The sequence below is a fragment of the Corylus avellana genome, chromosome 11 (assembly GCF_965113065.1).
Source record: "Corylus avellana chromosome 11, dhCorAvel1.hap1.2, whole genome shotgun sequence".
NCBI classification, from domain to species: Eukaryota; Viridiplantae; Streptophyta; class Magnoliopsida; order Fagales; family Betulaceae; genus Corylus; species Corylus avellana.
In genome coordinates this window covers 2,890,091-3,032,998 of record NC_142500.1, presented here as the reverse complement: position 1 = coordinate 3,032,998, position 142,908 = coordinate 2,890,091, and the positions used below count along the sequence as shown (strand labels likewise).

Here is a 142,908-nt window from a genome sequence, read left to right as displayed (position 1 = left end):
TTGCCAACGGAAGTGCATATGATGTTCCTTGCAATTGAATGTGCATGTAGTAAGAATTTAAAAGAGTTACCTTTTGATGTTTTTAAGGAAACTCCTGGAGACTTGGATGGCCTTTTTTGCCTGCTCATGCCACAGTAGAGTTTGTTATGGGGCAATTATGAAAGGATCTATGGCTTTTTATGTGCGCCACACACACAACTATGTCATATAGGGGGGCACCCCATTCATGATGGTGCTTTACCTTTCTTTATTTTTTTATTTTCTGAGATTTGGTTTAAAATCACATTTTTTGTCTATGAAATTGCAATGCCAAACCCATCCTAAGAGTCATTAACCAAGAGATAACAAAGTGAAAATATAAATTATTTGCTTATCTTTTAGTGTAAATAATGTCTTATTTTTGCCCTTAACATGCACTAGTATCCACCATTCGAATTCAAGTGAGAAAATACATAGCCAAACCATCATTTTCAACAATCTAGTAATCATAGATCTTCAACATTAATCAAGCCAAGTTCAGGTGAGAAAATGATGGTTTGGCTATGATTATTAGTGCTTGAAGATGTCTACTTTTGCTATTTGCATATTTATTTTGAATGGTTATGATCTATAAGTAATCTCACTAATGCATACGATCGATAAGTGCATTTGAATCAATGTTTTTTTTGTAAGTAATTGCCTTCCAAAATGAAATCTTTAAGCTTGAGGGAGGCTGCCAAAGACGCTGCAAGGAAGGCAGCAGTAGCCTCCCCATAAGTAGGATCACACAAGGGGGCCTTATTTGAGATATAGCCTTGAAAATCTTTCCATGGGAGTCGCGGCATATGACAGATTGGGCAGAGAAGGACTCCCTAACTGTTGTGTCAAAATTAATCATGAAGGAGCCAGCAACTGGGGGAGACCATTTTTCTGCCAGGGGAGTGGAAATGTTCTTCTAAGCCAAGTGGTGCTCCAAAGAGACTTTCTTGATGGAGAAGGATAGCGTCCGAGCATCCGGAATGACCCCTTAATGGGCTGCTTTATTCCTGTGGAACCAAGAAAGGTCACAAGCAACTGTAGCTTAAATCTGAAACAAATGAGTCTTTCCTAGGAGGTTCCTGGAAAGGGTGTTGGGAGCGGTGAGATCCTTGATGGTGAGGGAGAGGAGGGAGAGATTACTTTGGTTTTTAGGAATGGGTTTGAAAGAGGTAGAGGTGGGAATCCAAGATCTTGGGAGGATCGAAAAGAGTTTGTGTGACAAACCCCTTGAGAAAGACGGTTCCGGGTCTTAAGGATTCCTTTCCAAAGCCAAGTGTAAGAAGAGGGGATATGGGAGGATCGAAAAGTTCCAATTTTGAGATACTTACCTTGCAGCTGGGACACCGAACTGACCCAAGTGCAGCTATGACAAACCCCTTGAGAAAGAAGGTTCCGGGTCTTAACGATTCCTTTCCAAAGCCAAGTGCAAGAAGAGGGGGTATGGGAGGATAGAAAAGTTCCAATTTTGAGATACTTACCTTGCAGCTGGGACACCGAACTGACCCAAGTGCAGTTTGAGTTTGATAAGAGCTTCCAATCAAGCTTGGCTATGAGAGCCAAGTTAACATCCATCATGACCCTAAAACCCGAACCTCCCAAGGCCCGAGGAAGACGCAAGAAATTCCAAGATTTAAGAGAGAGATTGCGGGCTTTTTTGGGGGGAAACTCCAATAAAAGTCAAACATTTTATCCAACCTGCTGCAAAGGCCAATGGGGAGGAGAAAGGTACTCATTGCATATGTAGGGATATAGGCATCAATTGTTTTGATTCGAACAGTTCTCCCTGCTTGAGAGAGGGTTTCAACCCCCCACCCCTCTATTCTGCCTTGAACTTTATCTAGGATATCATGAAAACACCCCATCTTCGAGCTGCCGAAAACAAAATGGGGAAGCCAAGGCAAGGTAAATTGACTTTTGAGGGATTACAATTGAAAGGAAGGATGGTTTGAATGGAATTGATGGTGTTACGGTTGTTCTTTTTGCTGAAATGGATAGTAGACTTACTAGCATTAATGGATTGCCCCGACCAGCTAGTGTATTTGTCAAGGCAGCCACGAATGTAGGAGGCTTCAGCATTGGTTACACGGCCAAAAATGAGAAGGTGCGAAAAGAAGATGAGTAAGGACAAGGCAATGTCTAGCAATCTTCAGTACCTTTAAATTACCTTCCACTTCTTCCTTGAGCAAAAGTCTAGAGAAGACCTTTGAGCCAAGGATAAAAAGGAAAGGAGGATAGGGGGTCATCGTATCTCAAACCTTGATGGAACCCCACAACAAATTTTGGGTTGGGCTGATGAGCCCTCTTGGTTCGACGTGGCAATGTTGAGTTACTATCAAACCTCTAGTAGGGAATAAAGGCCAAATTAAAGGGGCTGCCATTAATTAAAATGGAGAAAGATGGCCTCATGAAGCTGCAGACTGCTTCATCTTGCTCCATTTTCTCAAACTTTCGCATCTAGTTCATCTTGAAGAGCTCCATCTCCTTCCATTACGGATACAAAATGTAGAGGAGCGAAAGAGCCAAGAGCAAAAAATCTTGTTGAACATGCCTTTGTTTTGAGGTATGTAGCTTAAACCTTGTTCTGCAGCGATATTTTTGTTTTCCGCTCAAAGTGTTGGAAATAATTTTGGATAGTGCACAAATTCTCATTGACATAAAATAATTACAATATGAATATTAACAATAAAATAAATAAAATACAAGAGATAAAAAGTAGAGTATAGAATGATCTCACAATGCTATAGAATCACGCAAAAGCGTTGTCCTTAAAGGTTGATTCGTGCATCCCGGAGTGTATAACTCGGTGCAATCGGATCCTTTGACACGCAATCTTCCAAGATTAGACTATAGCGTCTACCTTCGTTAAAGACGCACTTCCAATAACAAATAGTAATAAAACAACCCTTTGATTTAAGATGTTGAGGGATTTTCAAAATATCTTGTATAGAAAGAGCTAATAATATTGCATGGCTTTAGGCCATAAAACAAGTGTTTGATGAATGACAACACACTGTAAGAGATATAGGAGTAAAAAAATGATTAATCCAAAATGCTCTTTTGATAGCTCAATTTATAGACGTGAGGGTTGGTTGATTTTCTCAAGGCCATGAAAAATATTTAATGAACAAAAACTATAAGCAACGTCTTTTTTCCTTCTAAAGCTCATGAACATGAGTTAAAGACCAATTTGTAAAACGGTAACAAACGGGAAAGAAAATCAATGGGTTTAACCACTCAAGGTCAAAAAACGTATGGAGACTAAATGGTGTTTAATGACCAAACGGTCACAAAAATAATTTCTAGAAAATCAAGGATATTAAATAAATAATAAAAGAGTTTGAAAAGAAAGTAATTGCTTGTAACACATATATTACAACACAAAGTGGATTTGGTTTTTCACTCAAAATAATTGTTGATTGATAATTTTAGGGTTTTAATTAGATTAAGTAGCATTGGAAATGCTTGCTTTGTATTACGAGGTCTTTGTCCTTTGCCTTTTACTTTCGTTATGGTTTTCTTCGAGTTTGTTCTCTTACAATTATCAGCTACTTTGATTTCTTTCTTAACTTCTTTTATTTTATTTTATTTATTTTTTATTTTTTTATTTTCTGACAAGTAGACTTAAAACTGGTGGATTGATTGTGAAAAGAGAAGATGTGGGCAGCTTGTGCTTGTGATGCGTGCTGGACGGTGGTGTTGAGGATTAGCCAGCGGCTTGCAAAAATTGTGTACTATGGTCTCTTTGCACTTTCTCTGATTGTTTCTGGGATTCTCTGTGAGGTTGCCGCACCTCTAATGGAAAAGCTCCCTTGTAAGCCCTCTGCAAATATTTAAGGGTGTTTGCTTTTTCTTGTTTACTCTTTTCATTTTTGGGGGTTGTTACGAGTAATTTGTATGCTTTATATTCTTCAAGGCGAATCTGTTATAGTGATAGTAAAGATATACATGATATGGAAAGACTTCACTGTTGTGTGAAAACAAATGCAACCATCACTTTTGTTGTGTGATGTTTATGAATTGTTCTTTTGTTCTTGCAGCTAGTAGACATAATATATGACACCTCTATGGGCATGTGGGGCTGCAAAAATGAAACTGTTTATGGCCAAGACACAGAATAAGTTGAATAACTAAGGCCGTCGGTTCTGTAGGTGTCCGCTTGGCAGGTGAATATTAATGACCTCAATTAATTTATTAAAGCAATGTTATTGTAATGCGTAGTTGGTGTTTAACAGGACCACTCAAGGAGCTTCGTGTGGGTTGAGGAATATAATGCGGAAGAGGTACAACCAATAGCAGCAGTTTTAGAACAACCCCTCAGGAGGAGTATCTGTAAAGACAGCATATCAAGGAGATCATGCAATCAACAATAAAGATCCCAAACATCATGCAATCAATTGATTGCATGATGATTCTCAATCCCAAGCATCGTGGCCCAGTGATTGTGCAATTCATTGCACAATCACCAGCTCACCAAATCTCCTAGATATTGTACAGAGTTGCCTTGTACAAAGCAACGGTCATATGATTCTCCCTTATTATCATTTCCTTTGATACTTTCCTTTGCTGTATAGGGATACATTCATTGTAATTTACCTTACTAAGAACCATTGTACAACTATATAAAGGAATATACATTCATGCTTGGATCATTCATTCCAAGCAGTTTTTCATATCCTTTGTATTCTTTGCAGTATCCTGATCTAAGTGGGCGGTGAAGGTGTTGGCTCGCTGCTGCAGTTGCACTTTTGTTGTGGAATTGTTGTTTTTTATTGAACTTGATGCAATAATAATAACAAGTAGTTGGCTATACTACTTATAATGATTGTTGGAAATTGTCTCTACTTCTGTTTGATGCACTGTACTGCCACTAATTGTTTAGATAAATTGCATGGATGCACTCTTTTTCTTTCTTTTTTTATAAAAAAATTAATATGAAATGCAGTTGTTTCATTTGTAGTATGAAATATTTCATATTTTGGCTACCATAGGATAATCAATTTTGGCACAATATTTCATTGCATGGAGTGCAATATTTGGTCGTGCAGCATTAGTATTGAAAATTCCAAGTCAACAATATTAGACCACTGCAAGCGTTTCAAAACAATCCAAACTCTGAACTGGAATACTAAGACAGCAAAAAGCAACCAGCTAAAGACCAGTAAATTACTTCACTCAAGCAAAGTGCCAAGGCATGTGAATTGAAATGAATTTCTCAAATGGAGAGCAAGAATTCGGAATGCAACTTCAAACAGCAATTTCATACTGAAAATAAGTGTTAAATTACCTACTAACAGCAAATTTTTTTTTTTTCTCCTTCAAGTAGTGCCGCCATTCCTTCTTCCTCCTCCTACTTTGCCTCGCTTGATCTGCCCCCTCTAGCTGTTTTCCACCCCGTGTACTGTCGTTCTTGATTCTACGGTGGTTCTGAACTCTGGATTTTTTCAAGCCAAATCTGTTAACCTTTCCTCCTCAGCTCTGACGTGTCACACCAGAGTCTTCCCTAACCTCCCAGCTTTCTGTTGATGCCATCATTGCCTTGTTCCAGCCACCATGCGCCACTATGTGTCCTCCAAGTTGCTGCTAGATGCTCTCCCGCCTGCCTCCATTCGCCCTGTCCTCCGTTCAATCTGTTGCTCAGTGGGCTTTTTTATAGTTTTCTTTATTTTCCATGTATTTTTATTTTCCTTGTGATTTTCAACTCTTTTTTTTATTTTGCTGCTTCTTTGTTTTGTGCGTTGCTGTTTCCTAACTTTTTGGCGATTTGATCTGACAGTGAAGACTTTTGAAATCAAAATTGCGTTGGTTCCTCTCTTTCTTGTAGTCCCTACATCGAACTACTATATTGCATTTTCGACTTCAGTCTCTTTCCAGTAATTGTTGCTAGTTCTAAGTGGAGGTTCAAATAGGTTTGCCTTAATCGATCTATGCCTTAATCGATCTATGCCTCTTTTGCTTCTATAACGCCTTGAGTAGCCAATTAAGAGGATCAGGTCACCTATTTGACCAATTTCCTTCATTTTGTAACTATTTTTGTACTGTTTTAGTTTGTTTTGGGTTTGTTCATAGGAACCCACCACCTTTTCATTTAAAGAATCATCCACTTCTTCTTCCTTTCGGATAAGGAATGGGAATAATCATTCCCTGTAATTAAAAATGAAGCTACCTTGCGATTGGAACTAAAGATTGAAATTTGTTCCTTGTTGATGGGATTCTAAATCCCTTGATTTAGATAAATACAAAATCAACATTTACTTCGAAGGATTTATATCCTTAACAATGAAAGCATCTGAGCATATATATATATGAGCCTCAAGTTGAAGCATTGGTGACTGTCTATTGCTTTCTAATATACGGTGACAATCGTTGTGAATTTGAATGATCAGTTAGGAAAGCACTACACTGTTGACTATACCAAATGATCACTTTGGCAACTCTTTTGGGCTTTAAAACAAAGATGGCTAAATGATCCAAATTAAATGGTCCTAAAAGAGAGACATCAAAGCCTAGCCTCTATAAATGATGAATGAATGCATTTCATTCATTACTAGAAACAATGAAGGATAGAAAAACTAAATTGTCCACAAGAAATTTATACAAAAAAAAGCTCTATAGTATTTGAGGAAATTAGATATTTAAATGAAAAAGAGAGGGACAGAAGAATATGGTAGTATGTTGAATAAACAACCATAACAACAAGAATGAATAGATTAACGAAACTTGCAAAATGGAAATAATGTTCATAAGAGAAAAAAAAAATAAATTGTCTTTTTTCTCGATCAGTTTACATATATGGAGGCTTCGGGATGACCCAACAGCCTAGATCGCAAAGACCATCTGCCATGTCAAAAAGGGGTGTGATGCTATGATCTTCTAAGCAGTAAAATCCAATGTCATAATCTTCGCGGTCTAGCGTATACCCATCACTAGTTTCATAAATTTCAGGCCAGTATTTCACATCATCGTGAGTAAAGTAAATAGAATTAGGATTTAACTCCGGGAAGTCTTGGGCCGAGACAGAAAATGAGTGTTTCATACATAGAAACAAGACACGATCACCAAGGCACTCCACACGTTCCATTGTTTGCTGTTGAAAATCAATCTTGAAAACATCAAATCTATGTGTCTTTGAAGGGGGGCGAGTAGGCGGACCTAAATACCGGACAACCAGAAGAATATCTCCCAAGGATTCCACCAAGTACTCGAATTTTCGAGTAGGCGGATCAGATTCATAATTAGTATGATCAAGACGATGAATCATCTTAGGACAAGAAGCTTGTTGGAGATCCCAACCTTCAAATGTTCCTCCGTCGAACCTTTGGGCATAGAACAATTTGCGCTTGTTGGAATACACTAGTAATTGCGTATAACTGTCTCGATATTCCAAGTCCAAGCAGGCATCACTCCACGACTTGTCTCCGGGTCTACAGAATGCAATATCCCTATTTGGACCATATACAACCATCACGGTGCAATCGGGGGACATGGGGTTTGATGACCAAACAATGTCAGATATGAAATCATCGTAGCTTATTTCTATTCATAACTCGTTCTCTATACAGTCTCTTCTCCAACACTCTATGATTACGTCCATTTGAGGTATTGTACTCGTAGGCGGAAGCCTAACAACTGGAGGAGGAGTAGCCTGATAGACCTTACCAATTTTTTCAGTGAAGGGATTCATAAGACAATATCACCGTTAAAAGCATTGGTAACGACAATCCAGCTTGGTGAAGATGATCCCAGAATCTCATCAAATGCTACATCCTTTGGATATTCAAGGGTTACAATCTTCTGGCCCCCAACCGCCAACTTATTCGATTGTTGAGGCCAAAACCAAGGAGAAAACATCAAACATGGGGACGATGAGATACCATCTTCATCTTCATCTTCATGAGTACTATTATGACTGAAACATCGCAGTGAACCCAAGGGCCATTGAGAGTATGATAACACACGATTACTGGCCGTACATCTACCAACAAGGGTTTGTCTAGGGATGGAGGAGGAAAGTTTGTGCACAAGTAGTAGACCCTTCAAAGGGTTCCAAGGATTATCACTACCATAACAGAAAAGCCTTTGCAAGCAACGACCACAAGAAGGAAATAGTTTCACCATTCTTGTTTCGCGATCCAGACGCGCAGGCAAAACCCTGTTGATGGAGATTTGTGAGAGCGATTTGAAGAAACAAAGAAATAAGAAAGGCCTAAATGCTATATAAATTCTTAGGAAAAAAAAAAACACCTACTCTTATCAAAACCCATTTCCATAAAACCAATAATAGTTGTTTGACATGAAAGTACAAGGACAAACAATGATATTGGACTCCCTAAACACTATTAACAGCAGCTTCTTTATACATAATTTCATTTTGTAAATGTATGAAAAACTCCTAAAAAAAATCACGTGGGCAACACTTTTCATTCTCTTAACATTATTTTAATTTTTTTTTTTTTTTTTATTTCCTCTCTCTTTTCCCTTGCATTTATTTAAAATAATATTTAAATAGTTTTCCTTTCTTCTCTCTTTACTTTAACATTAATTTAAAAAATATTTAAATGGTTTAAGGAAAGGATAAGGAAAGTTATTTTAAGGTTTATTTGAATAATGAAGTAAAAAGTAATTTAATTCCCTATATTTAATGAAAATCTAAGAAAAGATGTCCTAATGCTCTAAAGATTTTAATCTTTTAAGGTATCGATTTGGGGAAATTATCATTTCCTCCATGAACTACCACGTGATGACTATTTTCCCCATCAACTACCAACTTTACACTACGACTCCATCAAACTATCAATTCATTACCAAAATCTCCCTTCCGTTAGTTAAGGCCGGTAAGTCGGACCATCAACCATATAGTTCATGAGGGGAAATGATAATTTTCCCTATCGATTTTTAGAAGTACAAAGCATTTTGGGGTTTGCTTGCTAGAAAATCATTGTGATAGGTGTACCGATAGAGGGATTAAAAAAAAAAAAGGACAAAGATGTCGAAAGGGTATTTCATAATGAACCCATAGAAGCATTATATATATATACCATAGAAACATTACATGCCCATAGAAGGATCTCGATGGAGAATGCTTCATTAATGAAATACAAAGCGTTTGTTTCTGGGGCCGTGATTCTGAGAACGCCGGCTTGCACGCCAGGCTATTTTCTTTTTTTCTTTTTCTTTTTTTAATATTAAAAAAAAAAATTGCCACCGTGCCACTTCACCCTTGTTTCTGTGTACATGCCACTGGACTCTTGTGCATGCCCTACATCTATGATTATTTTTAACGGGGTTCAGTATGATTTGTAGGTGAAAAATAGCCAGGAAATATCTTCCTCAAAAGAGACAAAAATTCAAAGACATTAACCGTTGAACAAAGCACATGTAAAGAGAACGTACAAGAAAATGAACAAAGCAAAGGAAATGATTCTATACCGTGCAACGTGGAGTTGGAGAAGAATAAAACGACTCCCTGGTAATAGAAGAGATGAGGGCAACCGAAACTTTGCAAGAGAGAGAAGCGATGTAGAGAGAAAATTATATCAAAGCCAGAGGAAAATGAATTAAAGAGAGGCTAGGGTTTGGTGTACGTCTTACACATTTTTTGTTTTAGAATTTAATGCTAGGGGGTTGGGACTTAGGGTTTTGAAATTAATTAGGCTTTGACTAAGTAAAATATCCTACTCTACTCATAAGATGAAGGGCCCGTTTAGGAGTGCGATTTTAATAAGTGCGTTTTTAAAATCGCACAGGCGTTTGGTAAAACATACTAAAAAGTACTTTTTTTATCAATTAAGTGTTTGGATAATATTAGCATATAATTGCGGTTTCATGACCAAATTACCAATAAGGATGAACAAGACAGAGAGGATGAAGAAGAAAAAAAAAAAAAAAAAAAAAGAGAGAAAAGAAGGGTTTTAATATATTTTAGGTGAGTATTCTTGGTATTTTTTTCATTCTCGTTCTAAAAAAGGTAACTATTGCACCAAATATTTTTTTAATAGAAATCGTGATTTTGTTTTAAATTCGCATTTTTTTCAAATAAGCACCCTCTAATCAACTTATGGAAATCGCAAATTTTTTTGATTTTAAAATTTGCGTTTTTAAAATTGCAATCCCAAACACCCTAAAGTTGCGATTTGGTTTAAAATCGCAGATTATTTTTTTAAAAACGCACCCGAAGTAATTAAGCGGCTAATTAATCTTTGAAAGTTTTTATATATATATATACTGTAGACTAACGTTTTGAAATTTTTTAAAAAATGGAATTGTGCTTGTGACGTGTGTTACGGAAGTAACCTAGTGATAAAGTAGACATTATATTTAATATGAATTAGATTTCATTTAAGATTAATTTAGATTAGTTTTGTTATCAGTATTTTTATATTAGAGATAAACATGCGTCTATTTGTATTTCAATTATCTAATTATTTATTTTAGGGTTAGTATTGCATTAGTTATCTTTGTTTGAGTTTATCTCCAAGTGAGTTTAGGAGTTCTCTCTACTCCAAGTCTAAGTATTTAAAGGAGATAAAATATATATATATATATATATATATATATAGAAAATTAATCCTAAACCTTATGCTTGAAAAATGGTTTTTAGGTTTCTTTAAAATCTAAAACGTATAGATTCTCTTAAAATCTAAGGTTTAAGTTTCATCATAACCTAAATTTCAACGTGTGGCAGCTAGCATGAATATTGAGTTTGGAAAAATTGTTACTACTTAAACCAGTACTCAGGTGGTACAAATCAAGGTTCAAGGTTTTTAATGATATAAATTTTAAGCCATTGATATATGCATGTATTGGAAAGAACATGAGAATAGAAAGATTAATTTTTAACTTTTTCATGTACGCATTTTAGGTAGCCGAATGGATGGAGACTGGAGTATATATGGGAGATTAATATTTTGTGCTTAATTAGTGGACTTTCAAATAAAGGCCTTCCAAAATAGGTAACTACAATTAATAATTTCTTATTTGATTTAGTATAAATATGGGTATATATATGGCAACATGCATGGCTATATTGATAGGTAACTACAATTAATGATTTCTCATTTTATTGTCTTAAATTTATGTACTTTGTGAGTAATATTATCCTATTTATGATTTAGAGCATGTTTGAAATTGCGGTAAAAAATAGAGCTTTTAAATATAGTGTATATAGTGACTTGAAGTGGTGACTGTCTATTGCTTTCTAATAATATACCATGCCAACCGTTGTGAATTTGAATGACACTACACTTTGGCAAGACTCTTTTGGGCTTTAGCCTTTAACACAAAGATGGCTAAATGATACAAATTAACGGGTCCCAAAAGAGATACAGCAAAACCTAGTCTCTATAGATGATGAATGAATGCATTTCATTAATTACTAGAAACAATGAAGGATAGAAAAACTTAATAGTCCACAAGAAATTTATATAGAAAAAGCTCCATGGTATTTAAGGAAGAAATTGAATATTTAAATGAAAAGGAGATGGAAATTAGAACATGGTAGTATGTTGAATGAACAACCATAACAATATAAATGAATAGGTTAATGAAGCTAGCATAATGGAAATAATGTTGGTGGAAATGGGCCAGGCTCCAATTACAAGAAACTAAAGAACACGACCAAAGTGGACCCGAATAGGTTGTCGATGATTTTACAAATGAAAGCTCACCTTTTTATATACTAATAAAATGGCCCATAACAAATCTAACAGACTTTCCTCCCAACTGAGCCCAAATGCCAGCTCATTTGTTAGACCTGTTTTATACATAGAAAGACTTCCGAGACTCTAATTCTCATAGACAAATTTGTGGCCTTTTGATCCCAACAATATGGCTTCCAAGAGGCGTACGCTAGCTTCTCAAGGTCATACAATGAGACAAAAATTGAAAGCTAACACTTTTTTCTGCCATATGTCATATTTGACCATCGTGGATACATTTTTTGCAGCGTTCCAAAGCTTTCAGAATTGAAAATCAAAATCAAAATCCGAAAATACAAATTGTTGAGGCAAAATCACTGGAGTTAGCTTTATCTGACTTTTTTTTATTTTTTAGACGCCCCGGCAATGTAATAAAGTGGCCGACTCTTTGGTGGAATATGTGAAGAGTAACAAAACGAATATTTCGGACAGAGATTTAAATCTTAAGTTGTATTCCAAGTGATGTGATACAACTTAAGATCTAAATCACTGTCAGAAATATCCGTTTTGTTACTCTTCACATATTCCACCAATGAGTCGGCCACTTTATTACATTGCCGGGGCGTCCAAAAAATAAAAAAAGTCAGATAAAGCTAACTTCAGTGATTTTGTCTCAACCTCTTATATTTCCGGACTTTGACTTTAATTTTTAATTCTGAAAGTTTTGGAACGCCGCAAAAAATGTACACAGGTTAGTCAAATATGACATGAGAGGCTTGCCATCTTTCAAATTTAACTTTGGACTTGCGTGCTGCCAAAAATAAAAAATAAAAAAAGAAAAAGAAAAAACCAAGTACATATCTTAGATTATGAAGAAAGAGGGAATAAATGCAAAAAATAATGATCAGCTCAAAGAAATCAGTCGAACTTGCAACTGACAGAAGAAATATCAGATACGGGAAATATATATATAAATCATTCCACTAATTCTATCTATGTTCAAATGAACATTTTCAATTCCATATCTAGAAAACAAAGCCTTATATCATGAAATGAAGCAAAACATAAAAATCTCATATTTCTTTCAACAGTTGTAAAAATATTGACATTCAATAAGCAATAAATCTCCTTCCATTTTCATGGGTCATTAAAATTCATTTTCACATCATGAGAAATTCACTGAACTCAAATCACGACAAAAAACAAAAAACAAAAAAAAGACAGATCTCAAACAAAAGGATAGAGAAAGCCAACAAAGCCAAGTAGTAATCAACGAATCAATCAGGCGTCCTAGTTCTCATCAAAAATCTTGTCATCGTTCTGTGCGGCGAGGAATCCCAGAAGGAGGCTTGAAAAATTAGAGCTGGGATTTAGGGGTACGCAGATTTGTGGGGTTTGGGGGAGGAGGAGGAGGGTCGATTGAGACAAAGGAGAGAGCCTACCGGTCTCTATTAATAATTTATGGCTTCCTCACTCTCCCTTCTCTGTTTTTCAAGCCTCTTGTTTCAATTTCAATTTTTATTTTAATTTCTGTGTCTGAAACTATTCTCAGTGCTAGATCTAGGTTTGATTGTGCTTGTATTTTAATTTTTAAGTCTTAAACCAGAGCTTGATCTAAATAATAAAATTAAAGATTATACCTGGTGGAGTGGAAGTCTAGGGGTGGGCACGGGTCGGGGCGGGTATCGGCCTTCTCCTCAACCGCCCCGCACACTGCGGGTTTTGGAAATTCCAAAACGTCACCCGAACAAATTGAACATTATCCGCGCGGGTTCAGGGATTGCGGGGCGGGGAAGATCGTCTGCGGGTTGGGTTCTTTTCTTCCATTTTCGTCTGGTTTCTTCTCCATTTTCGTCTCCTCTGCAGATTTCTTTTTCTCCTACACAAAAACAACCCAACATCAGAAACTATAAACAATGGAAAAGAAAATTTATTTGTTTGAACAAACAAAACCCATAATCATATTTGAGAGACCTCTTGGATCCCATTCATAAAAGAGGTCTAGAGAGAGAGAAAAAAACCTGGATCGTGGTCTGTGGAGGTGGGAGCGGCGCAGCAGCCCGTGGTCTGAGGAGGTGGAGCGGCAGCGCAGACGAGAGAGAGAAGCAGACGAGAGACGGAGGGACTAACGAGAGAGAGAGAACAGACGAGAGAGACAGAGCAAGAGAGACGAGAGAGAGCGAGCAAGAGAGGGACTGAGGGAGAGACGGCGGCGGCAGAAAAAAAACAAATGATGAGGTTTAAGGGACCTAGGGTTTTTTCTTTTTATACTTATGTGGGTAAGATCGGGGCGGGGCGGGGCGGGTACCCGCCCGAAACAATTTCCTATTCCTGAAACCCGACCCGCCCCGCATGGATTAAAAACAATCTACCCAAACCCGCAAAAATACACATAAAATCCAAGTAGTGCGGGTCGGGTCTGCGGGTTTGGCGGATTTTTGCCCACCCGTGGAAGTATGGCCTCTCTTCTCAAGCCTTTTTTTTTTTTTTTTTTGCCGATAACCTTCTCTAATGACATACTGTTGCAAGTTGCAACAGTGGAATAGGATCCTTTTCAATCTAAAATGGACCGGAGAGAATCCTATTCCTGCAACAATAGTCTCAAAGAACTGGCTAATCTTCTGAATATGTGTTAATACTAATAAAATAAAATTAATAAATAAATCTATTTGATTAAATAAAATTAATACGAGCATATCCAGCAGTAAGAAGTATTTTACCTAGTCAAAAAGTACAATTCTCTATTTTAACTACTCATTTTTTAATATCAACTCTAATAGATTCTTTATTTTATTAAATATTATTTTTTAATATTTAATAAAATTGATTTATGCAGCATACCTGTGTGTTATTTTTATTTTTCCATTTTTAGTTTGTCAATTATATGCATGCTATTCAATTTTATTTTATTATTTTTTTTTTTGAGTTTTTAGTTATTCAAAAGACTTGAATTTGTATCATAAATTCATGAACAGAGAAGAGAGAAACGTTGAGAGAAGAGAGAAGAGAGAGAAACGTTGAGGGAGACAGAGAAGAGAGAGAAAATAATGTGTAAATAATATTATATTCAACAATCTAGTGTGCTACAGTGAATAGCAATATGAAGTTATTCACTGTAGCAGTTAAGATATAATAGTTAATACGAAGTTATTTTGTTGGAGAAAAAAAAAGAACAGAAATAGTTAAATGTAATTAATATCTCCCTTTTAGGTATACTTTTATAAATGCAATAAATCTATCTGATTTCTTGTAAGCCAAGCGGTCATTGTCAAAAAGAAAGAGAAATATTGTTTCAATTACAGAACACTAATCTTAATGGTAAAGCAGCGGTGGAACCTTCGATTGTAGCTTACCCTGACGATGGTTTTCATTTTCTGCCAAATTCTAGACCTGCCTGCGTATTGCTTTGAGTAAACACTGCCACGGGAGATTTATTATTTGTGGCCACTAAATGGAACCATTGGTTTCGTGGGCTGTGACAGCAAGAATAGTTGGGTTAGCAGACTAAAAAATAGTCTGTGTTTTTAAAAGGTATTATAAAATATATAGTATTTGGTATTGTGATTTAAAAATCACTTAATTTAAAATAGAAATAAAATCTGTGATTTCTATAAGCACTTATTTAAAAATGCGAGAATTTAAACTAAAATAACGATTTCATATAACAAATATTTGATAAAAAAAAATAAAAAATCAACGTGTTTTACCAAACGCTTTTACAATTTTAAAAAGTAACGATTTTAAAAACATAATTTTTAAAATTGCACTTATTAAAACTACAATCTTAAATAGACCCTTCAAATTGTTACTATTGAACTGACCGTGAAAATTACTTTTGAATAAAATAAAAAATAAAAATGCATAATAGTATTTAATGATAGATTTCAGTGTTACGTTCCAAAAAAAGCACCTGAAGCATTTCTACAATTTAAATTGTTCAAAACTATTTGAAAATACCATTGAGAAGTCCCCTTCGAATCCAAATAATTAATTCTCATACTGTGCTACAATGCTAGTATTGTTTTTTTTTTTTACATTTTTTTTTTTTTTTGAAAGAAAAACATTTCAATTTCATTGATAATAATCACAAGCATAAAGCTCTTACATCGCAGGCGCACAAAGCCCTGAAAATACAAATTATAGCCGAAGCTACAAAGATACAATCATCACCTAAAACCTCTGCTAACCTATGACTAGTTTTCAGTTGAGATAACAGATCTGCATAAGACAGACGCAATCAAATGCATAGGTAGCTCAAATTCCTCCTCGACCCAAAAGCCAGGATAAAGTTCACGTCCACAACTCAAAGGCCTAGATTAAAAATCACATCCACAACCCAAAAGTCTGGACCAAAGTTCAGTTCACATCCAAGCAAGCAGATCGAGAGGTCAAAGCCTTATTACAAACAGAAGCAAAAAAATCGAAATAAAACGTGGGCGAACCAAAGAGGCAGAGCCTTATTACAAGCAAATAACATGAATGAAATGCATACAGGGAAAAACAGGAACAAAGACAATACAAGAAAAGTAAAACAAAACCGGGAACAGGCACACACAGCGTGGATGCCAATAGTGCACTCGCCGAAGACCGACACCGGAAGGGAACGCTGGAAGCTCAACGCGCCGAGGACGCGAAAAAGGGCCCAAAACATTGGACGGAGGGAGGCGAAGCCGATCGCCAGTTGGCCGAAAAACCATCGCAGCAAGGGGTGTTGAGGCTCTTCGTTGGAGGGGCGTGAGGAAAAACCCAACAGCGGACGGTGGGCGGCAGAGTGGATGGAGGAGATCGGCGGCGAACACAAAACAAAAACAAGGGGGAGTTTGAAAGAAACCCCAAAATCAGCACCCACACTGAGTGGCACACAGGCAAAGCTACAAGAACAACATACCAAAAACACAGCAAAAAAACAAAAGGGAAAGGAACAGAAAACAACCATAGAGCCCCACCAGAGACAAAAGCGGAACAAAGAGGAAGGGGCGGCGGAGAAGGGGTAAGGAGGAGGCAACCCGAGTTAGGGACATCAAGTAAACTACTGGCACCCGGTGCAAGGGCAAGCGAGTTGGAGTAGGGAGGCAGCAAACGGCCATCCCTCCTCCCCTCACCATGGGGGAGGGGGCTTACCTGAGGCTGCGGCACTTTTTTTTTTTTTTACATGTTATACCATCATATTCTTATATTCTTATGCAATATCTAATTATATTCATAGGATATGTATACATACCATCTTAAACTACTACTAGGTTCACCACATTATCAAATGTTTTTTTTTTTTTCCAAATTATCAATTATGTTAATGTCCCCCATAAACTACCTAAACAATGTCAATGCTCCCATGCCAGCAAAAAGACAAAAAGTTGCTTAAAAAAAAATCCAAAAAAAAAAAAAAACTAAAACTAAAACTTAAAAAAAATAAAAACTAAATTTGAAAAACGACAAAGAAAATTAAAAAAATAATAATAAGATAAGATGACCCATTGGTTTTTAGTTTTTTGTTATAATTTTAATAACTTTTTTAATACATGAAAAAAGGAAAAAGAATTAGCTGTCGATATCATGCCCTTCAGCCTATAGATGAATTATAATTGTACTTCCCAAAGAGCAAAGAGTCTTTCTAATACCAAACTTATTTTTAGCCTATACATCACTCTCATCACCAAAATAGGAAAAAGAAAATAGGAAAAAGGATAAATTATATTTGATCGGAGTGTGGAGTCTTTTATAAGGTTCTTGTTTGCCAGTAGCTTTCTATAATGGCAAGTCGTTGCAATGACATTATGGGAGAATCGGCTAATCACAAAAATGGTACAAATTTGAAGCAATCGGTAAATATTTGAAGCAATTGATGAATTTTCTTAAAAGGACGAGTCAAATACCTCCTATTTCATGTTGGATCTGGAGAGCTGTTGTTGTGGATGTTCGTGCTTCACAGCTTTTAGTATTTCTAGGTTTTTAACCTTGCAGTTTTTATTTTTGTTTTTGTTTTAAAGAGGGTTCTACTTGCCATGTCGAAACACAAACACAGGCGCTCAAAATTTTTATATCTGAAATTTTCTTTCTCCATCCATTTTACACTGCCGCTCTTTTTTTTTTTTTTTTTTTTTTTTTTTTTTCTTTTCTTTTAAAGAGAAATTGTTTTGGCCATTTTTTTGACTTTTTGAATGTTAAATCACCGCTTATTTTAAAAGCTTAAACTAATAGAAATGAGCCAATTGAATCAATATTTTAACAATAAATTAGCCTTCTAAATGTGAGAAGTTAGAAGTTTGTCATTTGGGCTGGCTTTGATGCTCATATGAGTTAATTACGTTTGTAAGAAATTTTCTGTATTTCAATTTTCTAGCCATCGAGAGAGGAGAGTAATTACCAATTCAATTCAGTTCTCTTTGATCACTGAAAGCTAACTTTATTTATTCTTGTACAACAGATAATGATATGTTAATATCGTTGTTAAAAGTCGACAATTTTTGGTCCTTTAGGCTTTTAGCGATAACTTTTTATTGTCGATGAAGACTAAATTCTTGTAGCGTGTGGGGCTCTTCAGCCCAACCTAGTGGGCTATTGGTATATCAAACATAAATCAAAAATGCTAAACCCCATATTCTAGAATTAGATAAATATCATTTTGAGTAAATGTAATTTGGATTTAAATTATTTTTATTAAGTACAAAAGAAAAAGAAAACTGATTGAATGCAAGATTAGTTTACTTGCATATATATATATATATGCAAGATCATCTCCAGCTATAGCTATTATGAGCTTTTTTTTTTGCGTCCAGCAGAACTACATATGTTGTGTTATGTTACATGTAGTCATTGTTAGGTAGTGGGTTTGTTAGGAAGCTTTTTTTTTTGCGTCCAGCAGATTAGCTCCAGAGTAGCTAAACTACATATGTTGTGTTATGTTACATGTAGTCATTGTTAGGTAGTGGGTTTGTTAGGAAGTATTATCTATTAGGTTTTTTAGTTCATTAATGTTTTATAGTTATTTTAATATTGTTGTGTGTAGGACTCTTATGATATGTCTATATCTTTTATCTTGTTATTTGGGTAGGATTAGATTTATCTATTTGAGTAGGATTAGATTTATCTATTTTATGTTTTGATTCAAATGGAAGTACTATCTCATGTGGAACTCTATTTTCTATTGTCTTTAAATACAACATTATTTATGAATAAAGAAATCAAACAAGTAAATTATTCAAACCTTATGTGTGTAGGAGTTGAGAGCACCCCTAATTGCTCATAGGAGGTTTAAGATTTCTTGAAAATCCTACCATATCAATCTTTCTACTTAGTACTCATCCCGTCATGTAAACACGTAACATTTTCCTACAGTGAATAGCAAAAAGTAGCTATTCACTGTAGCACAATGTTCAAGTTTTTTAATGTTTTTCTCTCTCTTCAAACTTTCAGTTGCGACAATGTCTCTTCCAAACTACAAAAAATTGTCAATGTCCTTTCTAATGACGAAAATACCTTCAATAAAATTAAAATTGAAAAAAATAAAGTAGAACTAATTTTTTTTTCTTGAAAAAAAAAGAAAAAACGTAGTTGAAATTTAAAAATAAAATTCCTTTTTCTAACAAAAAAAAATTAATTTTTTTGAAGTTTCTTTTTGTTTTGTTTTTTTTTTTCTTTCTCGTATTTATAAGAATATTATGTCTTATTGACAAAATTTATGGTCATTTTTGTCTTTTTGCTGGCCTAAAGGGGGATATTGTCTCAATTAAATGATTGGAGGGAACATTGTTAATTGAGTGATAATGTGAGGGGTGTGAATTTTTTCCTTAAAAAAAAAAATGAGAGATTTTAAAATTATGTGAATTCATGCAGTTTTGAACGGTTTGAGAAATTATACCTATTAAAAACATGACATGTTACGAATGAGATTTGATTATATTTTTCTCATATTCTTGTTTTTTATGTCGTAAAAAAACTTTAAATCAAAAGTTGTCTCTTATTTCTCAAAAAAAAAAAAGAAAAAGAAAAATCTTTTCTGAAGTAAAAAAAGTAGTCAAGAATTTTTTTTTGTCCGATGCCTCGGTAACATGCCAATTGCCAATGTTTTGGTTGTCTGAAATCGAATTTTTAGATTTTTCTCTTTCTTTATACATAGCCAGTGCATATCCGGAGAAATGGGTTTTTGTTGTGAGGCAGACAGTCAAATATAAAACTCGTTGTAAAACCCAATTACCCAAGCTCTTCACCAACTGAGCCAACCCCTTGGGGCTCAATTGGTGAAACCCTCATATAGGACTCATAGAATAATAACGATAATCATCAACAAGGACTCGTTAGGAGCAGTACCCATTTCCGGAAGAAGCAAAAGCAGAAGAAAGAAGCAGTTCCAAAATCACTTCTTTCACATCCTCATCATTGCTTTCTCTCCCTTCCCTTCCCTCTGTCCTCACTCCTCAGCCTTTGTTGAGTAGTTCAACCCAACGAAGATAATTTTTCAGATAGAATAGACCATAAAGTAAATTTGTTGAGTTGGATATGAATGCTCTGGAAGTCTAAAGTAAATAAAACTCGGCAACAACTTTTTCTTGCTTGTTTTGGCTTACAAGAGTGCCTGTGAGTATAAACATCTTACTGTTTGCTGGCATTTGTGCAATATGGGTTTCAGGTAAGGAGATGTTGGATACTGGGATCTTAGCTCTCTCTTGACTTATCCATCTATATGCCTAAGCATAGGGAGCTCATAACAGAACTTAATCCTCTGGAATCCTTTTTATTATTCATTTGATTAAAAACATGAGTTAAAACAGAAACTAAGTTTGAATACTCTCCATGGACCCTTATCATTTTCAAGTACTCTCAATCATGTGGCATCTGTTCCAATGCACAGAATATTCCACAAGAAGAATGATACCAAATTTTAATAAGAGAAGATTAGGATACTTTTCAATTGATTAATGATGTCAAAATTTGGTTTAAAGCACTGCACAACCCAATAATCCAAGAATAAACCAATCAAATTTCAATTAAAAACATGATTCTAGAGGTGGAACAGAGTACAAGATTCAAACATAAGAGAAGGAAAAGCAATATAAAGAAGCACTGTTAAGTTTATTTTCTTTAAGCACTCATATACATGTAACCTTGAAGAAACTTCCAGAATTATTAGTGTACGACGACCGGATAAGAGAATCACTTCCATTTGCTCGACTTGAACAACTTAATCAATATCTCTTCTAGCATTCACAACCCGAAGATCTTAGTTGCTGTCGACCCACCACGTCAATGGTGTCAGGGAGGTAACTTCATCAACAACAACATAGAAAATTGACTATCAGCATATTCCATGACATTGCATGTCCCATTATCAAATGTAGACATATTACAGTAAACTTAAGGACTGAAATCAAGCAAGGGTTTTACAAATTCAAACACCCAAGTTACTGGGGAGGTGTTTGAATTTGTGTAGGCATCAATCAGGAAAGTTGATACTGATGATTACAAAAAAAACAGGTAAAATTCTTTTAGCAATTCAGTTACTGGAAGTGTTTCAAGGAAGAAGATCCTGAGTGCTTACAAAGTAGATCCATTGAATACAAATATGTATGGTGGTTCAACTTTCATATTCGACCACAAATAGCCATCAATTACAAAAATTGGTAGTCCCAATTGTCATGTAATAGAAGATGCAAAGATTTTAACACTGACAAAGAGTTGAATGCATTTTCAGGGGTACTTACATTTCTTCTTCAGGTTCATTTTTGAGAGCATTTTTGGCTATACACTGGAAAGCAGCTTCTACATTGAAACCTTCTTTTGCAGAAGTTTCAAAGTAAGGAATATTTCCTTTAGAGGCACACCATGCCTTTGCCTTCTTCTCAGATACCTGAAAGTAAGAATGAGACTGAGGCCATAACTTTTATAAACAAAAGAGCTTGACTAAATCATTATGTGAAACTTACATACGCATAATCAACTCATTATACAAATACCTCAAATTAAAAGATTCTACTTTTACATATGAGAAAATGCACAAAGCAACCTTACATAAAGAGCTTATATATTTCAAAATATTCCTTCCCCTCTGATAGTATAGACAGCACATAAAATTAGTTCCTAACTAATTAACTTTGGATATCTCAAAATAAAGAAAAAAACTGGATAAGAAGAAAGGGACTCATCTTACCACCCGACTATTGCCACCATCAATATCTATCTTGTTCCCCAATACAACAAACGGAAAATTTTCTGGATCAGAAGGCCTGGCCTGAATATTAAAGCCGATTAGGAAAGTACTCCGTCACTCATACAATTGACGGTGACAATTTTTAAATGTTGATGGTTCAATGATTACCTGAATTAGAAACTCCTCCCTCCAGTTGTTGAGATCATCAAATGATTTCATGACATTCACATCATAGACTAGAACACAACAGTCTGCTCCACGGTAAAAAGCCACACCAAGGCTTTGAAACCTTTCCTGCCCAGCCGTATCCCATATCTGAAAATTTCTATTATATGGTAAAAATTTCTTTGCTTTTACCATGAAATATCTCTAGAAGGTACATCAACACCATTCTAGGCTTGTTAAACGACAGTAGTAAAAATAAGCAGCATGAAGCCAGGACCTCTAAATGAAGTTCCCAAATGGTTCCAAACATTTATCAAATGCTACAAAATCATGGAAGAGTCATTCTGTTTGTTAGCAAAGCCAAGGAACACATTTTCATTTATTCCCGCAGTTGATTTGCACAAAATCATTCTAGAAATAAAGGGCTCACAAAAGATTTATATTATATATATATATAGCTAGCCATACCCACCCACCCCCACACAAACGAACACAAACATTTATGACAGACATTGTGCAATCAACATTGATCCAAATGCACTTTTTGCATGCATTAGTGAGATTACTTATACATGATAACCATTCAAATAAACACACAAATAGCAAAAGTAGAAATCTTCAACAATTTGGTTTGTATTAGTGGAGCCAAACCATGATTTTCTCACCTGAATTTGAATGGTGGATACTAGTGCAAGTAAGGGCAAAAATAAGACATTTTTTACAGTAAAAGAAAAGCAAATAATTCATATTTTCACCATGTTATCTCTTGGATAATAACCCTTAACCTATTGAATATCCAAGACTGTTAATAAAATCCACTAGTGCTGGTGAAAAAAGGTGATTAATTGGGTGCCCTCCTATGACATAGTTTTGTGTGTGTGTGGTGCACATAAAAAGCTCAGATCCTTTCATAACTGCCCACAAAACTCTGTTTTTGCATGATCAGCCTTAAAATTAAGCATTTCAACAAGGCAATTAGCTAACATAAACTATCATGGTGTAAAAGAAGCAATTGATATATGAGGTTTGAGAATTGAGATCATAAACCTGCAATGTAAATTGCCTATCCTCATACTGCACTTCTTTTGTCAAGAAATCTGCTCCAATGGTTGCTTTGTATTGAGTACTGAACTTGCGATTCACATATCTAAATGAGGAGTATATATAAGGCTAATCACATTACAAAAGTGCAATTACATATGCTTGTTATATGTGCTTGTGCAAGCAAAACATATATTGTTATTGAGGATACTGATTCATCAGAGAAGTCTTCCCAACCCTGCCAAAGTTCATAGGGAAGTAGACATTTCATCAAATGAGCATTAGCAAAATCTCTCTCATACAACTGAAAAAAAGGCATCAAAAGCTCCATTCAACGGAGCAAAACATAGTGTAAACGATTAGCACATGTTTGGTTGATTAGAAAAATGAAGGGCATCATGGAAAAGATAGAATATAAAATCTTATGTATATCATTCTGTTTGTGACCTGTGAAAAAAAAAAAGAAAAAAAATAAATAAAAGATAAAAGATAAACTCTCACCCGCTGTCACCGAGGATTATGACCTTGAGAAGCATACGCCTCCTAGAAGCCATACTTTTGAGATCAAAAGGCTATGAATTTTTCTGTGAAAATTAGAGTCTCGGAAGTCTGTGTATGTGGGAACTAAGAAAAATGATTTTTATAATATGCAACGTGAAGATTCTTTTTTTATTTTCCTGAAATTAAAAATTCATCGAACAACCAAAAAGTCAGATAGGTAATTTCACAACTACCAGTCTCTAAACACCAGGTCAGAGGCTCAGAGCAACGCAATTTTCCGAAATGCCACTCGGAATTATAGTAATGACCTCTACACTTGAGATGAAGCATTATGAATCGACGGAAGAAGAATACCTGCCACTCTGCCAGCCACGAGGTGGCGGCCAGAGCTGCCGGATCACCACTACAATCCGTGGCGGAGCCAAACAATTCATATTGAAGGTGCCGTTAAAATTTTTTTTGCGTCCTAAAATTTTTTTCACCCTACAAATTTGATAATTCACATAATATATATCTATCACAAAAAAAATATCTATAAAAGTTCATAAATATGTGCTCAAATTGATATATTAGAAATGTAGCATGTCGGCGCTATACATATAAAAAAATAAAAAAAAAAAGTCTAGAACTGTACTTTACAGTATCTTAGAAGTACATAATAGTACCGAATCTAAATTGAAGCTCTTAGCAAGTTAAATCAATCAATTCATAAACCTAAAGTTTAATTTATTCATGAACCTAAAATTTTCAGGTTAAATCACGACCTCGTAAGAGACAATAAAAGTTGGACAAAGTTTTCCTTCAAACTAGATTAGAGAAATTTCCTTCAACCTAGTCTATAAAAGTGACATGTGTCCCTTAAATATGTAAGATGCATATGTTTTTGGGAAAAATCAACATAACCCCCTCAAACTACCACTCAATTGACAATGTCCCCCCCCAAACTTTCAATTGTGACAATGTCTCCTCCCCCAAACTACCAAAAATTGTCAATGTTCCCCTCAATGACTAAATTACCCTTAATAAAAAAAAAAAATAAAAAAAAAAAAAAAACTTCTAGAAAAAACCTAAAACTAACAAAAAAAAAATCCAAAAGATGGATTTTTTTTTTTTTTTGAATCAATTCTATAAGAAAAAAATTAAAAGAAATTCGATTTTTTTTTTTTTTTTTATAAAAACTGAAAATTTTCGTTTTTTTTTTTAATTTTTGTTTTTTAATTTTATTTAAATAAAAATTTACGTTTAAAAAAAATAAAATTTTCGTTTAATAAAATGAAATTTTTTGTTTTTTAAAACTAAATAAAAAAATAGTTTTCTTTTTTAATAAAAATCTCCGTTTAAAAAAAAATTAAAAATTTTTGTTTAAATTTTTTTTAAAATATTATCTTTAAATTAAAATTTTTCGTTTTTTTTTCAAATCAATTTTTTTTAAAAAAAATTTATAGGGGTATTTATGTCTTATTGAGAAATCTATAGGGCATTTTTGTCTTATTGCTAGTTTTTTTTTGGGGGGGGGGACATTGACAATGTTTTGGTAGTTTGGAGGGGAGATTGTCACAATTAAAAGTTTGGGGGGGACATTATCAATTGAGTGGTAGTTTGAAGGAGGTATGTGGACTTTACCCTATTTTTTTAAAAAAATAGGGACAAAGCTGAAATAAATTTTATTAAAAACTCATATGTATCTCAGATGTTATTAAAAAAAGGGACACATGTCACTTTTATAAACTAGGTTGAAGGAAATTCCTCCAACCCAGTTTGGAGGAAAACTTTGTCCATAAAAGTTTATAAACATTAAACAACAAAATAAACAATCATATGAATATTAAAGTTTAACATACATATGTATTAGATAGGGAATTTTTTTTGCTTACTATACATATGTAATAAGTTTTGGCATTATTAAAGTTTGCCATACACAACAGCATCCTTGGAATTTTTTTTTTAAAAAAAAATAAAATAAAATTTTGGAAAAAATTTTGTTTAAAATCGCTTATGTGGCTCCGCCACTGATTACGGTGGAGTCATTGTCACAAATGCAACACTTTTTTAATTTTTTAATTTTTTTTTTAGTTTATAAACATATTTTTCTATTTTAAATTTTTACAAAACACTCTTTCAAAATTTTAATAAATCAATTTCAAAAAATTTCTCAAGCGTACCCGACAAATCAATTATCACCCTTTTACCATTTTTAAAACTCAAAAATTTTAACAATCTTAAGATTTTACCAAACGGGCTCAATTTATTTTTGTGAGGCCTACTTAGATAAATATATTTGCACATAAAAATATATAGTTATTATATATGTGTGCATGTTTATATAAAATAAAAATAAATTAAAAATAAGTTGGGTTAAAAGATATATATGAGTTACAAGAAGTTTTAGAGAAATACCAAAAATTACAATTTATCCCACTTAGCTTTAGTGACTAGGACAGTAAATGAATAAAACTACTTGTGAACATAATTGAGCTTGGCTCGATTATAAAATGGAATGTTCGTAAACGGAAAACTGACCTCAATTATTAAATAATAAATACTCGGCTCACTTGTTTGTTCCACGTGTTAGGCTCATATGTATTTATTAATATATACAAGAATATTAATTAGGGGAAAGAATAAGTGGAAAGAGAAAAACTTGGATCACCAAGAACCCTTTTGAGTTCAATCCTTGATTTCCCATCAAAATTCTTAATTTGAGTCTTCAATTGAAACAACTTTTTTGGGGAAGGGATTAGAGCCCTGGACACTAGTGAACTTGTTTGAGTAAGTAAATTAAAGTCTTCTGTCAAACCTTAAAGCAAAATTTCTATCTCTTTTTGCCTCTCTGTTTGTATCTGTTCTAGGAAGTCTATCTCACTACACTGAAAATGTGTGCCACTGTAAAGCATCCAAGAAAAGAATTATGCTACAAACCTAAGAAGATTACAAAACTATTTTCCTGTGATGAAGCCGCCAACAAAACTCTCGGATAACAATGTCACAAGAAATTCTAAAGCAGTGTAACAATGATACAGGATTAACCTACAGGAACTCCAATTCCAGACTACAGATTCGCAAACCGACCAGAGCCAGATCCTTTCCTTCTTCGACGTCGCTTCTGTCGAATTCGCCAAAAGCCCAAAAATAACAGAATACCTGTCAAACAATAGGAAAGCAGTTAAGAATGACACAAATCTACAAACAAAAGAATTTGGATATCAAATGCCGATGATCACTAACCAGTTACTGCAATTACTGCAGGAACAAGCCAATGACTAGCACCTAGCACCGGCATGTCAAGCTGCAAGAAGGGAGGAAAAATGGGTTAATTCATGTTATAATACTAAAATAAACTGCGCTAATAAGAAAGAGAAAAAGAGCATTTGATAATGGAATATGGACAAATCCGTTAGTAAACATGACCAAAGTTTTTGTTTCTTACCTCATCCCTGTAGAACAGGCCGCCCAAGTATCTGTTTCCCGAATCACCCTTATTTTTCCCAGGCAACTTGGGACTTCTCAAATTGGAAGTGTCTACTGTAGAATTTAAACCTCTCCCCAAATCAATGGCGTGATAACCAGGCAATTTTCTTCCCCTAACCTGTAAATTGTATCCCTTAGTCCCCCATATTTCATATTTGGAGTCACTCCTACAGATCAATTCCTTTCCTATTACAGCAGAATATGTAGAGAAATTTACATCAGTTCTGCGAGAAGGTAATTGGTTGTCTTCTACATACAAGGATGTGTATTGTTTAACTGAATTGGAGAAAAGCATCGGATCTCTAATGCTCCCACTAGTGTACTCTAAAATTTTCCTCAAAAGCCAATAACAGTTGGTAACCATATGGCTGCTGTCCAAACAATTGGAGTCTCCATATACTGCAATGCGACCTTTGCCCACATCCAAAAGACCAAGAATGGGAGAGTCCGCCTGCCATTTGATAGACACCATATATTAGTATTTGCATAGACCATATATAATTTCGAAACATGGAAACTGGTGCCTGTGAAAAAGAGAACTTTATCGCCCTTAAAATGATGAAATCAAAAAATTGGCTCGTTTAGTTGAACTTAATTTCAGATTTATTTAAGATCTCATTCCATATTGTACTCCCTCCAATATGCATAGATTTATTTTAAGTGGCAGACACGAGTGTGGGTGATAGACATAGATTTATCCATATGCATAGATTTATCTAAGATTTATTAAGTCAATACATGAACAAGAAGAATAAATACTCTCTCTGTTACATTTTAATGTTTTTAAAATACCAAGATCAAGTGGCAGACAAGAGTGCGGGTGATAGCAAACACACACATTGCCCACCTAGGAGCATTTTCAAAAGAGTGTTCTGTTTATGTTGTTCCATTAATAAGCGTATTATTTGTAGACTGCAACCTATTTTGTAAACTCCCACATTTTTCAGCAAAAGAAGTTTAAACTTGAAAGAAGAAAGAAATAAGAAAAAAAGATCCTAAAACATTTCTTCCTTTCAATGGCATTAGTATTGTGCTCCATATTGGTTACGCTATTCATCATTATTATTATCCAACTGCTTTCTTAAACATTGCATTTGAGACTTAATAACCGAGTTAATAAAATAGTTAAGTGGCAAGTTAAACATAAAGTAAAATAGTTTAACTTGACACTTGATGTTTAAGTTGCCACTTTGGCAAGTTAAACATCTTGTCATGACTAGAAGAATATAAAATTTTAAAACATTGATTCACCAACTGACATATTTCCATTCTTTAGAATCAATTAGGCAAAAAAATAGACGCTGCTTGCTGCTCACCTTAGTCATGCCAGAAGTCAACAATAAATTTTGAGTGGCACCACTCTCTGAGCTATCCAGGAAAGGGAAGCTATGCACAAAACCACCTTCAGGAAACCTCACGATATCTGTTCCAGATGCATATCGACTCTGCTCACCGTCAATAGAAAAATCACCATTTAGAATCTTATCTCCAAAAGCAATCCCAAATGGGGCCAAAAGATCATTCAGCGCTGGAATATTTGCGCCTCCAGTAACTGGAGTCCACCAGCTGCGTGTGTTATCATCAAAAAATCTCATTTTAACCATTGTGTCAACATTATACCACTCAGCAAATACAGCCAGCCCCAATCCGCTGCTAATAACATCATCCCTCAGTTTTTCAATCTCCTCCTCAAAGTACTCATCTTCAAGATCTACCAGCAGAAGTGTTCCGTACTGGCGAGCATCAAAGCATGTAAGAGGAGAACCAAGAGTTTCAACATAGTATCCAGCATCTCGTAACATGTTGAACATAATATGAAAATTTGTATGCAGGTGATCTCCATGCCAGTCAAGAATGTCATTACGAACATCCAGAGAGTCTCTTGGAATATAACCAGGAGGATACTTAATACTGTGGAACTGGTCCCACAAAATACGTTTTGATCTTGCTGGAGTTGGAATCACTTTTAACTTCAACTGAAGCACACATGTGCTAATCCGATGACCCTTCTCTCCTTGAGCTGGAGGACTGTACACCTGAAGAGTGACATTGCCTTCAATCTCTCCAGAAAACTGGAAGCCTTCGTCCTTAATTTGCATGTGCAGCGCTAAATAACCAGTCCAAGGCCAAATGACCTCCGAATAAGTAAAGTGAATGCTTAAAAGATTCCCTTCATCATCGGAAGGATGCCATGTTGGTGGGCTTTCAACATAGCCAATTACACCCATCCCATTCAGAATAGTGGCATTAAAGATAACAGGCATGGCACCTGCATAAAGTGGTTGGCGACAAAAAGGCCAGGAATAAGGGCAATCTGTATAATCCAGAACACCAGGAAAGATGCTTGCCCGCGGTTGGTAGTTCTTAAGGATTTCGAATGATTCTAACCTGACAAATGTTAAAAATTAGAACTTAAAATGGAAAGTCTAAAAGATAATGATGATAACATTGAAAACACCAACAACAATAACTCAAGAAACTAAATCTTTGCATAAAACCAAGGGTGCAGCTAAATAGGAAAGCTTACAGATCAACTCTGCCAGCACCCTGCTCATACATATTGGGACCTGAAAGCTTCGCAGCTCCCTCAACCAATGCTTGTTTCATGCTTGCCGGATTTAAAATATCTTTCCGACTGCTTTCAGGGATGATGCTAACAAGCAAGCATACAACACCAGCAACCACAGGACTTGCCACACTAGTGCCTGATAAACTTTTACAACCAGTACTGATTTTGGAACCCATAATTTCTCGTCCATATGCAACAACATCTGGCTTCACACGACCATAACTGTACATACAAAACTTACATAGTTAAAAACTTTGAGTGCCATAACAAAGCATGTACAGGGATGAAGTAAACTGAAGATTCAAATTTCAGTTCTATGAAATGAATGATTATAGTGTACCCATGAGGAATCTCCCAAGTACTCATGCCACGTGAAGAAAATGAGGCTATGTGGTCACTGTAGTCAATGCCACCAACACCAATGACATCACTTTGGTCTGCTGGATTGTTTAAAGTGCCATAAAGTGGTCCATCATTTCCAATTGCCGAAACCATAATAATGTTATTTGCTGTTATTTCCCAAACCTAGAGAACAAAGCAACATTAACCTATGTAAAAGGGGGAAAAAGGCGATTGTGACAAAATTAATCTAGCAATCAAAACATAATTTGTGAATATCAGGTAGTACTACTATTAGCATTGTGATGGAAGTAACCACATAGGTATTACGTTAACACATAACAGGCCATGTTGAAAATAACAAGTTTATTATAGATGATTATGCTCAAATGAATTCCAGTTTTTCAATGGTAAGTAAATAAATTAAGGACTCCATATTACCCCCAAACAGAGTAAATAAACTATGCAGCAAATAGGTAGGAGAGCAGGCTGCTGATACAGGGGAGTTCATCATGCATTGTTTCTGACATTGGTTCAGGGGGTAACAGTGAAAGGAAAAGTTTGGGGTGAATGGTCGTTGGATGTGGGTATTTTCTTCGGAGAGCTCATCAGCTCAGAGGGTCAATTATCATTTGGGTGATCAGTTTTGGCATCTGGTGGTAGATGTTGGACAAAAGAACAACATGCCCTTTTTGAATTCTTGCTCTGGAACCCATCTGGCGCACTTGGAGAATGGGGGCAGAGAAACTAATACATTATCTCCTTTTTTAAAAAATAAAAATAAAAAAATAAAAACCTATTAAATCCAATCTTATCAAGTCAGTTAGACATAACAAGCCAACACCATCTTACCTTCTCCACAAACGGGAGATCCAAGTAATCAGGTCCACCTATACTCAAATTCAGTACATCCATATTGGTTGCAATGGCATAGTTGAATGCATCAAGGAACCATGACGTGTATGATACCTGCAATAGGCTGAATAAAATCTTCTCACAATCTCAACGAGTTTTCTTGACAAAATCAAAATTAAAAAAATAGCCCAATAAACATATTATGTACTAAATACAAACTTCTCAAAAACTCCTGAAAACAAATTTTAGTGAACCATTGAAAGATAGATTCAGTCATTTTACAAGTCATGCTTGGCTTTCTCAAACTTAGGAGTACTTAAAAATCCTATGGATGAACTGCAACTCAGAATTACACATAATGATTGCAGAACTTGAAACCGAATATAGAGGATAAAAAGTGAGATATAAATGCAACTTCAAGTCAGAATGGTGTACATAAGAAAACTAAATATAAGAACACACAAGCAGTAATACCAGTAACAATGTGCATTACCTGTGCATCAGTAAATACGCGAAAAGCATAAATCTCGGTATCTGGAGCAAAACCAAGACACTCTGCATCTCCACCAGCAATAACACCAGCAACAAATGTCCCATGTCCAAGATTGTCATTTAGCGTATCCTCATTTGTCCAGTTTGTACGCTCCTGAACACAACCTCAAAACTAGTAAAACTCTTCCACTAAAAGTACATCTAAAGTTTGCTTACAATGGAAATAAAGACGCTAAACATATAAACAAAGAACACTCCAAAGGATTCTCCCTATCGGTAATACCTTGATATTACGAAAATGTGGGTGATTAGCTCGAATGCCAGTGTCAAATATGGCCATCTTGACTTTTGCACCAGTATACCCTTTTGACCAAAGAACTTCCGCTCCAAACAAGGAAGTAACTTGAGATCTCTGCAACCATCAAATGGATGTTGGAGCATAAAAATACATCCAGAACTTGAAAGGCCATATTCTGGGCACATCAAAAAGAAGTTATCCATGTTCTAGTTTACATCCATAAGCAGCAAAGAATGTAGATTCTTGTAAATATCTGGCCTCAATAAAAAAATTTCCACAGCGTTCAGAGTTATGTCTTGGAAATACGACATGGATTATGCAAAAAGGAACAGAAACACTCGCATTAAAAGCTTCCAGCACCATAGAAATCATATATCATAAGAAAGAACCAATGACAAACACGAAGTTGGCAAATGCTCCATATCAATTACCAATAATTTGGCCAGCATCAAATTTCATATTTTTCACTAACTAATACATGCGGGCTCTTCATATCTTGCAAGTAACCAAGTTGAAATTTCATTTTCCCCTTTCCCAAATTTCCCACCAACCAAACAAAACCCAAATTACAACGATCAAAGACAAAATTACCTGCATCAAGAGCTGGCGTCCCAATTTAACCGAAGCATTACTAATTGCGGAGTGATACTCGCCCTCGCCCTCGCTAAATGACATCGCCGTGAAAATCTTCCCCGGACGCTTCTTCCCGTCCACAAAAGCCCCAACCCTAGCCCTAGCCCTGTTCTCCTCCCCAAGCAAATCCCTCCTGTAGCTCAAATCCAAATTCACATCCTTCACCAGACCCAGCTTCCCAATCTCCCCTACCACCCTCTCTATCGCCAACTCCTGGATCGACACCAACCCAAAATCGGTCGGGTACTTGGCTGCCGGGTTCTTCCGCTCGATCCATTCCCAGCCGTCGGATCGAACCCCCGATTCCAGATAAGCCCGGTGCTCCTCCGCAAGCCTGTACTGGAGAAACCGGACGATGTAGTAGTTGCGAGGGGCTTGGGGTCGAGGCAGAGTCGAATTGGGTAGTGAGGGATTTAGGGTTAGGGTTTGAGATGCGAGAGGAGTGGGTCTGAAACGGAGGAGAAAGAGGGAAATGAAGAGGACGAGGAAAGAGAGTGATAGGAACGTGAAGGTAAAGGAGGAGGAGGAGGTTTGGCGGGTGATCATGGCAGAGAAGGTGAAATGGAGCTGGTTGAGAGTTCGCTGATTTGGCGGGAAAGTTCCCGCATCGGAGAGATTGTTGCGTTGAATCTGACGCCTCTTTGTTCAGGTGTGTTTCGTTTCGTTTCTTTCTTGCGTTTCTCTGTGTCTCTCGGTGGGAGGCCTTGGTGCGGGACGAAACGATTTTTTCATAAGAAATGTTCGAAATATCCCCTTTTTTTTTTTTTTTTTTTTTTTTTTTTTTTTTTTATGTTCTAATCAGTAATCACAAAGAGTGGTTGGGCATTTTGTTTTGGGACAGAGAAGTGCTACACGCACACTACTGCTGACATGGTACTGCCATGTCAGATTTCATTATCCCACATCAATTTTTTTAAGTCATCTTATCTCATTTCGTGCAGGAACCTCAAAATTGTGTGATGTTTTGGATTGTGGGATGTGACTTTTTTTTTTTTTTTTTTTTTTTTTCAATGTCCAAGTAAGGAAAGAGGTAGAATGGTTCAAATTAATGACCTTCGTTTTATAAGGCGTAATTCACAGTCGATTAAGTTACCCTTTGAGAACTGACTTTTAAAATTACTTTAGTATATTTTTGATTAATTTTGCGGTTTTCCCCTGTTACTATATATCACCCTTATTACCAAATTACTTGTTTGATAAGATGTGCTACTATGGTGCTCTTTTATATTGGATAACTTGTTGAAATAATTGAAGTTAGGAGAAATTGACATAATTTTTTTTTGGATTTATGAGGTGAGTGAATGCTTTGCTGGTGGGTGAGGGGCGAATAGTAATGACTCTTCCTGGTAAGAAATTCATATGCTCGAGCTAGTTTTTGAGACTTTTTTTAAGAAATATTCAATTTATTGACTAAAGTGTTGCAATGATAGTCTCTAAGGAGTGACTCAATCAATAGAGGACTTCTCCTTATGCGAATATGTTAAAATAATAATAATAATGTTGCAATCATTTCACCTTCGCAAATGATAAGGTCCTTCACGCTTACTTTTTTTATCTTGATTTTTCTTTACTTGATATGCTTAAAAACATAAATCAATCAATTGTTTTTGGGTAATTAAAAATATTTTTCGAATCAAAGAAAAACATTAGTGGTAGATAGAAAACTGATTTTTTGCTTTCACAAAATGAAAGTCATTTTTTGTTTGAATTAGTCTCGAAAGTTAATTGATTTTAATGTATCATATCATTTTTCCACATATCATATTAACAGATGAAAAATCTCAAAATTGTGAAATTCTAAACTACTCAAGCTTACAAGTCATGGAGTTCCTTAATATATATATATATATTGACATGTCCACACAAAAAAAATGAGAGAGAAGATTCAAATTAGTAACTTTTGCTTTATGAAGCATGGTCTACCGTCGATTGAGCTACCCTTTGAGGACTGGAGTTCCTTAATATATCATTGGATGACAACTTTTTTTTTTCTTGTATATTTTTTGTCTTTTTTTAAAAAAAATTATGATTAAATTTGTGAAATTTACATATGGGTCTCAATGTCTCATACATTCAATAATAAATTTTCACATATTTTATATGAAAATAGACAAAAGATGTGCATGAGGAAAAAAAAAATTCTTAAATATTTATAATTTTATTAACTCTATGGAACATTTGATGCATATATCGTCCACAAAATGAATTGTCAATACTTTTTTCTTTCTTTTGTTTTTTCTTCTCTCTTTTGCCGATAATATAATAAAGAAAAGGAGATAACCAAAACGGCGGCATTTCGTAGACACCATCCCCAGGTTGAGCTACACTACCACGAGCGTGCACAGGGCACAGTGCGCACAGCAGACTATGCCGCGAGGCCTAACCAGAACCACCACGTCAATCTTCATATCCACGTCCGTCCCCAGAACAACACCACCACTATGCAAACGCCCGTTTGTGTCCCATCGCCATTTCCCTCGACCTCGCTCTGTTACTTGGACTCGGTTCCTGTGCAAGTGCTCTCGTAATGACGAAGACCCCGTCGACATGTCCAAGTACAAGGAAGCTTTCTCCAGGCGAATGGCCATGGCAGGCCTCAAACCCCACCACCGAATCGGTCAGTCACTTTCTCTTTTCATGCCTGTTTGGTTCTTGTGAAAATGTAGGGGTACATGGGAAAATAAAATCGAAGTTTTTTCATAATAGTCGCTATTTAGGAGGATAGGAAACAAACGAAACCCACTTGGCTGAGCTGCGCCTTATTCAACTACGTCCCTTGGTTTAGTTATGGTTTTAATTTTGATTCTTGGGTTCTAATTTGGCCTAATTAGTGATATGTATTAAAGTTTCTTTTTGTTCAACCTTTGGCCCAAGTTTGGCTTGTTTAGTTGTTTACATCAAGTTGTCGTATCAAAAAAGAAAAAAGAAAAAAGAAAAAAAGGTTTTGTATCTTTTTCTTTGTAAATTGCTGAATAAGTTTTTGGAGAATTAGAGAAAACAAAACAAAATTTTCAATCTTAATTCGGTTTCCCTCATTAGCATAGGAAGAAAAAACCCATTTGACTGGCAGACTGAGAATTTTGTCGAGTGACTGAAATTTCTTTCGTTGGTGTTTAGCTTTGGGAGTCTCTGGAGGCCCTGACAGTATGGCACTTTGTGTTTTAACTGCCAGTTGGAAAACCAATGGCCTTAATGCTGCTGGAGAGAGTAGTGGTTTCATTGATGGGATTTTGGCAATAATTGTCGATCATGGGCTACGTGCCGAAAGCAAAGATGAGGCAAATATTGTGAGCAATCGAGTTTCTCAAATGGGTACACTTTGCACTGACATCCTTTTGGCTACCCCTTCCCCCTCTTTTTGGTTTAATAGCGTGTATTGAGTTTAGATATTCAATGGCAATAGATGGGCTGGGGCTTATATGAACTTTCTGTAGGAATCAGATGTGAGATTGCCCATTGTGATTGGCTAGATGGTAGGCCAAAACAGGGTCACTTGCAAGAAGCAGCTCGTGACATGAGGTATTTATTTATTTATTTGTCCTGTTTTCAGATTAGTTAGGCATCTAATACTTCTCTGGGGTTTTTTTTATCTTTAAACTTGAATAGAAAAGATTCAAACTATGCTCTAATTTGATGAAGAGAAGTTGCTTGATTTGCAAATTTGGTTGAATTTCAGGTATCAAACTTTTCAGAAAGTTTGTGACCGACATCAGATTGGTGTTTTGCTTATTGCGCATCATGCAGATGACCAGGTTCGACCAACAATAGTCTCTCTCGCTCTCTCTCTCTCTTGCATCTTCTCGTGTGTATGTGAGCACGGCATGGCATATGCATTAGTGTATCTTACATGTTCAAGTTTATGGTTCTTAAGAGTGTTCTGAGTCCACTAGCAGGCATAGACAGTTTTGTTCCCTGAATGCAGAAGTTCCTTATTCATAAATTCAAAATTGAAAGAAATAATCTGTTCATGTTCTTGTATTTATGGTGCTTTATCCTCATCTATGTTGATTTCAATTTCGAAGGCTTGTTACAAATGCTAGACATGTAGTGATGCTGAGACAAAATGCAGGCGGAGTTATTCATTCTTAGACTGTCTCGCAATAGTGGTGTGCTTGGACTTGCGGGCATGCCTTTCACATCTCAAATATTCTCTACATATTCACATTCTTTTGGTGGAGTCTCAAATAATCATGGTATTCTTCTTGTGCGACCACTCTTGGATTTTTCAAAAGAAGATATGTACAAGGTTAGTAGTGTAGAACTGTAGAAGACATACGTTGTCAGTTCAATCTGTATATATCTTGAGTTTTGCAAAGAAATTGTGTTGAATCACCATTAATTTATCTTTCGCAGATATGTCTTTGGGGTAATCAGGAATGGGTGGAAGACCCATCAAATCAAATTCTTTTGTTTGCTCGTAATAGGATTCGAATGTCATTAAGGGATTCATCATCATGTGAGTTGACTGAAATGATAGCTCTCATGGTGTAGTTTAAATCTATAGACTGTCTACTATAAAATGTGGAATTTCACTCACTCACTCTCTCTCTCTCTCTCTCTCCCTCTTTTTAGTTCTTGTTCTCTGCTGGCAAAAAAATAACATTATCTGTGCTTTGCATGATTTGCTAAATCCATTGAGGTGCTGTATGTAATATCTCCTTATTTAGGGGGTGCTAGCACGACTTTTCTTAATTGCAAACACGAGCTTGACATATTCAAATAACTTGTTGCTTACTTTTCAGGCATGTTCAAGTCTGAGCTACAAGCAGTTATCTCTGCCTGTCGAAGAACACGCTCATACGTTGACCAAGTTTGTAGTAAATTGATAAACCAGGCAGTGGTCGTCATTAATGTAAGCAGATTTTTTACTGTTTGTATTTCGATATCTATATAATAGACTAATTTTTGCATTTGAATTTAGTAGATCAATACAAAGTTCTTTATGTCGTTAATCCTACCCATTAGGAGTACGCTGTTATTGATTTGTGGATTCTGCCTGCAGCAGGGTTATGCTGTTATTGATTTGCAGATTCTTAATCCATCAAAAGTGGAGGACATATGCCTGTCAAGGTTTCTTGCATTGGTTTTGCAGGTACCACAATCCTTAGCATGTATGTTGTCTGACATCTTCATTTTTTCTTAAGAACTCTTCTAACTTGAATACACGTGTCACTGCTCTTGTTAAAACTATATTCATTTGAATCTTTCAGTTCATCTCGCAAAGGTATAGGCCAGTTAGAGGAAGTGCTTCGAAATTGCTGTTGGACTACATTCGTACTTTCCCATGCAAGGTACATCTACTTTCACATATATATGGTTCTTAGTTCTTCATGAAATCATCTATTGGTCTTGCTCATTGTTCTATATCCCAAATGCATAGCAAGTTTGGCGTGCAAATTACACACTAACGACCCTGGCCGTATATTGGATAACCCTCTCAAGCTTACACAAATGTCTATTGCATGCGTTAAAATTTCAGTTATAAAATCATGTACAAGTTGTTATACATTATTAAATCTTTTACATTTGATTATTGTCTGTTTTTAAGGATGTAATTTTCACTTTTTCCAGAAAAAGTCATTTAAGATTTTGAGAATAGAAGTTTGAAACTCCTTACTTCTAATGTTCTGACTTTACTCTCTCTCTCTCTCATTTACTTGTCTCTCTTGATAACAACTCCCTTATTAAACTCTAATTTCTTTTTTTGGAATCTGACAAATGTATGTCATTTTCAGCATATATAGTGAACTTTTTATGGAAATTGGAAACCAGTACCTTTTCTTTGTAATTATATATTCCACTGAGCTGGAAATCAGTACTTTATGTTATATACTGATATCCAATTTAGAGAGCAAATGATTATTTCAGTTGTATATTTGTTTATTAAAAAGTTGATAAAGAGGCATTATTACCTCCTTAAATTTAAGCTTTCATCAGCTACCAGAAAGGAACAACCCCCCCACCCAAAAAAAAAAAAAAGAAAAAAAGCTGCCGTTTGCAAGGTAAGTGAAAGTTATTAAACATTTATGTTGTAGAAGGAATTTTCCATTGATTATTTTGACTTTACTAAATAAAACTAAGTCCATGCTGTAAACAGCATTGAACATTGCTGCGTTTTGGTCTAGGTAATTCTACTTTCATGTTTTCCCATTCATTTCCAGTTTTTAGTCCATTTAACTGAGCGTTTGATCTTTTATGCTTTCCTAAAACTAAGAGCTTGTCCACTGTAAATGTCACCTTGATGGCCTTTCCGATGTAAGAGGAAGATGTCACAATTCTTGATCTCTGGCTTCAGAATCCAAAATGCATTGAATTGTTTTCTTTTTTCTTTTTTAAATCTTCACTAGTGTGTGTCCATGTGTTTGCTTGTGACTGTGCTTTCCATTAAGCGTAAAGTGGTAGACTGGTAATTCAGCTTTTATTTAAGCAGATGACCTGTATCCTAATCATTTTTAATCTTTATTGATTCTTGATTCTGTTTTGCCTCTCAGACCTCCCTTACGGCAGTTGGTTGTTACCTTTGTCCAGTTCCGGGATCTAAAGGCACCAAAACCCTGGTTTGTTGTTCTGTTGATTGTCCTTTGCCTTCAAAAACACAACCATTTCATGCATGCACTTATGGAGAACAGGAACACTGTGTTCCATGTGAGTTAGAACAAGTTCTAGTGGATGGAAAATTGTATTCAGACCAATTGGTTCTAGATGAATCCAATGTGCGTTTTTTGAATGTAACATCAGAATCAGTTTTAACTGAAGCCAAAAGACTTGGTATGCTCAGTGAGTCAACGTATAGGAATATTCTCTTATTGCAGAGGGAAGAAACCAAACGCTTCAAGTCCAAAACTGAACTCTCATCTGATTCTAACTCAAAGCATGGGTTCAAATCTGGCAATACATTGCAGAGTGAACCACTTCAACTAGGGGATGCATGTTACTTCATGAGCAGATACTTAGTGAAATGGAAATTGAATGAGGGAATTGATGGCAGTGCATTTTCTGAGAAAGCTAATTATGACTTGGATTTGGGAGGGGAAAGCTGGCAGTGTCATTGCAGGTCTTGTGTAGCTGAGTTGCGACACATGGTTGAATCTGATTGGCTGTATCTTGCCAAGCTGTCAAAATGTGCGAGTACTTTGGATAAATTTCAACAGCAAGGAGTTCTCTCAACTGATAGAGTGGAGCAAATACCAGAGAAGATAAGTCGATGTTTAGAGTATGCAAGGTTATCAGCGCAAAGAGCTCTCTTCTCATTGAAGTCTATTCCAGTTGCTGCAAGAGGAGGCCTACCTGTCCTAGTCAATCCTCAAGGACTGTTACTAAGCATCCCAGTAAGTGGACCGCTTTCAGTTTTCTAACAGAGACGAATCTATCCACAAATTAAGTTCCTTCTTATTTTCTTCCCTTTTTAAATCTCAAAGCAAAAACTTTATTCTGATTTCTTATGAAAATTGACCCTATTTATTAAAGGAGAGACTCCAGTCTGTGTATCTTAAGAATATATTCAGATCATAAAAAGACAGCCTCTAACTTTATTTCCTTTCATAAAATCTTGTTTGTATTCAGCAGTTGTGTCCTCTAAGACCTGACAAATCCTATATTATTTTCTTTTCAGAGCATTGGCTTCAACAGTTGCCCTTGCTTGGTTGTATCTGCAGAATTCAAGCCAAGAGTACCACTTGGGGGAGGTCAGAGTTCGTTTATCTAGTCTCTGTACATAGCTCAAGTGTAGTGGCTTCAACTATCAAATACATCACGAAGCCCAGCATGTATTTTTGACTTTTGTTCTGAGTATTCTTCAATGTATCTCGTAAAGTTGGTTTGTAAGCATCAAACCTCAAGCCGCAAGAGCACATTGTTGTCCTGTTATGGCTTATATTTTCATTCTTCTTTCATGTCCGGTCAAACACTAGTAAAAGTTGACGTATGGAGAAATTTATGTGGTAATAATTTATTTATTAAACTCACAGGATTAGGAGTATTATATTTGAGTAATGCTATAGATTGGTCAAATATTCACGTTCTATCCACTCAGCTGACATGGCATGGTCCAGTCAAAAACCGATGTCGGAGTTGACATGTTCTCTAGCGGCATTAATAGTCCACTACCAAAAGAACGAATAGGTTGGGCATGAAATGAAAATCCCTCATAATAATAATGATAATAATCAACCAAATGATCAAACGACGAGAGTGAAAGTTTCTCAAGCCCGGGAAAGTTGTCTGCATGCAGGGATGGAACTAGGGATTTTTATCGCTAGGGGCCAAACTGCATGAATACATTTCCATATGTACAGTCGAGGAAAACTTCTTGTACAAAAATCCCGCAACAATTGGCTCAATCTGGGGGATAATAAAAATTTCTTTGGGATGAAAATGGAACTAAAGTGGAGGAGATGTCTAGGATCAAACTGGTGGCTGAGCAGTCTTATAGGAAATTGCTTGGACCAAATGGTTTTGTATTTGATACTCTGAAGAAGGAAAAGGTGTCTTATCCAATTCAAAGGCAGTTTTATGAAGAAGTAATTGAAGGGATGGGCAAGCCAGTTACGGCTGAGGAGATTCGACAGGTAATGTATCACTAAAGTTATAGCAAATCGTTTGCTCCCGGGTTTGGATGCAATTATTAGTAGAAATCAGGCAGCTTTAATCCTGCAAACCCAAAAGAGTATCTTAGAAAATGTACTTTCTTGCCCAAGAGTTGGTACATGATTACTATTAGGAGAAAGACAGATCTAGGGTGGCTTGGGGTGGCTACCGGTTAATTTTTATTTTTTTAAAAAAGTAATTTACTTTGAAATTTTTTTAGTTTTATTTATATATATATTTTCTTTTTTTTTTTGGTATAAATTATTATTTTAAGTTTTATAAAAGAAAAGTGACGTTTGAACAGTGAAACGTCATTTTTTTTTTTAAGGTGACATTTGAACAGTGATATCACCTTTGACGAGGTATTGCTTGACCAAAAATAAACCTTAAATTATTGGTTTTTAACAATAAATGTCCCTATTCTTGAATATCGACCCCATGTTTTGTGATGTTTGACGAGCGTCACTACTTGAAAAGTGGCTTTTTTAGGACAAAAACGCTACTTTAATTTTCATGCATCACTAATTGGGCTTTTTTTTTTTTTTTTTTTTTTTTTGTAGTGAGAGTGTGCAGTTGGTATCGTCTGCATTTCTCTTGCTTAAAATGTCATTGAGATGTGAAACAAAGATCCAATAATAAGAAGACAATGAAACTCTTGTTGACGTTTTCGTATGGTAAAATGTATATCTTTAGAAGTCGCAAAAGATTTGGTATATACTGATATACATATAGTTATACTCCATATAAAACACGTACGGCTAGATTGGTTGTGTAGAAGCATATATATATATATATATATATATATATGAGGATAACTTATAAGGAGTATAACCATCCCCTTTCTGGCATTTGACAACTAAGATTACCGCACCAACTAAAATAAAATAGGATGCAAAACACTTGATTATAAACTCTTCCTCCTAAAATCTCAAAAACCCTCCTTTTTCCCTCTCCCTCCCCCTCTCTCTCTCTTCTCTCTCCAGCGGCGCCCTACCGCCACCCCTCTCCCTCAGACCCTTACTCCCTAGCCCGACGCCGGAGCCTAGCCCGACGCCGGAGCCCATTCCGACGCCGGTTCCTCTATCCGGTACTCCATCTCTCTCTCTCTCTCCAGCCCGACGCCGGTTCCTCTCTCCGGTGCTCCATCTCTCTCTTCTCACCGGCGGCGAAAAAGAAAAATCTGGTTTGGTCGAGATGTAAAGTTTTGGACTTTGGAGAATTCGACGCAGACCAAAAGCTTCGCAGAAAAATGAGACCCAACGTTTTCACAGAGGTAAGCTACAATCCAAGCCTTGCTTTGCTTTTCGATCACCATCACCATCACCGTTGCTTTACCATCTCTGCTTCGTATTTGTAAACCTAATAAATATGCTTCTAGGGCTTGGGTTTGTTTTCTCTTCTTTTAGATGTCCCAAACGGCCCATTTTGGACAGGCTTGATTATCCTAGTTTGCTTTAAACTACCCTCACAAGGTTTGAAATTCACACGTTCTCAGAGAATAATGATAATGGTGGAAGATTAATGGTGTTTTCAAATTCAGTGACACACTCGTACAAGTAAAACAAACCTCAAAACTTCCGTAGATATATATATAGGATTTATTTAATTAGACTATATTTTAATTCACAAAAACACACAGTACTGTATATATGCATGTGTCTACTAAATCAAATTCTTAGAAGTTACACGATGTACGTAATACGATGAACAAACTGTAAACATATGATTTTTGTATACAAAATTTTAATTCAGAAAATCAGACAGATTTTTTTTTGTTACTAATATTAATACAGATTCACAAGGTTAGCCGGTTCATCGAGACAGTCGTTGCAACAACATGTCATTATAGAAAGTTATTGGCAAACAACAGCCTCAGAAGAGACTCCATACTTCAGTCAGGTATAATCTTTAATTTTCTTATTTAGTTCAAGCTATATAAAAAAACACATAAGGTGAAATATGAGAAATTAGAAGCATAGGCTCACTTTTTTTTCTTTTTTTCTTTTTTTCAGAACGTTCTTCCATGGTTAAATTTGTAAGATGGTCACCTCCAACAATGAAGCAAAAATTTAAAATTAACACACATGCAAGTCTTTCAGAACAATACATTTTCTTGGGATATGTTCTCTTTGACCATCGTGGGATACATCTTTTACGGCGTGCAAAAGCTATAAAAATTGAAAATGAAAAACCCAATATAGTGGAGGCTGAGGCAAGAGTATTAGAATTAGCTTTATTTGACTTACAAGAAAGAGGATGGCTACCCATTGTGGTTCAACTTGGTTGTGCCGTATTGTCTGAAAAGCTTGTAGGTCCATCATACAGTACAATAACTTCAAAGGAATTATGGAACATTATTGAACATTGTAAGCAAATCATTGACGAGAAAAGTATCCAAGTCTATTGGACACATCGACGGGCTAATGTATTTTCCAACTCTTTGATGGAATCTGTGAGAATGTACAAAAATGATATTTGTGCCACAGAATTAGATCCTAGGCTATGTCGCTTTACTTGGGACCAAATGTTTGGGCCCTTTAAGCCTTATTTATCTAAAACAACTAACACTTGCCAAGAGCGTTTGAAGTATCTTTTATCAGATGAAGATGGATTCGCACAAAACATCCTGAGTTGGATTTATATGGGTATGTGAGCTAGCAATTTTTTTTTTTAAAATGATTTAATTCAATATCATAATTTGTGTTTTCATTCATTTGATATGAGATAAAAAAGCACAAATTTGTTTCTAAAAAACCTTTTAATTGATTGTGGGATTTTTCTACTTCTCACAGCACTGAATAGGGAGAAGATTCCAAGAGAAATCATATTTGAGATTTCTACAACGAAGGGAGTGCAATTAGTAGAAAGATACTTGAGTATACTAACTCATTGTCTTTTTGTTTTGTTTTTGTTTTTAGTGGAAAGTTCAATTGAATTCTTATTTTTGTGTTCGCTTAGTGTCAATAACTCCTGCAAACAACAAAAGCTCATATCCTACTCAAGATCAAGTCATACATATGTTAATTGATATTTTGGAGCATTTGAAACCTATTCCAATCCCCGTAAGCTCAAAAAATCATTCTTGAAATCAATTCGCTATATGCTATAGTTTTTAGTGTTTCTATAACATTAATGTTTGATTTATTCAGAGGACTATCGTTATGTACTTGCAGTTTGAAGACAAGATCAAGGTATGTATAACATATGCATGTGTCTTTTTTTGCTTCTTAAAGTTGCATGTATATAAGTAGTTACCGCATTAATGTTATTTATTTTGCAAAATGTATCAATTAATCCATTGAGTATGAAAAAGAGATCTAGCTAATTAAGAGGCTTTGGTGGGAGTGACAGTTGTACAAAAACAAAATGCAATTATGCGTTTAGGATATTGTGGTAGTTGCTCTATTATAAATACTAAACATTTGAAATGTGGATCATTTTTTACCCTTGTAAATATTCCTATGTGTGCCAATGTTTTTTGCAGTTACTACCAAATGATTTGTTCAAATCATGTTCATCAGAAGATTTGACGATTAAGTCTCATCCTCCACATTTTTTTTATCATCTAGGCGCAATACGGTTTGAAAGTCTTGTTGTAACACTACGGGTGAGATAAATAACTTAAAGGGTAAAAGATATGAACTTACGGGAATTTATTACCTATTGCATATATCTGATTATTGTTTATTTTCTTACCTTTGTAGGTTTTGAGCTATTATGCTCCAGGTCTTTGCATTCGTCGACTTAAGTTTGGACCCCGTAAAAATTATTCAGGGAAGGTAAAATGCTACTGTATCTCATTTCGTTTTCTTGCTTTGCAGTAATTTGAATTTCAAATTATGAGCTTGATATAATAGTCTTTCATTTGCATTATATAATAGTTCTTGTGGTAAATTTTGAATATTTATTATGATCTAGGATATAAGGAGCACCATTATGGGATGGCTTCAATTGCGAACAATTGACTACTTTCAAATTATAGATATCCTTAATGAAGTTAATTGCAAATGTTTGGTAAAGTTGAACATGTTTTTTTGATTTAAGTTTCTTTTTACAGTTCATAATTGCTTTGTTTTCTCTTTAAAGGTAGACTTGTTTAATAAGTTAATATCATGTTATACTTTTTGGTACACAGGAGGACATAGAAGGTAATTGGATCAAATTATAAACGACTATGGAATTCAAGATTCTCCTATTATATATATATATATATATATATATATATATATATATATATATATTTGATATTGTTTGAGTGGTTTTCAGTAACATTAAAGGAGCTTGTGGAAAAAGGAATACTCGTCGAGAAGAAACCCGATCTTTACATGATACAACGAGAGCATGTAATTTTTTTTCCTTTTCGATTTAGCATATTGATCCCCAATACTCTCTGATCCAACATAAGAGAAAATATATTATGAATTTTTTAGTTTTTTTTATATTATTAGATTTTCATTGTTAGCTAATAGGAAGTTTTTCTTGTACTTTATGTAGGTGCCCCAACCAATTCATAATGATTTCATTGTCGAAGACTTGAAGGATGAATATAAAAAAGATGATGAAATTATTCTTTATAATTACAAGGTAACTAGATTTTCTTTCTTTTAGTTAGAAACCTAGTTTAACTTCCCTTACACTTGTTATTAATGTCGTGGCTATAACCATGAATTCCTACTTGTAACAGGTTGTGAAAGGAATTGATTTCTAAGGGTCATACACTGTTTGTGTTACTAAGTTTGGCAAATGATTTATAGGGGTCTAAAAGAATCTACTATTCTGCAATACTAAACAAATGAAGGTTGCCTTGGTTTTTCAATGTAAACAGAAGGCGAAAGCGTTGATTTTATTGCGTTTAAGAACAATTAATTATATCCTCGTTTGCTGTACTTGTGACAAGTTATTTAGGATTTTCATTGATGAGACCGAGTACTTTACTTTTTGTTGTCATCTTTAACAATGTTTCACTTACTTTTAAGATATTGACACATTGATTGCAAAGTATTTGTGCTCAAAAATAAAATTGTACCATAAAGAGCTCATCCAAAACTCAAGGAGTGGTGTGAACACCCACCGATGGCTTAGAGGGTGGTACGACCATCCCCTCAAAAAGTAATATGGTGGGCGGCCACTCTTAAGGTGGTGGCTGACCACTTTAAGTGGTGGTCCAACCACCCACTAGTTCTTTTATTTTTTGGAAAACTTCATTTTATTCTCTTGAATTATTATCACTTTTGCAATGTACCAATAAAGTTCAATTTCTCTCAATTTGGTGTATATATCTTTCAATTGTGTGCAATCTCATCCCTCCATTAACTTTTTCCAAAATACCCTCATTTTTTTAAAGAAAAAATAAGATGTTGGTCCAAATTTAACAATATTTGCAAAAATGCCCATGCCTCAATTTTTATAAGAAATTTTAAATATTTTTCCTATAAAAAGGGGGTATTTTTCGGATTTTTTTTTTGGATTTAATGGAAAATCCTAATGGAGGAGGGTACATTTTTTTAAAAAAAATTAAAAGTTAGATATACTAAATTGAGAGGTTTTAAACTTTAGGGAGACATTCTAAAAAGGGTGACAATTCAAGGGGAAAGTGAAAGTCCTCCCTTTCTTTAAAGGCTTATGTAGCTCAATTGAAGTCATTCATTTTGAATGAATGGTCATAATATTAGAATTGTAGGCCTCATAATTCCTTGAAATTATAACCCCTGTATTTGTTTGAAATTGCAATAAACCTCAATCGTAGGCTCTGATCACTCATTCTATGCAAAACACTATGATCACTGACCCATAATTTTTCTGACTCAAGGATGCGATCGAGATTTGAGACTAGAGAATTTATGACTCGAGAGTTAGAGATTTGAAAGAGATAGAGCCAACAAGGCTTGAATTTCAAAGTAGCAAATCTTTTGGAATGGGATCAAGATTGGAATACTTGAGAGACAAAACACCCCTTACAATGTGTCGGCCAGCCAAGATTAATGTATGGCCCATTATTCATATCTTTAATTCAATTTATTTAATTAAACAGTTAGACTTATTTGCTATAATCTGCTATTTCGTATCGAATTTGTAAATCGTGTCAAAAGAAAAAATATAGGGGTATAATTGATCTTTTACAAACATTCAGTTAAGAAAATTAACAAAATATGAAAGAAAGATTTATTTGATAAATTATTGATCTAAAGAGATTTATTTGAAAAGATAAAAAAATAACAAACCTTTTTTTATAATGGGTGAAATCAAATACAAAGTGTGAGCTTGGTGTTTTACACATCTCAAAGAATTATATATAGAAACAAATATGTGTTATTCCTTGAGAAAAAAAAGAAAAGAAAAGAAGTTCACATACTCTCCTTAGACTGCGGCCCAATTTATAATATCCCCCCTTCCCCCAAACTTTCAATAGGGATAATGTTCTCCTAACTAACAAAAATAAACAATGTCTCCTAAGACCAGTGAAAAAGAAAAAAATTGACCCTTAATTGTTTTTCAATCAGACAAAAATACTACAATAAATTCGAAAAAAAAATAATGATAATTTTTTTCTTGAAGAAAAAAACTAAAAAAATTTAAATTTCCACATCTTGGTTTTTTATTTTTTTATTTTTAAAAATTAGTTTTAGTTTTTTTATTATTATTATTATTATTTTTAAAAAAATTAGTTTTAGTTTTTTTATTTATTATTTTATTATGGGTATTTTCTTCATGGGGGACATTGACACTTTTTGGTATTTTTGAAATATTGTCAATTAAGTGGTAGTTTGAGAGGAGTGTTTAAACTTTTCCCAAAAATAAAATGATTATAAGTCAATCTAGAGTAAATCCATTAAATTCTACATACTTTAGTTCAAATGCTTATATATATAAGACCCTCTTTTACTTTATGCGATTTTATCTTTTAGACTTCAATTTCTAATTATGCAAATTTAAAACTTGAGTTTACCAAGAATTTGATTCATTTTTCTTAAATAAATAATATAAATGACATGAAAAATAAGCAACAACTTCTTCTAGTCATTTGCAATTGTCTAAGCAGACTGTTTGATGTCTGCATAGATAAAAATCTTTGTTTTTTTTAAATGTGTCATTGTATGGATTGTTTGGCCAGAAATCAGAAATTATATTTTTGAATTATTGGGCAGGCAATCCATACAATGATTGTTGGGCAGGCAACATCCTGCTTAACCCAGAAAAAATCATATTGTTTTAAGAATCATATCAAATTTCTCTCTTCTTTTTTTTTTTTTTTTTTTTTTTAAGCAAATAAGGATAGGGTACATGACTCAAAAAACCGAAAAGGGGTTGGGCTCCCCAACAACAAACCCAAAACAGCAATACAATGCAGAAAATACAAACAAATAGGAAATGGGCCAAAAATTGGCCCGGTCCTCTAGATCTTGGTCAACAGACCAAGAAAAGGCACCATCAACGTGGTGTTTTAAGCAAGCCAAAGATCTGACTAGCTTTGAAACAAAAAAGCCCTCCAAAAGGAGGCTGTTGAAGTAGAGGCACCGAATTCCCATCTGAATCTGCTGTAAGGGAGAACCGATCTCCGGTTGATAAAGCAATCTCCACAAAAATATCAAACAAGAGTAGCTCGAGGAGATAAATACCCAGAAAAAAACAACAAAACACAACAAACATAAATACAAGACACAAAGCAAAGCAAAATACAAGAAAGAAAACAAAAACCCTTCAGCAGCAGCGGCAAGGGAACAAAATACCACCAAACACCGGTAGGGGGAATGGTGCATTAAAGGATATGCATCTCTTAGCTAATTAACTGAAAGACATGTGCAATCATACTTTATGCTTTCAATTCTTTTGCCATGAGATTATGTTGGCTTCTTCATTTTATATGCATAACTGATTGAAAGTTATGGTACTTTTACTGCCTTTAAGGCTATGGTACTGCTGAAAGTTGATATTGGATTATAAATTTTTAGGAACTAATGGCTTACCTTGGTTGTTGATTTTGTCAAGTAGTTGTTGTAAAGCTAGGTAGATGCTTTACTGGTTTTTGTTGAGTTTATTTTCTTTTCACCTTGTACTATATTTGTCCATTTATCACTATATGGTAGAGGATTTATATACCATGATTTCCTCATGTCCCTTTAAATGCCTGACTCCTAGGCATGTTGATTTAGCAGATTGAGGTGTCCTAAACTCTCTGGCCATGAAACTCTACATCTGGTCAAGAAAAATGGGTGATAAGTTGGATTAAATAGTGCAAGGATGATTTGTATCCCATGGGACTAGAAATTATGGGCACTCTTTATTGAATAATAACTTTATTGAATTTTTAATTTTTTGTCTGACAACAATTAATACCTATCATAGTATTTTTCAATAAAAGGGAATACGAAAAGAAATTTGATATGGTTTTTATTTAGGAGCTCTAGCAAATCTTTCTTCGAGTAGGGAATAAGAAAAGAAATTTATGATAAAAATTGAAAAATACCCCAAGTTACCTTATAATTACATCTCATGTCTCTAACCATTTGAAATTGAAGTGATTGAAAGCAGAACCTAAGAGCAAGTTCTTCCAACTTCGCAAGTATAAATTAATTTATGTTATATAAAATATATGTATAGGAACATCATAGAGAAATTAAATAATTAAAACGAGCCTTAAGTTAAAAATTCATTCATACACTTGAACGCTAATTCATAATTCCATCTAACTAGTGGTAGCTCGAAAGCTATCAAAATATATATCGTAGACCCTTTTGAGATCAAATGAGGAAACATTCCATATATAACCATTCAATGGAAGTGGAGGAAGATGATTAATCTCCTCGTTTCCAGCTTCTACGACTGTCACTTCCTCCAACATACCTTCCTTGGAAAGATGCTTAACAAGCACTGCTTTTGTGGCAGAATCAGGCATGAAATTAGAGTCCCTCATATCTTGGAAAGTCTTAAACGCACGATCAACCTTCCCACGCCTAAGATAAGCACGAATGAGAATCTGAAACATAAATGCATCAGGCTTTAAATTATTCCGTTGAACCATTCGAAAAAGCTTCAACACTGTGCGCAAGTCTTTCTTAACCGAGAAATATTGCATCAATCCAGTAAAAGTTGGGATATCCGGAAGAATCCCACGTAAAATCATCTCGTCAAGAAAATCTAATGGGCCACGAAGAACCACATATTGTCTACGGGACACTCTTCGCATTAGTGACGAGTACAAAATCATGTGATGAAACTTTGATAGAGGGTGACAAATTTCTTCCGCACGACGAAAAAGTCTTAAACTACCTCTCACCTTACGACGGTCAATAATATAGTTAAGAGTAACATAAGATAAGCTAATTCCATCCTCCTTTAATTTTGTGACAAGTTCACCATCCCAATAATCTTTAAATCGTTTTTCCCTCGCCTCACCATAAAGACCCCTACTCCACCGCAATGTTAAGATTTTCAACATTGTTGATGCCGTGTACGCATCATGAGTGAATCGTCCCGGTTTATTGCCCAACCAACAATAAAACGCCCATATATCGTCAACACTATTGTCCGGTAACATTCGCCAAAGAATCTTGCAGACTAGGACACTTGTCCAAGCCAAATTTGTGTCATCCAATGCCGATAAAATTTCCGGGTCAAATTTGATTTTTGACGCCAACTCCACATCTCCTCCATCCTCATCCTCATCATCATCATCCTCTCCCTCCTCATGACTACATTGACGCAATGGCAAAAGTACTCCATCAATCTGCATTTCATTCCTAAGATCACTAACAACTTCGAACCGTCTCGCATCCACAAACCCCTTTAACAAAGCAGAGTACATCCTCGAGGAGCGCTTGATCCTCATTCTCGGCAATATATGGAACACCTCTATGGCAGAGTCCAATTTGCTTGAACTTACAAGGTGTTCAATTATGATCGCGTACGTTCGAGGGTTAGGAACTGCGTTCTCCTCCATCATCTTATAAAAAACCTTCACGGCCTCGAAATCGTTGCCCGCTTTGGCATGAACACCCATGAGTATGTTGTACGCCTCGATGCATCGACGGCCCCTACGACCTTTTGTCTTATCCCAAAGGCGCAGTACAGAGTCGACGTCTCCGGAAGCTGCATACCACATGAACTCGTCCATATCAATGCTTTCTTTGCTAACACCAGGGAATTCATTGTTACGAATGGAGTCAATCAAGCCTTGAAGCTCAGAGAATCTTCGAAACCTGGCAAGGACTATGCCCAAAGCTTTGAGGGTCGTTCGGGAATGTGAAAAATGCGGAACCTTCTCTAGGATTTTTACAAGCGAGAGAGCGGAGTCCGCTGACGGCGCGTACTGGAGGGTGCGAGACACCACAAAGGAGTCCAGAAGAGGAGTGTTCACAAGAGATGTAAGCGACTTCAACGATGCATTGGACGAGCGTGTTTGAGGGAGGAAATAAGTTGGCTTCTTTGGAAATAAAGGGAGATTGCGTTCAAGGATGACAATGGCGTCAATGAACTCCTAGACAACGTGCTGTAAGAGAAACTTTGCCGAAACAACTGCTTTAAATACATCCTCAATGAGAGCCGATTGAATGACTGGTCGAAGGGAAGAGAAGGATGGAAGCAAGGTCGACAATTTTCTCAATAGAATTAATGTGTCACTCAGGTGAAAGCTAAGAATCTGAAAATTGAAACTAACTGTATGTTAAAACACAAAATCAATTCATTTTAAAACAAACGCAAGAGACACTTTTCTTGAAAATAAGTGATAATTAGAAATAAATAAGAAGTACTTGTATGAAAGAACACATGATAAACAAGACCAAACAAGAATTCAAGACCAGGATTAAAAAATATATATATACACATCAACAATTAAAGACTGCATATCAAGATTTAAATAAAAATAATAATAAAAAAGCCAACTTGAAAGCGACAGAATTCTAGTAATTTAAAGACACGACTAACAAAGTAAGATCACAGTAATCTAGTTCAAAGTTCGTCTTTGCTATTTCTGAAAATCATTGTCATACCCAGACAAGCAAATGTAGGCTTGGCTGGACAAGTCTTCTATAATATAAAATAACAAAATAAAACGCTAGAACCAAGTGAATGATTGTTGCCTTTTTGGCCCTTTAATTTGTAAGGGAAATAGTAGAAAATTATGTAATTAATTTCAAGAAAGATGTGGCATGAATTAAATAATTTGACCCTGTCCCACCTTCATTTTATTGGGCTGACGTGACAGTGCTCATCAACTCTTAGATTTTTTTTTTTTTTTTTTTTTTTTTTTTAATTTTTATTTATTTTTTAATTTTTTTAACAAGGACTAATGGACACTACTATGCCAACCTAGATGAAAATATGATTTATAGCATTACTATATATCACAAATAGCACAAATCACTATTTTTTAAATGGTTGGCAATAGAAACAATTTTTCTTTTCCAAACCAACCGAATCAAAGCAATATTTGACACTCAGAACAATAGAACACTCGCTAAAGAACTCTAAGAGCAACGACATTTATTCACAACAGAATGTTACATTCTTATGGAGTAGTATTTTGGTTGGGTTTGTCAATTGTAGTAGGAGTTGTTTAAGTTTCAATTGTAATTAAGAGTCTTGAGTTTATTTTAAAATTAGAATTAATATGGTTGTAAGTCTATTTAATGATTGTTTCTAATAAAAAGATAGAAAAGAAGTTATTCCCAAACTTGAATTTGAAGGAGGTCTAGGTTCTCTCTAAGAACCTAACCAATTATCCTGTTACAGACTTGATATTCGGGTTTGTAACACACGCAGAACCCTAGAAATGAAAAATCAAAATCTTAAAACAAACCCGCAATTCTATTTAGCATCAGATGCAACTCCCAAACCTGCAAACATCATCTTCCACAATTTTGCACAAACCCACTGTGTGGCTGCTGAGAAAATGTGGCAGAACCAAAAAAGAAACCTTTGAGTTAGATTCAATTTGTGGTAATCCCTATTTGGTCCCTAAACTTGTAAATTGAGCAAAATTAAGCAGCTCTCTAACCTTTGTGTTAGATTCAATTAGAATCTTCACTTGCAAACCATCTCTAAGGGTAATTGATTCCATCAAAGGGTGACCTATCAATAAACTATCCAAATTGCATTTCTGGAGTCAATTTTCGTAAAATGCAAGCTGATGTTTAAGTGCATGGCTGGATGATGCTATAGATTATTGGCATTTGGCAACTTTGTTAATAGTTGCAGATGTTTTTCTACAAGGAAAGAAACAAATAACAAGATGAGACTTCCCAAGCCAACTCCCCTATGGTCTATTATGCTTACCCCATGGGCTTTGAACCAGGTTTAGGAGGAAGAGGCGTGCCATAAATCATAGTTTCCCGTGGCTAGATAAGCTATATTGCGTGGCTTCTGTAAATTTCATTGCTCAACAAAATCCATTTTAATTTTTTCTTCGCATTAAATATACCATAGCACCTGGAAAAGGAAAAACCGCAGGGATGATACTATCCGGCCGGGTTGTGCATACTATTCAAGTGCATATATGATTTTAAAATTCAACTACTCCCACTCAGCAGGCAATTTCAGAAGCCACGCTAGCATCTTTTCAAGTGTGCCCTCTTGAATATTTTATGGTTGGAAATGGCTCGGTTTCCAGATTTAGGAGCCAAAAGAATGTTCACTCTATGCACTGCACTAGCCCAGAGCAAGAAACAATATGCGCAGCTTCCCGAATACACTTGCTGGAGCTGATTCAACTGCCAACGGTAATATTTTCACTCACCCCATAATCCTTATTGTAGTCAATAAGTTATTATTAAGAAATCTGCTTGATTCAATTAGTATAACTTACAAGAGCCTTTAGAAAATGTACTACCAAAGGCTTTTAACCATAGCCAAACTAACTAACCTGCAAACCCACTCAGTAAGTTGTGGAGTTCTCAAACTCTTCATCTCTATTCATTTCTAATAGGTGGTGGTGGTGGTTGGTTGTTAGTGATTGGGGAGAATGGGTGTGTGGATCATGCGTCCTGGCCAGTTAAATGGTCTTAGGTGGCTTGCAAGTGAAGCTTCTTGTAAGCTATACTAATTGAATCTAACACAAAGGTTATACAGCCGCTTAACATCACTCAATTAAAAAATGCGGGAGGTAAAAGTAAGTTATTTGGTGCCATGAATTGAAGTTTTGGTCAACTGATGGAGGAACACCGCCGTGTTATGGTGGAAAACAACGAAAGTAGAAGGCTCCCAAAGCTTCCTAAGGATACTTGTGATTTTTTGAAAGAATCACGTGAGCTGACACGAAAGAACAATGATCTCAGGGAAGAGAGAGCATCTCTTGAATTTAATAGTGAGAACCTTAATATTCAATATCAACAGAGACTCAAAGGAATGTTCCCAAGGGCTGCTATGGATGACACCAATCTCATGGCCCCACCATCTTATCAATTTTTGGTGCCGATGCTGATGCCTCCAGGGCCAATTCCAATGCATCCATCTATGCAGCCATACCCCTTCAGAAATCAGAATCCAAGAAAGACTTTGTTCAGCTTTTGATCCATATATATTTAACTAAGAATACCTTGGTCGAACAACAACTCACCCAGCATGTTGATGTATGCAATCAATTCCCCATCTTGGGCAAACAAGACTCCAAAAAACAAGTCATATAGGGAGATCAGAAATCCTAGTAGGCCAAAAATTTATGAAGAAACAGTTCTAGTTGATGCAATTAAATTGCTCAAGAACCTCACGTCGCTACTCTAATGGAAGTAATTGATGAGGAACCAGTGGAAGAAGAGATATTGTCCGATAATGGCTGAGTTTCTTTCTCGTTTTCCAGAAGTTCGTGCTTGAAGATAAGGATGTTTTTAGGGGGAGGAATGTTACAGTCCTATGATCCTTAGGATTAAAAGTTGATCTTTATGTCTATCTCTTGAGAGTAGAGTTAAGTAGCATTTTAGTTGAGCCTGTCAAATTTAGTAGGAGTCCTTTCAATTTCAATTGTGGTTAAGAGTCTTGAGTTTGTTTTACGTTAAAAAAATGCTAGGGGTACCAAATCTTTTACTAAGAGAGTCTTCTCAAACTGATGTGTAACTCATTTATTGGTATCTGTTACATTTCTTTTAATTAATTGTTTTGTTTCTCTCCGATGAATGACTTACACATCAGTTTAGTAAGCATTTCTTTATAAAAAATTTGGTACAACCTAACATATCTCTTTATGTTATGGGTCTGGTGGGTTGATTGTTACTAGGCAAGTTAATTGTTCAGGCTAACTACCCGTAAGCCATAAGGCACATAACATTTTACATTAGGATTAATATGGTTGTAAGTCTATTTAAAGAGTTTTTCAGTTCTAACAAAAAGATAGAAAAGAAGTCTATTCGCAAACGTGAATTTGAAGGAGTCCTAAGTTTCCTCCAAAAACTTAAATTCAGATTTCCTAACACAGAACCCTAGAGACGAAAAATCAAAATCTTAAAACAAACCCACAAATCTACTTAGCATCAGATGCAACTCCCAAAACCTGCAAACTTCATCTTCCACAATTTTGCACAAACCTACCATTTGGCTACTGAGAAAATGTGCAAAACAAAAAAAGAAAACCCCTATAATTTATAATTTCAGTTACCTTAACTCCGAGACAATACTGACCACCAACCAAAAAGAAAAAAGAATAAGAACATGAAAAAACTAATGACACCCTTTTGAGCCTGAAAAGTTTTCCGCTTAACTTGACAAATTTACATTGCCATATTTTCCGGCCGTTCTCATTCTCCGTTTCCTCGGCATCCAAACATAGGGTAAAAAAGCAATAAAAGAATCCCATTGATACAAAAAGAACAAAATTTGAAAATTTTCCCAAGTGAAGACACAATCAAAAAAGAATTGATACGGCGGGCCAGTGTAACAATTAGATCAATCAACTCTAAATTTGACCAAAATAACACCATACTCAAAATCAGAAAAAAATAACAAAAATAAATAACTTACCTTGCCAATTGGATCCACGATCCTATTAAGGGAGATTTACATCTTTCTTTGGTACTTTGAATGGACATTAGGAATTTAAGGCAATATATATATATTTGGTAAGTGAAATATATTATATGTACTTTAGAACAGGGGAAAACAGAAATAGATGTGGGTGTTGGGCTCCTAGCATAACTAAAGAAAATATGAAAATTAGCTTGAGCTTGTTTGTAAACTGTAACCATGGAGACTATTGAGTGTCTCGAAAACTCAATGCACCTATCCTTGGATCCGTCCAATTCAGATTCACTGTCCATATTCATCTCTTAATCCTTTGATCCCTTCACTCACATAAACACCTATTATATACAAAATCATAAAAAGAAATATAAAGTTCTTTACAAGTGGTATCAGTTTCAATTCGGTCCTACACAAAAAATTTCTGTTAAGCTTCAACAATGGCAGATGGCACCAAATTGTCTCAGATGCAAAAGGAGATAGACGTAATCAACAGTCAAGTGGGAGAGTTCACGGAGACGAAATCTCAAATGGCTGCACTCACTGCTAGTATCAACACTCTGCTCAAAGAAAAAGGTTACAATTCAGATAATGAAGAGAGGCATATAGTCAGCATGGAATTTCCAGATTTACAGGTAAAAATCCTTCTGCCTGGATTTTTTTGGCAAATCAGTTCTTTGAACATCACAAAGCTCCAATTCGGGATCGAATTCTCATTGCTGTATTTCACATGAAAGGAGAAGCTCTCACTTAGTTTCATGAGGTAGAAGGTCATGGATTGTATAACACGTGGGAAAAAATTGTTGAAGCATTATAGTTCAGGTTTCAAGAAGATGAAGCAGGGACACAAGAAGCAAATCAGAGGGCTTTTGATAATCTGAATGAAATATATGACATATATGACATATCTGCGACGGTTTTTCCCTTTTCCAAGCATTCGCCATCAATGATAAAGTTGAGGTTTTCCGTACTGGGAAAATTTAAAACTTTCTCAGGAAATTGAGTGGATCTCTGGAGAGAGAGATTTCTTCATTTTTTTACTTCTTCTACTTTGGAAAGGCGTGAGCTGAGAGTGGGGATGTAATGTGGATGTGAACGGTGTAGGCCAATTTTCCGGGAAAGTGTGGGATTGATATGTGAAGTGAGTGTTTTGCTTATGAGAGCACTTCGTTTTGCAGCATTCAATAAGAATTTGACACCTTACTTAAAAAACCAAAATACAGTAAGACTAAAACACCAGATTACATCTCCTTCTAACCCACGAACCCATAAACCACGCCACCCCTCCAGCCAAATGCTGCCGCTGGAATCCATGGAACCGCTGCCAAAATCCTCTTGAAAGAGAGAGATAGATAATGTTGGTGGCCCATGTCTCGGCAAGAGACTTGCCGTGGGTTTGCTGACCCATGTTGGTCACAGTCAGACCCACGCTGGGTTAGCAACTAGACCCAGTCGTGGGTCTAGCCGTGACCCACAGATGGGTCTGGCCATGACTCACATGGGTCACGACGATTTTTCCCTTTTTAAGTGAGGTGTCAAATTCTTATTGGATGCTGCAAAAGTGGAGTTTTAAGGATGGACCGAATTGATTCTCTTTGTGTATCTGGTGAAAGAGTGAGTTAGAAGCTACGAGCCAGTAAATGCGAATGTGGAGAGACTTACCCCTAAAAAAAAAAAAAAAAGAAGTGGGAGAGACTTGCTTTGGTGGTTCCAAATTAGGGTATTTGACAATTTCAAATAGTGCAATTTTAAATATAGTGATCATAAAATGTGGGATTTAAAGATGTAATTTGTAAAACTGGAGTTAAATATTTAATAAAACCACAATTTTATCTTTAAAACTTTATTTTAACTTTTAACTTTTAAAATCATGCGTTTTTTAAAATGCAATATCAATTTTTTTAAAAAAAACACCCACAAAAATGCACTTTTAGTATGTATGGCCAATAAGAATGTGTTGACATGGGATGTGGGAAAATACATGCTATTATAATGTGAGTAATAGCATTATACGAGTAGCATTACTCTTAACATTAAACGCTAGTGTTGGCAATTTAACCCGCGATCCACGAACACAACATGAACTCAACATGTAATTTTAGGGTTAGGGTTTAGGTTAATCGGGTTCGGGTCATAAACGGATTATGACCCAGTTTAATAAACGGGTCATGTCGTGTCAACCCATAGATTTGTGAGTTGACCTATTTATTATTATTATTAACTTAAATTTTTAGCCCAAAAAAAAATTGTCATTCATTTGTTTTGTATTGCATGCTATAAATGTACCTTAAAATTGAGCTAAATATATTGTCCATATGTTTGTTGAATTTATACAAGTTCTTTTAAGATATGTTGAGATGTACATGCTCAAGCTCAATCAACATTAATAATAGATCAATGAGGCTTTCTATCAATTCTCCCAACTACTATTCTTTTTCAATTAAAAACTACCACATTGCTACTTGGTTGCTGGGATTTTGCCATTTTGGTTAGTTTATAAAAATTAAAATGACTTCATTGCCATGTTGTGTCGGGTCGAAACCTATTGATAGCTAAATTTAACGTGTTCATGGGTCGGTCGTGTCAAACCGAAACAACATATTTATCTAAATGAGTTACACGTGTCGTGTTCGTTAAGAAAACGTGTCGTAAATAAACCCCCTCTAGAAGCATTTATATAATCCATTAAAACAATTAGGGACATTTTTGTAATGTTTATTAATTGTTGGTAAGGCAGCTTCATAGTGGTGGTTTGTGTGGGTTGTACGTGTATTTCTTAATCCAACTTGGGTCGAGAGGTGGGCTACTTGGTCTACTTCTGTACGAGGTAGAAATTTCGCTAGCAAAATTGAGTTTATAGTGGAATAAGCACTTGTGTACAATAAGATCCTAAGTGCTTGCGAAGTCGAAATGTGGGCCTCAAAAGTAGAGGAAATGAAGTTGATGGATATGGGAGGCTTGAGTTGGACTGTATTGTGCACAAGATTGTTCCTGAAAACGGCCCACTACACCTACTTTACATTTACAACTCAGCCCATTTAATCCATATGAGCAAAACATAAAACGCACACCAACAGACATAAAATGCAGCTCTAAACGAATCACATTAAAAAACAGAAAAAAAATAAATAAATAAAAGAGAAAGAAACGAGAACTAATCAATGTGTAATAATATAAGGAGTACTCCTTGAGTCTTCCTAAATATAATGTTACTTTTAAAATCGCTAATAGATCGAAATTCAATGATAATTTTATATACCACATCACATTTGAGAGTTCATTGTTTATAATATTTTATTTAGTTTTTTCCATGTGAATTTGTTATTTTAAATAGATAAATGTGTTGAGGGAAAGCATGGTTTGTCTTGGGTGAGTTCGTTGTTTTACATTACTCTCCGCTCATTATGAAGGAAGAGTAAACGGAGTGAAAGGAGCATATAATGCCTGTATTTTTGAAAAAATAAAAAGGTCAATTCTCAATATATGGTAATATATAACTCTCTTAAATGGATAGAGTTCTAGGCTGAAATTTTTCTTTAGGTAATCCTTGGGCGATTGAACATTGATTCTTTTTGTGAAATTTTGCTGTCCTTGGAATCCAAACCAAATGGGGTTATGGGTGTAAAAAATTCTTTAAATTTCTATTAAATGGCCAAAAGAGGTGTTAAAAAGAAGATTTTGTGTATGTGTGTGTGTTTTTTTTGTTGTTGTATCGTCTATGGGTTCAGCCAATTAAAGGGGATATTTTGTGAACTATGCATGTGCTTACAATAAATGCTTTTCTACAATTCTTAATTTTCTGAATGATGGCAAATATTATTTTGTTTGTTTGGCTGAATGTTTTATCAGTAGATTGTTTGATATGGTATTGATTTTAGGAGTGACCCTTTATGCTCTTCTCCTCATTTCTTCTTTCTTAATTTATTCTATTCCCATTTTCACATCATTAAAGGCGAGATTTTGATTTTCTCTCATCGGACCAGCCATGGTGGAGGTAATGCTTCGATTTTGTCTCTATCTCTCTTTTAGTCTTTTTGTATCTGTTTTGGCTACCAAGAAAGCATGAGAAAATAAGTTAAATTCACTTCTTTTCTTTTAGTTGTTTCAAAGTCTCAAACTTGTTAGTTCAGTGATTGAGATTAAGAATAGTTGCTAAAGAAAAATTAGAAATAAAGTAAATAAATCTGCAATAAGTATAGTTATCATGATAAACATGCAGACCTAATTACCAACACTGATGCTTTATCCGTCTACAATAATTCCAATCATGATTGATTTTTTATGGGTCAAAATATTACAGCTTCGCTTCCTGAGGCAAATCTATCCAAATCAAGTTGTAAAATTGTTTCCTTGCTAAGATATGTTTTATTTAGTAGTTAATGTTATCTAGAAACGCTTCCCTCGTCTTGGTCTTTCGCTCAAGCTTGCTCCCACTTTTAAGCAAATTAATTTTAAGAATGCTTTTAATTTGCTTTACAACTTACTCGATTGCTTCTAGGATGATGAGAGATTTAACGTGAAGTGATACTTGTTTGACATACCTTTTCGTTATGGTTACAGGACAAGTAATAAAAGAATGGGACCAAAACTATGAAGAAACGAGAAAATGCACGTTTCACTAAGAAAGCCATTTTTCATCCACTTATCTATTTCAAAACCTCAAATCCTGTCAAATTAACAACCATAATGTCAATAATGAAAATAAAATATTTTACCATTACTAAAACGGGTATGTAAAATAAGAGCTAATATAATTAATAGCTTCTCTTGTTAATCGCAAACCATGACTTTCTCATATCTTTTGTCAGAGATGACCATTTCCATGATGGCGTCAGGGTTCATAACCCCATTATTCTCTATAGCCAATCTCAACAATTCATTTGAAAAGCCTTTAATCAGAATTACTCCTTGAGGCCCATTTGGCACTATACCTAACCCAAAGTCATAATCTGATTTCCTCAAGACATTAAAATCTCTTACTGAGGAGAAGCTGTGACGATGTCTTAATAAGTTCCAAAAAACTATAACGGGCAGAGTGGTGTATCCATTTTCATGAAACTTATTTCTAATTTTCTGATAATCAATATTCCAATTATCATGGCAGCAAGTTTCAATGAATTCCATACTAGTAAACACAAAAACTGTCTTCACCATCTTGTCTTTATCAATGTTTTCTTTGACTGCAACTTCCAAGATGTGAAGAAACACCTTTCGAAGATCTATTTCCAATCCCCAATCCATTATGGTCTCCATGAAATCAGTCCTACTTTGTAGATCAATTCCTTCAATCTTTTGAAGCCGAGGATCATGGCTGAATGTCATAATCTTTCCTCTCCATGGGCCTTGGCTCAAATCTGAAATTAGAAGCCCGAGTGCAATGCTAACTGTAGTACAAAACCCAGTCATGCTAGGTGAGACATCGCAACATGCAAGACAATTTGTAAACTTCCCCTTCATTGTGAGGTGTTCGATCATTTTCTTCCATTGTAAATTAGCAAGTTCGGCACAACTGCCATCATAAAGAGAACACAAGATCTTGTGAGGAAGTAATTCTTCAACTGGGATCTTTGTATTTGCATATTTCCTCACACAACAGTTTTTGAAATTCATGTTTCTTTCTCTAGTGCATGTTAGATGAGCTTCGTTATGCTGTGTGTCTTTACTGTGTGTCAAACAAGTCTCCTGTATGCGAACCTCCCTGGCTGGAATGTGAGACTCGAGCGAGTTTAAAGCTCTACGAAGCGGGGCAATGACTTCTTTACGTAGACGATCTCTGACTCTATATGCGTAATGAGGCTCTGAAATTTTCTTATATATTAAATCTAAATCTTGGGGAAAGAGCCTTCTGGCGATGCTCTCACACATAAGTGTTGCGTAATCAAAAAATGTGTTGAGGGAGGGGCAAAACTTAGCTGCGAGGCTGATTTTATGAAGATCACCAAATTTCAAGAACTCAAGATCAGACTTGAGCAACTCACTGAAGAGATCTGATATCTGATTGTATATAAAACGATAATCGTCATCCCCATGATAGGCACTTAGGAAAGTGCCATTTGAGGATTCCCTATCAATAATCCAATACTTGGTTTCAAATTTTGTGTCACTTTGCAGCAACTGAAGGAGAAGTAAAGGCAAATGTTTCAAATATCCACACTCAGCTAAGGACCTCAGGTTGCATGCTAAGGTTTTGTAATGCTTATGATAAAGCCAAAGAAGAGGACGGTGGAAACTCTGGTGAGCTCTACGCATAGGTATTTTTGGCATGTAGAGGATAATTTTCAAAGTGGTCAAGGGGTTGTGGTTCCAAGCCAAATCTAATAGATAATAAGTACGGCCAATGCAGATACCAGGACCCGCAAACAAGAAAAGATCCACACATGGGTTTCCTGTGGATATCGGAAGAGGTTTGAAGTACCTTTTCTCCCACGGATCGAAAGGTTGTGAGATACAGGTTAAATATCCAGTAACGGGTACTAGATCTCCATCATAAGCCCATGGGCCAAGTAAGCGCATATGGGGCTCTTTAATTTCTAAAAATGGTTTCAGAGAAGTATCAATATATGTGCCAAAACGACGAGAAATATACGATTTCATCTGAAACTTACACAATTCTAACATCCCAACCCTCCTGGTCAGAGCTTTATTCATATTCATTGGAATTTGGGTGAAAGCTGATCGAGAATCTGTAAATTCAAACAATTCATTTTCTTGAGAATAAATGATAATAAGAAATACTTGTGTCAAACAAACAGCAACATCACTAATACTATACTGCAGCATAGAGATTTTCAATCATTTATTCTCAACCCAACAACCAACCCCAGATCGAGATGTTTTCCCATATTTTCCGACCGTTTTCATTCTCTGTTTCCTCAGCATCCAAACGTAGGGTAAAAAACCAACAAAAGAATCTCGTTGATTGAAAAAAAATTGAAAATTTTCCAAGTGAAGATACAATCAGAAAATAATTGATACGGCCAATGTAACAATTAGATCAATCAACTCCAAATTTGACCATAATAACACCATACTCAAAAATCAGAAAAAATAACAAAAATAAATAACTCACCTTGCCAATTGGATCCACGAGTGAACTATCTTGGATCTGATTGTGAAGAAGACGAAATTCTTCGTTGGGTGTGAGAGAGAGAGAGAGAGAGAGAGAGAGAGAGAGTGGTGGTTGTCTGGTTTTAGGGTCGAAGAGGGCTAATAGGGGATGAAATATATTTTTGCTATTAAAGGGAGATTGACATCTTTCCGTAGTTTGAAGGGACATTAGCCTTTTAAGGAAAATATATGTACTTTTTTTTTAAAAAAAAAAAACGATATTTTTGCCATTAAGGGAGATTTGCATCTTTCGGCAGTTTGAATGGACTTAGTAATTTAACGAATATATATATATATATATATATATATATATATATATATATATATATATATATATTATTTTGTAAGTGAGAATCGAGATATATTATATGTACTTAAAAAACAGAAATAGATGTGGCCCGTGGGTGTCTTTCCATCGAAACCATGTTAAAAAGGTGTTTTTTTGCCTAAACTTTCTCTACCACGTGGTTTGAGTTAAAAAGAAAATACGAAATTGAATCTCAACCGTCCAGTCGCAGTATGCAAGCGGGATTGTTTACTCCAAAAAATAAAAAATAAAATAAAAATAACCTCACCCCCAATTCCTAAAACCGAACACCCCACCGGCTTTCTCTCTCAACCCTAACAAAAACTTTCATCTTTCTTCACAATAAGATCCGAGATATTTCGCTGAGGATCAAATTCTAAAGGTGAGTAGTTTCCTTTTTTCTTTTTATTATTATTATTTTATTGTGTCTTCACTTGGGAAATTTTTTTTTTTCCTCTTGTGATTCTTTTACCCATTTAGCTTCTATGCGGTACAGTGAAAGTACCACATATCTATGATTATAATATGGGCAATTAAGATTGTTTTAAGGCTTCATTTCTTTTGAATTAAAATGGTTTTCAGAAAATGATTTTCGCATTTTACTGCGATGTAAAATAACGGTCAACAAAAAATATTTTCCTTTTGACTAAAAATTATTCTTTAATTTTCAAAAAATGGTAGCATTTTTCGACTTTGATCAACTCATCCTCAAATCGACGGATCCTGCAAAGACCCGTCCAAGAACCCACTGGGACTTGACCAGGGCCTGTCCGAGACCCCGCCGTGACCTGCTTGAGACTTGACCGGAACTCGCCCATGACCAGCTTGGGACCTCATTGGGACTCACCCGACACCCGACCGGACCTAAACGGGACCCACCCGAATTTGCAGAAGACCCGCCCGGGACTTGATCGAAACTCGCCCAGGACCTGCTCAAGACCCTGCCAGGACCTGACCAGACCTGAACGAGATCAACCCGGACATGCCCGATACTCAACCAAGATCTGCCCGAGACTTGATCAGGACCCACCCGAGACTTGATTGAGACCCAATCGAACCTGCCTGGGACCCGCTATAGACTTGACCAAGACCCCTCGGACTTTCCTAGGACCTGCCCGAGACTTGCTTGGGACTTGATTGAGACCCAACCGGACCCACCCGGGACCTGCCTAAGACTTGCCGAAGACTCGCTCAAGACCTGTCTGGGACTCGTCGAAAAAAAATTTCAGCAAAAAAACACTAATCTTCATGCACCGAATGCTATCAGAGACCACACCGCATAGGCTTCAAGAGGATGATGGTGGTGATAGAATGGTTATGTATAGCATTAATACTAAATATCATCACATGGATGGAAGTTTGCTAGTCATTGGCTTGCGAATGTTTCATGTTAGTATTACATCAAAATCAAGATTTATTGCGTACAACTTATTAAAAAACATTACATGCATTCTTGTCGTAAATGCTAATGTAAGTACCATATATAATGATGGATTGGGATACTATGGAATCAAGTTGTCTAAATAATAAAGAAATTTGACAACTTAAGAGAGGATTGCAATTTGTAAGGCTAATCTGTCTCAAAGAAGTTGCAGAAATTCCATGTTGTCATAAAATGCTAATGTAAGTACCATATATTATGATGGATTGGTATACTATGGTATCAAGTTGTTCAAATAATACAAAAAATTGAACAACTTAAGAGAGAGAGAGTTGCATGGGTAACCTGTCTTGAAGAAGTGAATCTTGCATCTTCAGTTGTTACGAGCAAGTGAGTTTTGCAGCCCTTTTTTCTTAAAGGTTGAAATATTCTTTTGCCCCTAGGGTTTCAAGAATTTATTTTTTTTCCCTTAGAGTTTCATTTTTATCACAAAAGGTACCTATAGTTTTCATAAAAACCAAAATGGTACCTCCGTTAAAATTCCGTCCGAAACTTAATGAAATGCAACGTCAACATCAATCAAATGTCGCTACGTGTCATATAATTAATTTTTTTAAAAAAAATTAAAAAGATTAAAATATTATTATTATTATTTTAAAAAAAAAGTTGAAAAATTTTGGGGTGGCTCTTGGCCACTTGGGGGTGGCTGGCTAGCCCCTTTGGCCATGGGGGTGGCCTGGCCACGGCCGGGAAAGGTGATAATTTTGAAGCTGTCTTATCGTAAGAGAAAGCTGCAAGAAACTTGCTTAGGTTCAAATTCCAGGAGATGGATTCTGTTCAATCTAAGATTAAAAAGAGTGAAGAATGCAATCTCTGTTGAGGATATTGATGTCAGGGTAGACACTTCTCTTTTTTCTACAGATATCTGATTGGGGAAATTTCTATGATCTATTTTATTTTGTTTTCTTGTAAGCAAATATGCTTATCTTTTCAATTTATTGCTCGTATGCAGATACGCAATATGGAACACGCGATTCAACATGAGACCTTGCCTCTGCGAGATGAAAAGCAGTTGATTGGTGAAATCAAGCAATTGAAGCAACATATGCTTTTCTACAATTTTTAATTTTCTGAATGATGGCAAATATTATTTTGTTCGTTTGGCTAAATGTTTTATCAGTTGATTGTTTGATATGGTATTGATTTTAGGTAGGGGTGGGCAGATTAACCGTTACCGTTTAACCGGCCGTCTACCGGCTTCGACCAAACCGATATTAACCGTAAGCATTTAACCGATATTCTTATCGGTTAAAAATTTTGTACCGAAATTCTTATCGGTTCGGTTCGGTTCGATTAACCATTTGTTATCGGTTAACCGTTTTAACCGATAAGAACCGGTATGGGAGAAGGCTAGTAACAAAACTAGTCTAGTTCAGTTTGTAGGGAACTAGAGCACAAGGCTCAAATCCTCATAGTTGTGGATTCAAGCCCCTATAGACTCTTTCTTCCTCTTTCTTCCACATATTTCTTTTTTTTTTTTTTTTTTTTTCTCCTCCTCCCACACAGTGGACTCTTTCTTCCTCATTGTTTTTCTTTATTTTCCTTCTCTTCCCAATTCCCACGCCACATTTTTTTTTTTTCTTCTCCTCCCACGCAACAGACTCTTTCTTCCTCATTGTTTTTCTTTATTTTCCTTCTCACCATTGCAGAAGAATGGGTTTCTTCCCTTTTTTTTTTTTTTTTTTTTTTTCTCTTTCTAGTTCTCGCAACATCCGCCCCTATCTACTTTCACATACGTCTCTTTTAGCATCAAAGATTCAATTCAGGTAAGAGTTTTTGCCTTTTGGTGCTTGGAGGTTAGAGAAGTAGAGAACACTGAAGAATGTGAGATTTATAATCGGTTAACTGGTTTAACCGAACCGTTTAACCCTGTACTGTTATAACCGATAATTTCGGTTAAAATTCTTATCGGTTCGGTATTGGTTAAGAAACCGTTTAACCGAAAATTATCGGTTAATAACCGATAAGAGCCAAAACCGGACCGTTTTGACTGATACTCACCCCTAATTTTAGGAGTGACCCTTCATGCGCTTCTCCTCATTTCTTCTTTCTTAATGTATTCTACTCCCATTTTCACATCATTAAAGGCGAGATTTTGCTTTTCTCTCATCGGACTAGTCATGGCGGAGGTAATGCTTCGATTTTGTCTCTCTTTTCGTCTTTTTGTATCTATTTTGGCTACCAAGAAAGCATGAGAAAGTAAGTTAAATTCTCTTCTTTTCTTTTAGTTGTTTCAAAGTCTCAAACTTGTTAGTTGGCAATGATTGAGATTAAGAATAGTTGCTAAAAGAAAATTAGAACAAGTAATTAAATATGCGATAAGTATAGTTATCATGACCAACAAATTAAGATGCTTTATCCGTTTACAATAATTCCAATTATGATTGATTTTTTTTGGTCAAAATATTATGGCTTCTTGAGGCAGATCTATCCAAATCAAGTTGTAAAATTGTTTCCGTGCTAAGATGCGTTTTGTTTAGTTGTTGATGTTATTTGGAAACACTTCCCTCATCTTGGTCTTTTGCTCAAGTTTGCTCCCACTTTGAAGCAAATTAATTTTAAGAATGCTTTTAATTTGTTTTACAGCTTACTCGATTGCTTCTAGGACGATAAGAGATTTAAGGTGAAGTGATACTTGTTTGACATACCTTTTCGTTGTGGTTGCAGGACGAGTAATTAAAGAATGGGACCAAAACTATGAAGAAAGGAGAATTTGCATGTTTCACCAAGAAAGCAATTTTTCATCTACTTATCTATTTCAAAACCGCAAATCCACCCAAATTAACAACCATAATGTTGATAATGAATAAAATATTTTACCATTAGTAAAACGGGTATGTAAAATAAGAGCAAATATAATTAACAGCTTCTCTTGTTAATCGCAAACCACGACTTTCTCATATCTTTTGTCAGAGATGACCATTTCCATGATGGCGTTAGGGTTCATAACCCCATTATTCTCTATAGCCAATCTCAATAATTCATTTGAAAAGCCTTTAATCAGAATTACCCCTTGAGGCCCATTCGGCACTATACCTAACCCAAAGTCATAACCTGATTTCTTCAAGACATTAAAGTCTCTTACAGAGGAGAAGCCGTGGCGGTGTCTTAATAAGTTCCAGAAAACTATAACAGGCAGAGTGGTGTATCTATTTTTATAAAACTTATTTCTAATTTTCTGATAATCAATATTCCAATTATCATGGCAGCAAGTTTCATTGAATTCCATACTAGTAAACACAAAAACTGTCTTCACCATCTTGTCTTTATCAATGTTTTCTTTGACTGCAACTTCCAAGATGTGAAGAAACACCTTTCGAAGATCTATTTCCAATCCCCAATCCATTATGGTCTCCATGAAATCAGTCCTACTTTGTAGATCAATTCCTTCAATCTTTTGAAGCCGAGGATCATGGCTGAATGTCATAATCTTTTCTCTCCATGGGCCTTGGCTCAAATCTGAAATTAGAAGCCCGAGTGCAATGCTAACTGTACGTAGTACAAAACCCAGTCATGCTAAGTGAGACATCGCAACATGCAAGACAATTTGTAAACTTCCCTTTCATTGTGAGGTGTTCGATCATTTTCTTCCATTGTAAATTAGCAAGTTCGGCACAACTGCCATCGTAAAGAGAACACAAGATCTTGTGAGGAAGTAATTCTTCCACTGGGATCTTTGTATTTGCATATTTCCTTACATGACGGTTTTTGAAATTCATTTTTCTTTCTCTAGTGCATGTTAGAAGAGCTTCATTATGTTGTGTGTCTTTACTGTGTGTCAAACGAGTCTCCTGTATGGGAACCTCCCCGACTGGAATGTAAGACTAGCGCGAGTTTAGAGCTCTACGAAGCGGGACAATGACTTCTTTATGTAGACGATCTCTAACTCTGTAAGGATAATGAGGCTCTGAAATTTTCTTGTATATTTGATCTAAATCTTGGGGAAAGAGCCTTCTGGCGATGCTCTCACACATAAGTGTTGCGTAATCAAAAAATGTGTTAAGGGAGGGGCAAAACTTAGCTGTGAGGCTGATTTTATGAAGATCCCCAAATTTTTAGAACTCAAGATCAGACTTTAGCAACTCACTGAAGAGATCTGATATCTCATTGTATATAAAACGATAATCATCGTCCCCATAGTAGGCATCTAGGAAAATGCCATTTGAAGATTCCCTATCAAAAATCCAATAATTAATTTCAGATTTTGTGTCACTTTGCAGCAACTGAAGAAGAAGTAAAGGCAAATGCTTCAAATATCCACAATCAGCTAAGGACCTTAGGTTGCATGCTAAGGTTTTGTAATGCTTATGGTAAAGCCAACAAAGAGGATGGTGGAAACTCTGATGAGCTCTACGCATAGGTATTTTTGGCATATAGAGGATAATTTTCAAAGTGGTCAGGGAGTCGTGGTTCCAAGCCAAATCCAATAGATAATAAGTACGGGCAATGCAGATACTAGGACCCGCAAACAAGAAAAGATCCACACATGAGTTTCCTGCGGATATCGGGAGAGGTTTGAAGTAACTTTTCTCCCACAGGTCTAAAGGTTGTGTGATACGGGTTAAATATCTAGTAACAGGTACTAGATCTCCATCAGAAGGCCATGGACCAAGTAAGCGCATATGGGGCTCTTTAATTTCTAAGAATGGTTTCATAGAAGTATAAATATATGTGCCAAAACGACGAGAAATATACGATTTCATCTGAAACTTACACAATTCTATCATCCCAACCCTCCTGCTCAGAGTCAGAGCTTTATTCATATTCATTGGAACTTGGGTGAAAGCTTATCGAGAATCTGAAAATTCAAACAATTTATTTTCTTGAGACTAAATGATAATAAGAAATACTGGTGTCAAACAAATATCAACATCACTAATATTATACTGCACCATAGAGATTTTCAATCATTTATTCTCAACCCAACAACCAACCCTAGATCAAGATGTTTTCCCATATTTTCCAGCCGTTTTCATTCTCCGTTTCCTCGGCATCCAAACGTAGGGTAAAAAACCAACAAAAGAATCCCGTTGATTAAAAAAAAAAAACAAAAATTGAAAATTTTGCAAGTGAAGACACAATCAGAAAAGAATTGATACGGCCAATGTAACAATTAGATCAATCAACTCCAAATTTGACCATAATAACACCATACTCAAAAATCAGGAAAAATAACAAAAAAATAAATAACTCACCTTGCCAATTGTATCCACGATCGAGCGAACTATTTTTAGCATGGTGGCTGTTCGGTTTTAGGGTCGAATAGGGCTAATAAAGGGAGATTGACGTCTTTCGGTAGTTTGAAGGGACATCAGTATTTTAAGGAAGATATATATAGATTAAATTTATTTTATTTTATTTTATTTTATTTTTGAAAATAATAATTCGCTTCTCATTCATCAAAATCAAGCTGAAGCAATTTGCTCTGCTTGAACAATATCACAAATACAATCGTGTACCTCATCCCTCCATACACGGTCTACAATATGTCTGGTTGCCAATTTAGCCAATTTACATCTTTTAGACCTCAATATCTAATTATGCAAATTTAAAACTTGAGTTTACCAAGAATTTAAATCGAAGAATTTGATTCATTTTTCTTAAATAAATAATAAAAATGACATGAAAAATAGGCAACAACTTCTTCCAGTCATTTGCAATTTTCTAAGCAGATTGTTTGATGTCTGCATAGATAAAAATCTTGTTTTTTTTTTTTTCTTTTTTCTTTTTTTTTAATGTGTCATTGTATATATGGATTGCTTGGCCAGAAATCGGAATTTTTTTTTAACTAAGCGTTTGCATTTATCTTTCTTTATCGCTTCAACACTATCAGTACTCTTGCTAGGTACCAACAACCACGTAGAGGAGAGATTAAGGGGGCAGGCATTGCTGAACACATAACAAGATCTGTTGTTAGGGAAAACAAACCCACAAAAAATGCTACAGAAAACCGAAGCAACTACGAAAGAAAAGCCCACATAAACATAACAAAGGCTATAGAAATACATAAAAAGAAATCAAATAAAAAACCCAGCCCAGTAGTAGGTGCGCGCAGAGGCGGAGGGGATGGGACATTGAGTGGAATCCCCGCGCCTGAGCATGAAAGTTGAGTGAGGCTGCTACGGGTTGCAAGGAGACTAGAATTATGATTCTCTCCAATTCATTTGAACTCGATAATATCCAGTTATTTATAATGGAGAGGTATTTTTGTCTCTTCAAATGAACTGAAAAAAATCCTATTTTGGAGTCTAAGAATAGGTCCTTATTAAATGAAATTATGAAAAAATGATTATTTCACATAAATAGCGATGTTTGGTTCCTTAAGGTGGTGATAAAAAAGGTATCCAGAGTAGTAGCTTAATAATCTCACAAGTAATTTTGATTGGCAAAATAGTCATAATATTGAAATGATGCTAATGCAGAATATGACGAAGTCAAAAAGTGGTCCCCAAGGGGTATATTAATCGGCAGTAAACCACGCCTTATGAAGCGGATGTCACTAGTTCGAATCCTCCCTCCTCCTTCCCCTGTGTGGACATGTTAAAAAAATAAAAAAAGGAATATGACGAAGTCCATTGAGAGATGGGAGTCTAGTTTTTTTTTTTAATTTGAGTTTTTAAAAAAGAAAACAATAATGTGGGTATTTTTGTAATTGTGGTTCAATTCTGTTACATAGATCTCTATTTATAGAGAGGAAATGAGTAGTGAACAAGAAATTAAAAATAAAACCCTAAAATACATAAGGAAATAAATAAACTCTACATTACAAATTAAATAAGAGAAATATAAAATATTCTAACAAAGGAAATAATATATTTTAATAAATTCCAATGAAAACACATATATTGTCACCAAACCAAAAACAAAAAATGAATAATTATTGTATTCCACCATTCTCTATTCATAATCATAACTATTTATTTTCTTAATGGAATACGCATTTCGCAAACCAAACGAAGTCTAATGAGTAGTGTTCGTCTGCCGCCCAATGAGTAGTCCTAATTTGGGCAATTGGCTATTGTTCATCATAACATTGAAGTGGATCAAGACCTTCTCCATTTTTTTAGGCGGTAGCTTTTTTGGTGTAGGCACAAATTAATGAATTTGAGTTTTCTTACCCGAGCCCGGTTTCAGTTTTGGACTTGAGAGGATTTGAGAGCATATGCCGATTGGTTGAGGATTAATGCTATAAATCATTAATCCATTATTTTTTATTGTTTCAAAATTTATATGGGTGCATGGAGATTGATTTTTATTGAGAAAGATTACACAACATCATCCTCTCCAGTTCAAATTAACTTAGTATTCGATCAGTTACTTATAAAAATATAAGTAACTTGATATTGGAGATGAGCAATAAATATAATGACATCATGAAGGTCTACGGCTTATAGGGTTTAGAGTGATGTGTGATAATTAATGACGAGAATATATAGCATTCCTCTTTAGTTGAGTGCTCAAAGTTAAAGCAAAACTTGTTATTCTCACAAAACTTAAGATATTCTCCTTATTTCGTACAAAAATGAAACCAACAGTGTCACAGAGGTAAGCTACGATCCAAACCTTGTTCTTGATTTTTGGTTCTTCCATTCTGCTTCGTATTTTGTAACCATACAAAATATGTTTCTAGGGTTAAGGTTAGCGTTTTGTTATTGAACCAACATTTCTCTTTCTTTTCGACAATATAACGGTTTGGTTTCCCAGAATCGCCAGATTAGTCTAGTTTGTTAGTCAATTTGTATATTTTAATTAAATATAATTTTTAGTTTGAGTTTTTAAATTATTGTATATTAGTGTTTTTATGTTGTGACTAAAAATTGCATTTTATAGGTTAATATGAAATATTTTACGATAGAAAACAGTTTACTCCGAAACAAACAGAGCCTTAAATGTCCCAAATCATTCATTTTCGACAGGTTTGATTAACCTAGTTCGTTGTAAATTACGTACTTGTGTGAAATTCACAGGCTCTGACACTCTTTATGGGAAGCCATTTTCGTCGTCCCCAGAGAATAATGATAGAGAGCTGCTGCCATACAGTTGTGGCAAAAAACATGTGTTTTCTGCCCACCAATCACCACATGACACATCAACATTTTAAGAAAAATGCAAAAGCTTAAAATGAGAACAAAACACCAAAACCACAAAAAAAAAAAAAAAAAAAAATGAGGGCAGAAACGAGGAACCACCAGCCACATCTAGGTGGCTGGCGTGCCCCCCCCGACCACAGGGTGGCCGCGCTGGCCACCCCAGATCTGGCCAAGGTGGCCTGCGCGGCCACCCCCAGGCCACGAGGTGGCCGGCGCGGACACTCCCAGGCCACCCCAGATCTGGCTGGGGTGGCCTGCGCGGCCACCCTAGGCCATATGGGGTGGCCTGCGTCGCCACCCCCAGGCCACGGGGTGGCGGCCACCCCAAAGGGGTAGAAGCGGAAGCGGCGTTTTCGGGGCGGCGGTGGGCAGCAAATCAATGTGAGAGGAATAATATGGTGTTTTGTTCTCATTTTGAGTTTGTGTGCAAAGTTGAAGTGTCAGCTTGTGAGTGGTGGGCAGAAAACCCCTCCTTTTTGCGTTGACCGAATTGAAGTTATTCCCATACTGATAATGTTGTACATGTGCAATTCAACAAAAATAGTGACACTATGTAAAATGGAGGAAGATACTGTAGAAATATATTTTTTACACTATATATTAATTCACACACAATATATGCATGCCTATAGGCTCTAGCTAGCAAATCAAATCCTCGGAACTTCAAAAAAAAAAAAAATCATTACACGGAAGAAACTATAGATATAGATTTTTTGAAATAATATTTTAATTCAATAAATTAGACTAATTTTTATTTATCTATAAATACTAAAACAGCTTAGCCTAATTAGACTAATTTTTTTTTTATTGATTTATTTATTAATACTAAAACAAATTCACAAGCTAAGCCGGTTTATGCAGGCAGTCATTGCAACATGTCATTACAGAAAGCTAATGGCAAACAACAGCTTTAGAAAAGACTCCATACTTCAGCCAGGTATAATCATTTTTTTCTATTTTGCTCCAGCAATGTAGATTTACTAATAAAAATGAAGAAAAAAAAAAAAAAACCAAAGTAGAGAAGGTGAAAGATGTGAATTCTCTCAAGTTCTAATGAACTTGAGAATATTCAATCAGTTATATTTGAAGGATATTTTTATCATTTTACTTTTTAAGTGTACAAAAACGCCCTTCAAAAATGTCATTTAACTTTTTGGTAAAATCCAAGTCATTGAGATTTGAGAAAATCTATAAAATTCCAAGAATTGTGTATATATCAGTATATATGGAAAATATATTAATTAATGAGTGCGATAAGTTGGCGTTTGTTTTTCTACTTGTTCCTTAAGAAAACAAACATATGCATTATGGTGGTAAAATATATTTTAGATCTATATCTTCAGAAGTCGCAAAAGATTTGGCAAATACTGATATACATATAGTTATACTCCATATAAAACACCTATGGCAAGATTGGTTGTGTAGAAGCTTATATATATGTATATACATATGACTTATGCATTGATATTTGTGAAGGGACTTGGCTTACCTGCGGTAGTGCAAACTACCGCAGATATGTAGAGCAAACTACCGCATATCTGCGGTAGTTTGCTCTACCGTTGAGATTTCTTTTCTAATAACGTAAGTAAAAAGAAAAAAACACCGTCAAATCTCACGTTTAACTCTCGTCAATTTCTTTTGTTTTTTTTACCCAAACCCCAAGCCGTCTTCTCTCTTTTTTCACCATACCCAAAATCAATTATTACACTGCTTATCCTCTGCACCTCTGCAGCATTCTTTTGAAGTTTATCTCTAGTAAGAAGACTATGGAAGTGTTTTGAAGCTCCTTGAGGATGAAATATCATTTACAATGCAAGTTTTCTTCCTCGGGGGAGTAGAAACCCCAATTCTCTTCTGCAACAAAACCTCACAACCTCCTTCTAGAAGAGTTGAATCCGAAAATCATGACATCTACTGGATTAAAACCCTGAACTGCAGCACCAATTTCCACGCTAGAGAAGATCACCCACAACACATCCAGAGCCACAAGCAAAACGATTTTTTGCACAAAGAAGAAGAAGGGGAATGGGACGGTGGAAGAATGGGAATGAGGCAAAAAAGTTCAAAGCAATTTTGCTGGAAAATATATAGATTTTGAATTTCTTCTTCATTCACCCCTTTCTTCTTACATCATCCAACTTACAACCACCTCCAGATTTCAACCAATGCAGAGGAAAACTGCGGCCTCACACTTGTCATCAACTCCCGTTATTATTATTATTATTATTATTTTTTTTTTTTTTTAAATTACCTTACACTTTAGGGTTAAAAAACCCTTAAAAAATAAATCCCAGCGGAAACTGTCTACTGCATGCAAGCCTCTCCCTTTGAGAAGAAAGAGATTCCTTCTCTTTCTTTTCCTCTTAATCTAGTTTCACGCACCCGAGCCCGGTTTAAGTTTTGGACTTTGGAGAATTCGACACAGACCAAAAGTTTCGCAGAAAAATGAGACCCAACGTTTTCACAGAGGTAAGCTACAATCCAAGCCTTGCTTTGCTTTTCGATCACCATCACCATTGCTTTACCATCTCTGCTTCGTATTTGTAAACCTAATAATTATGCTTCTAGGGCTAGGGTTTGTTTTCTCTTCTTTTAGATGTCCCAAACAGCCCATTTTGGACAGGTTTGATTAACCTAGTTTACTTTAAACTACCCTCACAAGGTTTGAAATTCACATATTCTCAGAGAATAATGATAATGCTGGAAGATTAATGGTGTTTTCAAATTCAGTGACACAAGCGTACAAGTAAAACAAACCTCAAAACTTCCGTAGATATATATAGGATTTATTTAATTAGAATATATTTTAATTCACAAAAACACTGTATATATGCATGTGTCTACTAAATCAAATTCTCAGAAGTTACGTGATATACGTAAGGTTAAGCAAGATTCTATGTATGATGCAACAGAAATTCAAACACATCAATCACAGCAAAGCAGAGATAATATTGAGAATTCAAATGTATAGATTATATTTTATATGTATTTGAATTTTGTATTTCAGTTTTCTAGATAGAAGTAACTCCATGTATTAAGGAGTTTAGTTTTGATTGTATTCTATTTATACTCACGTACATACTCAGTAAAGTAATAGGATGAACAAACTGTAAACATATGATTTTTGTATACAAAATTTTAATTCAGAAAATCAGACAGATTTTTTTTGTTATTAATATTAATACAGATTCACAAGGTTATCCGGTTCATCGAGACAGTCGTTGCAACAGCATGTCATTATAGAAAGTTATTGGCAAACAACAGCCTCAGAAGAGACTCCATACTTCAACCAGGTATAATCTTTAATTTTCTTATTTAGTTCAAGCTATATAAAAAAACACATAAGGTGAAATATGAGAAATTAGAAGCATAGGCTCACTTTCTTTTCTTTCTTTTTTTTCATAACGTTCTTCCATGGTTAAATTTGTAAGATGGTCACCTCCAACAATGAAGCAAAAATTTAAAATTAACACACATGCAAGTCTTTCAGAACAATATGTTTTCTTGGGATATGTTCTCTTTGACCATCGTGGCATACATCTTTTACGGTGTGCAAAAGCTATAAAAATTGAAAATGAAAAACCCAATATAGTGGAGGCTGAGGCAAGAGTGTTAGAATTAGCTTTATTTGACTTACAAGAAAGAGGATGGCTACCCGTTGTGGTTCAACTTGGTTGTGCCGTATTGTCTGAAAAGCTTGTAGGTCCATCATACAGTACAACAACTTCAAAGGAATTATGGAACATTATCGAACGTTGTAAGCAAATCATTGACGAGAAACGTATCCAAGTCTATTGGACACATGGACGAGCTAATGTATTTTCCAACTCTTTGATGGAATCTGTGAGAATGTACAAAAATGATATTTGTGTCACAGAATTAAATCCTAAGCTATGTCGCTTTACTTGGGACCAAATGTTTGGGCCCTTTAAGCCTTATTTGTCTAAAACAAGTAACATTTCCCAAGAGCGTTTGAAGTATCTTTTATCAGATGAAGATGGATTTGCACAAAACATCCTGAGTTGGATTAATATGGGTACGTGAGCTAGCAATTTTTTTTAAAAAAAAATGATTTAATTCAATATCATTTTGTGTTTTCATTCATTTGATATGAGATTAAAATCAAATTTGTTTCTAAAAATCCTTTTAATTGATTGCGGGATTTTTCTACTTCTCTCAACACTGAATAGGGGGAGGATTCCAAGAGAAATCATATTTGAGATTTCTACAACGAAGGGAGTACAATTAGTAAAAAGATACTTGAGTATACTTACTTATTGTCTTTTTGTTTTTGTATTTTTTTTAAGTGTAAAGTTCAATTGAATTCTTATTTATGTGTTCGCTTAGTGTCAATAACTCCTGCAAACAACAAAAGCTCATATCCTACTCAAGATCAAGTCATACATATGCTAATTGATATTTTGGAATATTTGAAACTTATTCCAGTCCCAGTAAGCTCAAAAAATCATTATTGAAATGAATTCGCTATATACTATAGTTTTTAGTGTATCTATAACATTAATGTTTGATTTATTCAGAGGACTATCGTTATGTACTTGTAGTTTGAAGACAAGATCAAGGTATGTATAACTTATGCATGTGTCTTTTTTTGCTTCTTAAAGTTGCATGTATATAAGTAGTTACCGCATTAATGTTATTTATTTTGCAAAATGTATCAATTAATCCATTGAGTATGAAGAGGAGATCTAGCTAATTAGGAGGCTTTGGTGGGAGTGATAGTTGCACAAAAACAAAATGCAATTATGCAGTTAGGATATTGTGGAAGTTGCTCTATTATAAATACCAAACATTTGAAATGTGGATCATTTTTTACCTTTGTAAATATTCCTATGTGTACAAATGTTTTTTACAGTTACTGCCAAATGATTTGTTCGAATCATGTTCATCAAAAGATTTGACGATTAAGTCTCATCCTCCACATTTTTTTTTATCATCTAGGCGCAATACGGTTCGAAAGTCTTGTTGTAACACTACGGGTGAGATAAATAACATAAAGGGTAAAAGATATAAACTTACAGGAATTTATTACCCATTGCATATATCTGATTATTGTTTATGTTCTTACCTTTGTAGGTTTTGAGCTATTATGCTCCAGGTTTTTGCATTCGTCGACTTAAGTTTGGCCTTGTAAAAATTATTTAGGGAAGGTAAAATGCTACTATATCTCACTTCGTTTACTTGCTTTGCAATAATTTGAATTTCAAATTACGAGCTTCATATAATAGTCTTTCATTTGCATTATGTAATAGTCTTGTGGTAAATTTTGAATATTTATTATGATCTAGGATATAAGGAGCACCATTATGGGATGGCTTCAATTGCAAACAATTGACTACTTTCAAATTATAGATATCCTTAATGAAGTTAATTGCAAATGTTTGGTAAAGTTGAAGATGTTTTTTTGATTTAATTTTCTTTTTACAGTTCATAATTGCTTTGTTTTCTCTCTAAAGGTAGACTTGTTTAATAATTTAATATCATGTTATACTTTTTGGTATACAGGAGGACATAGAAGGTAATTGGATTAAATTATAAGCGACTATGGAATTCAAGATTCTCTTATTATTATTATTATTATTTATTTATTTTTTATTTTTTTATTTTTTATATTGTTTGAGAGGTTTTCAGTAACATTAAAGGAGTTTGTAGAAAAAGGAATACTTGTCAACAAGAAACCCGATCTTTAAATGATACAACGAAAGCATGTAATTTTTTTTCCTTTTCGATTTAGCATATTGATCCCCAATAATCTCTGATCCAACATAAGAGAAAATATATTATGAATTTTTTAATTTTTTTATATTATTAGATTTTCATTGTTATCTAAGTTTTTCTTGTACTTTATGTAGGTGCCCCAACCAATTCATAATGATTTCATTGTCGAAGACTTGAAGGATGAATATAAAAAAGATGATGAAATTATTCTTTATAATTACAAGGTAACTAGATTTTCTTTCTTTTAGTTAGAAACCTAGTTTAACTTCCCTTACACTAGTTATTAATGTCGTAGCTATAACCATGAATTCCTACTTGTAACAGGTTGTGAAAGGAATTGATTTCTAAGGGTCATACACTGTTTGTGTTACTAAGTTTGGCAAATGATTAATAGGGATCTAAAAGAATCTACTATTCTGCAATACCATAGAAATGAAGGTTGCCTTGGTTTTTCAATGTAAACAAAAGGCGAAAGCGTTGATTTTATTGCGTTTAAGAACAATTAATTATATCCTTGTTTGCTGTACTTGTGACAAGTTATTTAGGATTTTCGTTGATGAGACCGAGTACTTTACTTTTTGTTGTCATCTTTAACAATGTTTCACTTACTTTTAAGATATTGACACATTGATTGCAAAGTATTTGTGCTCAAAAATAAAATTGTACCATAAAGAGCTCATCCAAAACTCAAGGAGTGGTGTGAACACCCACCGATGGCTTAGAGGGTGGTACGACCATCCCCTCAAAAAGTAATATGGTGGGCGGCCACTCTTAAGGTGGTGGCTGACCACTTTAAGTGGTGGTCCAACCACCCACTAGTTCTTTTGTTTTTTTGAAAAACTTTATTTTATCCTCCGAATTATTATCACTTTTGCAATGTATCATTAAAGTTCAATTTCTCTCAATTTAGTGTATATATCTTTCAATTGTCTACAATCTCACTCCTCCATTAACTTTTCTGTTAACTTTTTTCAAAACACCCTCATTTTTTTTAAGACAAAAAAAGACGTTGGTCCAAATTTAACAATATTTGCAAAAATATCCATGCCTCAATTTTTATAAGAAATTTTAAATATTTTTCCTAAAAAAAGAGGGGTATTTTGTTGGATTTTTTATTTTGTTGGATTTAATGGAAAATCCAAATGGAAGAGGGTACATTTAAAAAAAATTAAAAGTTAGATATACTAAGTTGAGAGGTTTTAAATTTTAGGGAGACATTCTAAAAAGGGTGACAATTCAAGGGGTAGGTAAAGTCCCCCCTCTCTTTAAAGGCTTACGTAGCTCAATTGAAGTCATTCATTTTGAATGAATGGTCATAAAAGTTAGAATTGTAGGGCCCATAATTCCTTTAAATTATAAGCCCTGTATTTGTTTGAAATTGCAATAAACCTCAATCGTAGGCTCTGATCACTAGTTCTATGCAAAACACCCATGATGACTAACCCATAATTTTTCTGACTCGCGGATGCGATCGAGATTTGAGACTAGAGAATTTATGACTTGAGAGTTAGAGATTTGAAAGAGATAGAGCCGACAAGGCTTAAATTTCAAAGTAGCAAATCTTTTGGAATGGGATCAAGATTAGAAAACTTGAGAGACAAAACACCCCTTACAATGTGTTGGCCAGCCAAGATTAATGTATGACCCATTATTCATATCTTTAATTCAATTTATTTAATTAAACAGTTAGACTTATTCGCTATAACCCACTAATTTCATATCGAATTTGTAAATCGTGTCGAAAGAAAAAATATAGGGGTATAATTGATCTTTTACAAGCATTTAGTTAAGAAAATTAACAAAATATGAAAGAAAGATTTATTTGATAAATTATTGATCTAAAGAGATTTATTTGAAAAGATAAAAAAATAATAAACCTTTTTTTTTTTTTTTTTTTTAATGGGTGAAAACAAATACAAAGTGTGAGCTTGATGTTTTACATATCTCAAAGAATTATATATCGGAACAAATATGTGTTATTCCTCCAAAAAAAAAAAATGAAAAAGTTCACATAATCTCCTTAGACTGCGGTCCAATTGATAATGTCCCCCTTCCCCCAAACTTTCAATAGGAATAATGTTCTCCTAAACTATCAAAAATAAACAATGTCTCCTAAGACTAGTGAAAAAGACAAAATTGACCCTTAATTGTTTTTCTATCGGACAAAAATGCTACAATAAATTCGAAAAAAAAAATATATATATTGATAATTTTTTTTCTTGAAGAAAAAAACTAAAAAAAAAAAAATTTAAATTTCCACATCTTGGTTTTTTATTTAAAAAAAAAAAAAAAAAAGTGTTTTACTTTTTTATTTATTATTTTATTATGGGTATTTTCTTCATGGAGGACATTGACACTTTTTGGTATTTTGGAGATATTGTTAATTAAGTGGTAGTTTGAGGGGAGTATTTGGACTTTCCCCAAAAGTAAAATGATTATAAGTGAATCTAGAGTAAATCTAGTAAATTCTACATACTTTAGTGAACTAATGCTTATATATATATATAATTCAGATGGTATTAGTGAATCCATATTATATAGAGAGTGAAAATAAAGAAAAGGACAAGAGGTATTTGGTACCCTATGTTCTATCTAATGGGAAGTTTTAAGATATAAAGGGAAGGAGTAGCTCAGCAGATGATTATGTTGCAATCTTATTTATAGGTAGACCATTTATCAACTGATTGGAAGTTATGAGGTGTGTTTTTTGTTAGTTTGGCTTTTTATGAACTGATTGGAAGTTCTGGTACTTTTACTGCCTTTAAGGCTATGGTACTGCTGAAAGTTGATATTGGATTATAAATTTTTAGGAACTAATGGCTTACCTTGGTTGTTGATTTTGACAAGTAGTTGTTGTAAAGCTAGGTAGAAACCTTACTGGTTTTTGTTGAGTTTATTTTCTTTTCACCTTGTACTATATTTGTCCATTTATCACTATACAGCAGAGGATTTATATACCATGATTTCCTCATGTCCCTTTAAATGCCTAACTCTTTGGTAGGGGTGAAATAGCGGTTGCGGTTAGCGGTTAGTGGCTAAAACCACTAACCGCAACCGCCTAGGTGGTTAGTAATTTTTACTAACAGCCTCTGCTAACCAGGTAGCGGTTAACCGCCCCTGCTAACCGGGTAGCGGTTAACCGCTTTGAGATAACCGCGTTTTTTCTAACCGCTTTTTTTTTGCCTTTTTTTGGGGCTTTTTTTTTTTTTTGACCGATTTTGAGTTGGTTTTGGACCAGTTTTGGGCTCACTATAAACATTTTTTTGCTCATTTTAAACCTTTTTTTTTTTTTTTTTTCCTTTTCATTGCCATTTTAGCATTAAAAATTGCTATATACCAAAATCTTGTTGGCCACCTTCTACAAATCTACACATCATACAATATACAAATAAAATTACAACAAAATCATTACTTCACTTGTAGTCTTATACACAACATCGAAATAAAATAAAACACAAACAAGTTCATAAACTCACAAGCAACCAAAAAAACCAACATGATTGAACTTGAAGCTTGAAGCCCATTTCCAAATATATATTGTTATTTATTATATGAAATATGAAATATATATATATATAAAGCGGTTAGCGGGTAGCGGTTTTCCAAAACCCACTAACCGCTAACCGCAACCGCCTAGGCGGTTAGCGGTTTTTACTAACTGCTTTCAAAGCGTTTAGGAGGTTAACGGTTAACGGTCATAGCGGTTAGCGGTTAGCAGTTAGCGGTTGCGGTTAGGCGGTTTTAAATTTCACCCCTACTCCTTGGCATGTTGATTTAGCAGATTGAGGTTGTCCTAAACTCTCTGGCCATGAAACTCTACATCTGGTCAAGGAAAATGGGTACGTGATGAGTTGGATTAAATAGTGCAAGGATGATTTGTATCTCATGGGACTATAAATTATGGGCACTCTTTTTGCTGAAGTCATATGACATTTAATTTTCTTTTATGGTTGTTTGGCATTGGAACACTATATATATATATATACTTTTGTAATCTTATGCTATCAATTTATTTATATAAAAAATTTAAATATGTGCTTGGTATAGATTTAAATAATAACTTTATTGAGTTTTTAATTTTTAGTCTGACAACAATACCTATCATAGTATTTTTCAATAAAAGGGAACAAGAAAAGAAATTTGATATGGTTTTATTTAGGAGCTCTAGCAAAATCTTTCTTCGAGTAGTGTATAGGGTGCAAGCTTATAGCCCATTTAATTTAGAAAACCCCATTAAAACAGCCCACAAGATGGCAATAACTCTCAGCATGCGATATGGAAAGCATTTGGGAGACATTCTGATTTTATAAAGACATTCACCAACCGTGAAGTGCTGTATAACTTGACACCGGCTCCAAACGAGGCTCTATGTTTGGCATGCAATCTCTTCAAACGACTCCTCTAACATATCGCACAAGTTACTATCAATTACAACCTGCCAAGCGGAGTAAGGAGCAAAGATATATATATATATATATATATATATATATATATATATATATATTAAAAACTATTATAATTACATCTCATGTCTCTAACCATTTGAAATTGAAGTGATTGAAAGCAGAACCTAAGAGCAAGTTCTTCCAACTTCGCAAGTATAAATTAATTTATGTTATATAAAATATATGTATAGGAACATCATAAAGAAATTAAATAATTAAAACGAGCCTTAAGTTAAAAATTCATTCATACACTTGAACACTAATTCATAATTCCATCTAACTAGTGGTAGCTCGAAAGCTATCAAAATATATATCGTAAACCCTTTTGAGATCAAATGAGGAAACATTCCATATATAACCATTCAATGGAAGTGGAGGAAGATGATTAATCTCCTCGTTTCCAGCTTCTACGACTGTCACTTCCTCCAACATACCTTCCTTGGAAAGATGCTTAACAAGCACTGCTTTTGTGGCAGAATCAGGCATGAAATTAGAGTCCCTCATATCTTGGAAAGTCTTAAACGCACGATCAACCTTCCCACGCCTAAGATAAGCACGGATGAGAATCTGAAACATAAATGCATCAGGCTTTAAATTATTCCGTTGAACCATTCGAAAAAGTTTCAACACTGTGCGCAAGTCTTTCTTAACCGAGAAATATTGCATCAATCCAGTAAAAGTTGGGATATCCGGAAGAATCCCACGTAAAATCATCTCGTCAAGAAAATCTAATGGGCCACGAAGAACCACATATTGTCTACGTGACACTCTTCGCATTAGTGACGAGTACAAAATCATGTGATGAAACTTTGATAGAGGGTGACAAATTTCTTCCGCACGACGAAAAAGTCTTAAAATACCTCTCACCTTACGACGGTCAATAATATAGTTAAGAGTAACATAAGATAAGCTAATTCCATCCTCCTTTAATTTTGTGACAAGTTCACCATCCCAATAATCTTTAAATTGTTTTTCCCTCCCCTCACCATAAAAACCCCTACTCCACCGCAATGTTAAGATTTTCAACATTGTTGATGCCGTGTACGCATCATGAGTGAATCGTCCCGGTTTAGTGCCCAACCAACAATAAAACGCCCATATATCGTCAACACTATTGTCCGGTAACATTCGCCAAAGAATCTTGCAGACTAGGACACTTGTCCAAGCCAGATTTGTGTCATCCAATGCCGATAAAATTTCCGGGTCAAATTTGATTTTTGACGCCAACTCCACGTCTCCTCCATCCTCATCCTCATCATCATCATCATCCTCTCCCTCCTCATGACTACATTGACGCAATGGCAAAAGTACTCCATCAATCTGCATTTCATTCCTAAGATCACTAACAACTTCGAACCGTCTTGCATCCACAAACCCCTTTAACAAAGCAGTGTACATCCTCGAGGAGCGCTTGATCCTCATTCTCGGCAATATATGGAACACCTCTATGGCAGAGTCCAATTTGCTTGAACTTACAAGGTGTTCAATTATGGTTGCGTACGTTCGAGGGTTAGGAACCGCGTTCTCCTCCATCATCTTATAAAAAACCTTCACGGCCTCGAAATCGTTGCCCGCTTTGGCATGAACACCCATGAGTATGTTGTACGCCTCAATGCATCGACGGCCCCTACGACCTTTTGTCTTATCCCAAAGGCGCAGTACGGAGTCGACGTCTCCGGAAGCCGCGTACCACATGAACTCGTCCATATCAATGCTTTCTTTGCTAACGCCAGGGAATTCATTGTTACGAATGGAGTCAATCAAGCCTTGAAGCTCAGAGAATCTTCGAAACCTGGCAAGGACTATGCCCAAAGCTTTGAGGGTTGTTCGGGAATGTGAAAAATGCGGAACCTTCTCTAGGATTTTTACAAGCGAGAGAGCGGAGTCCGCTGACGGCGCGTACTGGAGGGCGCGAGAGACCACAAAGGAGTCCAAAAGAGGAGTGTTCACAAGAGATGCAAGCGACTTCAACGATGCATTGGACTTGAGAGCGTGTTTGAGGGAGGAAATAAGTTGGCTTCTTTGGAAATAAAGGGAGATTGCGTTCAAGGATGACAATGGCGTCAATGAACTCCTAGACAACGTGCTGTAAGAGAAACTTTGCCGAAACAACTGCTTTAAATACATCCTCAATGAGAGCTGATTGAATGACTGGTCGAAGGGAAGAGAAGGATGGAAGCAAGGTCGACAATTTTCTCAATAGAATTAATGTGTCACTCAGGTGAAAGCTAAGAATCTGAAAATTGAAACTAACTGTATGTTAAAACACAAAATCACTTCATTTTAAAACAAACGCAAGAGACACTTTTCTTGAAAATAAGTGATAATTAGAAATAAATAAGAAGTACTTGTATGAAAGAACACATGATAAACAAGACCAAACAAGAATTCAAGACCAGGATTAAAAAATATATATATACACATCAACAATTAAAGACTGCATATCAAGATTTAAATAAAAATAATAATAAAAAGCCAACTTGAAAGCGACAGAATTCTAGTAATTTAAAGACACGACTAACAAAGTAAGGATCACAGTAATCTAGTTCAAAGTTCGTCTTTGCTATTTCTGAAAATCATTGTCATACCCAGACAAGCAAATGTAGGCTTGGCTGGACAAGTCTTCTATAATATAAAATAACAAAATAAAACGCTAGAACCAAGTGAATGATGTTTGCCTTTTTGGCCCTTTAATTTGCAAGGGAAATAGTAGAAAATTATGTAATTAATTTCAAGAAAGATGTGGCATGAATTAAATAATTTGACCATGTCCCACCTTCATTTTATTCGACTGACGTGGCAGTGCTCATCAACCCTTAGATTTTTATTATTATTTTTTTTTTAATAAGGACTAATGGACACTACTATGCCAACCTAGATGAAAATGTGATTTATAGCATTACTATATATCACAAATTGCACAAATCACTATTTTTTAAATGGTTGGCAATAGAAACAATTTTTCTTTTCCAAACCAACCGAATCAAAGCAATATTTGACACTCAGAACAATAGAACACCCGCTAAAGAACTCTAAGAGCAACGTCATTTATTCACAACAGAATGTTACATTCTTATGGAGTAGTATTTTGGTTGGGTTTGTCAATTGTAGTAGGAGTTGTTTAAGTTTCAATTGTAATTAAGAGTCTTGAGTTTATTTTAAAATTAGAATTAATATGGTTGAAAGTCTATTTAATGATTGTTTCTAATAAAAAGATGGAAAAGAAGTTATTCCCAAACTTGAATTTGAAGGAGGTCTAGGTTCTCTCTAAGAACCTAACCAATTATCCTGTTACAGACTTGATATTCGGGTTTGTAACACACGCAGAACCCTAGAAATGAAAAATCAAAATCTTAAAACAAACCCGCAATTCTATTTAGCATCAGATGCAACTCCCCAAACCTGCAAACATCATCTTCCACAATTTTGCACAAACCCACTGTGTGGCTGCTGAGAAAATGTGGCAGAACCAAAAAAGAAACCTTTGACTTAGATTCAATTTGTGGTAATCCCTGTTTGGTCCCTAAACTTGTAAATTGAGCAAAATTAAGCAGCTCTCTAACCTTTGTGTTAGATTCAATTAGAATCTTCACTTGCAAACCATCTCTAAGGGTAATTGATTCCATCAAAGGGTGACCTATCAATAAACTATCCAAATTGCATTTCTGGAGTCAATTTTCGTAAAATGCAAGCTGATGTTTAAGTGCATGGCTGGATGATGCTATAGATTATTGGCATTTGGCAACTTTGTTAATAGTTGCAGATGTATTTTCTACAAGGAAAGAAACAAATAACAAGATGAGACTTCCCAAGCCAACTCCCCTATGGTCTATTATGCTTACCCCATGGGATTTGAACCAGGTTTAGGAGGAAGAGGCGTGCCATAAATCATAGTTTCCCGCGGCTAGATAAGCTATATTGCGTGGCTTCTGTAAATTTCATTGCTCAACAAAATCCATTTTAATTTTTGGAGAAATTTCAGAAAACCCCCCTGAAGTTCCAACCGATTTGAAATACCTCTCCTGAATTTTCAAAGCTCTCACTTAGGCCCCTTAAACTTCTGTTTTCTCTCACTTTTGACCATTTTAACTTTTTGTACCTATTTTACCCTCAACCAAAATTACGCCATTTTACCCTCAACCAAAACTACGTCGTTTTGGACTAAAAAACTACGCCGTTTTGGGCTTCAAAACTACAACACATACCCAGCCCAAAACGACGTCGTTTTAGGCATTAATTTAAATAAAATAAAAAAAAAAAAAAAAAAAAAAAGCAAAATAAATAAATTAAAAAAAAAAAATTAATCGGGGTGGCTTCAGCCACCCCATTGGCCAAAATGGGGTGGCTTCAGCCACCCCATTGGCCAAAATGGGGTGGCTGGGCCAATTCCAATGCATCCATCTATGCAGCCATACCCCTTTAGAAATCAGAATCCAAGAAAGACTTTGTTCAACTTTTGATCCATATATATTTAACTCAGAATACCTTGGTCGAACAACAACTCACCCAGCATGTTGATGTATGCAATCAATTCCCCATCTTGGGCAAACAAGACTCCAAAAAACAAGTCATATAGGGAGATCAGAAATCCTAGTAGGCCAAAAAATTATGAAGAAACAGTTCTAGTTGATGCAATTAAATTGCTCAAGAACCTCACGTCGCTACTCTAATGGAAGTAATTGATGAGGAACCAGTGGAAGAAGAGATATTGTCCGATAATGGCTGAGTTTCTTTCTCGTTTTCCAGAAGTTCATGCTTGAAGATAAGGATGTTTTTAGGGGGAGGAATGTTACAGTCCTATGATCTTTATGTCTATCTCTTGAGAGTAGAGTTAAGTAGTATTTTAGTTGGGCCTGTCAAATTTAGTAGGAGTCCTTTCAATTTCAATTGTGGTTAAGAGTCTTGAGTTTGTTTTACGTTAGAGAAATGTTAGGGGTACCAAATCTTTTACCAAGAGAGTCTTATCAAACTGATGTGTAACTCATTTATTGGTATCCGTTACATTTCTTTTAATTAATTGTTTTTTTTTCTCTCTGATGAATGACTTACACATCAGTTTAGTAAACATCTCTTTATAAAAAATTTGATACAACCTAACATATCTCTTTATGTTATGGGTCTGGTGGGTTGATTGTTAATAGGCAAGTTAATTGTTCAGGCTAACTACCCATAAGCCATAAGGCACATTACATTTTACATTAGGATTAATATGGTTGTAAGTCTATATAAAGAGTTTTTCATTCTAACAAAAAGATAGAAAAGAAGTCTATTCGCAAACGTGAATTTGAAGGAGTCCTAAGTTTCCTCCAAAAACTTAAATTCAGGTTTCCTAACACAGAACCCTAGAGACGAAAAATCAAAATCTTAAAACAAACCCACAAATCTACTTAGCATCAGATGCAACTCCCAAAACCTGCAAACTTCATCTTCCACAATTTTGCACAAACCTACCATTTGGCTACTGAGAAAATGTGCAAAACAAAAAAAGAAAACCCCTATAATTTATAATTTCAGTTACCTTGACTCCTAGACAATACTGACCACCAACCAAAAAGAAAAAAGAATAAGAACATGAAAAAACTAACGACACCCTTTTGAGCCTGAAAAGTTTTCCGCTTAACTTGACAAATTTACATTCCCATATTTTCCGGCCGTTCTCATTCTCCGTTTCCTCGGCATCCAAACGTAGGGTAAAAAAGCAATAAAAGAATCCCGTTGATACAAAAAAAAACAAAATTTGAAAATTTTCCCAAGTGAAGACACAATCAGAAAGGAATTGATACGGCGGGCCAGTGTAACAATTAGATCAATCAACTCCAAATTTGACCAGAATAACACCTTACTCAAAATCAGAAAAAAAAAAAAATTAAAAAAAAAAAAAAAAATGACTCACCTTCCCAATTGGATCCACGAGCGAACTATCTTGGATCTGATTCTGAAGAAGACGAAATTCTTCGTTAGGGTGTGAGAGGGAGAGAGAGAGAGAGATAGAGAGAGAGCGAGCGTGGTGGTTATTCGGTTTTAGGGTCGAATAGGGCTAATAGGAGATGAAAGATATTTTTGCTATTAAAGGGAGACTGACGATATTTTTCCTATTAAGGGCGATTTACATCTTTCTTTGGTACTTTAATGGACATTACGAATTTAAGGAAATATATATATATATATATATATATATATATATATATATATATTTGGTAAGTGAAATATATTATATGTACTTTAGAACAGGGGAAAACAGAAATAGATGTGGGCGACGGTTTTTCCCTTTTCCAAGCATTCGCCATCAATGATAAAGTTGAGGTTTTCCGTACTGGGAAAATTTAAAACTTTCTCAGGAAATTGAGTGGATCTCTGGAGAGAGATTTCTTGATTTTTTTACTTGTTCTACCTTGGAAAGGCGTGAGCTGATAGTGGGCATGTAATGTGGATGTGAACGGTGTAGGCCAATTTTCCGGAAAAGTGTGGGATTGGATATGTGAAGTGAGTGTTTTGCTTATGAGAGCACTTCGTTTTGCAGCATTCAATAAGAATTTGACACCTTACTTAAAAAACCAAAATACACTAAGACTAAAACACCAGATTACATCTTCTTCTAACACACGAACCCATAAACCACCCCACCCCGCCAGCCAAATGCTGCCGCTGGAATCCATGGAACCGCTACCAGAATCCTCCTGAAAGAGAGAGATAGATGATGTTGGTGGCCCATGTCTCGGCAAGAGACCTGCCGTGGGTTTGCTGACCCATGTTGGTCATAGCCAGACCCACGCTGGGTTAGCAACTAGACCCAGTCGTGGGTCTAGTCGTGACCCACAGATGGGTCTGGCCATGACCCACATGGGTCACGACAATTTTTCCCTTTTTAAGTGAGGTGTCAAATTCTTATTGGATGCTGCAAAAGTGGAGTTTTAATGATGGACCGAATTGATTCTCTTTGCGTATATGGTGAAAGAGTGAGTTGGAAGCTACAAGCCAGTAAATGCGAATGTGGAGAGACTTACCCAAAAAAAAAAAAAAAAAAAAAGTGGGAGAGACTTGCTTTGGTGGTTCCAAATTAGGGTATTTGACAATTTCAAATAGTGCAATTTTAAATATAGTGATCATAAAATGTGGGATTTAAAGATGTAATTTGTAAAACTGGAGTTAAATATTTAATAAAACCACAATTTTATCTTTAAAACTTTATTTTAACTTTTAACTTTTAAAATCATGCGTTTTTTAAAATGCAATATCAATTTTTAAAAAAAAAACACCCACAAAAATGCACTTTTAGTATGTATGGCCAATAAGAATGTGTTGACATGGGATGTGGGAAAATACATGCTATTATAATGTGAGTAATAGCATTATACGAGTAGCATTACTCTTAACATTAAACGCTAGTGTTGGCAATTTAACCCGCGATCCACGAACACAACATGAACTCAACATGTAATTTTAGGGTTAGGGTTTAGGTTAATCGGGTTCGGGTCATAAACGGATTATGACCCAGTTTAATAAACGGGTCATGTCGTGTCAACCCATAGATTTGCGAGTTGACCTGTTTATTATTATTATTAACTTAAATTTTTAGCCCAAAAAAAAATTGTCATTCATTTGTTTTGTATTGCATGCTATAAATGTATCTTAAAATTGAGCTAAATATATTGTCCATATGTTTGTTGAATTTATGCAAGTTCTTTTAAGATATGTTGAGATGTACATGTTCAAGCTCAATCAACACTAATAATAGATCAATGAGGCTTTCTATCAATTCCCCCAACTACTATTCTTTTTCAATTAAAAACTACCACATTGCTACTTAGTTGCTGGGATTTTGCCATTTTGGTTAGTTTAGAAAAATTAAAATGACTTCATTGCCATGTTGTGTCGGGTCAAAACCTATTGACAACTAAATTTAACGTGTTCATGGGTCGGTCGTGTCAAATCCAAACAACATATTTATCTAAACGAGTTACACGTGTCGTGTTCGTTAAGAAAACGTGTAGTAAATAAACCCCCTCTAGAAGCATTTATATAATCCATTAAAACAATTAGGGACATTTTTGTAATGTTTATTAATCATTGGTAAGGCAGCTTCATAGTGGTGGTTTGTGTGGGTTGTACGTGTATTTCTTAATCCAACTTGGGTCGAGAGGTGGGCTACTTGGTCTACTTCTGTACGAGGTAGAAATTTCGCTAGCAAAATTGAGTTTATAGTGGAATAAGCATTTGTGTACAATAAGATCCTAAGTGCTTGCGAAGTCGAAATGTGGGCTCAAAAGTAGAGGAAATGAAGTTGATGGATATGGGAGGCTTGAGTTGGACTGTATTGTGCACAAGATTGTTCCTGAAAACGGCCCACTACACCTACTTTTCATTTACAACTCAGCCCATTTAATCCATATGAACAAAACATAAAACGCACACCACCAGGCATAAAATGCAGCTCTAAACGAATCACATCAAAAAGAGAAAAAAAAAAGAAAAAAAGAAAAGAGAACTAATAAATGTGTGTAATAATATAAGGAGTACTCCTTGAGTCTTCCTAAATATAATGCTACTTTTAAAATTATCGATAGATCAAAATTCAATGATAATGTTAAAAGTTATATCATATTTGAGAGTTCATTGTTTATAATATTTTATTTAGTTTTTTCCATGTGAATTTGTTATTTTAAATAGATAAATGTGTTGAGGGAAAGCATGGTTTGTCTTGGGTGAGTTCGATGTTTTACATTACTCTCCGCTCATTATGAAGGAAGAGTAAACGGAGTGCAAGGAGTATATAATGCCTGTATTTTTGAAAAAATAAAAAGGTCAATTCTCAATATATGGTAATGTATAACTCTCTTAAATGGATAGAGTTCTAGGTTGAAATTTTTCTTTAGGTAATCCTTGGGCGATTGAACATTGATTCTTTTTGTGAAATTTTGCTGTCCTTGGAATCCAAACCAAATGGGGTTATGGGTGTAAAAAATTCTTTAAATTTCTATTAAATGGCCAAAAGAGGTGTTAAAAAGAAGATTTTGTGTGTGAGTGTGTGTTTTTTTTATGTTGTATCGTCTATGGGTTCAGCCAATTAAAGGAGATATTTTGTGAACTATGCATGTGCTTACAATAAATGCTTTTCTACAATTTTCAATTTTCTGAATGATGGCAAATATTATTTTGTTTGTTTGGCTGAATGTTTTATCAATTGATTGTTTGATATGGTATTGATTTTAGGAGTGACCCTTTACGCTCTTCTCCTCATTTCTTCTTTCTTAATTTATTCTACTCCCATTTTCACATCATTAAAGGCGAGATTTTGATTTTCTCTCATCGGACCAGTCATGGCGGAAGTAATGCTTCGATTTTGTCTCTATCTCTCTTTTAGTCTTTTTGTATCTGTTTTGGCTACCAAGAAAGCATGAGAAAATAAGTTAAATTCACTTCTTTTCTTTTAGTTGTTTCAAAGTCTCAAACTTGTTAGTTCAGTGATTGAGATTAAGAATAGTTGCTCAAGAAAAATTAGAAATAAAGTAATTAAATCTGCAATAAGTATAGTTATCATGATAAACATGCAGACCTAATTACCAACACAGATGCTTTATCGGTCTACAATAATTCCAATCATGATTGATTTTTTTTTGGGTCAAAATATTACGGCATCGCTTCTTGAGGCAAATCTATCCAAATCAAGTTGTAAAATTGTTTCCTTGCTAAGATGTGTTTTATTTAGTAGTTAATGTTATCTAGAAACGCTTCCCTCATCTTGGTCTTTCGCTAAAGCTTGCTCCCACTTTTAAGCAAATTAATTTTAAGAATGCTTTTAATTTGCTTTACAGCTTACTCGATTGCTTCTAGGATGATGAGAGATTTAACGTGAAGTGATACTTGTTTGACATACCTTTTCGTTATGGTTACAGGACAAGTAATAAAAGAAAGGGACCAAAACTATGAAGAAACGAGAAAATGCACGTTTCACTAAGAAAGCCATTTTCATCCACTTATCTATTTCAAAACCTCAAATTCTCTCAAATTAACAACCATAATGTCGATAATGAAAATAAAATATTTTACCATTACTAAAATGGGTATGTAAAATAAGAGCTAATATAATTAATAGCTTCTCTTGTTAATCGCAAACCATGACTTTCTCATATCTTTTGTCAGAGATGACCATTTCCATGATGGTGTCAGGGTTCATAACCCCATTATTCTCTATAGCCAATCTCAACAATTCATTTGAAAAGCCTTTAATCAGAATTACCCCTTGAGGCCCATTTGGCACTATACCTAACCCAAAGTCATAACCTGATCTCCTCAAGGCATTAAAGTCTCTTACTGAGGAGAAGCTGTGACGATGTCTTAATAAGTTCCAAAAAACTATAACGGGCAGAGTGGTATATCCATTTTCATAAAACTTATTTCTAATTTTCTGATAATCAATATTCCAATTATCATGGCAGCAAGTTTCAATGAATTCCATACTAGTAAACACAAAAACTGTCTTCACCATTTGGTCTTTATCAATGTTTTCTTTGACTGCAACTTCCAAGATGTGAAGAAACACCTTTCGAAGATCTATTTCCAATCCCCAATCCATTATGGTCTCCATGAAATCAGTCCTACTTTGTAGATCAATTCCTTCAATCTTTTGAAGCCGAGGATCATGGCTGAATGTCATAATCTTTCCTCTCCATGGGCCTTGGCTCAAATCTGAAATTAGAAGCCCAAGTGCAATGCTAACTGTAGTACAAAACCCAGTCATGCTAGGTGAGACATCGCAACATGCAAGACAATTTGTCAACTTCCCCTTCATTGTGAGGTGTTCGATCATTTTCTTCCATTGTAAATTAGCAAGTTCGGCACAACTGCCATCATAAAGAGAACACAAGATCTTGTGAGGAAGTAATTCTTCAACTGGGATCTTTGTATTTGCATCTTTCCTCACACAACAGTTTTTGAAATTCATGTTTCTTTCTCTAGTGCATGTTAGAAGAGCTTCGTTATGTTGTGTGTCTTTATTGTGTGTCAAACGAGTCTCCTGTATGAGAACCTCCCCGGCTGGAATGTGAGACTCGCGCAAGTTTAAAGCTCTACGAAGAGGGGCAATGACTTCTTTACGTAGACGATCTCTGACTCTATATGCGTAATGAGGCTCTGAAATTTTCTTATATATTAGATCTAAATCTTGGGGAAAGAGCCTTCTGGCGATGCTCTCACACATAAGTGTTGCGTAATCAAAAAATGTGTTAAGGGAGGGGCAAAACTTAGCTACGAGGCTGATTTTATGAAGATCGCCAGATTTCAAGAACTCAAGATCAGACTTGAGCAACTCACTGAAGAGATCTGATATCTGATTGTATATAAAACGATAATCGTCATCCCCATGATAGGCATTTATGAAAGTGCCATTTGAGGATTCCCTATCAATAATCCAATAATTAGTTTCAAATTTTGCGTCACTTTGCAGCAACTGAAGAAGAAGTAAAGGCAAATGTTTCAAATATCCACACTCAGCTAAGGACCTCAGGTTGCATGCTAAGGTTTTGTAATGCTTATGGTAAAGCCAAAGAAGAGGACGGTGGAAACTCTTGTAAGCTCTAGGCTTAGGTATTTTTGGCATGTAGAGGATAATTTTCAAAGTGGTCAGGGGGTTGTGGTTCCAAGCCAAATCCAATAGATAATAAGTACAGCCAATGCAGATACCAGGACCCGCAAACAAAAAAAGATTCACACATGGGTTTCCTGTGGATATCGGAAGAGGTTTGAAGTATCTTTTCTCCCACGGATCGAAAGGTTGTGAGATACAGGTTAAATATCCAGTAACGGGTACTACACGTCGATCAAAAGGCCATGGGCCAAGTAAGCGCATATGGGGCTCGTTAATTTCTAAGAATGGTTTCAGAGAAGTACCAATATATGTGCCAAAACGACGAGAAATATACGATTTCATCTGAAACTTACACAATTCTAACATCCCAACCCTCCTGCTCAGAGTCAGAGCTTTATTCATATTCATTGGAATTTGGGTGAAAGCTGATCGAGAATCTGAAAATTCAAAAAATTTATTTTCTTGAGAAAAAATGATAATAAGAAATACTTGTGTCAAACAAACAGCAACATCACTAATATTATACTACCATAGAGATTTTCAATCATTTATTCTCAACCCAACAACCAACCCCAGATCGAGATGTTTTCCCATATTTTCCGGCCGTTTTCATTCTCCGTTTCCACGGCATCCAAACGTAGGGTAAAAAACCAACAAAAGAATCCCATTGATTAAAAAAAAAAATTGAAAATTTTCCAAGTGAAGACACAATCAGAAAAGAATTGATATGGCCAGTGTAACAATTAGATCAATCAACTCCAAATTTGACCATAATAACACCATACTCAAAAATCAGAAAAAATAACGAAAATAAATAACTCACCTTGCCAATTGGATCCACGAGTGAACTATCTTGGATCTGATTGTGAAGAAGATGAAATTCTTCGTTGGGTGTGAGAGAGAGAGAGAGAGCGTGGTGGTTGTTTGGTTTTAGGGTCAAAGAGGGCTAATAGGGGATGAAATATATTTTTGCTATTAAAGGGAGATTGACGTCTTTCGGTAGTTTGAAGGGACATCAGCCTTTTAAGGAAAATATATGAACTTAAAAAAAATAAAAATAAAAAAACGATATTTTTGCCATTAAGGGAGATTTACATCTTTCAGTAGTTTGAATGGATTTAGTAATTTAAGGAAATATATATATATATATATATATATATATATATATATATATATATATATTATTTTGTAAGTGAGAATCGAGATATATTATATGTACTTAAAAAACAGAAATAGATGTGGCCCGTGGGTGTCTTTCCATCGAAACCATGTTAAAAAGGTGTTTTTTTGCCTAAACTTTCTCTACCACTTGGTTTGAGTTAAAAAGAAAATACGAAATTGAATCTCAACCGTGCAGTCGCAGTATGCAAGCGAGATTGTTTACTCCAAAACAAATAAAAAATAAAAATAGCCTCACCCCCAATTCCTAAAACCGAACACCCCACCGGCTTTCTCTCTCAACCCTAACAAAGACTTTCATCTTCTTCACAATAAGATCCGAGATATTTCGCTGAGGATCCAATTCAAAAGCTGAGTAGTTTCCTTTTATTTTATTTTTTTAATTGTGTCTTCACTTGGGAAAATTCTAATTTTTTTTCCCTCTTGTGATTACTGATCTGGCTTCTATGCGGTACAGTGGAAGTACCACATATCTACAATTATAACATGGACAATTAAGATTGTTTTAAGGCTTCATTTCTTTTGATTTAAAATAGTTTTCAGAAAATGATTTTTTCATTTTACGGTGTTTACTATGATGTAAAATAGTGGTCAATAAAAAATATTTTCCTTTTGACTAAAAATCACTCTTTAATTTTCAGAAAATGGTACTATTTTTCGACTTTGAGCAACTCATTCTCAAATCGACGGATCCTGCCAAAACCCGCACAGGTCCTCATTGGGACTTGATCAGGACCTGCCCAAGACCTCGTCGTGACCTGCTTGGGACTTGACCGAGACTCGCCCATGACCAACTCGAGACCCTATTGAGACCCGCTTGACACCAGACCTGACCTAAACAGGACTCACCCAAACCTGTCGAGGACCCGCCCGGGACTTGATCGAGACTCACCCAGGACCTGCTCAAGACCCTGTTGGGACCTGCTCGAGACCCGACCGGACCTGAACGAGACCCGCCTGGACCTGCACAATACTTGACCAAGACCCGCTAGGGACTTGATCGAGACCCACCCGAGACTTGATTGAGACCCAATCGAACCCACCCAGGACCCGATGAAACTTGCCTGGGACCTGCTATGGACTTGACCGGGACCCGCCCTAGACTTGTCAGGACTTGACCAGAACCCCCCAGACTTGCTTAGGACTCGCCCGGGACTTGCTTGGGACTTGATTGAGACCCAACCAGACCCGCCAGGGACCTTGCCCGAGACTCGCCAACGACTCGCTCTGGACTTGACTTGGACTCACCCAAGACCTGCCTGGGACTCGTCGGAAAAAAATTTCGACAGAAAAATTTTTTATGGTATTTGGCATGTACGGAAAATTAGGTGGGTCCTAGTCGGGTCCCCGACGTCAGAAAATGTTTTCATCATAAAATATTTTCCTAGAAAACATTTTCAGCAGAAAACATTGTCCTGAAAAAATATTTTCCGGTGTTTGGTGTATATGCAAAATCATATTAAACACTAAATTACAAAAATGTTCTTGTCGGGTCTTGGGCGGGTCCTTCCAGGGTCTCAAGCTGACCCTCCTAATAGGGTATAGGCAGGGTTTGGGCGAGTCCCGGGTGAGTTGGGGTCCTTGCTGGACTCGGTTTGAATACCTCTAAGACTTGGTCGGAACATTTTCGTAATTTAGAATTTAATATGATTTAATGAAAAAATATATATAAAAAAAATTTCAATTTCTGTGTGTGCGCTAATCGCCGTAAAATGTTTTTGACAAAAAACATTTTCAGGAAAAATGACTTCTCTGAAAAATATTTTTTGACATAACTTCCCTGAAAATATTTTTTGCCAAAAATATTTTACGTCGAGAGAAACAAAGCTTTAAAATAGAAATAAAACATAATATATCAAAATTAAAACAAAAAAATTGGAAATGAAAGAACAAAACTATAAGAAATAAAGACAAACAAACGAAAAATGGAAAATACTCATATAATAAAAAATAACTATCTATCTTTTTGAATACTTTCTTTCGCTCCAATGAAATTCATAGATTGCTAATTGGCTGGATTATGTGAATTTGTAGAATTTGCATGGTGTATGGAGAGTTTTAGAGAGAGATAATATATGATATAAAAGACAATACATACGAAAATAAGAGAGATTCAGTAAAAACAATTTAAACCTAAAACTCACTCTCAAAAATAATAATATATTAGATAAAAAATAGTATACATTTCCAAGCACCAAATTCACCACTCTGGTAAGAATTGAACCAAAATGATTATTGCATAGACGAAGCTAAAATTTGTGGTTACTGAGATTCGTTGTCACCTTAACCTGCTATACCAAAAAATATTTACAGAGCCATGAATGGCTTTAGAACTAATGGACCTCATGTCACTACAAAAAAAATGGGGTTTTTTTGACATGGCTACAGTACATATTTTGTTGTCACGTCATTAATTTTCTAACGTGGTACTATTTCTACATCAAAAAATTATTACAAATTTAGCAATTTAAAAAAATTATATATTTTCTGATGTGGCTACATTTACCACGTCAGAATTTTTCTGACGTGGCACTGTAGCACGTCAGAAAATCATATATATATAATTTTATATTTATTTCTGACGTGCCAGGTGTTGCACGTCAGAAATTATATATATAATTTTGTATTTATTTTTGATAGGGCCAGGTGTCGCATGTCAGAAATTCCTGACGTGCGACACCTGGCACATCAGCAAATTACCTCAATTGGCCCCCTAAGGCCAATAGGCGGGATTTTGAACTTTTTTCCCTCTTTTTATTTTTCCCCTCAACTTTTTCCCTCTTCATTTTTTTTTTCCAGCACATTCTCTCTCCTGTCTCAATCTCCCTGCTTCTCTGCAGTCTGCACGGCACCTCTAGAGGAAGAAGAAAAACATAAGGTGAAGGGAAAAAATTGAGAAGCATGCAGCAAATCGAAGAAAGCAGAAGAAAAGAAAAAGAAAAGGATAAGAGAAAAAGAAGGAAAAAAAAAAAAAAGGAGAAGAGAAGAAGAAGAAGAAGAAGAGGAGAAGATCGATAAGAAGATTTTTTGAGTTTTTCAGATTGATTTTTTAATTTCTTGATGGTTGGTTTTAATCTTTTGAAGATGTTTACAGTTTGAGTTTTTGAAAATATTTTAAAAAACTCAAACCATGGTGCATATCTACGCCATGGAGATCGAAAAGAAGAGGGAGAGAGTGAGAAAATTAAATGGAGAAATGGGAGAGCTGGAGAAAAGAAGAGAGAGAGAGAGAGAGAGACAAATTGAGAAAAGAAGAACGGGAGTGGCCGGCCATGGTGCAGAGAAACATATGAGGGAGCTGCCATGCAGAGGAATTCCCAAAAAAAATGGAAAATTAAAATTTAGTTGAAAATTAATTTGAATTAATAAATTTTTTAATTAAAAAAAAATTCCAAAAAAAATTTTGAAAAAGAAAATTTAATTTTTTATTTAATTTTTCAATTTTCTGACGTGGGAGTGAAATATCACGTCAGAAAATTCTAACGTGCAAACACTTACCACGTCAGAAAATTATTCTGACGTAGTGTATAGCAAAACATCAGAATTTTTTGACGTTCTACCCACTGACGCGTCAGGAAATTTTTTTTCCTGTCACCTATGTTTCTGACAATCTACACACGTCGGACACCAAAAAACGTCAGAAATCTCCAGTCAAAAAAAATTTGTTTTTTTGTAGTGTGCTTGGTGGTTTGGGTGGATAGCTAATAGCACCATTTTATTGTAGAAAACCCTACATTTTAATTAATTGTTCGTCAAACCTAAACAAATAAAACCAATTTAAATGCATGTTTTATCTAATTAAAATTTGAAACACATATTTAAGTATTTGAGAGAGATATGAACTGGGTCAATTTTACACCTTATTAAGTATTAATACATAATAATTTGATTTATATTATTTGTTTCCTTATTTGATTCAGACATTAATAATACTTGATTTATTGAATAATTTATTTTTGAAAATTATTAACCGTTTAATTGAGAGACTCTAAACCGAATCATAAACGTATTTAATATACATATTAAAGTGACTAAACATATTAATACATAAGAATTTGATTTGTATTATTTGTTTTCTTATTTGATTTTGATATTAATAATAGTTAATTTATTGAATAATTTATGTTATAACAATTTTTCCTATGGTGGATTGCGTGTTCTTTGAGGCCTTCAAGATCTACAATATGTCGTCGTCGTGCACTCCAAATCACTACAAAAGAGCAAAAAACGTCAAAAGGGTCCGACAGCGTATTCACAGTGGACACTCTGATGCCAGAAAGATTGTGCTTCGATGCACAATAATTCAATATGCTTAAATGGACTAATTGAGCTCTAATCTACAATTTCTTATATGAGAGAGTATGATGTTGTACCTTTAGTAGGCGCCTATTTATAGGCTAGAGAATTGAGATAGAATTGAACTTATTCTCATAGAAAGTTGAGATAGAATTGAACTAGGTCTCTTGAAGAGTTGAGATAGACTTGAATAGCTATCTTCTAGAGATAAGTTTGAGTAGCTCTCCTATTTGTATTGAATTAGGATTCATGGGAGCTTGAGTTAGAATTAAGCTCCTATTTCGGATCCCTTGTAGACTTATATTCCAATATAATCATGATTGGAATATATCTTCTATTAATTAATTAAATACCTCTTGCTATTTGATTAATACCTTTATGGGCCTATTGGCGATTGAGCCTAGAATTTAGTGAGCCTGTAGTGTGAATTTATTGCCAATAATTTATATATGGAAAATTATTAACCGGTTAAATCAGAGACCCTAAACAGATTTTTTTTTTTTTTTTTTTTTTTTTTCGGAGAATCCTAAACGTATTTAATATGCATATTAAAGTGACTAAACATATTAATACATAATAATTTGATTTATACTGTTTGTTTCCTTATTTGAGTCAGACATTAATAATACATAATTTAATGACCGATTTTTTAAGTAAAAAACCGATTCACTCTTAAAAAATCAGTTAAAAAATTATGCCTTAAAAAGTCGGTTTAGCCTTAAAAAAAAAAAAAAAAGGTGGGTTCACGCTACATGTCGCAATTTTAAGGCACTTCTGGGAGGTGTTTCGGCTATTATATATACTAGTTTATAACCGTCCTCTTCCACGATGGACTGATAGAAATCTACTTGAAAAAAATAGGGGACAATTTAAAGTTTGACTGGTTTTGTTTCTTATGATTTCTCAGAAGCCAAGCATGATGTTAAAAGAAGGGTTGAGTCTTACCTGAATTGCAGAAGCAGGAAACAAAACCTATTTGCTGTGGATGTGAGATTTTTGGGCTTGCTACGGTGGTAGGAATGTCGGCGTCTTTAGGCAAGATAGAATTCTGGAAACCTCTTGCTTCAGGCAATTTTTCTTCTTCTTCTAAAACCCAACGATTGACTTATAGAAATTTGAAACGACCACAGTAATATTCTACCCGGTATCGCTTCTCACATTACTTCAAATCATCGTCCTCTTCCGCAATGAACTTATAGAAATCTGCTTGAAAAAAACAGGGGACAATTTAAAGTTTGACTGGTTCTCATAAGCCAAGCATGGTGTTAAAAGAAGGGTTGAGAATTGCAGAAGCAGGAAACAAAACCTATTTGCTGTGGACGTGAGATTTTTGGGCTTGTTACGGTGGTAGGAACGTCGACGTCTTCAGGAAAGGTAGAATTCTGGAGACCTCTTGCTTCAGGCAATTTTGAACCTGCAAATCTTTTAATAAATTAATGTCGCAAATCTTTTAATAAATTAATGATACAAAATAAAACAGCAATTAAAAAATATGGACACGGTAAATCTTTTAATAAATTAATCATACAAAATAAAATTTAAGATTTTTAATAAATATGGACACATATCGCAATTATAATATGGACATGTGTCACAATTCTAAGCATTCTCTACATCAAAACTCGACTTTTATATATATATATATATATATATAGAACATAATCTTCATTATAATTTAATTTTAAAATTTAAACGTATCATCATCTTACTTTTCATGTGAAAAAATCTGTCATGTCTCTTTCAATGAAAAGATATACTAAAGGTTTTGCACCAGTACATCATTGAACAAAATAAATAAAACGCATAACGTTCTAATCATTTCAAAAAATGTAAAAGCAAAATAAGCAAAATATTATCTATTCTTTTTAGTACAAAATAAAACAAATATTTAACTCAATATTTAATGCAATCAAATAAATCTCTTTCAATACTTTCAAAAAAAGTGTTAAACAATTAATATATATATACACAATAAAATATTCAAATGAATTAAAACCTAAAATCTCATTAGTGTGATACCTATTATATTTCAATACAAATAAAATTTTTTAAAAAACAAACATAAAAATAAGGATAAAGTCCACATACCCCCCCTCAAACTACCACCTAATTGACAATGTTCCACTCAAACTTTCAATTGTGGCAATATCCCCCAAATTGCCAAAATATTGTCAATGTCACACCCAAGGCTCACAAAAAAAAAAAAAAATTTAAACGATTTTTTTTTTTAAAAAAAAAAAAAAAAAAAAAAGAGGAATTTTTTATTTAAAAAAACAAAACAATTTTTTTTAAATGAAAATTTTTTAATTTTTAAAACTGAAATTTTTATTTAAAAAAAAATATCAATTTTTTTAGCTTTTTTTCTTATAAAACGATTTTTTTCTTCTTCTTAATTTACCACCCCTTGGATTTTATATATAAATATTTTTTTTTAGTTTTAGATTTTTCTAGAAGCTTTAGTATTTTTTATTTTTATTTTACTAAAGGCAGTTTCATCATTGGGGGGAACATTGACAATTTTTGGTAGTTTGGAGGGACATTATCACAATTGAAAGTTTTGGGGGCATTGTCAGTTGGGTGGTAGTTTAAGGGGCATACGTGGACTTTCCCCTAAAAATAATCAATCACAAAGATAAATCCAAGCACGAAATTTTCGATTGAATAGAAACCTTAAACTAAATCAAATACAGAGCAAATTAAATAAACAAAATCTTTTTTCTTTTATGACGACTTAATAAAACAAAATATTTCACTCAACATTACAATCAAATAAACACACTATAATCTTCCATTAGTCTACTAAAAATAAAAAAAATAAAAATTATTATCTGAATTCAGAAGCTTCAATTTTTATCAAAGAACAAACCTTCAAACAAATTATAAATTGAAAAAATAAACAACCCACAAATACACTTAGTACTCAATTACAGTTGTTTGAAGAGTATTGAGCTTATAACCCGCGCTATACGCATGATTCTTTATTATAATTTAATTTTAAAATTTAAACACATCATTTTTCATTATAAGTTAAAAAGACGTATAAAAATATATCTCAAATTTTTAAATAAAAAAATGACAAAACGATGTCCTTGTCATTTCAAGTCTTATGTATATTTTGAATATTTGAAAATATTTTGAGATATTCATTGCTTAAAAACATGAGTCATTGGAGTGTGTATCATGTATGTTTACTTGACTGTTGAGGGGGAGGATTTTTTATTTTTATTTTTATTTTTTCATTTCAAGTGTCTTGGTTGATATTGAGTCGTGCATTGACAGTGAAGGGGAGTGTTTGTTTATGTTATTCATGATATTTTTTTTCTACATGCATTTTTCAAATTTTGATCATAAGTAGTTTTGAGTTGGTAATAACCTTAAGCATTCATGTTCCACATATGTTTGATGTATTTTGTGAGTGTTTTAAGAAACATGGGACTTTTTGTCAATTTATGACAAAAATGGGGAATGAATATTTGGAGATGATGGGAGAAGTTAGCCAACCATGAGATCTTTTATGTGCTTGTGATTGGGATTTTGGGTTGTCTCGGGTTATTGGTTTTTGTCATCGAATTGCCAAAGAGAGAGTTTATTAGTATTGTTGTTGTCTAAATTTTAGGACTGTCAAAATTTACCGGGAAACAGGAATCGGAACCGGAAAACTGGGAAATCGAGGACCCAGTTCCAGTTCCGGTTACAAAAAAAAAAAAAAAAAAAAAAAACCAGGACCCCGGTTTCGGTCCCGGTTTTTGGCACCCAGTAAAAACCGGGTGCATATATAATTATATATATAAAATAATATATTTTAATATTTTATATTAATAATTTAATATATATATATATATATATATATATATATATATATATATATTAATATTTTTTTTTTGGTATTTAGCCATTTACCACTTAGGGTTTTCACTTTTCACGCCTCTCTTCTTCCTTCCAGCTGCCCTCTCTAAGACACACACTCTGTCTCTTTCTCTTCTTTTTTCTCTCTCTCTCTCATCTTCACGCCTATACATGTGTGCATCAACAATACACATAACACAGCTTGGAATTCCGAGCTCACAGACTTTCTTCTTCTCCTTCTATTTCTCTTTTCTCTCTCTCTCTCTCTCTCTCTCTTTTTGTCCATACATAATACATTTATGTATTGGCATTGATTTTGTTGAAGGAGAGGAGTTTTGCTGGGTTTTGCCGAGGGAGAGGAGTTTTGGGTTGTTAATTTTGGGTTGCAGGTTTTCTGGGTGTTGCCCAGTTTTGCTGAGGGAGATGAGTTTTGGGTTGTTAATTTTTTGGGTTTTGCTGGGGTGTTCTCTGCCATGGATGAATGGTGGAGTTTTGGGTTATTAATTTTTTGATTTGATTTCATAGAGAAGTTTGAGTTTTGGTTTGGATGTTTTCTTGAGTGTTTGTAATAATGGGAAAACAAGATTGCTCTTGTTTGGAGAAGATGATGTTCTTGGACTGAGATACAAGATTTTTGTGGCTGGGTCCAGCAAGAAAGTTGCTGAAGAAGGTGACCATGGTTTTCTTAAAAAACCAGTTATAGGACTGGGTAAAACCAGAACCGGCCTATAACCGGGACCCCGGTTAACCAGGTTGACACCCTAACTAAATTTGGTGACCAAAATGTAAATATCTTTGTATTGTCAATATTGAAGTGCCAAAGTAGTCCCCATGTTTGTCCGTTCGAATGGGAAGCAAGGCCTTGCGAACGAGAAGATTTTCAGAGAGGTTCATCTGCAAGCTCGTCTGCATAGTGTTTGAACGCTCCTAGAAATCTGTTTTTCACGAGAGTCTCATTTGCAAGCTCGTCTGCAATCCTTCCGGACGCATTGCGCCAGAGAACTAGGGTTTAGTGCGTTTAACTTAGTTTCGTTTGAATGTGCATATACCCCGTCCGGATGCCCTGTGTAATTTACGTTCAATTTGATTAAATTGTGTGGGTTTAGGTCTAGAGATTTTGTAGCTTATATATAGAACTGTGGAGGAACAAATTCAGCCTCAGAGTTCGAAAGAGGCTGAGCTAAGAGTGGCTTTATGTAAGTGAGCTATACATCGTTTCTCTCTTAGAGTGATTGTTATTTTGAAGTTGTATTCTGTAAATAACGGTTGAGAAGTCTATTGGAAGTATTTGATAAAGGAGAATCACATGAAGAAGATTGAGCTAGGAGACAACTTTGAGACTTGTCGATCTTACAAAGTCAAGGACTTGCAAATGATTGTAAGTGTCCCCGTATCTGTAATCTCTGGAATATTTTTTTTATAGTGATTTATTGGGTTTAATTGCCTCGGAGAGGTTTTACTTTTATAACAGTTTCTAAAAAGTTTCATTTTTGTCACCAAAATATATGTATTTGCTTGATTTACTGCTTTATATATTTTGATGATTTATTGCTTATTGCTTCATAATTTTAATTTTGCATATATTGGTTGAACGCTCATATTATTCCTATTTGAGTGTGTATTTGAGTGTTACTAGATTTCAGAAATAATGCATTATCCACCGGCCAGATTCCTAAAAAGACACTTCTATGCAAAAATTTAGCTAAAAAAGAATTAGCAATACATAATACTATAGTTTTGAGTGTTACTAGATTTCAGAAATAATGCATTATCCACCGGCCAGATTCCTAAAAAGACACTTCTATGCAAAAATTTAGCTAAAAAAGAATTAGCAATACATAATACTATAGTTTTATCAAACAACCAATTAATCATTGTATCAATATTTGTTAAATAAAAAAATTAATAATTTATTAACAGTGACATATCAAATTTGTTGAATAAATATTGAATAAGATTATAATACCCAACACTTCTAACCGGAAAAAGCAATTAACATAAAATAAAATGAAAAGCTACATGGTGCATGAATATGGCCGAGGAGGTGAAGAAGACTAATCAACAGCATCCACGTTAAGCTCTTTATTTCTAACATTTTTTAAAAAATTGTAATAAAATTCACAAAAAGCCCCCACATCAAACTCTCTATCAAATGTTAAATATTACATTTGCTTTAATTCCTCTTCAAATCTAAAGACTCTAAAGGCAAAAACTATTTATTTTTTAATATTATTTTGGTAGTTGGGGTGGCATTTTGGTAAATTTCTCACATAGAATCAAAGTAGGTGAGTTTCATGACAACTACTTTTATTAGTAAAAAATAATATTTAGTTAAAGTAGAAAAATATTTAGAGAGTTTGATATTTGATAGTTTTAAAAAGTGACTAGCTATAGTTAAAAAATTACATTTTTAAAATTTAAATTTAACTAAAATTTCAAGAGTTGATGTGGATGCTCAGCAAATTCCCCCTCGGCAAATAGGGGTGGGTACGGGTAGGGGCGGGGCGGGTATTGGTATTTTTCTCACCCACCCCGCACAATGCGGGTTCTGGAAATTCTAACCCACCATCCGAGCACAATGAAGAATAATTGCACGGGTTCGAGTGTTGCGGGGCGGGTTGTGCAAATTGGGTTATCTCTTCCTCATATCCTCTCCTTTCTTTCCTCTGCAGGTTTCTTCTCCTCCTAAACAAACACAAGTTACACTACCCATACATCAGAACCCTTGAATCAAACCTAAACCAAATAACTTGGAATTAAGTTTGGACGGGGGAGAAAAAAACTTGAAATCGGGATAAAGAACTTGAGATTTCTTGAGAGAGAGAAAAAAACCTGGATTGTGGTTTAGAGGTGGGAGTGGCACAGTAGCCCGTGGACTGAGGATGTCGAGCGGTGACGTAGACGAAGAGATAGAAAGAGAGTCGCTAACAAGAAAGAGAGAATAGACCAAAAAGAGAGCAGAGAGACCATAGAGAGCAAGAGATGGAGATAGCAGACATGAGAGACGAGAGAGAGGAGAAACGGCGCAAGAAAAAAATGATTAGGGTTAGGATTTTTTTGTTTTATACTTATGCGGGTCTGGGCGGGGCAAGTACCTGCAAGGAAAAAAGTTCAAAACCTGCAACCCGCCCCACCCCGTACGGGTTGGGAGAAATCCACCCTTACTCACAAAAAAATACTTAAAATCCACGCAAGACGGGATAGGTTTACGGGTTGGGTGGGTTTTTGCCCACCCCTATCAGCAAATGCTGCTTTTCATTCCCCTCTCCCATATTGATTGAAAAAAAAAAAAAAGAAAAAAAAACACGTACGAGCACTACCTCTCATGGCTTGTCTATGTAAAACAAGCTGCTGGTTTCCATGAGGCATCAGCATATTCATGCACATCGATTCTTTTTTTATTTTTTTACTCAAGTCTTTTTATTTTTTCTCTTTCGTTCTATTTCTTCTGAAAATTTAGAAAATTTAGAAAATTATTGTATGTGTATGTTAATCATCTCTAAAACAATTTTGCCACCCATGGGTGGTTGGAACCATCCCAATTTTTTTAAAATTATTTATTTATTTATTTTAAATATATTTTAATTTTGCAACCCATGAGCTGGCACGCACAGCATTGCATTAAAAATTAAAATTTCAATATGAGGTGGCATTAAAAATAAAATAGAATATTTATGGGTAAAGCTCTTCAAATTACCACCTTAATCATAATCTACCCTCTAAACTATTTCCCCACCAAACTACCAAAATAATGATAATGTATCTCCAATTTTTAAAAAATTACAAAATTACCCTTACTAAAATAAAAACAAAAATACAAAAAATTATTTATTTTTTCAAAATTTTAAGGGTATTTTTGTCTTATTAAAAATTTTATATAAGTAATTTCGTCATTTTGCTAGCATTGGGAGGTACATTATCATTATTTTAGTAATTTATGAGATAAATTATTGTAATTAATAATTTGAGAGATTAATTAACAGTGAAGTAATAATTTGAAGTGGTTAAATAGACTTTACTCATATTTATATTATCCCAACCGCGTAGGATCGACCTACTCATCTCATGTACTTCACGGTTCACATGCGTATCTAACTAAACTAAAATTTGGTCCGTGTCAGATTTTCAATCAATTTACCTATCTAACAACCCCCATTGAACGAATGATTTACTGCTCTCGTCATCAGACTCACCTTCTCTCTCCTCGACAAAGTTCGCATCTTTAATTTGGCTCTCCTTCTCCTGAACCAGAACGCCGTATGCTCTCTCTCTCTCCCCATCTCTTTGCTCAACGCCGTATATTCTCTCATTCCCTACCCTACAAAGCCCCATCTCCTTGCTCATATTTCGACCTTTGTATCTTTATTTGATTTCGGGGTTAGTAGTTTTATTTCATTCTGTTTGTATTTTTGTTTGGAAGATCTACCTGGTCAAAACTAATTTCTCTTGCTTTTATCTTCTAGCTTCTAAGGGCTGAGAATGAAAAAAAATAAAATTACACCCACAAACCACACACCGAACTGATAAGTATATCGGTATAAAAAATTTAACCAATAAAAATATCGGTATATCGGTTACGGTTAATATCAGTTCGGTTGAAACCGGTATATAGCTAATAATCGATAATCGATTAATCTGCCTACTCCTATCAATAAAGAATAAATCTCTTTCCATTTTTCACATTAATGCTAACTTCATGAGAAATTCACAAAACTCAAATTAAAAAAAAAAAAAAAAAAAAAAGACAGCTCAAACAAAAGGATAGAGAAAGCCAACAAAACCAAGTAGGAATCAACGAATCAAACAGATGTCTTAATTCTCAATTCTGGAAAAATTTAAAATATAAGTATGAGCTGGCACGCTCCGCATTGTATTAAAAATTAAAAAATAAATATGAGCTGGCACGCACCGCATCCGCATTGCATTAAAAATTAAAATATAAAAATATAAAAATATGAAATTACGCGTTTAGGCTTCCGCCTCTATAGATTAGATCCTAACCGTAGGATCGACCTACACGTATCTAACTAAATCAAACTAAAATTTGGTTGTCAGACTTTCATTCAATTGTGTATCGTATCTAACAACCCCATTGAATGAATGACTTACTTATTGCTCTCGTCATCAGACTCGCCTTTCTCTCTCCTCGACAAAGTTCGCATCTTTATCTTTGGCTCTCCTTCGCCTTCTCCTTCTCCTTAATACCAGAACGCCGTATCCTCGTTCTTTCCCTACCCTACAAAGCCCCATATCCTTTCTCATATTTCTACCTTTGTATCTTTATTTGATTTCGGGTTAGTATTTTTATTTCATTCTGTTTGTATTTTTGTTTGGAAGAGTGCGAGTGCTAGATCTACCTGTTCTGATGGTCAAAACTAATTTCTCTTGCTTTTGATTTTCTGTATTTTAAGGGCCGAGAAGAAAAAGACAATTACGCTTATAACCGACGGCTCCCCAGGCTCAGACGACTTTTATAGGTTTGATTGTGTTTTTATTTTAATTTTTGTGTCTGAAACTAGATCTATGTTCTCTTCTAAGTGCTAGATCTAGGTTTGATTGTGTTTGTATTTTAATTTTCAAGTCTGAAACCAGAGCCGCCCTGTTTATATCTACTCTGTTCTAAGTTCTAGATTTGATTGTGTTTGTATTTTAATTTTCAACTCTGAAACCAGAGCCGCCCTGTTTTTATCTACGCTGTTCTAAGTTTGTTTTTGTATTTTAATTTTCAAGTCTGAAACCAGAGCTGCCCATTTTTTATCTGTTCTAAGTGCTAGATCTAGGTTTGATTGTGTTTGTATTTTAATTTTCAGGTCTGAAACCAGAGTCGCCCTTTTTTATCTACTCTCTTCTCATCTAGGTTTGATTATGTTTGTATTTTAATTTTCAACTCTGAATCCAGACCCGGCCTTTTTTATCTACTCTGTTCGCAGTGCTAGATCTAAGTTTGATTGTGTTTGTATTTTAATTTTCAACTCTGAAACTAGGTTTGATTGTGTTTGTATTTTAATTTTCAAGTCTGAAACCAGAGGGTTAAATGTTTGAGTTGCCTGTTTTCGAAGTATATTCTTTCTATTAATTCTAAGAGTCATCAAAAAAAGGTTGAGAGATCAAGAATTTGATGGCATACTAGAAAAAAGATTTAGCACTATACATTTATGATATTCTGATACATAATGAAATCAAGAGTTTGATTTAGATTTATTTAATTTAATACAATTCAATAATGGAGATACTTTTATCAAGCTTAGTGGTAAGGTTAATGGGTGAGGGGCGACAGAGGGACAGATAGAGACAGCGTTCTTCCACTCTCATCTGCATCTTTCTATTCAAATATCCAAACATGGGAGTGTTGCCCATCATAATTTGCTTCACTCTTCTTCTATTCTCTTCCCAGTGCTTCCTTGAATCCAAACACATACTGTATGTTTAGTCTCTTAGATCCTAAGGTATCCTGTGTTGCTATCGTCATATTATATTCTTGATTTATGTTAACAAGTGGATGTTCTTAGGATTTGATTTATGCATATACTTTGTGTAACTATATTTTATCTATAAGCGGTACGACATAAATCTTATCCTGAACTCAATTGAAAACATAGAGTGGCATGCTGTGGGTAGAGGCACGAATGTGTGCCAAGTGTCATTGTATTATATATCTCACTAAGAGGTACAACATTAATCTTCTCTACAACTCAATTGAAAACTCTATTTCTCTATCTTCAACAAAGTTTGCATCCTTGGCCCTCTTTCTCCTTCTCCTTCATGCCAGAACACACTGTATCTTCTCTCTTTCCCTACCCAACCAAGCCGTATCTCCTTGCTCATATTTATACCTTTGTATCTTTGATTTCGTGATATGAGGATCGGATCTAACCTTTCATTTTGATCATCGGGGTTAGTATTTTTATTTGATTCTGTTTGTATTTTTGTTTGGAGTGCTAGATCTACCTGTTCTGATGGTCAAAACTAATTACTCTTCTTTTGATTTTCTGGCTTTTAAGGGCTGAGAGTGAAAAAGACAATTACACTTATATCTCGCCTGCCCTGCAAACCACAAACTAAAGGGCTTCCCCAGCAGGAGCTGCTTCCTCCTAACCGACGGCCCCCATGACGCGCCGCCATGTGGTACCCCAGGCTAAGATGACTTTTATAGGTTTGATTGTGTTTTTATTTTAATTTCTGCGTCTGAAACTGGATCTACTCTGTTCTAAGTGCTAGATCTAGGTTTGATTGTGTTTTTATGTTAATTTTCAAGTCTGAAACCAGAGTCCGCCCAGTTTTTAATCTACTTTGTTCTAAGTTCTAGATCTAGGTTTGATTTTGTTCTATTTTAATTTTCGAGTCTAAAACCAGAGCTACCATGTTTTATCTTCTCTGTTCTAATTGCTTGATCTAGGTTTGATTTTGTTTGTATTTTTATTTTTAAGTCTGAAGCCAGAGCTAACCTGTTTTATCTGCTATGTTTTCAGTGCTAGATCTAGGTTTGATTGTGTTTGTATTTTAATTTTTAAGTCTGAAACTAGAGCTGCCCTGTTTTTATCTTCTCTGTTCTAACTGCTAGATCTAGGTTTGATTTTGTTTGTATTTTAGTTTTCAAGTCTGAAAGCAGAGATAACCTGTTTTATCCTGACCTAGGTTTGATTGTGTTTGTATTTTAATTTCTTTGTCTGAAACTAGATCGGGGGTGGCCGCGCCACCCGAGGGCCTTCTGTGGGTGGCTGAGCACCACAATGGGTGGCCAGCCACCCTCTTGATTTTATTTTATTTATTTTTATTTTTTATTTTTAAGTTTTTGTGAGAGAAAAAAAAATGGTTTTTTTGGGAAAACCTTGTCATTTCCCTCAGGAATAGCAATTCCTTTGCTATCCTCAATTTTTTAGAGGAATAGCTATTCCTGTATGTAAAGGATTAATGATTTTCACGAGAATAAGTATTCTTAGGAATAGACCCTTACCAAACAAAAGAATGACTATTCCATTTTAGGGGTCTATTCCGCAAACCAAACGGGCCCTAAATTGAGATAACTGAAACTTTAGGGGAGACATTGAAAAAAGATGAAAATTTAGGGGTTAAGTGAAATTTAACCTAAATTATGACAACCACGTGTGCAATAAGGAAGGAAATAAAGGTAGGTGAAAGCATTTAAAGCAAATATAAGATGTGGATGGTTAGGATTTTGTTGGAGAAATCGAATGGCTGGGAGTAAGATTTAAAACTTAAACATAAATTATACAAACTACGTGTACAATAAGGAAAGAAATAAGGGTAGGTGAAAGTATTAAATTCATAGAGATGAGAAGATAAGATGCGGATGGTTAGGATTTTGTTCGAGAAATCCAATGACTGAGAGTAAGATTTAAAACATAACATAAATTATACAAACTTTTGATCATGCGTCACTGTCTTTGTTGTCACAAATATTTTGTGTAATTGGATTAGTAACCTGCCAAATGAGTCAGTAGCCATAAATGAATATAGTAAACACTAACTTAGGAAATGTAATTTTTTTTTTGATAAGTAAAATTACATTTATGATAAATGTAGAAAAACACTACAAGTTACCTTATAAATATGTTCTTTGTTTTCCCGAATCCTCTTTGGCTTGAGTTTGGAGTCATTACTTAAGCCACCTAGTTCTTCTTCCAACTTTGTAAGTGTAAGTAAAATCAATGTTAGATAAAAGACATTTATATGAACATTCAGTAAAAATCAAAGAAAATAATTACCTGTTGCCTTTGTACAACGTAAAGGTTGGATTCTCGCTCTTGAAGTATACCACAAGTAAGAAGCTCCTTTAATATCCCTGAATACCACTCAAACAATGTAAGTAATTTCTTTTAATAACAAATTCTTGAATAATATTATGTTTATTTTGATCCACTTACCGTCTAGTTCCCCCTGAAAACCAAAAGAACAAGATATTACATTAACAACTAAACAATTATATCCTCTCTTTGCAAAGAAAGTAACTAAGAATGACAAAAAAAATTCATTTAAAAAGTAGGTTCAACTTTACCCATGAAGTGATCTTTGTGTTGGCTAGGACATCAATAGCGCTGAAGTATTCTTTGCGTTGCTCCTTAAGCCATTGCAAAACTCCTCCTTTATCCTAAATCACATACATTTAAAAATTTACTAATAATTTATTTATTTTTTTTAATATTTTCAAGCTCATATTTTCAATATAAAATTCAAGTGAAGCAAATGAACTAAATGAATTGTTTAGCACTTTACCTCCACATATTTTTTATTTGATGCAATACGATCCACACAAAGTTTTGGATCGTAAAAACTCTCAATCTGCAATTATATTAACATAATAATTGATTAACATATGCAATTGGTAACTTTTGGAAATATTTTGATGGTCTTCAGGTTTTTTACCTCCACTCTCATTGCACACCCATCAAGCTTAACTGATCCCAAAAAACTTGTCAGTGGTTTAAGATTGGAAGTTGTTTTAACCTCTTTAAATGAACACTTGGTATATTGCTGACTTGGAAAAGACTGTAAGAAATATAATTTGACATCAAATTAAAGAACAATACATAACCAATTTATAGGTTTATAATTCCAAGCAACTAAAAATAATGATTCTAATACATACCTTCTCATCTTTATACTCCAGGAAGAGTGATATGGTCCTCTACATAAATCAAACATTAAACTTAGAAGAGGACCTAAAGGACCTAAACCTTGATAATAAATAATTGAAGTATATTGATGACAAATTTTCAAGCTTACTGTGGGAGGAAGGTCTTTTAACTCGTTCATAACCCCAATCATATTACGAAGGATTTGATCTTCAGAAATGTATGTCTTTGTGTCGGGCATTTGGCAATCTATGGACACTGCATCAAGATAAAAGTAGAGATTAAATTGAAGTTCTTACTAATTAACTAGTAAAAAATAACTAATTAGCAACCTCTCCAAAACAAAAAAGAGAGAAGGATAATTGATAAATAATTTTACATACTAGTATATTGTTCCCATAAGAGTGTCCCTGGTTCAGAAATTTGGAATATGATTCTACTAGGGATCTCATTCTTATTTGTATTCAGCAACCCTATGAAAAGATAGAACAAATTAATTCAATTGATTGTTAGAAATACCATGTTCTTTCAAATCAAATTAAATTAACATAAACTAAGATGTATCGACTTAAAAGGAAATATAATGTATTGTACCTGCATCTATCCATTTTTTGATTGTCTGAGCTTCATGGTTATATTTTGAGAATATATAACATATGTCCTTCGCATTATCAATCTCATGATTTTTTGCTCCTTGTTCTTCCCTAATAATTACTTGGGAGCCTCCATACATTGCTATCCAAGTTTGGTGTGTAATCGTTTCATCCAATTCGTCCGATCCTTTCTGTAGAAGATAATCTTGAATAGTAGACTTCCTCGCATTGGTGACCATACGATCAGCTGCTCTATTTAGTTTTCTGGGAATGCATTTAACTTTAATGTCCCTACTCCTAATTAACTCGTGGATATCTCTGATAATAGTCAACCAACTTGTGCTGAATTCATCTTTTTTTTCATGTCCCTCTTCATTTATTGCCTCACTGACAATTCGATTGTCAGTCTCAATGTCTGTGGGCAAACATTTTCGGTCTATCACTTTTCGAATTGCCTCCCTTATGGCACGTGCTTCAGCCCCACAAATTGCTGCTTGTCGTTTAGCTTCATAATCTGGATTTTTAGGATCATCTTTGAAGCATCCACTGCTGCATTTTTTGGCATATCTGAAGTGGTGAATGCCTCGAAAGTCAAACATAACGAATCCAATGAAGCACTCACCATCCTCCGAAATACTAGCATCGGTGTTCACTTTAGTTTTTGGCTTCTCTGTAGGAGGTGACCACCTGACGAGTTGCACATTTAATAAACCTGCAAAGTATAGATTGTATAATTAGTTCAATCTGTGTCATTTTCCAAGAATTTAAACACAGCAATAAGAGATAATTTGGTTGTGTAATTCTAGGTATGAAACGAAATCTGCCCTGTTTTTGTTGGTCAAAGTTAAGGTTAAAGACTAGATCTAGTCAAAGCAAGTTAATATAGATTGAATCATCAGTACAATCTGTCATTTTCCAACAATTTATACAGGGCAATAATAGATAATTTGGCTGTATTTGTCCTTTAATTCAAAGTCTGAAACTCAATATGCACAGTTTTTGTTGGTTTGAGTCTAAAGTTAAAGATTAGATTTATTCTGTTGTGGTCGAATCTAAAGTTAAAGATTAGATTTGTCAAATCTAAAGTTATAGATTAGATTTATTTTCTCTCTTTCTTTTTTCTTTGTGAGATTTGCCCTGTTTTTGTTGGTCAAGCCTAAATTTAAAGACTAGATCTGGTCTGTTGTTGGTGTCAAAGCTAGTTTCTATTTATTTTTTTTTCTTCTTTGTCAGATTCAGGTCATGAGGCTGAGTGAGGAACAATGGATTCAAGACAATTTTATCAAGGGTTTGCGGACATGAATCAACCCCTGGAACTGATTTTGGGAAACATGACAGCAGGTTGAACATGTCTGCTTTGTAAAGACCTTGTGTTTTTCTTGGTATATGTTGTTTGGTTGAGATTCTAATATCATGTTTGCCATTGGTGCTTGTAGCAATGTGTATCTTATCAGCATTGTTCATGAGATTTGCGTGGATGGTACAGCCTTGCAACTATGTACTTCTGGCATGCCATGTCTCGAATGAGACTGGGCAACTCTATCAACTCTCATGATGGGGAATGGGTCAGGGGTGAGTAACTGGGTTGTGATTAAAGTTGTGTCTGTTTCTCCTAAATGGTTTTGTCTCACCAATAGATGTTTGAGAAAGATGCTATTTTCCAACATTGTGCAAGTTTTGGGTATAAATGAAAAACTTTGAAATGTGGATCAATTCAGATAAGTCACTAGCCCTAGTTTTTAACCAATAGCAGTATCTCCTTGCGTTTGCCTGAAGTTCAAATAAATTCCAATGACATCCATGAGAAAGAAAAAATGCCCGCATAGTGGTAGGCCCTTGTCACACATGTTCTAAGCTATGTCCCAAACATATACATTGAATCCCCCACCCCCACACACCAAGAAAAAAAAATTGAAAACCCCTTTGATCATGCATGCGTTGGATGACACTAAATCTGAAAAATCAATATTGAATCATCAGTACAATCTATCTGTCATTTTCCAACAATTTAAACACAGAAAATTTGGTTGTGTACTTCAATTCTAAGTCTGAAACCCAATCTGCCCTGTTTTTGTTGGTGAAAGCTAAAGTTAAAGACTAGATCTAGTTTGTTGTGGTGGTCAAAGCTAGTAGTTTCACTAATTTTTTTTTGTTTTTGTTTCTTTGTCAGATTCGGGGCAAGGGGCCCGGCAAGGAACAACGGATTCCAGACAATCTTATCAGGTATTGTTGATTCATATTTTGACTTGATGTTTTTGTGTTTCATTCTCCAAGTATAACTGTTGGTTTTGGTTCATGATCCATGTCTTGAGTTGATTGGTTTTTTAATTTCAATCTCCAACTCTTTTTGTTATAGATTGTTTCAATCTCCATTTGTAACTGCTATATCTACTATGTCTTCCCTTCAAAACAAAAAAATTTTCTACTATGTCTTGGTTCTTGATCCATATTTTGAGTTCAGCGTGTGCATTTTACTAGATCTACCCTATTTACACTTATTTTGATATGGTAACACTAACGTTGGTAAACGAACCGAGAAAGGAATAGAACCACTAAAATGAAGTAGGCATTAATTTAAAAAATAAAATCATTGAGGATTTTTTCTTTTAAAAAAAATCACTAAAGAATTTACGTTATTACTCTTTAAGGAAGCAAAATACAGATTTTTCTATCATTAATATTCTCTGATTTTCTTTTTATTTCTGAAGATTGCTTTCCTTGTTTGCAACTTATTTGGCATTTCTTTTTATTTCTATCATCATTATTCTCTGATTTTCTTTTTATTTCTGAAGATTGCTTTCCTTGTTTGTAACTTATTTGTCGTATCTTTTTATTTTTATTATTGAATTTATTTCAAATTCTCTTTTATTGGGATATCTTTCACCTGATTTATTTTTGCTACTCTGTAGCATTCTCTCTCATTTTGGTGTTTTTCCTAGTTGTTTCAGCTGGTATGTTTCCTCTTCTTCGTATGAATGTTCTTTCTTCTTTCATTATGTTAAACGAGCTTGTACCCCGTGCAATGCACAGGTTGTTTCTAAAAATGACAGGATGGAAAAAAATAATAATAATTAGTGGGTGTATAAATGACAGGAAAAAAAAAGTTTCAAGGATGAAGTAGAAAGAAAGAAAAAAAAACCTTCTATAAAGCTTTAAAGAAAAAGAAAAGCATTGAGAGGCCATTTACAACAAAACGAATGCTCAAGATAATATTCTAATTTATATTACTTACCCTGGTCATCTTAAACATAAGCCAAACACTTAAATAAGTGATCAATCTAATTATAAATAGTATTTGTATAAATATTAAATTATAAATAATACTACATTTCATAACCTCGTTTGATAAAACTCATGTTTTTGCAACTTATTGTTTGATAAAACATGGATTCAACATGAAAGTTCCCAAACATGGATTCAGTTATAAGAATTAAATTTAGAAATTTATCAAGTTTAATCCTTATAAATTGAAACATATTAAATATATGGTTGTACCCATAGATCTTGTATAAAACAAAAGGAACGAAAAATATTTTTTGGCTATATAATCATTCAAAACAATCATTTAACCTTTCTTTTTCGCATAAAAAAAAACCTTTTAACTGTACCTATCGTAAAAGCCAAATTTTAACAATCTTATAAGTACCTAAATGAGTCTTGATATAACCTCATAAAATTAATTTGATATAACCTCATAAAATCTTTGAAGGTAAAAATCATTATCTATTATAAGCTACTGTGACAATTCGCTTTGTTGTGGGTTATTAGTTTTTAAAAGAAAAAATTTAGTTATTTTTTTATCAAGCGGGTCGTCACAGTCGAGTCTAAAGTTAAAGATTGTATTTATTCTGTTGTGGTGGTCAAAGCTAGTTTCTCTTTTTTTTTTTCTTTGTCAGATTTGCCTGGTTTTTGTTGGTCAAGCCTAAAATTAAAGACTAGATCTGGTCTGTTGTAGTGGTCAAAGCTAGTTTCTCTCATTTTTTTTTTTTCTTCTTTGTTAGATGGATTCAAGACAATTTTGGGTTTGCGGACATGAATTAACCCCCGGAACTGATTTTGGGCAACATGACAGCAGGGCTTTGGAAAGGCTTTGTGTTTTTCTTGGTATATGTTGTTTGGTTGAGATTCTAATATTATGTTTGCTATTGGTGCTTGTAGCAATATGTATCTACTCAGCGTTGTTCATGAGATTTGTGTGCATGGTACAGCCTCGCAACTATCTACTTCTGGCATGCCATCTCTCGAATGAGACTGTGCAACTCTATCAACACTCACGATGTTCTAAGCGTCAGGGGTGAGTAATTGGGTTGTGATTAAAGTTGGACTGGGATAATTTCACCATGTCTATTTCTCCTAAATAGTTGTCTCACCAATCGATGTTTTCAAAAGATGCTATTTTCCAACATTGTGCAAGTTTTTGGTTTAAATGAAAAACTTTGAATTGTGGATCGATTCAAATAAGTCACTGCCTTTGTTTTTAACCAATAGCAAGTATCTCCTTGCGTTTGCCTGAAGCCCAAATAAATTCCAATGACATCCATGAGAAAGAAAAAATGTCCCGCATAGTGGTAGGCCCTTGTCACACACGTTCTAAGCTATGTCCGAAACATATACATTGAATCACCCACCCGCACACCAAGAAAAAAAATTGAAAACCCCTTTGATCATGCATGCGTTGGATGACACTAAATCTGAAAAATAAAGTTTGAATCATAAATACAATCTATCTGTTATTTTCCAACAATTTAAACACACAAAATTTGGTTGTGTACTTCAATTCTAAGTCTGAAACCCATTCTGCCCTGTTTTTGTTGGTGAAAGCTAAAGTTAAAAACTAAATCTTGTCTCTTGTGGTTGTCAAAGCTAGTAGTTTCACTCTTTTTTTCTTGTTTTTGTTTCTTTGTCAGATTCCAAGGGGCTGGGCAAGGAACAGTGGATTCAAGACAATCTTATCAGGTATTGTTGATTCATATTTTGACTTGATGTTTTTCTGTTTCATTCTCCTAGTATAACTGCTGGATCTTCCCTGTTTTGGTTCATGATCCATGTCTTGAGTTGATTGGTTTATTTTTTTTATTTCAATCGCTAGCTTTTTTTGTTATAGATTGTTTCAATCTCCAATTGTAACCGCTATATCTACTATTTCTTTGTTCTTGATCGATATTTTGAGTTCATTGTGTGCATTTGACTTGATCTACCCTATATACACTTATTTATGCCTTTCAACGGTGTGGGGAGAAAAGGAGTTGAAGGGAGGAAACTTGAAACAGACTTTATGGAAGCCTAGTTTGGGTGCGGTTGTTTATCATATTTGGAAGCAAAAATGAGCTTAAATATGATAATCAGCCAAAACCCGTAGAGAAAATTGTGCAAAATATAATTTGGGAGATTAGATCTAGAATTGTGGCCACAGGAAAGTTTCAGATGCCTAATGAGAATCTGCAATTATGCAGAAGATGAATTTTCCTTTTGGTATGTTGACTGCTGCAGATGGTAAATTGAGAAAAATTGCTGGTAAATTAAAAAAAATTAGCATAAAATAAAATGAAAAGCTACATGGTGCATGAATATGGAATAGGATCATCTCTAGTCCATTTTGGATTGGAGAATATCCACTTAATGGCCAAGATCTCTCTAGAGAGATCCTGAGGCCATAGATGGGACATCTGTCCCATTAATATAAATAATAATAAAATATTATTTATATTTTAAAAATAATAAAAAAGTAAGGGGTGGTTGGCCACCCCAATGGCCCTAGGGGGTAGATTGGCCTTCCCCACAGGCCAAATAATAATAAAACAAATTGATTTGGCCGTTGGGGTGGCCGATCCACCTCTAAGGGCCAGCCACCCCCAAGGGCAGGTTGGGGTTGGGCACTACCTCTCATGCCTTGTCAAAGTAAAACAAGCCTGTGAGGCATCAGCATATTCTTGCACCTTGGTTCTTTTTTTTTTTAATTTTTGATTTTTTCTCTTTTCATTCTATTTCTTTTGAAAATTTAATCAATTATTGTATGTATCAATTATTGTATTTTTTTTTTCTTTCAAAGTTATATATCACCAGACTTTTTTTTCTCTCCTCTCTCATCCACCCACGCCTGAGTGCAGGTTTGTGGGTGGCGCGTGTGACCTGTTTGGGTGTCTAGTTTGTTAGCTGATTGGTTAGTGTTATGGCTGAATCGAGGAAGTGGTCAGTGGAGTCCAAGAAGTTTGAGTTACTGATTAAAAGCTCAGGGGTGAGGATTTTTGAAAGAAGCAATAGGATACAAAAAACCATTTTCTTGAAGAAGGATGAGTTGCTGTGGTTGGGGCGCATTGTGGAGGACTTGGTGGCAGTGGAAACTACGGAGGTATTTTGGGACCAATCCAGAGCAGGGTTTCCTCGGATAATTGCGCAAAAATGCTCCAACAGGAATGGACGTTTTCTGACGGTAGAAGAATATGATGGAAGGCAAAGAAGAGGATTCGATTATTATACTAGAAGGGCGAGTTGGTCAAGGTTGGGAACGTTTCATCTCGGAGGTGAGTTTGGCTAAGTTTGCACTGTGCGAGCTTAGGGAGGTCACGGTAGACAAGAAGTAGTTTGAGGGGGTGGGAAGGAGGAGTTTTGCGGAAGTGCTGGGGTCGTCGTTGCAACCGGCAGATGACTGTTTTGATGCTTATTCCGAGCCGATAGCCAAGGTGCCTATATGGTTGAAGGAGGCTGCTGCAGAGAAGGATAAACAATACCATGCTTCCACGGAACAGGGGGTGGGTACGTACAAGGAGAGGATTCAGGTGAGTAATGATGGCGGTTGCGTGGAGGGACCGAAGAAGAACCAATTCTCTGGCGAGGAAGGAATGTGCAACCTGAAGGCAGGGGGGTCTCAGGGTGTTGTTAACAGGTTGCCGGTGAGCAGGTTGAATGCTTCGGCAATGATGGCAGCATCGGAATTTGGAGATGATCACGTGAAGGGATGGGAGGGGGTAGGTAGGCTCGAAGCGCAGGCCTGGTTTCGTGTAAAATCTGAACTCATTAATGCGAAGGAGTCGTTGAACAGGTTGAGGGGAGAGATTGATGTGGGTCTAGAGAGGTTTGATTTTTTAATAAAAAATCTGGAGGAAAGGAGTGGGTACACAAGGTCTGGTGGGGCGTCCGTGTGTGGTCTGGCAGGAGGGGTCTCTCTCAAGCAAGGGGAGGCCCAGACCAAGAAGATTAACTTGGAGGTTAGGGAGTTGGAGGGGGTGGATGGGTCTAAGGGGAAAGAACAATGGCCCAAGAGAAAGTTTAAGGAAAAGAAGAAGGTGGTGGCTGTGTATAGGCGTAGGAAGATGGGCCTGGGTCTTGGTCAGTCCAGCCCAAGCACGTCTGGTCCAGAAGGGGCAAGACCCAAGGGAGCGCCGGAGGTGTTTAACACGATCGGCTTGCAGGAGGGATGCCGAAGGTCTCAGGCAGGTGACCCAGGTGCGTCATCGTCGGCGGCAGGAGGGACGCAGTTAGAGGAGAGACCGCCGGCTACAGTGGACATTTCTTGTGATGGTCCCGGTGAGCTTCCTGGTGGCAAAGAAGCGTCGAGTCTGGCCGGAATTAGCTGCTGCACGCCGGCGAGAGTGTCCGTGCCAGACAAAGTCGGAGATGCCGTTGGAGGTTGTCGCCGGTGAGTCAGAGATGGCCGGCGAGTGTCTCAGTGCTCCGGCGGTCGTGATTTCGGACGAGGGGGAGTTTCGGTCGAGCCAGACAAGGCCGGAGAGGCCATTTTTGGTCGCTGCCGGTGAGGAAATTGAGTGGGCTGAGTCTGGGGAGACATCTGGAGCTGTTGGAGTACCGGGGATGGTGGTTTTGGGCGGTGGGGATACTGTTTCGCACCAGAAGATGCCGGTGATGATGGGTACAGTAGGTGAGGGCAGTGAGGTGGTTCCTTGGTATGGCGGTGAAGTGCTCCAGGTTGTCGGTTAGGTTAGTGGGGGAATGGGTCAAGAGCAGGAACTAAGGAATTCTGGTGGGCTGCATGTTTGGGATGATGATCCTTCAATTATTGGATTCCGGTGTTCAGGCTTGGTTGAGTCTAGAGAGGCTGGGCAGGAGGTGGTAGCTAAGAGTTGTGGGGGTGAAGTCATTGTTGATGATAGGAGTAAGGAAGACGGGAGGGCAGAGGCGTGTGGAACAGAGGGGCCTTCGCCTTTGAACAGTTATGGTCCTAATTCAGGGGATGCAGCAGGCTTTTCCGATTGGGTTATTCAGTGTGCCAATGAGATATACCCGATCGTGGGGATTTCGTTTGCCGGTCATAAGCTGCAGTTGTTAGCATTGTTAAACTCTCTAGAAGAGGAGTGCCGAAATAATGGGATGGTATCTACTTCTAGTAGCGGCACAAAGGGTAAAAGGGAGATGAGAAATTTGGAGTGTTCGGTGAATTTCGATTCGGGGAAGCAGGAAAGGGAGGGGGAATGTAGTTGTGTTATGAAGATAAGCATTATCTCTTGGAACGTGAGAGGGTTGAATGAGAGGGATAAGCGCTTGAGGGTGAGTACTTTGCTTAGGGATTGGAATGCAGATGATGTTTGTCTTCAAGAAACCAAGATTCAGGGTATGTCTAGAAGCATTGTTCGCAGTTTATGGAGGCGAAATCATGTGGATTGGTGCTGTTTGGATTCTAATGGGGCCTCGGGAGGTATTTTAATCATGTGGGATACTAGGGTGGTGGAGAAGATTGATGTTTGCATAGGGGATTTTACCCTGGCTTTGTCTTTCAGGAACGTGGCAGATCTCTCTGTGTGGGCGTTTGCAGGGGTGTATGGTCCGAATATTGATAGGGATAGAAGGCTCCTTTGGGATGAGTTGGCTGGCGTTCTTAGTTGGTGGAACTTGCCATGGTGTATTGGGGGAGATTTCAATCTTACTCGATTCCCTCTGCTATGATGGGTTTCTCAGATTTTATTTCTGAACAAGGGCTTATGGACCTTCCCCTTGTCGGGGGTGTTTGTACTTGGTCGGTCTCTCAAGACCCTCCGCTATGGTCTAGGATTGATTGGTTTCTTGTTTCTCCAGAGTTGGAAGCCTGGTTTCCAGGGGTGAGGCAGAAAAGGCTTCCACGTCTTTGCTCGGATCACTTCCCAATTATGCTCGAGTTGGGGGAGATTTCCCAGGGTAAAAGGCCTTTCAGGTTTGAGAATATGTGGCTTAAAGAGGAAGGGTTTGTTGCTTTAGTGAAACAATGGTGGGATTGTTATGAGTTCCAAGGTACGCTGAGCTTTGTTCTTGCTCGCAAACTCAAGGCCTTGAAACTGAATTTGAAGACTTGGAATGAGGAGGTGTTTGGTAACATTGAGAGGAATAAGAGGACTCTTCTTGAAGATCTTCGGGTGTTTGATGAGCACGAAGAAAGTAGGGCTTTGAATGTGGAGGAATTAGCGAGGAAGGCCGAGGTTGTTCAAGAGTTAGAGAAGTGTACTCTTATGGAGGAGATTAGTTGGAGACAGAAATCGAGGGTGTTTTGGTTAAAGGAAGGGGACAAGTGCACTAAATTCTTTCATTCCATAGCCAACTCTAATAGAAGGTATAATTCGATAGAGAATCTTATGATTGGGGATAATATTTCTTCAAATCAGGATGAGATTAGTGAGCACATTGTGGATTTCTACCAAAAGCTCTTTGCTGAACAACACAGTTGGAGGCCTTTGGTAGATGGTATCTCCTTGGATTCCATCTCGGAGGGAGAGGCCAGCTGGTTGGAGAGAGATTTTGAAGAGGAAGAGGTGAGAAAGGTCGTGTTTAAGATGAATGGCAACAAGGCATCGGGCCCCGATGGGTTTTCTATGGCTTTCTTCCAAGCTTGTTGGGATGTGGTGAGGGAGGACATTATGAGGGTCTTAAGTGCTTTCCATGCTGGCGGGATGTTTGTAAAAAGCCTCAACGCTTCGTTCATTTCGCTTATTCCGAAGATTCCCGGTGCCATCAACCTTAAAGATTTTCGTCCGATTAGCCTTGTGGGAGGTATGTACAAAATTATTGCCAAGGTTTTAGCAAATAGATTGAAGGTTGTGTTGGACAAGATTATCTCCAAGTCGCAAAATGCTTTCATCAAAGGTAGACAGATTCTAGATCCTATCTTGATTGCTAGTGAATGCCTTGGTAGTAGGTTGAGATCTGGGGAGCCAGGGGTCATTTGCAAAATGGATTTGGAAAAAGCTAACGATCATGTGAACTGGGGCTTCTTGATGTATTTGCTAAGAAGGTGTGGTTTTGGAGGGGTTTGGTGTTCTTGGATTCAACATTGCATTTCCTCGGTGCGGTTCTCGATTATGGTAAATGGATCTTCTAAAGGCTTTTTTAGTAGCTCCAGGGGTTTGAGACAAGGGGATCTACTCTCTCCTTTGCTTTTTGTGTTTGTGATGGAGGTTCTGAGTAGGATGATTTCGGCGGCGGTTCATGGGGGGTTGTTAGAAGGTTTCAAAATCGGCAACACTACAGTCTCTCATCTTTTATTTGCCGACGACACCTTGATTTTCTGCAATGCTAGGCCTGCCCAGCTACGTTACTTGCGGAGTTTGTTCTTGTTGTTTGAAGCTGCTTCCGGGTTGAAGGTTAATTTGGCTAAATCGATGATTATTCCGGTGGGGAATGTGGAGCAAGTGGCTTCGTTAGCCGGTATTTTAGGGTGTGAGGCAGCTCCTTTGCCAGTGAAGTACCTTGGTCTCCCGTTGGGAGGCTCTTATAAGTCCAAGCATATTTGGGATGGAGTGATTGAGAAGATTGAATATCGGTTGGCCAGCTGGAAAAGGTTGTATTTGTCGAAAGGGGGTAGGGTCACCCTTATTAAGAGCACTCTTGCTAACCTGCCCACTTATTACTTGTCTCTTTTTCCTATTCCGGTGAGTGTTGCTAAGCGTATTGAGAAGCTTCAACGCAATTTTCTTTGGGGAGGGATAGGCGAAGAGTTCAAATACCACTTGGTGAAGTGGTTGCAGGTTTGCACTCTGATCAAGGAAGGAGGGTTGGGGATCAGGAACTTATTGGTCTTCAACCGCGCTCTTTTAGGGAAATGGTTGTGGCGCTATGGGGCGGAAAGAGAAGCTTGGTGGAGAGTTGTGATAGATGCGAAGTTTGGAAGCTTATGGGGAGGGTGGTGTTCGGTTGAGCCTGGAGGAGCATCTGGGGTAGGGTTATGGAAGAATATTAGGAAAGGGTGGGAAACTTTCAAAGGCTTTACGAGATTTGCAGTGGGGGATGGGTCTAGGATTAGCTTTTGGCATGATTGGTGGTGTGGAGACTCGGCTCTCAAGATAGCTTTCCTGATCCTTTATAGTATTGCTTGTGCGAAGGAAGCCTAAGTTGCGGAAAACGTGGAGATGCTAGGGGGGTCCAACCAGTGGAACGTGAGTTTTTCGAGGGAGGCTCATGATTGTGAGGTGGAGGCCTTTGCCTCCTTTTTTCAGGTGTTACATTCTACAAGAGTGAGAAGAGGGTCGGAAGATAGATTATGGTGGAACCCTTCCAAAAGAGGTACGTTCAAGGTCAAGTCTCTCTTTCTCTCCTTGGCATGCTCGGAAGGGAGGAGGTTCTCTTGGAAGAGTGTGTGGCGGACTTAGGCTCCTCAAAGGGCAGCATTTTTTGCGTGGTCGGCAGCTTGGGGGAAAATTCTGACCTTAGATAACCTCAGAAAGAGAAATGTGAATGTGGTAAATAGATGTTGGATGTGTAAGAAGAGTGAGGAGACGGTGGATCATCTTCTTATTCATTGTGAGGTGGCGTCTGCTTTGTGGAGTGCCTTTTTCGGCCGTTTTGGGTTATCATGGGTGATGCCTGGTCGGGTTTTTGAGTTGCTAGCCTGTTGGTGGTCTGCAGGAAGGGGGGGAGTGCTGCAGTTTGGAAGATGGTGCCTATTTGCTTTTTTTGGTGTCTTTGGAGAGAGAAATAATAGGTGCTTCGAGGATGTGGAGAGGTCTTTCGAGGACTTTTTATCCTATTGTTTCCATACTCTGTATCTTTGGACTGTAGCGTTTGTTTTCCCGATTTCGGTTAGCTATGATGATTTCCTTGTACGTTTTTTCCTTTCTAGTTAGGTGATCGTCCTTGTATACTTCCAGTGTACTTAGGGGCGCCTTACGCTTTTTATAAAATCAGCTACTTACTTATCAAAATATATATATATATATTCAATTCTTTTTTAAATTAAAATTTTTCTTTAAAAAAACTTAAAATCTTGTAAGGATATTTTTTGTTTTATTGAAATTTTTACGTAGGTAATTTTGTCATTTTGCTAGCATGGGAGGTGGGGGCAGCAAAACATAAAAACCACATTTCTTTCAACAAAAGGATCATCTCTAGTTCAAAATGGACTGGAGAGTATCTAGTTAAGGGTTTGGATTTCTTTCTAGAAATGCTAGGGCTCCAAATGGGACATCTGTCTCACTACTAAAATAATAATAAAATATTATTAATAGTTTTAAAAAATAATAATAATAAAAAGGTTTGGCTGGCCGCCCCATGTTTGCTCTAGAGGGTGGCTCCATGGCCCTTGAGGGTGGTTCGGCCACCCACAAGGGCCAAATGAAAGAAAAAATAGTTTATTTAGGGGTAGCCCACCTCCCCATTTTTGCCCATGGGGTGGAAGCCCCCCTATGGCCCTTGGTAGTGGTTCAGCCACCCCTAAGGGCCAAAAGAACAAAAAAGAAAAAAAAATTGATCTATAGTTGGCCAGCCATCGCAACTTTGCCCTAGGGGTTGGCCACTCCCATGGGCCATGGGGGTGGCCACCAAGGCCCATGGCCGTCCTTGGCCACTCTCATGGCCTATGGTGTGGTTCGGCTACCTCAAAGTCAAACTTTTTTTATTTTATTTTTGGCCCTTGGGGTTGTTTGGCCACCCTCATGGGCAAAGATGGGGTGGCAACCACCCTCGTTATTATTATTATTTTTTAATTCTAAATAATATTTAATTTTTTTTATTAGTTGTGATATGTGTTCTATTTGTGGCCTTAAGATTTATTCTAAAAAATTTTAGTCGTTAATTGAATACCCTCGAGTCCGAACTCGGCTGGAGAGGATCCGTATCCTTTCTTTGTAACTCGACATTCAATAACCAATAAATTTCCTTGCATTTTCACATTAATGCTAACTTCATGAGAAATTCACCGAACTCAAATCACGACGAAAAAACAAAAATAAAAACACAAAAAAGACAGATCTCAAACAGAAGGATAGAGAAAACCAACAAAATCAAGTAGGAATAAAACAAGGGTTTTGTGCAACCCACTCAGAGTTTGACACATCAGCATCGAAGAAAAATTGCAGAAAAAATATAGGAGTAAAAGTGCAAAACACTGGATTGTTTCTCTCAAATATCACATGCATCTGCTGTCGCCGCCAACGCTACTCACTCCACCAACGCCACTCACTCCGCCTCTGGCACAGAGAGAGGGAGAGAGATCCGGCCATTGGGGGTGGATCATGGCCACCCCCAGGCTGCTGGGGGTGGCGGCGAACTGCCCCACCTCCCGTCACACCCTCTTCATTTATTTATTTTTTTAAAATAATAAGATCTGATATAATCAAGTGTGGGTGTTTATTTTTTCTTAAAATATTTCAGCTGATGTGATAACTATTGAATATTTTGCACAAAAACCACCTTTTATGCAAGGACCACATTGAACAGACGTCCTAGTTCTCAAGTTTGGCGAGGAAAATTGTGCTGGTTAATGAGGCGTGAGCTGGCACGCACCGGATTGCATTAAAAATTAAAATATATCAGTGCTAGATTTAGGTTTGATTGTGTTTGTATTTTAATTTTCAACTCTGAATCCAGAGCCTCCCTGCTTCTATCTACTCTGTTCTAAGTTTTAGATTTAGGTTTGATTGTTTTTGTATTTTAATTTTGAAGTCCGAAACCAGAGCTGCCCTGTTTTTATCTTCTCTGCTCTAAGTGCTAGATATAGGTTTGATTATGCAATTCTAAGTATGAAACTAAATCTGCCCTGTTTTTGTTGGTCAAAGTTAGGGTTAAAGACTAGATCTAGTCTGTTGTGGTGGTGAAAGCTAGTTAATAGAGATTGAATCATCAGTACAATCTATCTGTCATTTTCCAACAATTTATAGAGAACAATAAAAGATAATTTGGCTGTGTTTGTACTTTAATTCAAAGTCTGAAACTAAATATGCCCAGTTTTTGATGGTCGAGTCTAAAGTTAAAGTTAGATTTATTCTGCTTTGGAAAGACTTTGTGTTTTTCTTGGTATATGTTTGGTTGAGATTCTAATATCATGTTTGCTATTGGTTGTAGCAATGTGTATCTACTCAGTGTTGTTCATTAGATTTGCATGGATGGTATAGCCTCGCAGCTATCTACTTCTGGCATGCCATACCTCGAATCAGACCGTGCTACTCTATCAACTCTCACGATGGGGTGAGTAACTGGGTTGTGATTAAAGTTGGACTAGGATAATTTCACCATGTCTGTTTCTCCTAAATAGTTTTGTCTCACCAATAGATGTTTGAGAAAGATGCTATTTTCTAAGTTTGTTCAAGTTTTTGGTATAAATGAAAAACTTTGAAATGTGGATCGATTCAGATAAGTCACTAGCCTTAGTTTTTAACCAATAGCAAGTATCTCCTTGCGTGTGCCTGAATCCCAAATAAATTTCAATGACATCCATGAGAAAGAAAAAATGTCCAGCATAGTGGTATGCCCTTGTCACACACATTCTAAGCTATGTCCCAAACACATATATTGAATCCCTCACCCACACACACCAAGAAAAAAAATTGAAAACCCCTTTGATCATGCATGCATTGGATAACACTAAATCTGAAAAATAAAAATTGAATCATCAGTACAATCTATCTGTCATTTTCCAACAATTTAAACACAGAAATTTGGTTGTTTGTTTGAACCCAATCTGCCCTGTTTTTGTTGGTGAAAGCTATAGTTAAAGCTAGATCTAGTCTGTTGGTGGTCAAAGTCAGTAGTTTCTCTTATATTTTTGTTTTTGTTTCTTTGTCAGATTCAGGCCAAGTGGCTGGGTAAGGAACAACGGTTTCAATACAATCTTATCAGGTGTTGTTGATTCATATTTTGAGTTGATGTTTTTGTGTTTCATTCTCCAAGTATAACTGCTTGATCTACCCTGTTTTGGTTCATGATCCATGTCTCGAGTTGAGTGGTTTTTTTATTTCAGTCCCAAACTTTTTTTGTTATAGATTGTTTCATCTCCAATTGTAACTGCTATATCTACTATGTCTTGGTTCTTGATCCATTTTTTGAGTTCATCGTGTGCATTTTACTAGAATTAGTCTATTTGCAGTTATTTATGCCTTTCAATTGGTGTGAAATCGGTGAACCGAGGGATATATGGGAGATGTTGTGGCCACAGGTAAGTTTCAGGTGCCTAATGAGAATGGTTGTGGTTTAGCTTGCCAGATTGGTATGGTTAAAAGGGGTTTAAACTGCTGTTAAGGTGAGTACGTAGTTCTGCAAAAATTATGCAAAAGTGGGAGTCCTCTGTTAGTAGTAAGATGTCTACCATGGTGTGGTCATATTTGGCTGTGTATTGTTGTTTGTAGGTCTTTTGGTTTGTATTTGTTGATACATTCCTGGTTTGTATAGAGTTGTAGTTTGTGTGGTTCTGCTCTGGTGGGTTGAGCAATTGTAAAGGGTAGTTGCTGAGGCAAGTTGTTCCAGCATATTTGCTCTAGTGTTTTGTATCTTATTGTTCTTTTTTGGAAAGGCTCATTCATCCAAAATAAAAAAATCGGGTACACCGGTAACGGTTACTAGTTTTGGCCAATAGCCAAGAACTGAGACGGCCCTGCTTATTTTGATATGGTGATTGACACTAATGTTGGTATTTTAAGGTCCCAAACATGTTAACGTTGGTATACACGAAGGGGAATAAACAAGGTCAAAACCTAGGATAGCATGCTTGCATTTAGTCTATAAATTGTTTCTTTTTTTTTTTTCGGTTTCTGCGTTAGTGAAAAGCATCATATAAATTGTGCAATTTAAGATTTCCAAATTAACAACTCTTAACAAACTTCTAAACATACACGTTCTAAGCTATGTCCCAAATATGTACATTGAATCCCAATTGAAAGAAGAATACCTTTGGCCGCCTCTAGCTTCTGTTCAAGGACGCCTTCTTCTGGAACCAGTCCCCGTATCTTGCATACAGTGGCAACTACTTTCTCTGTGAAGTGGAATATCTGTTCACAAAAACAAGTATGTAATTGATTTTACTTACGACTCCCCAATGAACATAACACACGGTCAACGAGTAATTAATTAATTTTCCTCTTGCTCCCAAATGTTGTTGGCGGAATCCATGGAGCCACTAATGGGTTCGACTGTTGGCCCAGTTGTGGGTCATGGCCAGACCTTCAGCTGTGTCTGGCCTTGACCCACGTGGGTCATGGCTAGACCCATGCTTTGTTAGCAGCCAAACCTAGTTGTGGGTCTGGCTAGACTCACGCTTGGTCGCACCAAACCCAGTCGTGGGCCTAGGTCTGCCTTGCTGTAGGCCCTTGAGCGTTGTGGTTGCAGCCATAACATTTTTGAGCTTGCCATTTTCGTTGTGCGTTATGTTGTGTATGGGTGGGGCTAGCAAAACGTGTTGGCGTGTCGGGTTTGGGTTCGTGTCAACCTATTTATGCTAAACCCAAGGACAGCACATGCCAAGAGCCCAAACCTGAGCTCAACACTTGTAGCCCATTTAGATAAATGTGTTGTATTCGGTTTACACGACACGAACCGTGAGCTCGGATAATTTAGATGTCAGTTGATTCCAATTTGACCCAACTTGTGAACATGTTTAAAGTCATTTTAATTTTTATAGCCAAACCAAAATAGCAAAATCTCAGCAACATATATATATATATATATATATATATATATATATATATATATATTTATACATACGTGTCAAATGATACGACCCGACACGTTTATTAAATGTGTCATAAATGGGTGACCTGTTTATGACCTAAACTTATTTAACCTAAACTCAATCCTAACCTTAAAATTATGCGTCGTGTTCATGTGGGGTTCGCGTGTCACGGATCAAATTGCCAGCTCTATGTATGGTCGATCTTGGTAGCGGCAAGATGTGATTTTGCACATTCCAGGACTTGACAGCAGGCGTAAAATGTCAAGACTAACGGTGGTGGCTAGACCCACGACTAGACTGTGGCTGTTGACCCAGTGTGGGTCAAGGCCAGACCTATCGTGGTTCAAGGCTAGGCCTAGCTAGGGTTGGCAATTTAATATTTGACCTGCAAATTTGACACGTAATTTTAGGATTTGGGTTTAGGTTGAACGGGTTCTTGTCGTATATGGGTCACCTGTTTATGACACGTTTATTAAACGGGTTGTGTCAACCTGCGGGTTGGGTTGGAACCTATTACCACCTAAATTAAACGTGTTCATGGGTCGTGTCAACCTATCGCGACACATTTATTTAATCGGGTTACACGTGTCGTGTTACTTTTAGGAAAACTTGTCATGTTTAGGTTTGGATGTTCGACACGTTTATTTAAACGTGTCATGTTTGGGTTGTCATAAATGGGTTGACACAAACTCGACACACCAACCCGTTTTGCTAGCCCTAGACTTAGCTATGGGTCTGGCCGTGACCCACAGCTAGGTTAGTAGCCAAACCGGGCAGTGGCTCCATGGATTTTGAAGATGGCATTTAGAATGAGGGGTGGGGTGGTTTAGGGGTTGGTGGGTTAGAAGAGATTTAATTTGGTGTTTTAAAGTGATGTGTCAAATTATTATTGGAGACCCCAAAAGTGGGGTTTTGAGAATGGGCCTGATTGAAGGTTTTTTCTTTAAAATCAGCTGCTTCGCCTATGATGCAGTTAACGGTTTAAGATCCTAGAGCCGAAGTTCTCCCCTTCAGCGGATTCGGATGGGGTTCCGGTTGATGCTGATAATGCCCTATCTTTCTTTCTTCTCTACTGACTTGTCGCTTTTCGGCTCCGTTAAAGGAGATTCGACAAAAGATGGGATAGGAGGATGTGTTTCCAGAACAAAGAAGAATTCTCAATTATTTTTTTCTTGCTTATTACGAATGCTATCCTGTGCCATCTATCGAATTGTTATAAGATTGTTGTTTAAGAAATAATTCAAATGAAAAAATGAACCGAGCACTTTGCTTTACTGTAGGCTGAAGAAGGAAACCATTAACAATTGAGAGAACTCACCTTTTTCGCATTGCGTGCCATTGATGCTTACTACTGCTCACAACCAAGATGAAGAGGATGAGATCAAAAGAGAAAGGATGATAACCTGGAGGATAATTAGAAAAGAAGATTAAATCAAGTTAGGATGTAACTTGGGCTCCGTTTTGATATAAAATGCATTTTCTTTAAAAATACTTTTTAAAAAAATTTGTCTTTTAATACGTTGTTATCGCAAGAAAACAATGTTTGACATTTCGCCCGTATAACAAATTACAAATATTATATATATTTTTCAATTCAATCATATTAACCTATATGATTAATTATCTTGCAACATAAAAATATTAAGATGATTTCTTTTTTGAAAAAATAACCTAATTTGAGTTGCAGTAATGAAATAATGCATTATCCACGGCCCTGATTCTTAGAAACACACTTCTATGCCAAAATTATCATACATCTAATTAATCAGTGTACCAATCTTTGTTAAATAACCAAAAATGAATAGTTCTTTAACAATGACATCAAATTTGTTGAATGAATTTTGAGTAAGATTATAATACCCAACACTTCTGTCTGGAAAAAAAAAATTAACATAAAATAAAGTGGATAGCTCTATGGTGCATGAATATGGAATAGGATTCTCCCATTCATTTTGGATTGGATTCTCCTCATTATTTATTATTATTATTTTTTAAAAATTTTAAATAATATTTTATTGTTTTTTTATTAGTTGGGATCTATGTTCCTTTCATAATCTTAGGATTTATTCTCAAGCTATTAATTATATACTCTCCGATCTAAAATTGACTGGGGAGAATCCAATAACGAATAAATCACCTTCCAGTTTTCACATTAATGCCAACTTCGTGAGAAATTCACTGAACTCAAATCAGACAAAAAAAATAAATAAATAAAAACAAAAACAGAAGCACAAAAAAGACAGCTCAAACAGAAGGATAGAGAAAGCCAACAAAACCAAGTAGGTATCAACGAATCAATCAGATGTCTTAATTCTCAATTCTGGTGGGCACCGCATTGCATTAAAAATTAAAAATATAAATATGAGCTGGCACGCTCCGCATTGTATTAAAAATTAAAAAATAAATATGAGCTGGCACGCACCGCATCCGCATTGCATTAAAAATTAAAATACAAAAATATAAAAATATGAAATTACGCGTTTAGGCTTCAGCCTCTATAAATTAGATCCTAACCGTAGGATCGACCTACACGTATCTAACTAAATCAAACTAAAATTTGGTTGTCAGACTTTCATTCAATCATGTATCGTATCTAACAACCCCATTGAATGAATGACTTTGCTCTCGTCATCAGACTCGCCTTTCTCTCTCCTCGACAAAGTTCGCATCTTTATCTTTGGCTCTCCTTCCCCTTCTCCTATACCAGAACGCCGTATCCTCTTTCTTTCCCTACCCTGCAAAGCCCCATCTCCTTTCTCATATTTCTACCTTTGTATCTTTATTTGATTTCGGGGTTAGTATTTTTATTTCATTCTGTTTGTATTTTTGTTTGGAAGATCTACCTGGTCAAAACTAATTTCTCTTGCTTTTGATTTTCTGGCTTCTAAGGGCTGAGAATGACAAAATTACACCCGCGAACCACACACCGATGGGCTTCGCCAGGAGGAGCCGCTTCCGCCTAACCGACGTCCCCCAGGCTCAGACAACTTTTATAGGTTTGATTGTGTTTTTATCGTAATTTCTATGTCTGAATCTTGATCTACTTTGTTCTACGTGCTAGATTTAGGTTTGATTGTGTTTGTATTTTAATTTTCAATTCTGAAACCAGAGCCTTCTTGTTTTTATCTAGTCTGTTCTAAGTTCTTGATCTAGGTTTGATTGTAGTTGTATTTTAATTTTCAAGTCTGAAACTATAGCAGCCCTGTTCTAGATCTAGGTTTGATTGTTTTTGTATTTTAATTTTGAAGTCCGAAACCAGAGCTGCCCTGTTTTTATCTTCTCTGCTCTAAAGTGCAAGATCTAGGTTTGATTATGTAATTCTAAGTATGAAACTAAATCTGCCCTGTTTTTGTTGGTCAAAGTTAAGGTTAAAGACTAGATATAGTCTGTTGTGGTGGTGAAAGCTAGTTAATAGAGATTGAATCATCAGTACAATCTATCTGTCATTTCCCAACAATTTGTAGAGAACAATAATAGATAATTTGGCTGTGTTTGTACTTTAATTCAAAGTCTGAAACTAAATATGCACAGTTTTTGATGGTCGAGTCTAAGGTTAAAGATTAGATTTATTCTGCTTTGGAAAGACTTTGTGTTTTTCTTGGTATATGTTTGGTTGAGATTCTAATATCATGTTTGCTATTGGTGCTTGTAGCAATGTATGTCTACTCAGCGTTGTTCATTAGATTTGTGTGGATGGTATAGCCTTGCAACCATATGCTTCTGGCATGCCATGTCTCGAATGAGACTGCAACTCTTGCGATGGTTAAAGGGTCAGGGGTGAGTAACTGGGTTGTGATTAAAGTTGGACTAGGATAATTTCACCATGTCTGTTTCTCCTAAATAGTTTTGTCTCACCAATAGATGTTTGAGAAAGATGCTATTTTCTAACATTGTGCAAGTTTTTGGTTTAAATGAAAAACTTTGAAATGTGGATCGATTCAGATAAGTCACTAGCCTTAGTTTTTAACCAGCAAGTATTTCCTTGCGTTTGCCTGAAGCCCAAATAAATTCCAATGACATCCATGAGAGAGAAAAAATGTCCAGCATAGTGGTAGGCCCTTGTCACACACATTCTAACCTATGTCCCGAACATATACATTGAATCCCCCACCCACACACACCAAGAAAAAAAATTGAAAACCCCTTTGATCATGCATGCATTGGATGACACTAAATCTGAAAAATAAAGATTGAATCATCAGTAGTCATTTTCCAACAATTTAAACACAGAAAATTTGGTTGTGTGTTAGAACCCAATCTGCCCTGTTTTTGTTGGTGAAAGCTAAAGTTAAAGACTGGATCTAGTCTGTTGTGGTGGTCAAAGCTAGTATTTTCTCTCATTTTTTTTATTTTGTTTCTTTGTCAGATTCAGGCCAAGAGGCTGGGCACGGAACAATGGATTCAAGACAATCTTATCAGGTATTGTTGATTCCTATTTTGAGTTGATGTTTTTGTGTTTCATTCTCCAAGTATAACTACTGGATCTACCCTGTTTTGGTTCCATGTCTTGAGTAGATTGGTTTTTTTATTTAAATCTCCAACTTTTTTTGTTATAGATTGTTTCAATCTCCAATTGTAACTGCTATGTCTACTATGTCTTGGTTCTTGATCCATATTGAGTTCATTGTGCGCATATGACTTGATCTACCCTATTTACACTTATTTAAGCCTTTTAACTGGTGTGAAATCGGTGAACTGAGGGATATACGGGAGATGTGTTTCACAGGTTTTGCAGGAGTTCCTTGGATGCTGAGATCATCTTTTCTTTCAATGCAGCTTCAGCAGGAGAATGTGGAAAGAAATCACGAGTAGGAATTTGATTGACAATCCTAGCTTCAAATGAGAAGCGATCATTGAGTGGGTAGAAAATGAGTTGAAGGGAGGAAACTTGAAACAGATTTTGTGGAAGCTTAGTTTGGGTAAAATTAGCTTAAATATGATAATCAGCCAAAATCAGAGGAGAAAATTGTGCAAAATATAATTTGGGAGAATTAGATCTAGAATTGTGGCCACAGGAAAGTTTCAGATGCCTAATGAGAATCTGCAATTATGCAGAAGATGAATTTTCCTTTTGGTATGTTTATTTCTGCAGATGGTAAATTGAGATGATGGCTTGTGGTGGTTGTGGTTTAGCTTACCCGATTGGTATGGTTAAAAGGGGTTTAAATTGCTGTTAAGGTGAGTACGTAGTTCTGCAAAAATTTTGCAAAAGTGGGAGACCTCTGTTAGTAGTAATATGTCTTCCTTGGTGTGGTCATGTTTGGCTGTGTATTGTTGTTTGTAGCTCTTTTGGTCTGTATTTGTTGATACATTCTTGGTTTGTATAGAGTTGTAGTTTGTGGGGTTCTCTGCTCTGGTGGGTTGAGCATTGTAAAGGGTAGTTGCTGAGGCAAGTTGTTCCAGCAAATCTGCTGGAACGAGTGTTTTGTATCTTCTTGTTCTTTTATGGAAATGCTCATTCATCCAAACAAAAATTTGTGAGGTGGAATTCAGACTGCAGTGTTCACAGTTTTGTTCATGTGAACCTTGAGTTTTTATTGGCTGGCTTAAGAGTATAGATAGACCTATTTGATGTTCTTAGTGAGTTCATCCCTGGCGTTCTATTTATATTAGAGCAAAGTATGTTTTGAACTTCTAATAGCAGATTTTATGCCCAATATGACATTTCATCGAACAGATAGAATGCCTATACTTCCTAAAAGTCATACAAGAAACCAATCATCAAAAAGTTGAATATTGTTCTACTATAATCAATATCCCACAACAAACCCAGCAATACCCGATCTCTGAAAATTTTTATTTCCTAAAATCCTTTTACCGACATTAGATGAAAGTTTTGGGATGATTTCCATCAACTTTGGAATCTCAGTTGTTATAGAGAATATATTGAACAGAGTGACTAAAAATTAGCAATGTGAGATGGAGAGAGTTCACTTACCAGTTGTCTGCGACGTGCCTGGATATTTGGCTTTGGCTTTGGATCTTGTTTCTCGTGAATGTCTTGGATGTCTGTGCTTCACTGCTTACAGCTTTTAGGTTTTAGTTTTTAAAGCTTTTTAACCTTGAAGGTTTTTTTGGGGTTTTTTTTTATTTTTTATTTTTATTTTTTATTTTTTAATTTTTTAAAGAGAGATTGTTTTGGTCATTTTTCTTTTTTCTTTTTTGGCTTTTTGAGTGTTTTATTTTAAAAGCTTAAGCTGCTTATAGGAATGAATAAATTTAATTAATATTTTAATAATAAATTAGCCTTCTAAGCGTGAGAAGTTTGTCATTTGGGGCTGGCTTTGATGCTCATATGAGTTAATTGCATTTGTAAGAAATTTTCTCTATTTCAATTTTCGAGAGAAAAGAGTAATTACCAATTCAATTCAATTTTCTTTGATTACCAAAAGCTAAATGTTTTTATTTTTGTATAACAGATACTTATATATTAGTATGAGGGATGATAGGGATCTAACTATTTTTTTTTTAATTTAAATAAAATAAAATAAAAATTGAAAAAAATGTCTAAAGCAACCCTATCTATTTTTTGTCTTTCTTTTATTTGGTATTTTTTTTAAAAAGAAAAATGATATTTTTTTTCATAATAATGTCATTTTTTTTTTAAGAAAATGTCATTATTATGAAGAAAAATACCATATTTCATTTTTAAAAAAATATCAAATAAAAGAAAGGTAAAAAATAGATAGGGTTGCTTTAGACATTTTTTCCATTTTTTATTTTGCTTTTTTTTTTTTTTTTTTTAAATAAAAAATAAAAAAATAAGGCAAAAGTTGGACTTATGTTGGGCAAAAAAGTTGGGTCTTTAGCATTTGCGTATTAGTATTGTCGCTCATAACCTTAATCGATAGAGGAACAACATTAATGACTTATTAGCGCAACGATCTATCATCGTTAAAAGTCATTAGCGACAACTTTTGAACTTTTAGCGATAACTTTTTATTGTAACGTGTGGGGCTCTTCAGCCCAAGCCCAACCTAGTGGGCTATTGCTATATCAAACATAAATCATAAAAGCTAAACCCCATATTCTAAAATTAGATAAATATAATTTTGAGTAAATGTTATTTGGATATAAATTATTTTTAGGGGAAACTTTAGTAAGTCCCCCCGAACTTCTAGCCTATTTGACAAACACCCCATGAACTATTAAAACTCTCACTTAGGCTCCTTGAACTTTGGTTTGCTCTCACTTTTCCACTCTTTATTAATTTTCACCGTTAAACCGACATTTTGTGCCCATTTTACCCTCAATGAAAATTATATTGTTTTGGGCTCCAAAACTACACCGTTTTAGACTTCAAAACTACATCACCATCTAGCCCAAAACGATGTTGTTTTGGGGGTGGCCGGACCACCCTCAAGGGGCTGGGGGTGTTTCGGCCACCCCTTACCGGCCTTATGGGGTGGCCAAACCACCCCCAAGCCCTTGGGGGTAGTCCGGCTACCCCCAAAAGCCTAAACCCATTGCCCTTGGGGGTAGTCCGGCTACCCCCAAAAGCCCAAACCCATTCTCCCATGCAAATTTTTTTGGGCTTTTGGGGGTGGCTGGACCACTCCAAGGGCCTGAGGATGGTTTCAGCCACCCCATACGGCCGGTAAGGGGTGGCCGAAACCACCTCCAACCCCTTGGGGGTGGTCCGACCACTACCAAAACACCCAATCCCCCCCCCCCCCCCCCCCCTTTTTTTTTTTTGGCACTTTGAGTGTGGCCGGTCCACCCCCTTGGCCATGGGGGTGGTTCAACCATCCCCAAACCGGCCAGGGGATGGCTGAAACCACCCCGATTTTGGTCCTTTTATTTTTTATTTATTTTTATAAAAAAAATAAAAAATAATAATTTTAATGCTTAAAACGAAATCGGACCATCTAAGAAGGATAGTTTACCAGTTTACATTGTCGGACCATCTAAGAACGAACTCCAAAAGTACATCATAAGAACCAACTCCAAAAGTCCCATTCAATCATCACAACCAATTAATTAGTAAACATGATAAATTAAAGTACCCTGAAACGCACAAGAAAATAATAGGCTCATCAAATTATCTGAAAGAAGTATGAAGAGGACGTAAAAAGAAAAAGAAAAAATTATTAGGTACCCATACTATTGGAAATGAAGATGTAAAAGTAAATATGGGGTAAATAAATTCTAAAAGTTTGGCTTTAATTTCAAATTATCTATGTAAAAAAAAAATAAAAAAATAAAAAAACCAAAAAACCAAAGACTGGGCTCTCCTTGCTTTTCACTAGGACCCCCCCCGCTACAAAAAATAATGTTATTTATTATATTGATATATGATTGTCATATAATGATATGACAGTGAAAATCAACCTTTATTTATTTATTTTTTTATTACAATTGTTGATCAAAGGCTAAGTTTCCTTATTACATATGACAGTAGCATAGTAATCTACTAAATAGTATTACTTGAAGAATAATGCTTTATTCACACATATTTATCACACATATACTTATGTCACATTAGTTGATATAAAGTGTTTTAAGTGGTTTACATAAGGCATTTAAAATATGTCATGTTAGTCGGTGTAACAAATGAATGTGAAGTGTAGCCGAGATTCGAGAACCTCTCATCCAATTAGCAAAAGTTGTGTGTTTGCCCTATCAAAGGGCAAACCAAAACTCAACCCTCCCAAAATCATTTAAGATACTTCGCTCTCAAGACAAATATTGCGGCTATGTTTGGCAAGCAACTCTTCTCATTTATCTTTTCAATTTATTGCTCGTATGCAGATACGCAATATGGAACACGCGATTCAACATGATACCCTACCTCTGCAAAATGAAAAGCAGTTGATTCGTGAAATCAAGCAATTGAAGATATGCTTTTCTACAATTTTTAATTTCTGAATGATGGCAAATATTATTTTGTTCGTTTGGCTAAATGTTTTATCAGTTGATTGTTTGATATGGTATTCATTTTAGGAGTGACCCTTCATGCGCTTCTCCTCATTTCTTCTTTCTTAATGTATTCTACTCCCATTTTCACATTATTAAAGGCGAGATTTTGCTTTTCTCTCATCGGACCAGTCATGGCGGAGGTAATGCTTCGATTTTGTCTCTATCTCTCTTTTAGTCTTTTTGTATCTGTTTTGGTTACCAAGAAAGCATGAGAAAATAAGTTAAATTCACTTCTTTTCTTTTAGTTGTTTCAAAGTCTTAAACTTGTTAGTTCAGTGATTGAGATTAAGAATAGTTGCTTAAGAAAAATTAGAAGTAAAGTAATTAAATCGGCAATAAGTATATAATTACCAACAAAGATGGTTTATCCGTTTACAATAATTCCAATCATGATTGATTTTTTTTTTTGGGTTGAAATATTATGGCTTCGCTTCTTGAGGCAGATCTATTCAAATCAAGTTGTAAAGTTGTTTCCTTGCTAAGATGTGTTTTATTTAGTAGTTAATATTATCTGGAAACGCTTTCCTCATCTTGGTCTTTGACTCAAGCTTGCTCCCACTTCTAAGCAAATTAATTTTAAGAATGCTTTTAATTTGCTTTGCAGCTTACTCGATTGCTTTTAGGATGATGAGAGATTTAAGGTGAAGTGATACTTGTTTGACATGCCTTTTCGTTGTGGTTGCAGGACAAGTAATTAAAGGATGAGACCAAAACTATGAAGAAACGAGAAAATGCATGTTTCACCAAGAAAGCCATTTTTCATCCATTTATCTATTTCAAAACCGCAAATCCACCCAAATTAACAACCATAATGTCGAGAATGAAAATAAAATATTTTACCATTACTAAAATGGGTATGTAAAATAAGCTAATATAATTAACAGTTTCTCTTGTTAATCGCAAACCACGACTTTCTCATATCTTTTGTCCGAGATGACCATTTCCATGATGGCGTCAGGGTTCATAACCCATTATTCTCTATAGCCAATCTCAAGAATTCATTTGAAAAGCCTTTAATCAGAATTACCCCTCGAGGCCCATTCGGCACTATACCTAACCCAAAGTCATAACTTGATTTCTTTAAGACATTAAAGTCTCTTACAGAGGAGAAGCCGTGACGGTGTCTTAATAAGTTCCAGAAAACTATAACAGGCAGAGTGGTGTATCCATTTTCATAAAACTTATTTCTAATTTTCTGATAATCAATATTCCAATTATCATGGCAGCAAGTTTCATTGAATTCCATACTAGTAAACACAAAAACTGTCTTCACCATCTTGTCTTTATCAATGTTTTCTTTGACTGCAACTTCCAAGATGTGAAGAAACACCTTTCGAAGATCTATTTCCAATCCCCAATCCATTATGGTCTCCATGAAATCAGTCCTACTTTGTAGATCAATTCCTTCAATCTTTTGAAGCCGAGGATCATGGCTGAATGTCATAATCTTTTCTCTCCATGGGCCTTGGCTCAAATCTGAAATTAGAAGCCCGAGTGCAATGCTAACTGTAGTACAAAACCCAGTCATGCTAGGTGAGACATCGCAACATGGAAGACAATTTGTAAACTTCCCTTTCATTGTGAGGTGTTCGATCATTTTCTTCAATTGTAAATTAGCAAGTTCGGCACAACTGCCATCGTAAAGAGAACACAAAATCTTGTGAGGAAGTAATTCTTCAACTGGGATCTTTGTATTTGCATATTTCCTTACATGACGGTTTTTGAAATTCATTTTTCTTTCTCTAGTGCATGTTAGAAGAGCTTCATTATGTTGTGTGTCTTTAATGTGTGTCAAACGAGTCTCCTGTATGGGAACCTCCCCGACTGGAATGTAAGACTCGCGCGAGTTTAGAGCTCTACGAAGCGGGGCAATAACTTCTTTATGTAGACGATCTCTGACTCTGTAAGCATAATGGGGCTCTGAAATTTTCTTGTATATTTGATCTAAATCTTGGGGAAAGAGCCTTCTAACAATGCTTTCACACATAAGTGTTGCGTAATCAAAAAATGTGTTAAGGGAGGGGCAAAACTTAGCAGCGAGGCTGATTTTATGAAGATCGCCAGATTTCAAGAACTCAAGATCAGACTTGAGCAACTCACTGAAGAGATCTGATATCTGATTGTATATAAAACGATAATCGTCATCCCCATAGTAGGCATCTAGGAAAATGCCATTTGAGGATTCCCTATCAATAATCCAATAATTAGTTTCAAATTTTGTGTCACTTTGCAGCAATTGAAGAAGAAGTAAAGGCAAATGCTTCAAATATCCACACTCAGCTAAGGACCTCAGGTTGCATGCTAAGGTTTTGTAATGCTTATGGTAAAGCCAAAGAAGAGGACGGTGGAAACTCTGGTGAGCTCTACGCATAGGTATTTTTGGCATGTAGAGGATAATTTTCAAGGTGGTTAGGGGGTTGTGGTTCCAAGCCAAATCCAATAGATAATAAGTCCGGCCAATGTAGATACCAAGACCCGCAAACAAGAAAAGATCCACACATGGGTTTCCAGTGGATATCGGGAGAGGTTTGAAGTAACTTTTCTCCCACGGATCGAAAGGTTGTGAGATACAGGTTATATATCTAGTAACGGGTATTAGATCTCCATCAGAAGGCCATGGACCAAGTAAGCGCATATGGGGCTCTTTAATTTCTAAGAATGGTTTCATAGAAGTATAAATATATGTGCCAAAACGATGAGAAATATACGATTTCATCTGAAACTTACACAATTCTATCATCCCAACCCTCCTGCTCAGATTCAGAGCTTTATTCATATTCATTGGAATTTGGGTGAAAGCTGATCGAGAATTTGAAAATTTAAACAATTTATTTTCTTGAGAATACATGATAATAAGAAATACTGGTGTCAAACAAACAGCAACATCACTAATATTATACTGCGCCATAGAGATTTTCAATCATTTATTCTCAACCCAACAACCAACCCCAGATCGAGATGTTTTCCCATATTTTCCGGCCGTTTTCATTCTCCGTTTCCTCGGCATCCAAACGTAGGGTAAAAAACCAACAAAAGAATCCCGTTGATTAAAAAAAAAAAACAAAAATTGAAAATTTTGCAAGTGAAGATACAATCAGAAAAGAATTGATACGGCCAGTGTAACAATTAGATCAATCAACTCCAAATTTGACCATAATAACACCATACTCAAAAATCAGAAAAAATAACAAAAAAATAAATAACTCACCTTGCCAATTGTATCCACGAGCGA

The 142,908-nt window shown here is 35.6% G+C and overlaps 10 protein-coding genes, 1 long non-coding RNA gene and 1 pseudogene across 36 annotated transcripts; 4 read left to right on the top strand and 8 right to left on the bottom strand.

The window, feature by feature from the left end:
- Positions 1-6,705: 6,705 nt before the first annotated feature.
- LOC148582993 (uncharacterized) lies at positions 6,706-13,871 on the bottom strand. 2 transcript variants are annotated; one of them, XR_015909470.1, is made up of 3 exons: positions 13,673-13,871; positions 13,292-13,530; positions 6,706-8,167 (listed from the first exon to the last, which is right to left on the bottom strand). It is a non-coding gene; the product is annotated as an uncharacterized LOC148582993 (long non-coding RNA). The 2 variants fall into 2 exon arrangements; XR_015909469.1 differs by lacking the exon at positions 6,706-8,167 and adding an exon at positions 12,420-12,462.
- Positions 13,872-20,605: 6,734 nt separating this feature from the next.
- On the bottom strand, positions 20,606-23,764 carry LOC132166285 (ras-related protein Rab7). 3 transcript variants are annotated; one of them, XM_059577078.2, is made up of 7 exons: positions 23,503-23,753; positions 23,213-23,239; positions 23,008-23,107; positions 21,964-22,110; positions 21,796-21,876; positions 21,350-21,495; positions 20,606-20,912 (listed from the first exon to the last, which is right to left on the bottom strand). In XM_059577078.2, the coding sequence occupies exons 1-7, from the start codon at positions 23,553-23,555 to the stop codon at positions 20,846-20,848; spliced, it is 621 nt and encodes a 206-aa protein (XP_059433061.1). In that variant the 5' UTR covers positions 23,556-23,753; the 3' UTR covers positions 20,606-20,845. The 3 variants fall into 3 exon arrangements, with proteins under 3 accessions (XP_059433061.1, XP_059433063.1, XP_059433064.1); XM_059577080.2 differs by having other exon boundaries at positions 23,213-23,305; positions 23,503-23,603; XM_059577081.2 differs by lacking the exon at positions 21,796-21,876 and having other exon boundaries at positions 23,503-23,764.
- Positions 23,765-26,460: 2,696 nt separating this feature from the next.
- S1P (SITE-1 protease) lies at positions 26,461-32,897 on the bottom strand. 3 transcript variants are annotated; one of them, XM_059576488.2, is made up of 10 exons: positions 32,115-32,897; positions 31,509-31,637; positions 31,227-31,379; positions 30,731-30,847; positions 29,880-30,064; positions 29,498-29,761; positions 28,287-29,358; positions 26,930-27,421; positions 26,728-26,788; positions 26,461-26,643 (listed from the first exon to the last, which is right to left on the bottom strand). In XM_059576488.2, exons 1-10 carry the CDS (start codon positions 32,700-32,702, stop codon positions 26,552-26,554), a joined length of 3,153 nt encoding a protein of 1,050 aa, XP_059432471.2. In that variant the 5' UTR covers positions 32,703-32,897; the 3' UTR covers positions 26,461-26,551. The 3 variants fall into 3 exon arrangements, with proteins under 3 accessions (XP_059432471.2, XP_059432472.2, XP_088368011.1); XM_059576489.2 differs by lacking the exon at positions 30,731-30,847; XM_088511885.1 differs by lacking the exon at positions 32,115-32,897 and having other exon boundaries at positions 30,731-30,857; positions 31,509-31,598.
- Positions 32,898-34,461: 1,564 nt separating this feature from the next.
- On the top strand, positions 34,462-40,029 carry LOC132166751 (uncharacterized). 3 transcript variants are annotated; one of them, XM_059577627.2, is made up of 11 exons: positions 34,462-34,773; positions 35,274-35,468; positions 35,591-35,675; positions 35,833-35,908; positions 36,226-36,402; positions 36,510-36,612; positions 36,899-37,008; positions 37,162-37,248; positions 37,367-37,447; positions 38,648-39,484; positions 39,769-40,029. In XM_059577627.2, exons 1-11 carry the CDS (start codon positions 34,524-34,526, stop codon positions 39,859-39,861), a joined length of 2,094 nt encoding a protein of 697 aa, XP_059433610.2. In that variant the 5' UTR covers positions 34,462-34,523; the 3' UTR covers positions 39,862-40,029. The 3 variants fall into 3 exon arrangements, with proteins under 3 accessions (XP_059433610.2, XP_059433609.2, XP_059433611.2); XM_059577626.2 differs by having other exon boundaries at positions 37,159-37,248; XM_059577628.2 differs by lacking the exon at positions 35,274-35,468 and having other exon boundaries at positions 37,159-37,248.
- A 1,615-nt stretch (positions 40,030-41,644) lies between these two features.
- On the top strand, positions 41,645-45,681 carry LOC132166741 (uncharacterized). 4 transcript variants are annotated; one of them, XM_059577617.2, is made up of 13 exons: positions 41,647-42,015; positions 42,536-42,641; positions 42,755-43,387; positions 43,535-43,618; positions 43,701-43,804; positions 43,892-43,933; positions 44,227-44,349; positions 44,447-44,521; positions 44,661-44,756; positions 44,878-44,890; positions 45,009-45,085; positions 45,237-45,326; positions 45,427-45,681. In XM_059577617.2, the coding sequence occupies exons 1-13, from the start codon at positions 41,992-41,994 to the stop codon at positions 45,448-45,450; spliced, it is 1,491 nt and encodes a 496-aa protein (XP_059433600.2). In that variant the 5' UTR covers positions 41,647-41,991; the 3' UTR covers positions 45,451-45,681. The 4 variants fall into 4 exon arrangements, with proteins under 4 accessions (XP_059433602.2, XP_059433601.2, XP_059433600.2 ...); XM_059577618.2 differs by lacking the exon at positions 44,661-44,756 and having other exon boundaries at positions 41,646-42,015; XM_059577620.2 differs by lacking the exons at positions 42,755-43,387; positions 43,535-43,618 and having other exon boundaries at positions 41,649-42,015.
- A 3,695-nt stretch (positions 45,682-49,376) lies between these two features.
- LOC132165193 (pentatricopeptide repeat-containing protein At5g66631) lies at positions 49,377-51,373 on the bottom strand. Its single transcript, XM_059575681.2, is given in 2 exon segments — positions 49,377-51,131; positions 51,134-51,373. Coding segments are annotated over 2 exon segments (1,842 nt in total). The 5' UTR covers positions 51,270-51,373; the 3' UTR covers positions 49,377-49,425.
- An 8,957-nt stretch (positions 51,374-60,330) lies between these two features.
- LOC132165192 (uncharacterized) lies at positions 60,331-62,771 on the bottom strand. The gene is made up of 2 exons (XM_088511944.1): positions 62,755-62,771; positions 60,331-62,368 (listed from the first exon to the last, which is right to left on the bottom strand). Exon 2 carries the CDS (start codon positions 62,337-62,339, stop codon positions 60,456-60,458), a length of 1,884 nt encoding a protein of 627 aa, XP_088368070.1. The 5' UTR covers positions 62,340-62,368; positions 62,755-62,771; the 3' UTR covers positions 60,331-60,455.
- Positions 62,772-72,062: 9,291 nt separating this feature from the next.
- On the top strand, positions 72,063-78,338 carry LOC148582992 (uncharacterized; annotated as a pseudogene).
- Positions 78,339-82,967: 4,629 nt separating this feature from the next.
- Positions 82,968-88,866, bottom strand: LOC132166075 (pentatricopeptide repeat-containing protein At5g66631). The gene is made up of 2 exons (XM_059576827.2): positions 88,705-88,866; positions 82,968-85,047 (listed from the first exon to the last, which is right to left on the bottom strand). The coding sequence occupies exon 2, from the start codon at positions 84,936-84,938 to the stop codon at positions 83,088-83,090; it is 1,851 nt and encodes a 616-aa protein (XP_059432810.2). The 5' UTR covers positions 84,939-85,047; positions 88,705-88,866; the 3' UTR covers positions 82,968-83,087.
- A 4,047-nt stretch (positions 88,867-92,913) lies between these two features.
- LOC148582991 (uncharacterized) lies at positions 92,914-95,410 on the bottom strand. Its single transcript, XM_088511766.1, has 2 exons — positions 95,219-95,410; positions 92,914-94,832 (listed from the first exon to the last, which is right to left on the bottom strand). The coding sequence occupies exon 2, from the start codon at positions 94,801-94,803 to the stop codon at positions 92,914-92,916; it is 1,890 nt and encodes a 629-aa protein (XP_088367892.1). The 5' UTR covers positions 94,804-94,832; positions 95,219-95,410.
- A 13,405-nt stretch (positions 95,411-108,815) lies between these two features.
- LOC132165591 (uncharacterized) lies at positions 108,816-136,333 on the top strand. Of its 16 annotated transcripts, none has more exons than XR_015909508.1 (14): positions 108,817-109,010; positions 109,128-109,193; positions 110,718-110,869; positions 115,136-115,243; positions 115,339-115,474; positions 116,073-116,125; positions 117,904-118,196; positions 118,810-118,858; positions 128,159-128,281; positions 128,880-128,898; positions 133,647-133,753; positions 134,410-134,534; positions 135,124-135,176; positions 135,534-135,571. XR_015909508.1 is itself a non-coding variant. In XM_088511966.1 (13 exons), exons 5-13 carry the CDS (start codon positions 115,399-115,401, stop codon positions 135,508-135,510), a joined length of 834 nt encoding a protein of 277 aa, XP_088368092.1. In that variant the 5' UTR covers positions 108,816-109,010; positions 109,128-109,193; positions 110,718-110,869; positions 115,136-115,243; positions 115,339-115,398; the 3' UTR covers positions 135,511-136,333. The 16 variants fall into 16 exon arrangements, 11 of the variants coding, with proteins under 11 accessions (XP_088368092.1, XP_088368090.1, XP_088368088.1 ...); XR_015909506.1 differs by having other exon boundaries at positions 128,880-128,932; XR_015909507.1 differs by lacking the exon at positions 135,534-135,571 and adding an exon at positions 135,484-135,522 and having other exon boundaries at positions 128,880-128,932.
- A 4,304-nt stretch (positions 136,334-140,637) lies between these two features.
- LOC132165190 (uncharacterized) lies at positions 140,638-142,047 on the bottom strand. Its single transcript, XM_059575677.2, has one exon. It carries the CDS (start codon positions 142,045-142,047, stop codon positions 140,638-140,640), a length of 1,410 nt encoding a protein of 469 aa, XP_059431660.2.
- Positions 142,048-142,908: the final 861 nt, after the last annotated feature.

Coding starts and splice junctions, on each gene's coding strand:
- LOC132166285 (XM_059577078.2), bottom strand. CDS start 23,555: ATGGCTTCTAGGAGGCGTATGCTTCTCAAGGTCATAATCCTCGGTGAC. Junction 23,108..23,212: donor AAGACTTCTCTGATGAATCA/GTATCCTCAATA, acceptor CTCCTCATTTAG/ATATGTGAATCGCAAGTTCA. Junction 21,496..21,795: donor ATGGTGGCAATAGTCGGGTG/GTAAGATGAGTC, acceptor TCTTACTTTCAG/GTATCTGAGAAGAAGGCAAA.
- S1P (XM_059576488.2), bottom strand. CDS start 32,702: ATGATCACCCGCCAAACCTCCTCCTCCTCCTTTACCTTCACGTTCCTA. Junction 31,638..32,114: donor GACGCCAGCTCTTGATGCAG/GTAATTTTGTCT, acceptor TGATGGTTGCAG/AGATCTCAAGTTACTTCCTT. Junction 26,644..26,727: donor TGCAGTAATTGCAGTAACTG/GTTAGTGATCAT, acceptor ATTGTTTGACAG/GTATTCTGTTATTTTTGGGC.
- LOC132166751 (XM_059577626.2), top strand. CDS start 34,524: ATGCCGCGAGGCCTAACCAGAACCACCACGTCAATCTTCATATCCACG. Junction 35,469..35,590: donor CAATCGAGTTTCTCAAATGG/GTACACTTTGCA, acceptor AACTTTCTGTAG/GAATCAGATGTGAGATTGCC. Junction 36,613..36,898: donor ATTAAGGGATTCATCATCAT/GTGAGTTGACTG, acceptor CTTACTTTTCAG/GCATGTTCAAGTCTGAGCTA.
- LOC132166741 (XM_059577617.2), top strand. CDS start 41,992: ATGAGACCCAACGTTTTCACAGAG. Junction 43,388..43,534: donor CCTGAGTTGGATTTATATGG/GTATGTGAGCTA, acceptor TACTTCTCACAG/CACTGAATAGGGAGAAGATT. Junction 43,619..43,700: donor ATTAGTAGAAAGATACTTGA/GTATACTAACTC, acceptor GTGTTCGCTTAG/TGTCAATAACTCCTGCAAAC.
- LOC132165192 (XM_088511944.1), bottom strand. CDS start 62,339: ATGAATATGAATAAAGCTCTGACCAGGAGGGTTGGGATGTTAGAATTG.
- LOC132166075 (XM_059576827.2), bottom strand. CDS start 84,938: ATGTATTTAAAGCAGTTGTTTCGGCAAAGTTTCTCTTACAGCACGTTG.
- LOC148582991 (XM_088511766.1), bottom strand. CDS start 94,803: ATGAATATGAATAAAGCTCTGACTCTGAGCAGGAGGGTTGGGATGTTA.
- LOC132165591 (XM_088511964.1), top strand. CDS start 115,399: ATGTACTTCTGGCATGCCATGTCTCGAATGAGACTGGGCAACTCTATC. Junction 116,126..117,903: donor ATTCCAGACAATCTTATCAG/GTATTGTTGATT, acceptor CTTCTTTGTTAG/ATGGATTCAAGACAATTTTG. Junction 128,282..128,879: donor CTATCAACTCTCACGATGGG/GTGAGTAACTGG, acceptor TTTCTTTGTCAG/ATTCAGGCCAAGTGGCTGGG.
- LOC132165190 (XM_059575677.2), bottom strand. CDS start 142,047: ATGCGTAGAGCTCACCAGAGTTTCCACCGTCCTCTTCTTTGGCTTTAC.